We start from the raw sequence: 127145 nt of genomic DNA, 5'->3' as shown, positions 1-127145 counted from the left end.
GGCTAGTTTTTTGTATTTTTTAGTAGAGATGGGGTTTCACCGTGTTAGCCAGGATAGTCTCGATCTCCTGACCTTGTGATCCACCCGTCTCAGCCTCCCAAAGTGCTGGGATTACAGGCTTGAGCCACCGCGCCCGGCCTACAGGCCTTTTCTTAATTGTCAAGTTCTGAAAGTGTTACGTTGTTGTTGTTAAGACAGGGTCTTGCTGCATCAGGCAGGCTGGAGTGCAGCTGTGCAAACATAGCTCAATTGCAGCCTCAAACTCCTGGGCTGAAGTGATTTCTCCCAACTTAGCCTCCTTAGTAGCTGGGACTATGGGCATACACCATCTTGTCCACCCTAAAAGTTCTTTTTTTTTTTTTTTTTTTTTTTTTGAGACGGAGTCTGGCTCTGCCACCCAGGCTGGAGTGCAGTGGCCGGATCTCAGCTCACTGAAAGCTCCGCCTCCCGAGTTTACGCCATTCTCCTGCCTCAGCCTCCCGAGTAGCTTGGACTACAGGCGCCCGCCACGTCACCCGGCTAGTTTTTAGTAGAGACGGGGTTTCACCGTGTTACCCAGGATGGTCTTGATCTCCTGACCTCGTGATCCGACCGTCTCGGCCTCCCAAAGTGCTGGGATTACAGGCTTGAGCCACCGCGCCCGGCCCACCCTAAAAGTTCTTTAAGGAAATTAACATTGTTGCAAATCCTCTCCCCCTTTTGTTTTTGCAGTGCAAACTTTGTATGGAGTTCCTTACCCCCTAACTCTTTTTTTTTTTTTTTTTTTTGGATATGAAGTTTCACTCATTGCCCAGGCTAGATAGAGTGCAATGGCATGATCTTGGATCACTGCAACCTCCGCCTCCCAGGTTCAAGTGATTCTCCTGCCTTAGCCTCCTGAGTAGCTGGGATTACAGGCATGCGCCACCACGCCTGGCTAATTTTTTGTATTTTTAGTAGAGACAGGGTTTCTCCATGTTGGTTAGGCTGGTCTCAAACTCCCGACCTCAGGTGATCCACCCGTCTCAGCCTCCCAAAGTCCCCTCACATATTTTAAACCCCACTTTTCTTCTAGTGCTCTTATGGTTATTTATTTATTTTTTTTTTGAGACAGAGTCTTGCTCTGTCGCCCAGGCTGGAGTGCAGTGGCGCGATCTCGACTCCCTGCAAGCTCCGCCTCCCGGGTTCACGGCATTTTCCTGCCTCAGCCTCCCGTGTAGCTGGGACTACAGGTGCCCGCCCCAACGCCCGGCTAATTTTTTGTATTTTTAGTAGAGACGGGGTTTCGCCGTGTTAGCCAGGATGGTCTCGATCTCCTGACCTTGTGATCCGCCCATCTCAGCCTCCCAAAGTGCTGAGATTACAGGCGTGAGCCACTGTGCCCGGCCTGTATTTTCTTTTTTTTTTTTTTTTTTTTTTTTTTTGAGACTGAGTCTGGCTCTGTCGCCAGACTGGAGTGCAGTGGCCGGATCTCAGCTCACTGCAAGCTCCGCCTCCCGGGTTTACGCCATTCTCCTGCCTCAGCCTCCGGAGTAGCTGGGACCACAGGCACCCGCCACCTCGCCCGGCTAGTTTTTTGTATTTTTTAGTAGAGACGGGGTTTCACCGTGTTAGCCAGGATGGTCTCGATCTCCTGACCTTGTGATCCGCCCGTCTCAGCCTCCCAAAGTGCTGGGATTACAGGCTTGAGCCACCGTGCCCGGCTTGTATTTTCTTATATTTACACCTTTCAGCTGCTGGGAATTAACTTTGTTGTAATTTAGTAGGGATCCAATTTCCTGCCTCCCCCCCTCAACCACAAATAGCTACTCCAGAAATAAACTCTCAAAATGTTCTCAGAAACTCATTTTTCTGGAGAATAAAAGGTATAGTTGGCCTGGCCCTCTGTATCTGCTGGCTCGTCATCCACAGATTCAACTGTGGATTGAAAATATTTGAGGAGGCCGGGCGCGGTGGCTCAAGCCTGTAATCCCAGCACTTTGGGAGGCCGAGACGGGCGGATCACGAGGTCAGGAGATCGAGACCAGCCTGGCTAACACAATGAAACCCCGTCTCTACTAAAAATACAAAAAAATTAGCCGGGCGAGGTGGCGGGCGCCTGTAATCCCAGCTACTCGGGAGGCTGAGGCAGGAGAATGGCGTAAACCCGGGAGGCGGAGCTTGCAGTGAGCTGAGATCCGGCCACTGCACTCCAGCCTGGGCGACAGAGCGAGACTCTGTCTCAAAAAAAAAAAAAAAAAGAAAATATTTGAGGAAAAAAGGCCGGGTGCAGTGACTCACACCTGTAATCCCAGCACTTTGGGAGGCCGAGGTGGGCGGATCAGGAGGTCAAGAGATCGAGACCATCCTGGCCAACATGGTGAAACCCCGTCTCTACTAAAAATACAACTGGGCATGGTGGTGCACACCTGTAATCCCAGCTACTCGGGAGGCTGAGGCAGGAGAATCTCTTGAACCCGGGAGGCGGAGGTTGTAGTGAGCCGAGATTGTGCCACTGCACTCTAACCTGGCGACGGAGCAAGGCTGTCTCAAAAAAAAAAAAAAAAGAAAGAAAATATTTGAGGAAAAAATTAAAATACTACAAATAAAACAGTGTAACTATTACACGGCATTGACAATGCTTTAAGTTACATAAGTAATCTAGAGATGATTAAAATATATGAAAGGAGGGCTGGGTGTGGTGGCTCATGCCTGTAATCCCAGCACTTCGTGAGGCCGAGACGGGTGGATCACCTAAAGTCAGGAGTTCGAGACCAGCCTGGCTAACATGGTGAAACCCTGTCTCTACTAAAAATACAAAAATTAGCTGGGTGTGGTGGCAGACGCCTGAAATTCCAGCCACTTGGGAGGCTGAGGCAAGAGAATCACTTGAAACCGGGAAGCAGAGGTTGTAGTGAGCCGAGATAGCGCCACCGCACTCCAGCCTGGGTAACAGAGTAAGACTCCATCTCGAAAGAAAAAAAAAAAAAAGAAAAAAAAAATTATATGGGAGAATGTACATACGTTATATGCAAATACCATGCCATTTAATGTGTCCTGGCTGTGTGTGGTGGTTCATGCTTGTAATCCCAGCAATTTGGGGGGCTAGGCGGGTGGTTCACTTGAGGTCAAGAGTTTGAGACCAGACTGGCCAACAAGGTGAAACCCCATCTCTATAAAAAATACAAATATTAGCTAGGCATGTAATCCCAGCTACTCAGGAGGCTGAGACATGAAAATTGGTTGAACCCAGGAGGTGGAGGTTACAGTGAGCCAAGATTGTGCTGCTGCGCTCCAGGCTGGGTGACAGCAATTCTGTCTCTAATAATAATAATGAAATGATGATGATGTAAGAGTCTTGAACAGCTGCAGATTTTGGTATAGGGGAGTGTCCTGGAACCAATCCCTCACAGATACTGAGAGATGACTGTACATTTATCTTCTAAGATATCAACTCTAGAATCTGATAAGGGAGAATAAAAACAAGTCTTGGCTGAGTACAGAGGGCTTAAATAGCAGTCAGGAATTCAAACTCCCACAACAACCCCCAAATTACTGCTTTATGGCAGGCGACATAGGACTCGACTAAAATGTAGGAATTTGACAGAGGAAGGATCATTGGCAGAGTCAAGGACATGGGAAACTCACACTCATGGAATCAAATGTTTAGTGAATAGGGTTCATGCAGGGGAGCAGAAGTGGCCTGGGCAGCCTTTCATCACTGTTAAAATTTTTGTTTGGGCTGGGTGTGGTGGCTCACACTTATAATCCCAGCACTCTGGGAGGCCAAGGCAGGCAGATCACCTGAGGTCAGGAGTTCGAGACCAGCCTGACCAACATGGAGAAAACCTTTCCCTACTAAAAATACAAAAATAAAAAATTAGCCAGGCATGGTGGCACATGCCTATAATCCCAGCTACTCGGGAGGCTGAGGCAGGAGAATCACTTGAACCTGGGAGGCAACAAAAGTGAGACAGTCTTACTTTGTCGCCCAGGATGGAATGCAGTGTCACCATCTTGGCTCACTGCAAACTCCACCTCCCCGGTTCAAACGATTCTCTTGCCTCAGCCTTCTGAGGAGCTGGGACTACAGGCCATGCCACCACACCCAGCTAATTTTTTTTTTTCGAGACGGAGTCTCACTTTGTTGCCCAGGCTGGAGTGCAGCGGTGAGACCTCAGCTCACTGCAACCTCCACCTCCCAGGTTCAAGTGATTCTCCTGTCTCAACCTCCTGAATAGCTGGGATTACAGGTACCCACCACCAAGCTTGGCTAATTTTTGTATTTTTTGTAGAGATGGGGTTTCACCACGTTGGCTAGGCTTGTCTTGAACTCCTGGCCCCAGGTGATCCACTCGCCTCGGCCTCCCAAAATGCTGGGATTACAGGTGTGAGCCACTGCGCCCAGCCAATTTTTAAATTTTTTATAGACAGGATTTTGCCAGGTTGCCCAGAATGGTCTTGAACTTCTGGGATCAAGTTATCCTTCTGCCTTGGCTTTCCAAAGCGCTGGGATTACAGGCATGAGCTGCCACGTACAGCCTATGCTAAATCTGTACATCGCTAAGTTTTAGACAGCAAAGTGGGGCTTTGAAAGATAAACAGTCCAAAGTGATGTAACATGCCAGAAGGATTTACATAGGTTTAGAAATGGCAAAAACAACTAGAAAATAAATAAAAAGGAAAAAGAAACCAAATATTACAGATGCTTTAAAAAAGAGGTACCAATAGGCTGGGCGCAGTGGCTCATGCCTGTAATCCCAGCACTTTGGGAGGCCAAGGTGGGTGGATCACAAGGTCAGGAGATTGAGACCATCCTGGCTAACACAGTGAAACCCCATCTCTACTAAAAATACAAAAAATTAGCTGGGCGTGGTGGCAGGTGCCTGTAGTCCCAGCTACTTGGGAGGCTGAGGCAGGAGAATGGCGTGAACCTGGGAGGCGGAGCTTGCAGTGAGCTGAGATTGTGCTACTGCACTCCAGCCGGGGTGACAGAGTGAGACTCCATCTCATTAAAAAAAAAAAAAAAAAAAGAGGTACCAATAATAGTAAGGAAGACTATGACACTACCCAAGTGCTTAACTATTAGAGCTGACAACAAAACGAACCTAGACTGACTAAGGAACAAAGGGGAGGAAAGAATCTACAAGATGACTAGCTTTCCCAGGACTTTCATCATTTCTCAGGTGTTATGGACACTATTTCACTATCTTGTTTTACTAATTCATTTAAGAATTAACTCATCGGGCCGGGCGCGGTGGCTCAAGCCTGTAATCCCAGCACTTTGGGAGGCCGAGACGGGTGGATCACGAGGTCAGGAGATCGAGACCATCCTGGATAACACGGTGAAACCCCGTCTCTACTAAGAAATACAAAAAAAATTAGCCGGGCGCGGTGGCGGCGCCTGTAGTCCCAGCTACTCGGGAGGCTGAGGCCGGAGAATGGCGTGAACCCGGGAGGCGGAGCTTGCAGTGAGCTGAGATCCGGCCACTGCACTCCAGCCTGGGCGACAGAGCGAGACTCCGTCTCAAAAAAAAAAAAAAAAGAATTAACTCATCGGCCAAGTGGTGTGGCTTACGCCTGTAATCCCAGCACTCTGGAAGGCCAAGGCAGGAGGCCCACGAGGTCAAGAGATGGAGACCATCCTGGCCAACCAACATGGTGAAACCCTGTCTCTACTAAAAATACAACAAAATTAGCTGGGCATAGTGGCACACGCCTGTAGTCCCGGCTATTCGGGAGGCTCACGCAGGAGAATTGCTTGAACCTGGGAGGCGGAGGCTGCAGTGAGCTGCGATCACCCCACTGCACTCCAGCCCAGGTGACAAAGCAAGACTCTGTCTCAAAAAAAAAATAAATAAATAAAAGAATTAACTTATCTCTGAGGAGTTAAAGCTCCAAGAGAATTAAAACACTGCAATCAAAGAGGCAGAGACTTCAGCAAAAGGCAGGTAGGCTTATTTCTGAGCCCCTTGTAAAAGAGTATAGGCAGACGGCTTTGGACTGACCTAAGCAGGAAGCTAAAGCCATAGGCATCTCACAAGCCCCTTTCCATCCCACCTCAGTTCAGTCAGGATAGCCAGCAGTAAAAGCATGGCTTTGTTGGCCGGGCATGGTGGCTCACACCTGTAATCCCAGCACTTTGGGAGGATGAGGTAGATGAATCACCTGAGGTCAGGAGTTCGAGACCAGTCTAACCAACACGGAGAAACCCCATCTCTAAAGCAAGGCCTCTAGAACCACAGTGCCTACATATGAATTCCAGGTTTGCGACCCTTCGACAAGTTACATATCTATGCATTAGATTTCTTCCTCACAAAATGGGGGATAACATTACCTGTCTTAGAGGGCTGTTGTGAGGATCCATTAGTTAACATTCAAAATGACTAGAATACATCTGTTAGATAGTACTTACCTTCATTCTACCAAGTATTCAACTTAATATGACTAGGTCCTATGGTCAGGGACGAGATAAACAAGGCTAAATGTATGAGTCATAAGGACAGACGTGAGGGTGAAAAGCCCAGTAGCCAAGTGGAACACTGAAGAAATCAAAGGATAATACCACCTAGCCTCTAGCATCCTGGGACCACTACTCAAGATTTTTTTCTCTCCTTGATAAAAACAAATGAAATTTAAATATTTTGTTTCTGCTAGCAGAAAGGCAGAGAGGTCTGACTGTGACAGGATACTGGCATGAGAATAGGCCAGAAAGCCAAAATGAAGACTGGAATTGTAAGGAACATTGGAAGAAGGCAGAGAAAAATAACTCCAGGTAAGGGGAGAATTCTGAAAACTATACAAAAAAAAAAAAAGATGTTATATGTCCTTTATATGTTATATGTCCTTTATATGTTATATGTTATATACCAGAGCCCTAGGAGGTACTGGGTGTTGCTCTACACACAACCACATATGGGGAACACCCATGCTTTAGACAGGTTGCTCATTCTTTGGGTGGTGAATGCAAAATGGTGCTTCGTAAGCTTTACAGTATTATCCTTTGAACTCCAAAAGGGTCTTTCCAACCAAAATTTACTGAGAAATCTGAAGAATACTCCCTCAAGAAGGCAAAAGAGTCTGAATGCCCTCATTCCAGGTCTCCCTTCCCTCCCCAGTAAGGTTTTCTGCCTCCTCCTATTTGCCAGAAGATAAGAGAGATGGCCCAAGGTTGAAAAACACATAACAACTTTCTCAAATGACTTAGATTTAATCATCGGAAGCAAACTAAATGGAAACCTTACAATAGAGAAGAATTACATGTCGGTGTCTTTTGGAAAACTGAGCTGGGACAGAAAGGGACTGGGGGCTGCCCCCCAACCTGATCCCTTCTGAACAAAGACGTCCACAGTGTTCCTGGCACTCTGGCTGAGGAAAAGGGGAGACTCTGCTGGTTCTGTGCACTGAAGTAGCCTTGCCTAGCGCTCACTCCTGGCCAGCATCAGGAGCCCCGCCTTGCCGGCTCTGGTCATCGCCTTTCTTTTTGTGGCCTGAGACGATGTCATCAATTCGCAGTAGCAGAACTGCCGTCTAGAAGAAAAACCACAGATGCAAAGAGGTCAGCAGAGAAGGAAAGGACACTTTTCTTTCCTTTAGATCTATCACCTAGATCCTACTACAGAACTGCCATTTTGTCTGACATCTACCTTTTCAGTCTTTTATTCTTTTTTGAGATGCAGTTTCCCTCTTGCCACCCAGGCTAAAGTACAGTGGCATGATCTCAGCTCACTGCAACCTCCGCTTCCTGGGTTCAAGCGATTCTACTACCTCAGCCTCCCAAGTATTTGGGATTACAGGCTCACACCACCATGTCTGGCTAATTTTGTATTTTTAGTAGAGACGGGGTTTCTCCATGTTGGTTAGGCTGGTCTTGAACTCCTGACCTCACGTGATCCACCTACTTCAGCCTCCCAAAGTGCTGTGATTACAGGCGTGAGCCACCATGTCCCACCTTTTCAGTCCTGAATGTAAAATGCAGTTCTCAGCCAGGCGCGGTGGCACACACCTGTAATCCCAGCACTTTGGGAAGCCAAGGCAGATGGATCACAAGGTCAGGAGTTCGAGATCAGCCTGGCCAACATGGTGAAACCCTGTCTCTACTAAAAATAGAAAAAATTAGCCGGGCGTGGTGGCAGGCACTTGTAATTCTAGCTACTTGGGAGGCTGACACAGGAGATTCGCTTGAACCCGGGAGGTGGAGGCTGCAGTGGGCCAAGACCATGCCACTGCACTCCAGCCTGGGCAACAGAGCAAGACTCCATTTCAAAAAAAAAAAAAAAAAAAAGGCCGGGCGCGGTGGCTCAAGCCTGTAATCCCAGCACTTTGGGAGGCCGAGACGGGCGGATCACAAGGTCAGGAGATCGAGACCATCCTGGCTAACACGGTGAAACCCCATCTCTACTAAAAAATACAAAAAACTAGCCGGGCGAAGTGGCGGGCGCCTGTAGTCCCAGCTACTCGGGAGGCTGAGGCAGGAGAATGGCAGGAACCCGGGAGGCAGAGCTTGCAGTGAGCTGAGATCCGGCCACTGCACTCCAGCCTGGGAGACAGAGCCAGACTCAGTCTCAAAAAAAAAAAAAAAAAAAGAAAAAACAATTGCAGTTCTCCCTAAGCAAGTGATACAGCTTGTGCTATGTTATCTTGCTTTTAGTATGAGCTAAAGATAATTAGGGATTATCTTAGGTATAATACCTTGGAGGAATATTCTGCCTTCTATACGCCTCCCTTCAAGACTAGACCAGGCTGGGCATGGTGGCTCATGCCTGTAACCCCAGCACTTTGGGAGGCCAAGGTGGGCAGATCACCTGAGGTCAGGAGTTCGAGACAGCCTGGGTAACATAGTGAAACCCTCTCTCTACTAAAAAATATAAAAATTAGCTGGCAGTGGTGGTGCATGCCTGTAGCCCCAGCTACTTGGGAGGTTGAGGCACAAGAATCACTTGAACCCGGGAGGCAGAGATTGCAGTGAGCTGAGATTACACCATTGCACTCCAGCCTGGGCGACAGAGTGAGACCGCGTCTCAAAAAAAAAAAAAAAAAAAAAAAAAAAAGAAAAAAAAAAATTTAAACAGCATGTACATATCTTAGGGTGCCTTACCTCCACTGCTGTCTTGTAAGTCTGCAGCTTCACAGCCAATGGCTCCCATATGCCCAGTTCCTTCATGTCTACCAAAGTACCTGTCTCACCATTTACACCCCAGGTCTCACAGTTCTCCTGGGTGTGCTTGGCCTGCAATTGAAGCAAGAAGTAAAGGGGAAAATAATCGTTAACAGGAAACATCAGGTAAAAAATGAAGTAAAAAATAATGGACTGGTATGGAAGGGATAGGGAAAAATGGCAATGACAGCAAACAAGTCAAAGACTAAAAGGAGAGAAAGATTTCAAGGAATAAACTATAAAGAGAATTTGGATAGCCAGATATGAACCTTCCCCTCAGGGCAAACACAGCTTTCCCTGCTCCATCAAGAGAAAAGCTTGGAGAGGAACTCACCCGAAGAGAGGTAAGTAGACGGATGGTGCTGGCCCCACAGTTCTGGATCAGGGTACGAGGGATGACCTCTAGGGCCTGGGCAACAGCCCTGTATGGCCATTGTTCCACACCAGTCATGGCCTTGGATTTTTCTGTCAAGGCATGGGCCACAGCCATCTCGGAGGCCCCACCCCCTGGCACCAGCTGAGGGTCCAGGAGAACATTGCGACACACTTGCATGGCATCCTGGAGGTTGCGTTCTACTTCCTTGGAGAAGCAAACAGACAGTATGAAGCCAAAGCTTGATGACTCATAAAAAAAAAATCAGAGGCACCAAAAGGACTTCCTAACTGCCAAAGTTAATAAACCACCAAGAAGGGCAACTAGAAAAGGTACTTGGAAACCCCTGCTGGGCAGGGCAGATTATTTATCTGAGAATATGTAACTCATGACTATAATATAGGGTGGCAGGGAGTGGTAACTGCAAAGGGTTTGGGGGTATCACCCAACCATAAAGTTAGGTCTTTATCCATTATGCTAGATTAGAGCAATAACCTATCTCATCCCCTGCTAGTTATCTGGAAATAAACAGCATGTGTCTTGCTAGATAAGAGCCAAAACCTATTCCATCCCTTCCTAGCTGTATCTTTTAGGAGGTTGCATGGTGTTGTACAAACTCTCCCACTTACTAGCTATGTGCCTTTGGGAAAGTTACTTAGCCTCAACGAGGAAAAAAAAAGTAATATTTATAACTTCAACATAAAAAATAAGAAAGCAGTTGTTGCCAGGGAGGAGGAAATGAGATATCTTGTTCAAGGGGTACAGAGTCTCAGTTTTGCAAGATGAAAAAGTTCTGGAGATCTCTTGCACAAGAACGTGAATATACTTAACATTACTGAACTGTACAATTAAAATGATTAAGATGGTAAATTTTATGCTTATTACAATTTTAAAAATTTTAAATTATTTAATTTAAAAAAGGAAGCAGAAAAGGAATTTGTGGCTATAAGTCCAAATTAAATAGCTATAAATGGACCACAGAATTATTTCAGGCCCTTTGGGAAACTCTCAAGAAGTCCAGTGATCTATTTCATCTGGTCATACATCCAAGGCTGACTCACCGAGAGAATCTCTTTGCTAGCCCCCCGGAGGAGAATGGTGCAGGCCTTGGGGTCTTTGCACTCAGTGATGAATGTAAAGTATTCATCTCCAATTTTCTTGATTTCCAAGAGGCCTGCTCCTGTTCCAACATCATCTTCTCTCAGTTCCTCTGGTCGGCTGACTATCCGGGCCCCACAGGCTCTATTGGATGGAAAAGGTGGGGAGAATCAGATGATTTCAGATACTTTTACCCATTTCCCTAGTCTCTAAGGTCTGTAGTTAGGGATAAGGGCAAAAGTGGATTGCTGGAAACATCACTTAAGAGGTCTTGCCTGTCCGGTGAAAAAGATTTCCAGAGGGACAGGCACAGCGGCTCACACTTGTAATCCCAGTACTTTGGGAGGCCGGGCAGGAGGACTGCTTGAGCCCAGAAATTTGAGACCAGCCTGGGTAACGTAACAAGACTGTCTCTACAAAAAATAAAAAACTAGCTGGGCATAGTGATGCATACCTGTAGCTGCAGCTACTCAGGAGGGTGAGGTGGGGGATCCCTTGAAAACATGATACCAAGGATGCAGTGAGCTGTGACCATGCCATTGCACTCCAGCCTAGATAACAGGGTGGGACCCTATCTTAAAAAAAAAAAAAAAAAAAAAAAAAAAAAAAAAAAACCCAAAAAACAAACAAAAAAAACCACTGAAGCTGTCATTGCGTTACAGCAGCATTGCAGTTATGCCAGCAGCTGTGAAAACCCTGTGCTTTTTGAGAAATATACCTATTAATCTCATTGAAAATGCAGCTTTTAGGCCGGGCGCGGTGGCTCAAGCCTGTAATCCCAGCACTTTGGGAGGCCGAGGCGGGTGGATCACAAGGTCAGGAGATCGAGACTATCCTGGCTAACATGGTGAAACCCCGTCTCTACTAAAAATACAAAAAACTAGCCGGGCGTGGTGGCGGGCACCTGTAGTCTCAGCTACTTGGGAGGCTGAGGCGGGAGAATGGCGTGAACCCGGGAGGCGGAGCTTGCAGTGAGCCGAGATCACGCCACTGCACTCCAGCCTGGGAGACACAGCAAGACTCCGTCTCAAAAAAAAAAAAAAAAAAAAGAAAATGCAGCTTTTATGTAGGTAAGAACAGCATACCTATATATGCTAATATGATTTGAGAAAACATGAAATCATTATGACACCTCATCAAAAAAGGAAGGTCAAAGATCTAAAGCTGGAGAATTTAATGCCAGCAAAGGATGGTTTGATAATTTTAGAAAGAGGTTTGTTTGGCTTTTAAAATGTCAAGATAACAGGAAATAGCTTCTGCTGACCAAGAAACAGCAGATATGTTCCCAGGGGCTTGGTGGCTCATGCCTGTAATCCCAACACTTTGGAAGGCCAAGCAAGGCGGGTGGATCGCTTGAGGTCAGGAGTTCGAGACCAGCCTGGTGAAACTTGTCTCTACTAAAAATACAAGAAAAAATTAGCCAGGTGTTGTGGCACACGCCTGTACTCCCAGCTACTTGGGAGGCTGTGGCAGGAGAATCGCTTGAACCTACGAAGCAGAAGTTGTGGTGAGCAAGATCGCGCCACTGAACTCCAGCCTGGGTGACTGTGAGACTCTGTCTCAAAAAAAAAAGAGAAATCATTGAGGAGAAATGGTATCTGCCTAAATACAATTTTAATGTATATGAAAGTGACCTAATCAGGAAGATTATGCCACAAATGACATTTATTAGTAAGAAAGAGAAGGGAGCACCAGGATTTTGTGCAAAGAAGTTAGCCTGTCCCTTGGAGGGTCAAGTTTATGTCTTGTGGTTGTACAACCAGGCCTGGACAATAAGAACACTTTTTCTGGATTGCTTCCATCGATGCTTTGTCCTTTAAGTCAGGAAGTACTTTTCCACAAAGGGACTACTTTTGAAAGTGCTTCTGATATTGGGCAATGCCCATGGATACCCAGAGCCACATAAGTTCAACACTGAAGACATTCAAATACTCTAGACCAGACAGTCTTATTACACATGGTACTTCATGTAAAGAACTGTTGGCTGGGCATGGTGGCTCATGCCTTTAATCCCAGCACTTTGGGAGGCTCAGGTGGGCAGATCACGAGGTCAAGAGATCGAGACCATCCTGGCCAACATGGTGAAAACCCATCTCTACTAAAAATACAAAAATTAGCTGGGCATGGTGGTGTGCACCTGTAGTCTCAGCTACTCCAGAGGCTGAGGCAGGAGAATTGCTTGAACCCAGGAGGCAGAGGTTACAGTGAGCCAAGATCACACCACTGCACTCCAGCCTGGCGGCAGAACAAGACTCTGTCTCAAAAAAATAAAAAATAAAAAATAAAGTCAACATTATGAAAGAGAGCCCCAACAAAGAGAATATGATGAAAATATGAAAGGATTATACTACTGAAGATACCAGTTGTTATAGAAAAAGCCTTATGAAAGCCATCAAGCCCAAAACAGAAGATTTCTGCAGGAAGAAACTGTGTCCAGATGTTGTACATGACTTTGTAGGATTTATGACAGAGCCAATCAAGGAAATCATGAAAGAGACTGGATGTGGCTAAAAAAATTGGTGTGGTGGTGGTGAACAGTTTCAAGATATGAATCTTGGAAAAATTAAAGAGCTAACAGACAATACACCAGAGGAATTAACAGAAGATGACAAGCCAGGTGCGGTGGCTCACACCTGTAATCCGAGCACTTTGGGAGGCTGAGGCGGGCAGATCACCTGACGTTGGGAGTTCGAGACCAGCCTGACCAACATGGAGAAACCCCGTTTCTACTAAAAATACAAAATTAGCTGGGCATGGTGGCTCATGCCTGTAATCCCAGCTACTCGGGAGGCTGAGGCAGGAGAATCGTTTGAATCTGGGAGGCAAGAGGTTGTGGTGAGCTGAGATTGTGCCATTGCACTCCAGCGTGGGCGACAGAGCGAAACTCCGTCTCAAAAACAAAAACAACCAAACAGAAGAAGACTTGATGGACACGACTGCTTCCAAACCAGTGCCAGACGATGAGGAAGAGGACGTAGAAGCAGCAGTGCCAGAAAACAAACTGACATCAGACAATCTGGCAGAAGGCTTCTGATTATTCAAGACTGCTTTTGACTTCTTTTACAATATGGATCCTTCTATGATAGAGGCACTGAAACTGAAACAGTGGAAGAGCAACCGGTACTATACAGAAATATTTTTAGAGAAATGAAAAAGCAAAAGTCAGACAAATTATGATGTATTTTCATTGAGCTACACCGAGTGTGCCTCCTGCCCATCCTGCCTCCCCTTCCACCACTCTTCTGCCTCTGACACCCAAGACAGAAAGACCAGCCCCTATTCTTCCTCCACAGCCTATTCAACATGAAGATGATGATGACCTTTATGATGATCTACTTCCACTTAAGGCATAGTAAATGTGTTATCTCTTCCTTATGATTTTCTTTTTTTGGAGACGGTGTTTCACTCTTGTCACCTAGGCTGGAGTGCAATGGCACCATCTTGGCTCACTGCAACCTCCGCCTCCTTGGTTCAAGCGATTCTCCTGCCTCAGCCTCCTGAGTAGCTGGGATTACAGGCATGCACCACCACACTCAGCTAATTTTTGTATTATTATTAGAGATGGGGTTTCACCACGTTGGTCAGGTTGGTCTCGGACTCCTGACCTCAGGTGATCCACCTGCCTTGGCCTCCCGAAGTGCTGGGATTATAGGCATGAGCCTGTAATAAAAAAATAACATTTTATTTTCTCTAGCTTACTTTATTGAAGCGAATACAGTATATAACACATATGATGTACAAAATATGTGAGTTAATTGTGTTATTGGTAACGGTTCAGGTCAACAGTCAGCTATTAGGAGTGGGAGAGTTAAAAAATTATACATGGATTTTCAACTCCTTAGGGGCTGATTCCCCTAACCCCCAAGTTGTTCAAGGGTCAACTGTACACCTAAGGCAACTAGTCATCACTACTATAACCAGATATGGTTGAATTAAAAATATACTATGTGGTTACTAAAATTTGGACAAATTAGTTCTCATGCATATCTAACACGTACATATTTCAACTAGAGAATTAGAATGTGCAAAAAAGAAAGAAAAAATTAACATGTCTATACTATATAATGGTAATTTCTAGATACAACCCATCCTGTACAGCCCAGTTGAGTCTCCAGGCCAATAATAGGACTGTACCAAAGATGCAAACGTCAAGCAAGGAGGAAGGCGAATAAGCATGTAAGTATAGTCGGCCCTCTATATCCGCAGGTCCCGCATCCAGATTCCACCAACCAAGCATCGATAATATGGCAGGGGGGTGGGGTGGGGGGACGGACAATAATACAACGGCAAAAATAATATAAATTTTAAAGACAATACAGTATAGCAACTATTTATATAGCATTTACATTATGTTAGGCATTATAAGCAATCTAAAGGTGATTTAAAGTGTAAAGAAGGATGCGTATAGGTTATACACAAATACCATGCCATTTTATACAAGGATTAAGCATCCACAAACTTTAGTATTCAAGGGGGAATCCCAGAACCAATGCCCCATGGATATCAAGGGATGACTGCATACGTCTGACCCAAGTTTAATGAATATAGGACTAATTTCTTATTTGGCACTCCCTCCAACTCATGGGCATGTGAAGTCAACTATGTGTATGCATGTTAATACCCTTTGGGGTATAAAGGTATAAAAGATGATTTGGATCTGTGATATATTATGTTGGGGTACATTTGTCAGCTTTTTAATAAATTAGTATTAAAAACGAATGAACTTTGCTGGGCATGGTGGTGCATGCCAATAGTTCCAGGTACTGGGAAGGCTGATAACAGGATGACTGCTTGAGCCCAGGAGTTTGAGACAGGCCTAGCTAATACAGCAAGACCTCGTCTATTAAAAAGAATGGTCTCTGAGCACAGACATCAGTGCACAAGTAGTGAATGCAATCTAGAGTTGCATAAACAGCAGCTAAGGATGTAGTTGAGGAAACTGATGGTTCTGCTATAATCCAGGCCACTTAAAACAGGCTATTCTGGAAATGTTCATTCAAAAATCATCATAATGACATTAAAAAAAAACCTCTTTGGCCGGGCGCGGTGGCTCACGCCTGTAATCCCAGCACTTTGGGAGGCCGAGGCGGGCAGATCACAAGGTCAGGAGATCGAGACCACGGTGAAACCCCGTCTCTACTAAAAATACAAAAAATTAGCCGGGCGCGGTTGTGGGCGCCTGTAGTCCCAGCTACTCGGGAGGCTGAGGCAGGGGAATGGCGTGAACCCGGGAGGCGGAGCTTGCAGTGAGCCGAGATCGCGCCACTGCACTCCAGCCTGGGCGACAGAGCGAGACTCCGTCTCAAAAAAAAAAAAAAAAAAAAAAACCTGTTTGATAGGCAGTTATTTAGAAATGTAATGGACACCCACCAAGGTAGCAATTACAGATGTCTAAGCACGAGCTGCTCACTAATGGTTAGGGGCAGCACAGATGAGACTCATGCAGTAAATAACCATTGGACTAGAGGACTTCTGAAGAGGACAGGCAGCTAAGCCAAGGTTATTTCCACCTGTTACTGTATCCTTTATTAAACCTTTTCAGGTAATGATGACTATGTTATACAACTACAAAAAGGAAACACACGGGAAGAAAAGTCTTATTTTTACCTGGCCTACTCACCTAGCGATGCGATTATTGTCTGTCTTCCGGACTCTGCGGATGGCTGTGATATTGGCCCGCATGAGGTAGTGCTGAGCTAAATCTACAAATCCAAGAGTACAGATGTCAAACTGGGTTCTGAACTGGTTTTATAATCAAAGTACTCTAACCATCATGCTATTACGCCTCTGCCAAACATGAGGGGAAAAAACAAATCACCCACCCTCATCTACCTCAAAGGTAGGCTGGAAAAATTAACAAGTCCCACCTGAGATGCCCTTTTCGGTGATGACCACATCGGGTTTCAGTTGGATAATGTCCTCACAGAGCTGCTGGATGTACTCTTCTTCCATTTGGAGAATTCGGGTGAAGTCTTCCTCTCGTGTAATCTCAATGTCAGTCTGTGTGGTAAAGGAAAGACACGATTTTAAAATCCCTGGACTGGTGAAGCTCTAAGGGTCCTACTATACTCCCTCCACCCACGTCTCCCACGTATCTCAGACTCAGAATTATGTTAAAGCCATGACATCAATACCTCTGTAAGCCAATTTAGCTCTAGTTATATCATTATAAAACAACCAGAACTGAAAGTCACACAGCAATTAGTGTTGAGTCTGGCCTTTCTAAGGTCTCTGACCACCCAGTCCAATCCTACATCTGTCCTGGCAATGTGCATGAAAATTCCAGGCCTTAATTCTTCCCACTAACTGATTCTTGTTCTTTCCAAATGTGATGGAGCCTTGTGAGCCTCCTGCACCCTAGATTTTTTTTTTTTTTTTTTTGAGACAGGTCTTACTGTTGCTCAGGCTGGAGTTCAGTGGTGTGATAACAGCTCCCTGCACCCTTGACCTTCTGGGTTCAAGAATCCTCTTGCTTCAGCCTCCTTAGTGGTGGGGACTACAGGCATGTGCCACCACGCCCAGTTAATTTTTTTAAATAAAGACAGTATTCGCCATGTTGCCTAGGCTGGTCTTGAACTCTTGGGCTCAAGCCATCCACCCACCTTAGCCTCCCAAAGTGCTAGGATTATAAGTGTGAGCCACTGCATCCAGCTGAAATTCTCCTTTAGTACTTCAAAGCTGAATTAACTCCTACCTTATGTTCCCCTGGTACATTAGGAAAGGTCGCATGATAGTATAAAACAAGCCAAACACGACCAGGTTCAAATCTTGATTTTGGCCAATACCAGCTGTATTCCTTGAGCAATTAACCTAACTTGTCTGAGCTTCAGATCCCTCATCTATAAAATGGAATCAATACCAACTAAAGGACTGTTCTAAGAGTCAGTGTACACTATGCACCTAGAAGGCATGCAGTAAACATACCTTTTATTTCTGTTGTTCATATTTGTAGTCAGATTCTTGCATCTACTTTAAGGAACAAGGCCAAGAACCTTACCTGGCTTTCTCCTTTCTTGTATTCCAGAGAAGAATCCAAAAGCACAATGCGAGGGTTCTTGATATAGCGCCGCATGCGTGGATGGGTCACATCCTTGTTAATCATGACTCCACGCAAGACACAGGAGTCTTCAATGATGCCCCCAGGTATCTGAACAAAAGACAACTGCACTTTATAATCCACAATCAAGAGACAATTTCTTAATTTCCTTCCCAGATGTTCATCTTTCCCAAATAGCCACTGTTTCAGGTTTCTAAAGTTCCTTTCTTTGATGAAGTTCAAAAATATGGTTGGAATCACGTTTTTTCCCCACTAGGAAATACACCAATTTTAGACCATGACACTCAACTTGAAGGTCAGCTGAGACCCACAGAAATTCAATGACTTGACAAAAGACTTAGAGGGGCTTATGAGTCAGGCACAATGGCTCACACCTAAAATCCCAGCTACTCAAGAGGCTCAGGCAGGAGGATCCCTCGAGGCTGGGAGTTCGAGACCAGCCTGGGCAACACATTGAGACCCAATTGCTATTTAAATAAATAAGGGCTTAGGTCTCTCCAATTAAAAAAAAAAAAAAAAAAAAAAAAAAAAAAAAAGCTGCCAGAGAATTTTAGGCTTGGGGCTCCATCTACTGGCCACAAGCTATACTACTAAACTTTTTGATCTTAATGAAACTTAGTAGAGGAGAGAAAGCTTTCTGGGGCTTACCATTATAATAGTACTATATAATAGAGCCCTTGTTAAGCTTATATCCTGATCAAATGACTGATGTATGCAAATACACAAACATGGAGACACCAGTAAGTCTGTCCCTTGTCCTTATAAACCTTGTGTAGGGATAGCAGTGAAGGTAACAACAAAATTATTTCAGGATGGTAGCCTCTTTAGGTTTTTGTTTCCAGGCAGCAAGTATAGTTCTTTCCCGTTTTTTTTTTTTTTTTTTCTTTTTTTTTGAGACAGAGTCTTGCTCTGTTGCCCAGGCTAGAGTGCAGTGGCGCAATCTCAGCTCACTGCAAGCTCCGCCTCCTAGGTTCATGCCATTCTCCTGCCTCAGCCTCCAGAGTAGCTGGGACTACAGGCTCCCACTACCACGTCTGGCTGATTTTTTGTATTTTTTTTTTTTTTTTTTTAGTAGAGATGGGGTTTCACTGTGTTAGCCAGGATGGTCTCGATCTCCTAACCGCATGATCCACCCACCTCAGTCTCCCAAAGTGCTGGGATTACAGGCGTGAGCCACCGCGCCCGGCCAATTCTTCCCAGTTCTAATTAAAGGTACCTTGTTCTGGCCAGGTGCAGTGGGTCACCCTGTAATCCCAGCACTTTGAGAGGCCAACATGGGCGGATCACCTCAGGTCAGGAGTTTAAGACCATCCTGGCTAACACAGTGAAACCCCGTCTCTGCTTAAAATACAGAAAGAAATTAGCCGGGTGTGGTGGCGGGCATCTGTAATCCCAGCTATTTTAAAGGCTGAGGCAGGAGAATCACTTGAACCTGGGAGGTGGAGGCTACAGTGAGCTGAGATTGCGCCACTGCATTCTAGCCTCTGGGCGACAGAGCAAGACTCCATATCAAACAAACAAACATACCTAGCCCTGATTTAAAACTATTTCATTCAAGTAGGGTGCGATGGCTTATGCCTGTAATGCCAGCACTTTGGGAGCCTGAGGTGGGAGGATCACCTGAGGCCAGGAGTTCAAGACCAGCCTGGGCAACATGAGACCCTCATCTCCACAAAAAGAAAAAAAAAAAAATAGCTGGGCACAGTGGCATGTGCCTGTAGTCCTAGAAAATCAGTGGATTTGCTTGAGGCCAGGAGTTTGAGGCTGCAGTGGGCTATGACTGTGCCACTGTACTCCAGCCTGGGCAACAGGGTGAGACTCTGTCTCAAAAACAAAACAACACTAAAAACAAACTATTTCCTCACAAGTGAGATGACTCATGCTAAGATATAATTTGACCCAATGTATACACTGTGAAAGTTTACCTTTTCCACTTTTGCGTATTTTTTTATGTCAATCTCTTTCCGACCATTCTCCTCAAACTGTACCGTCTTGACAGCATCCAGGGCAATGTTGCAAGCCAAAGATGACCATCGACTGATGGCTTTGGTAGTAATGGAGCTGTTGATGATGTTCAGCATCATATCACTGTCATTGATGTCAACTGGGATACTAGAGAAAGAAGACGAGACGATATGTGAAGAAGGCATGTTAGATATGTAGAGATGTGCCTCATCTATACCGCAGTGACTATAATAATGGACCAAGAGGCAGAACACGGGGACTTGTTCTTTTGGAAGAAACAAAAAGGACATTAGGAGGTAACCTTTATCCATTCCTCTGCCTTTCAGCAAGATTACAACTCATCTGTAGAAGGTGCCTTAATTCCCTGAGCAACCCTTTACACTTACATACAAAGATTATAGTAAAATAATTTGTTCCTTATCTTCTGCTTCAACCAAGTAAACTTTTCAACTTTTACAACTCAGATCAAGACACTTTTTTTCTATGAAACTCTATCCTGTAACTAGCCAACTTTAAGAGTTTCATCAATCATTCATTTTGAACAGCAAATTTTATTTTTTAACTCATGGTGTGCCACAGTGGTCAAAGATGACCACCAACTGGTCATCTTTGTGTTTTTATGTTACTGTAAACACATTTTATGTATTTTCCATTTTTATATTAATTTCAGTCTCTCCTCACAAGATACTTTCACATAATGCTAAAATATCTTTTTTGGCCATGCACGGTGGCTCACACTTGTAATCTCAGCACTCTGGGAGGCCAAGGCAGGCAGATCGCTTGAGGTCAGGAATTCGAGACCAGTCTGGCCAATATGGTGAAACCCCAGCTCTATTAAAAATACAAAAATTAGCCAGGAGTGGTGGCCTGTGCCTGTTGTCCCAGTTACTCTGGAGGCAGAGGTTACAGTGACCTGAGATCGTGTTACTGCACTACAGCCTGGGTGACAGAGATTCCGTCTCAAAAAAAAAAAAAACAACACCAAAATAAACCAAATTCCTCTTTTAACAGTGAAAGGCACATAATATACCAATTATTAAATGGTTGAATTATGGACTTTTGGGAAGAAGCAATGACTCCAAAAGTAGTATCTAAGATAAAGGGGGCTGGGTGCCATGCTTCACACCTATAATCTCAACACTTTGGAAGACTGAGGAGAGCTTGAGGCCAGGAGTTCAAAATCAACCTGGGCAACATAGTAAACCTTATCTCTATGAAAAATAAAAAAAATTAGCAGGGCGTGATGGACACATCTGTAGTCCTAGCTACTTGGGAGGCTGGGGCAAGACTGTTTAAGGCCAGGAGCCGGAGGCTGCAGTAAGCTGTGATTGCACCACTGCACTCCAGCTTAGGCAACAGAGTGAGACCATATCTCTAAAAAATAAATTTTTGGGGAGGCCGAGGTGGGTGGATCACCTGAGGTCAGGAGTTTGAGACCAGACTGACGAATATGGTGAAACCCCATCTCTACTAAAAATACCAAAATTAGCTACATATGGTGGTATGCACCTGTAGTCCCAGCTACTTGGGAGGCTGAGACAGGAGAACTGCTTGAACCCAGGAGGCAGAGGCTGCAGTGAGCCAACATCGTGCCACTGCACTCCAGCCTGGGCAACAGAGCAAGACCCCCCACTCCCCCCCCAAAAAATGTTTTTACATAAGACTAAAGTGTTCTAGGTAGGCAGTTATTACTTGATTAAAAAATATATATTTTGGGCCAGGCACGGTGGCTCATGCCTGTAATCTCAGCACTTTGGGAGGCCAAGGCAGGCAGTGGGCAGATCACCTGAGGTCAGGAGTTTGAGACCAGCCTGACCAACTTGGAGAAAAACCCCATCTCTACTAAAATTACAACACTAGCCAGGCCTAGTGGCACATGCCTATAATCCCAGCTACTCAAGAGGCTGAGGCAGGAAAATTGCTTGAAGCCAGACGGCAGAAGTTGAGGTGAGCCGAGATCCAGCCACTGCATTCCGGCCTGGGCAACAAGAGTGAAACTCCATCTCAAAAAAAAAAAAAAGCTTTCTAAGGGTGCAGCTCCACACAATAAAATCTCTAGGTACCTCTACATTCTCACAGAGCTTACTTCATAAAAATAATTAAACACTTCATTCCTTAAGTGTGCCAGACAAAGATATTAGTATACAACTTGTTTAAGAGCAGGCAGTATATGGCTGGGCGCGGTGGCTCACGCCTGTAATCCCAGCACTTTGGGAGGTCAAGACAGGTGGATCACCTGAGGTCGGGAGTTCGAGACCAGCCTGACCAGCATGGAGAAACCCCATCTCTACCAGAAATACAAAATTAGCTGGACGTGGAGGTGCATGCCTGTAATCCCAGCTACTTAAGAGGCTGAGACAGGAGAATCGCTTGAACCCGGGAGGCGGAAGTTGCGGTGAGCCGAGATCGCGCCATTGCACTCCAGACTAGGTAACAAGAGCAAAAACTCCATCTTAGGAAAAAAAAAAAAAAAAAAAAAGCGCAGACAGTATAATATAAACCTCACCAAATTACTAAATACTTATGCATCTAGTGACTCAACCATATGAGTAGAACATTTAAATAAAGAAAAGAAAAAAACAAACAAACTATTTCCAGTCAGGCATGGAAAAAAGAATACATTATCGATTTTTATTTTTTTTTTGACAGAGTTTTGCTGTTTGCCCAGGCTGGAGTGCAATGGCGTGATCTTGGCTCACCACAACCTCCGCCTCCCGGGTTCAAGTGATTCTCCTGCTTCAGCCTCCTGAGTAGCTGGGATTACAGGCGCATGCAACCACGCCTGGCTAATTTTTGCATTTTTAGTAGAAATGAGGTTTCACCATGTTGGTCAGGCTGGTCTCGAAATCCTGACCTCAGGTGATCCACCCACCTTGGTCTCCCAAAGTGCTAAGATTACAGGCATGAGCCACCGCGCCCAGTCCAGGTCTTACTTTTTATTTTCTTGAGACAGTCTCACTCTGTCGCCTGGGCTGGAGTGCAGTGGCACAATCTCAGCTCACTGCAACCTCCTGGGTCCAAGCAATTCTCCTGCCTTAGCCTCCTGAGTAGCTGGGATTACAGGCACCTACCACTATGTCCAGCTAATTTTCTCCACTTTTAGTAGAGACGAAGTTTCACGATGTTGGCCAGGTTGGTCTCTAACTCCTGACCTCGTGATCCGCCCACCTTGGCCAAAGTGCTGGTATTACAGACAGGCACGAGCCACCGGGCCCTGCCAAGTTTTACTTTTTAAACAAAAACGTTTATTCAAGACCTGCTCTACATGACTCCACACGATGTTAAACCTTAACTAAAATTCCCTGAAGCTAGAGGTAATATATGCTTTTTTTTTCTTCTGAGACGGAGTTTCACTATTATTGCCTAGGCTGGAGTGCAATGGAGAGATCTTGGCTCACTGCAACCTCCGCCTCCTGGGTTCAAGCAATTTTCCTGCCTCATCCTCCCAAATAGCTGGGATTACAGGTGTGCGCCACCCATACCCGGCTAATTTTTTTTTTTTTTTGAGACAGAGTCTTGCTCTGTTACCAGGCTGGAGTACAATGGGGTTCTCTCAGCTCACTGCAACCTCTGACTCCTGGGTTCTGGAGATTCTCCTGCCTCAGCCTCCCGAGTAGCTGGGACTACAGACATGTGCTACCATGCCCAACTAATTTTTTGTATTTTTAGTACAGATAAGGTTTCACCATGTTGGCCAGGAAGGTTTCGATCTCCTGACCTCATGATCCACCCACGTAGGCCTCCCAAAGTGCTGGGATGACAGGCATGAGCCACCAATTCTGGCCAGTATCATATTTGATACTACCTATTTCTTGCCCCCAAGATACCTGATTTTCTTTAGGGTGCTGATCATATCATCCAATGCCTTGCGGTAAGCACTGATCACCACTGTTGGGTGCATCTGCTGCTCCAGGAAGTGCTCAGCTACAGATAGCATTTCCCCTGCTGAAAAAGATATAAGCACCACAGTAATATTTAAAAGTATCTGGATAACAAGGCAAGTAACTTCATTATTCTTCCAAAAAATACTCTCCTAAATCAGACTCTCCCAAAATATATGACATTTGGCCATTCATACTATTCCAAATTTTACACTTTGTGTAAGACAGGGCAATTCATACAGAAAACATCCTTGCTGTCCATTTTTTAAAAGACCAGGCTGGGCATGGTGGCTTATACCTATAATCCCAGAAATTCAAGATCAGCCTGGGCAACATAGTGAGACCCTGTCTTTACAAAAAAAATTAAAATTTAGCTTAGTGTGGTTGTACGAGCCTGCGGTCCCAGCTACTCAGGAGGCTGAAGTTAAGAGAACCACTTGAGCTTGGGAGGTTGACAGTGCAATAAGCCTTGACTGCACCACTGCACTGGGTGACAGAGTGAGACCCTGTCTCAACAAATAAAATGATGAAAGAATGATTCCAGGGCTTACTTACTCTCTTGATCTTTTTAGTTTTTTTTTTTTGAGGAGTCTCGCTCTGTCACCCTGGCCGGAGTGCGGTGGCGCAGTCTCTGCACACTGCAACCTCTGCCTCCCAGGTTCAAGCGATTTTCCCGCCTCAGCCTCCCAAGTAGCTGGGATTACAGGCATGCACCACCACACCCAGCTAACTTTTGTACTTTTAGTAGAGATGGGTTTTACTATGTTGGTTGGCCAGGCTGGTCTCGAACCAGGTGATCTGTCTGCCTTGGTCTCCCAAAGTGCTGGGATTACAGGCGTGAGCTACTGCACCTGGCCTTCTCTTGATCTTTCTAAAAAAAAATTTCCCTAAAGGCAATAAAATAAAGAAAAATGCACAAAAGAAAAACTGACTTGTTTATTAGTACCTTAATACCTTAGGATCTAGTCAAACTGCTGGAACTAAAAACAAAACACACAAAAACTTACATTTCAAAGAATATTCAGGGTTGGATGCGGTGGCTCACACCTATAATCCCAGCACTTTGGGAGGCTAGGGTGAGTGGATCACTTGAGCCCTGAAGTTTTTAGGCCAGCCTGAGCAACATAGCAAAACCCTGTCTCTACAAAAAAAATTCAATTAGCCAGGTATGGTGGCATTTGCCTGTAGCTACTTGGGAAGCTGGGTTGGGAAGCTCATTGAGCCTAGAAGGTCAAGGCTGCAGTGAGCCGTGATCACGCTACTGCACTCCAGCCTGGGCAATAGAGCAAGATTTTGTTTCAAAAAAAGAAAAAGTTAAAATTTAAAAATGTGCACAATTAAGGCTGGGTGTGGTGGCTGACATCTGTAATCCTAGCACTTTGGGAGGCCAAGGCAGATGGATTACCTGAGGTCAGGAGTTTGTGACCAGCCTGGCCAACATGGTGAAACCCTGTCTCTACTAAAAATACAAAAATTAGCCGGGCATGATGGCAAGTGCCTGTATTCCCAGCTACTTGGGAGGCTGAGGCAGGAGAATCGCATGAACCAGGGAGGTGGAGGCTGCAGTGAGCCAAGATTATGACATTGCACTCCAGCCTAGGTGACAGAGTGAGACTCCATCTCAAAAAAAAAAGAAAAAAAGGCCGGGCGCGGTGGCTCAAGCCTGTAATCCCAGCACTTTGGGAGGCCGAGACGGGTGGATCACGAGGTCAGGAGATCGAGACCATCCTGGCTAACACGGTGAAACCCTGTCTCCACTAAAAAATACAAAAAACTAGCCGGGCGAGGTGGCGGGCGCCTGTAGTCCCAGCTACTCGGGAGGCTGAGGCAGGAGAATGGCGTGAACCTGGGAGGCGGAGCTTGCAGTGAGCTGAGATCCGGCCACGGCACTCCAGCCTGGGCGACAGAGCGAGACTCCATCTCAAAAAAAAAAAAAAAAAAAAAAAAAGAAAATGTATACAATTCACCCGCTGGATGAGGGATTATTGGTAAAACATCTCCTTCTTTTAAAATTTGTCTTTACCCAGGACTTTGGGGAAGCCAAGGCAGGCATATTGCTTGAGGCCAGGAGTTTTGAGACCAGCCTGGACAATATGGTGAAACTGTCTCTACCAAAAATACAAATATTAGCCAGGTGTGTTGGCGGGTGTCTGTAATCCCAGTTAGTTGGGAGGTTGAGGCATAAGAATTGCTTGAATCTGGGAGGCAGAGGTTGCAGTGAGTGGAGGCTGTGCCCAGGCACCCCAGCCTGGGTGACAGAGTGAGACTCTGTCTCAAAATGAATAAATTTGTCTTTACTTTCTAATAGACACACACAAAATAACACATACATAGATATAAATGCACACACAAAAAAGCCTGTTTCTAGAAAAAGTGTAAAGAAAGTATTGTAAATATTCTTTTTGTCAAAAGCCTTTTGCACAAATTGCTTGTACTACCTGCTTATTGGCAGGTAAAATAAGCTTTTAGAAATGTACATAATATGTTATTCATTAGTTTGTGCTCCAGTGTTTGAATTCTATATATATATATATATATATATATATATATATATTTTTTTTTTTTTTTTTTTTTTTGAGATGGAGTCTTTTGCTCTGTTGCCCGGGCTGGAGTGCAGTGGCCGGATCTCAGCTCACTGCAAGCTCCGCCTCCCAGGTTTACGCCATTCTCCTGCCTCAGCCTCCCGTGTAGCTGGGACTACAGGTGCCCGCCACCTCGCCCAGCTAGTTTTTTGTATTTTTTAGTAGAGACGGAGTTTCACCGTGTTAGCCAGGATGGTCTCGATCTCCTGACCTCGTGATCCGCCCATCTTGGCCTCCCAAAGTGCTGGGATTACAGGCTTGAGGCACCGCGCCTGGCCTGAATTCAATATATTTGGTTTCAATTCCTAAGTGTCAATCATGTATATTGAAAAAAAAATAATAAAAAAATACAGTCATGTACCACTTAATGTTTTGGCCAACAATGGACCACATATATGACAGTGGTCCCGTAAGATTATAATATCATATTTTTACTGTACCTTTTCTATGTTCAGCTATGCTTATTATACAAATACCACCGTATTATAACTATATTCAGTACAGTAATATGTTATACAGCTTTGTGGCCTAGAAGCAATAGGCTATACCATACAGCCTAAGTATATAGTAGGCTGTACCACCCAGGTCTGTGAAGTGCACTCCATGAAGTCTGCATAGTAATGAGACTGTCTAATAACACATTTGTCTCAGAACGTATCCCTATCTTTTTTTTTTGAGACAGAATCTCGCTCTGTCGCCAGGCTGGAGTGCAATGGTGGGATATGGGCTCACTGCAACCTCCGCCTCCCAGGTTCAAGCGATACTCCTGACTCAGCCTCCCAAGTAGCTAGGACTACAGGTGTGCGCCACTACACCCAGGTTATTTTTTCTAGTTTTAGTAAAGACGGTGTTTCACCATGTTGGCCAGGATGGTCTCGAACTCCAGAGCTTGTGATCCGCCTGCCTTGGCCTCCCATAGTGCTGGGATTACAGGCATAAGCCACCGCGCCTGGCCCATATATCCATCATTAAGCAGCATATTATTGCATTTTAAAAGATGGCTGAGAGGCATGGTGGCTCACGCCTGTAATCCCAGCACTTTGGGAGGCTGAGGCAGGAGGATCACCTGAAGTCAGGAGTTTGAGACCAGCCTGGCGAACATGGTGAAACCCTGTCTCTACTAAAACTATGAAAATTAGCCGGGCACAGTGGTGGGCACCTGTAATCCCAGCTAACAGAAAGGGTGAGGCAGGAGAATCACTTGAACACTGGAGGTGGAGGCTACAGGGAGCCAAGACTAGGTGACCCTGTCTCAAAAATAAATAAATAAATAAGTAAATTCAATTTGAAAAATCAGCTAGGCTTAGCCAGGCATGGTGGCTCACAGCCTGTAATCCCAGCAATTTGGGAGGCTGAGACAGGTGGATCATGAGGTCAGCAGTTCAAGACCAGCTGGCCAACATGGTGAAACCCCGTCACTACTAAAAATACAAAAATTAGCCAGGCACGTTGGTGGGCATCTGTAATCCCACCTACTCGGAAGGCTAAGGCAGGAGAATCGCTTGAACCCAGGATCAGAGGCTGCAGTGAGCTGAGACTGCATAACTGCACTCTAGCCTGAGTGACAGAGCAAGATTCCATCTCCAAAAATAAAAAAACACTTTGGGAGGCTGAGGCAGGAGATCGCTTGAGCCCAGGAGTTTGAGGCAAGCCTGGGTGGGCAACATGAGACCCCATCTCTATGAAAAATAAATAATAATTTTGATTAAGAACTTTATTTTTAGGTATGTGGGCCAACACTATAAATTAGCATCCCTTGGCTGGGCGCAGTGGCGCACACCTGTAATCCCAGTACTTTGGGAGGCCGAGGTTGGCAGATCACCTGAGCTCAGGAGTTTGAGATCAGTTCGGCCAGCATGGTGAAACCCTGTCTCTACTAAAAATACAGAAATGAGCCAGGTGTGGTGGCACATGCCTGTAATCCCAGCTACTAGGGAAGCTGAGGCAGGAGAATCACTTGAACCTGGGAGGCAGAGGTTGCAGTGAACTGAGATTGTGCCAATGCACTGCAGCCGGGGTGACAGAGCAAGACTCTGTCTCAAAAAAAAAAAAAAAAAGAAAAGAAAAAGAAAAAAAGAGACATGGTCTTGCTTTGTTGCTTAGGTTGCAGTGCAGTGGCACGAACACAGCTCACTGCAGCCTCAACCTCCTGCCTCACCGACCTCAGTATCCCCAACAGCTGGGACTACAGGTGTGTGCCACTACATCCAACTGATTTTTAAATTTTTTTATAGCAACGCGGTCTCTCCATGTTGCCCAGGCTGGTCTCGTGATCTGCCCACCTTGGCCTCCCAAAGGGCTGGGATTACAGGCATCAGCCACCACACTTGATTGCAATCAGATTTTTTAAAACTAGTGTTTCTAGTATAAAAATTTTACTATCATCTTGACATTTACACAATAAAGGCAATAGGCCAAGATTTGAAAAATAATTCTTTATGATCCTATAGGAAGTAGAAAGATCAGTCTTTAAACATACATAGCCCAGGGTCATTATCCTAAAGATTTCATTTCTTATTATTTGCAACCCCCAAATCAATATTCATGACACTTTCATAGTCATTCATGGAAATTCACAGGATGGCAAAAAATCTGAGTCACCCAATGACAGACATTCCTAGGTGAGGTCAAACAAGGCCTTTAGCTCTCACACTGTAAAAAAAGTGTCCTTTATGCAGTATATTTAAGGTTATGTTTTTCACATTTTTCTTGATGATTTCGGTATTTATAACGGCTCACAAGTGTAGTGCTTCACTGCTATCTAACGCTTCTACATGCGAGAAGGCTGTGATGTGCCTTACAGAGAAAATACATGTTAGGTGAGCTTTGTCCAGGCACGAGTTATATTGCTATGGGCTATGAGTTCAATGCTAATAAATCAACTATATATATTAAATGGGCGTCTTGAAGACAGAAAACACATACAATAAGGTATATATTTATCAGTTGATGAAAGTGTGACCAGCCGGGCGCAGTGGCTCACGCCTGTAATCCCAGCACTTTGGGAGGCCAAGACGGGCAGATCACGAGGTCAGGAGATCAAGACCATCCTGGCTGACACGGTGAAATCCCATCTCTGCTAAAAATACAAAAACAAAAAATTAGCCGGGTGTGGTGGCGGGCACCTTGTAGTCCCTGCTACTTGGGAGGCTGAGGCGAGAGAATGGCGTGAACCCAGGAGGCAGAGCTTGCAGTGAGCCGAGACTGCGCCACTGCACTCCAGCCTGGGCGACAGAGCAAGACTCAAGTCTCAAACAAACAAACGAACAGAAAAAAGAAAGTGTGACCAGAGGCTTATAGGTACTTAACCCTGTATTTTCTATAGAAGCAATGATTTATTATTTGCCAGTTCCGTGTTTGTGGTGACTTTATAGAATATTGTAACTTGTCCAGGCGTGGTGGCTCACGCCTGTAATCCCAGCCTTTTGGGAGGCAAAGGCAGGCAGATCACGAGGTCAAGAGATCGAGACCATCTGGCCAACATGGTGAAACCGTCTCTACTACAAATACAAAAATTAGCTGGGCATGGTGGCGCGCGACTACAGTCCCAGCTACTTGGGAGGCTGAGGCAGGAGAATCACTTGAACCTGGGAGGCGGAGGTTGCAGTGAGCCAAGATCTTGCCACCGCACTCCAGCCTGGTGACAGACTGAGACTCTGTCTCAAAAAAAAAAAAAAAAAAAAAATTATAACTTACGGTGAATAAAGAGAATTAACTATTACTTTATCAGCCAGATTTGCATGGCTCACCCTATTCATATAAATTTTTTTTTTTTTTTGGAGACTGAGTCTGGCTCTGTCGCCCAGGCTGGAGTGCAGGGGCCAGATCTCAGCTCACTGCAAGCTCTGCCTCCCGGGTTTACGCCTTTCTCCTGCCTCAGCCTCCGGAGTAGCTGGGACCACAGGCGCCCGCCACCTCACCCGGCTAGTTTTTTGTATTTTTTAGTAGAGAGGGGTTTCACCGTGTTAGCCAGGATGGTCTCGATCTCCTGACCTAGTGATCTGCCCGTCTCAGCCTCCCAAAGTGCTGGGATTACAGGCTTGAGCCACCGCGCCCGGCTCATATAAATGTTTTATACTCAATTGGAGAGAATACATAGAAAATAACCAATAAGTTATTTAAATATTTGTAATTAGTGGATTGGTAACATAAATTCCTTCTTAAAATATGACGCGGGTGTTATTTCTAATTTTTCTTATCAATCTCCTATTCTCCTCTTACCAAGAATAATTACTGATGTGGTCCCATCTCCAACCTCTTCATCCTGGGTCCGGCTAATTTCAATCATGGACTTGGCTGCTGGATGCTGGACTTGAATCTAAAAAGGTAGATCACTAATGAATTCACACTATTCAAAGACTTCTTAACTCATGAAGCTTGGCCCTAACTCTTGGGCTTCTTGCTTCTATACGTACTTACTTTCCCTTTAATGTTTTACCATATCTTGAAAGATTAAAAATGGCACCCCAAATAGCTTAAGTAAAGCACTTTCCAAATTCTTTTTGGGAAAAAATGTATTACATGAACTCAACTATTAAAGTTTCCAGAGGACAGACCAATATCTTTTAGCTTATCTACTGGAGGCACCACTGTGGTTGAATTGTGTTCTTCAATAAGATATGTTGAAGCCAGCCAGGCACGGTGGCTCACACCTGTAATCCCAGCACTTTGGGAGGTGGAGACAGGTGGATCACCCGAGGTCAGGAGTTCGAGACCACCTGGCTAACGTGGCGAAACCCTGTCTCTACTAAAAGTATAAAAATTAGCCGGGGGTGGTGGCGCGTGCCTGTAATTCCAGCTACTCAGGAGGCTGAGGCAGGAGAATTGCTTGAACCCATGAGGCGGAGGTTGCAGTGAGCCGAGATCACACCACTGCACTTCAGCCTGGGTGGCGAGAGACTCCGTCTCAAAAAAGAAAAAAAAAAAGATATATTGAAGTCATAACTCCCAGAACTTGTAAATTTTACTTTATTTTAAAATAGGGTTTTTGCAGATGTAACCAAGTTAGATATGGTCATTCTGAATTAGGGCAGGCTCCAAGTCCAATCACCAGTGTCCTTGTGTAAAAGACACACAAGGGGAATAACATGAAGACTGAGGCAGAAACCAAGTTGATGCCAAGGAAAGCCAGCAACCATCAGAAGCGAGAAGAAAAGTAGGGATCTTCCCGAGACTTCAGAAGGAGCATGGCCCTGCTGACGCCTTTATTTCAGACTTCTAGCTTCATTCTATAAGATAATAAATTTGTTGTTAATAAAAATGTTGGCCGGGCGCGGTGGCTCAAGCCTGTAATCCCAGCACTTTGGGAGGCCGAGACGGGCGGATCACGAGGTCAGGAGATCGAGACCATCCTGAACACGGTGAAACCCCGTCTCTACTAAAAAATACAAAAAATTAGCCCGGCGAGGTGGCGGGCGCCTGTAGTCCCAGCTACTTGGGAGGCTGAGGCAGGAGAATGGCGTGAACCCGGGAGGCGGAGCTTGCAGTGAGCCGAGATCGCACCACTGCACTCCAGCCTGGGGCACAGAGCAAGACTCCGTCTCAAAAAAAAAAAATAAATAAATAAATAAAAAATAAATAAATAAAAATGTTGAAGCCAACCAGTTTCTGGTAATCTGTTATAGCAGCCCTAAAAAAACTAATCAGAGCCTGTATCTTAATAGGTCCCTTATGTTTATAGAACTGTCAGAAAGAAAAAAAGAAAAAAACAAAAACAAAAACAAAACACACCTCTCGAAGAATAGCATTGCCATCGTTGGTCATCACAATGCCTCCCATTGGGTCCAAAAGCATCTAAGATGAAAGCAAAAGGTATATTTAAAGTGTCCTAGATAACAGGAAGAAAAAAATTGTAGTCTAAGAGTTTTAGGAAGAGATAAGCCTACCTTCATCATGGACTTGGGTCCCAAACATGTGCGGATGATATCTGCAATAGTCTAATGGAAAGGGAACATAAAACATGCAAGTACAAATCAGAGGACAGTGTGAGAATGTTGGAGTAATAGGGGAAAGGGGCATGAACAACCCACAGAGCCAGTGTTTTATTTTATTTTAATTTCATTTTATTTTTAGATATGGGGTCTCACTATGTTGTTCAAGCTGGTCTCAAACTCCTGGGCCCAAGTGATACACCCACTTCGGCCTCCCAAAGTGTTAGGATTACAGGCATGAGCCACTGTGCGCAGCCAGAGTCAGTGTTTTTAATGACACCCCTAAAGCATGGTTAGCAATCACTTTAGACACAGCATGCCACTTTAGATATAGCATGTGGCGGCCGGGCACGGTGGCTCAAGCCTGTAATCCCAGCACTTTGGGAGGCCGAGATGGGCGGATCACGAGGTCAGGAGATCGAGACCATCCTGGCTAACCCGGTGAAACCCCGTCTCTACTAAAAAATACAAAAAACAGGCCGGGCGCGGTGGCTCACGCCTGTAATCCCAGCACTTTGGGAGGCCGAGGCGGGCGGATCACAAGGTCAGGAGATGGAGACCACGGTGAAACCCCGTCTCTACTAAAAATACAAAAAATTAGCCGGGCGCGGTTGTGGGCGCCTGTAGTCCCAGCTACTCGGGAGGCTGAGGCAGGAGAATGGCGTGAACCCGGGAGGCGGAGCTTGCAGTGAGCCGAGATCACGCCACTGCACTCCAGCCTGGGCGACAGAGCGAGACTCCGTCTCAAAAAAAAAAAAAAAAAACTAGCCGGGCGAGGTGGCGGGCGCCTGTAGTTCCAGCTACTCGGGAGGCTGAGGCAGGAGAATGGCGTGAACCCAGGAGGCAGAGCTTGCAGTGAGCTGAGATCCAGCCACTGCACTCCAGCCTGGGCGACAGAGCGAGACTCCGTCTAAAGAAAAAAAAAAAAAAAAAAGATACAGCATGTGGCTAGCTCTGTTGTTTTTCTCCCCTTGGGAATGCTTTCAGGATGGATACAGAAATGACTTTTCACAAGAGTAAGGGGGAAATGGCTCCCAGAGCTTCTGTTTCCCAGCAGTCCTTATTACTAGAAGTCCACGTCTTAGTATTTCTTTCCATGACAGTGGCCTCTACACCATCCTAAATCAGATATTTCATTCAAAAGACATTTCATTCAAAAGACATTTTCCGAATATCTATTCAAGATCTATGGTGGGCACTAGGAATACAAAAGGGAATTAATAAAGTACTTCTGTTCAAGTAACTCAGTTTAGTATGGGAGACAAACACAAATAGAATACTATAAAACAATATACAGCAACAGAATAATGCACAATATGAGAAGATTATCAGTCCTAACTCGGAAGGGGAGGGCTTCCTTTCCCCCACCATCATCAGGAAAATGTTCTGAAAGAAGAGGTCAACTTTTCCTCTGTCTATTTGCTCACTCAAGTCTAGATGCACAGGACACACGGCTATGACCAAATACCAGGGAAGATAGCTGGAGACAAACTACCATAAACACTTAAAAGATTTGTGACCTTGGCAGCATTGATGTTTCCAGATTGAACTTTTCTTCCAGATTCACGCTTTGTGTTCTGGCCTAAAATAGATAAAAACACAACAGTTAACAGCCCAGGACTGCCCCATCGTACCCAAGCTATTTATTTCCCAGTCTTTGAAAAATAAGAATGCAGGTTTCACGGTGTATCCACAGAGCAAAGCTTATCAAACTCTACACTTTAAATAAGTGCAGTTTATTATATGTCAACCATATCTCAAAAAACTGTAAACATATGTCCCTATGGCTGTTTACTTCCTTCTGTATTTCAACCCTTGATGTATTAAGAAATAACTTTGCAATCTTGGTTAATACTTATCTTCTAACCAAATATTCATATATTTACAGCAGGGATTCATAACCTGAGATCCATGAATGGGCCTTAATGGGATAGTGAACTCCCTGAGATTATGTGAGAAAATGAGAGAGACTGCAATTTTTTTTTTCCCCCAGAAAAAGGATCCACAGCTATTTATCTCAAAGGGCTGGTGACCCTAAGAAATGACCATTCATTGCTTTATGTAAGCAGGGAAAGAGTTTGGGGATTCACATTTTCTGCTTGGATAGGGGGATCATACTCTAACAGGTCCAACATAATTAGTGATAGTGCCCCCACAGTATACTGTTTAGAACACACTCAACAGTATGCAAGATAAATTATATAGTCACCTCATAACTGGATGTAATAAGAAGGCCTCAGCAACCCATTTACCACCACTAAGAACTGACTACATACTTTAACTGGGAGCCTAATTGGTCACAGTCAACTAATGCCAGAGATTAATGCAGATCTGAAAGGAGCTTTGCAAATACACCACTCACCCCCAGGTCATCCCAGTGGAGACAAGCCAGTGGTTACAACCAAACCAACATAATGTTTATTTCCTTCCTCTCTCTAAATTACATTCCCTTACAATTTAAGTCTGTATATCTTTCAATCCAGTCCCATCAAACCAAAACACCCACAATGCTTAGGATTTACATCTATCTCAGGGAGCTGTAACCAAAAACCCGCATGGACCTACAGTCCATCAGAAACAAGGTTTTTTGTTTGTTTGTTTGTTTGTTTTTGAGATGGAGTCTCGCTCTGTCGCCCAGGCTGGAGTGCAGTGGCGGGATCTCGGTTCACTGCAAGCTCCGCCTCCCGGGTTCACGCCATTCTCCTGCCTCAGCCTCCTGAGTAGCTGGGACTACAGGCGCCCGCCACCACGCCCGGCTAATTTTTTATATTTTTTAGTAGAGACGGGGTTTCACTGAGTTAGCCAAGATGGTCTCAATCTCCTGACCTTGTGATCCGCCCGCCTCGGCCTCCCAAAGTGCTGGGATTACAGGCGTGAGCCACTGCGCCCAACTTGTTTTTTTTTTCCCCAAAATAGCGTTAAGTTTTATTTTATTTTTTTCCTTAAAAGTTATTTCCCAGGTACAGAGATAATGAATAAAAACTCTGAAAGGCATTCAGTATACAGAAGACGGTAAGGGAGGAGAGATGGCTAGTCAGGCTCTGCAGATGAGGTACAGAAGTTACACACAGAATGGAAACATATCAAAGGAAGACAATGGAGGTGGTGCTCATTAGAAGAAATAAGGGACCAGGCGCGGTGGCTCACGTCTGTAATCCCAGCACTTTGGGAGGCTGAGGTGGGCGGATCACCTGAGCTCAGGAGTTGGAGACCAGCCTGGCCCACATGGTGAAACTCCAGTTCTACCAAAAACACAAAAATTAGTCTGGCGAGGTGGCGCGCGCCTGTACTCGCAGCTTACTCGGGAGGCTGAGGCAGGAGAAATGCTTGAACCTGGGAGGCAGAGGATGCAGTGAACAGAGATCGCGCCACTGCACCCCAGCCTGGGTGACACCGCGAGACTCTGTCTCAAAAAATAGAAAGAAAAAAAATAAGGGATCTTCCAAAGGGAAAAGATGACCAGTCGAGAAATCTGGGAAAACCCAACTGGTAAGTGGGAAAGATTACAACGCCGGGGACACGGAGGGAACGATTACATCTATGATCAGTGAAGCAAGTACGGTTACTTCTAGAACAGGGGTTGCTGTTCAAGTGACTGTTACTGAAAATAAATGTAACGTAAAGTGACCAAGGATATTACCTATTCACCAGACCCTCTTCAAGCAGTCTGCCCACTTATCTCATTTAATTCTCACAATTCTACTAGGAAATACTATTAACTCCGTAACACAGATTGAAACATTTAAATGACCGCTACTAAGGGATGGGCCAAGGATATAAAGCTAGACCTAACTGAAAAAACAAAAAACATTATTCATGCAACTATATAGCGACAATCAGGCTAGAAAGGGTGCAGCGGCGGGGGAAGCGTGGGGACTGAGGGACAGAACGCGGAGTGGGAAGAGCTTCCCAAGACGAGCACACGTCAAGAAAAGAGGCTCGGCGAGAAAAAGGTCAGTTTGAGTTTGTGAAGAGAAGCGAATAGGTTAAGGGAAGAAAGGAAAGCGGGACACCGGGCTTCCAAAATGAAGATGATGACTGGAAGGCTCGGGGGCCGGGTCAGGGCGGGACGGAGCTGAGGCAACACAGAAAACCATGGACGCAGAAGGGTGAAAAGGGAGTCCCTTTCCTGGTATCCCCAGAACTCACTGAGCACGAGTACGGGACGATGGCCCATCATGGCGGCGCGATGCAGAGCCGGGTACCCAGAGCTGGGGGAACCGGCAGAATCTTCTGGAGAGAGAGAAGCAGACGGAAACCCAGAAAACGCTGCCTCCTCAGGGCTTACACCATAACTCGCTACTCTCAAGGTAGTCACCAATCACCGCACCTATCTCATTGATCGGCACAAAAACAGACCAGTTGACATCCTGAGTCCCGCCCTCTACGCAAGAACGACCAGACAAGTTAGGCAGAGAGAGCACGATGAAGGCACTGGGAGGGCACAGGCGCTTGCGCAATAGGGTGGCCGCTCCCGGCCGCGTGCAGCGCGAACGTCGGCGCAGGCGCCAAGGCTCTGGCAGTTGGCCGGCACGCCACTACGCATGTGTGTCAACTCTAGGGTTGGGTGCTGGGGTTGCGGCTTTCGGTTAACACCGCAGGTGAGGTCGTTAAACTGTGTATTGCGACTCGGCTCCTATCCGACCGTGAAGGCGAAGAAAGGCTTGACAGTTTCCACTCTTTTGTTCTAGCCTTAGCAATAGGTGGACTAGAGAGGCGGGACTCCGGCCAGCAGATGGGGGAAGACCTGGCCGGCTTGGCCCTGGGTGAAGTGGGAGTTGTAGTCTTACAGTGCGGGACTGGGCAGCCTTTTTCCGGGCACACTGGGAGTTGTGGTTTATCGCATCTGGACTAATGGCTGTGTGTGGACTTTTCCCTTCTTAGGAAATGCTTTCAGTGAGGCTGTGAGCAGTACCGGAGGGTGATGGCTTGCGTTTCCTTAAGTTACCCTATCTAAAATATTTTCCCAAGTATTTCCGCCGGGCGCTGTGGCTCACGCCTGTAATCCCAGCACTTTGGAAGGCCGAGGCGGGTGGATCACCTGAGGTCAGGAGTTCGAGACCAGCGTGGCCGATATGGTGAAACCCCGTCTCTAATAAAAATACAAAAATTAGCCGGGAGTGGTGGCGCGCGCCTATAATCCCAGCTACTCGGGGGGCTGAGGCAGGAGAATCGCTTGAACCCTGGAGACGGAGGTTGCAGTGAGCTTAGATCGCGCCACTGCACTTCAGCCTGGCGACAGAGCGAGACTTCATCTCAAAAAAAAAAAAAAAAAAAGTATTCCCTGTGGTGCTTTGAGATTTTATTTCCCCACATCCATCCCTCTCCCGCTGTCCTCAGTCTTAGTTAGAGATGATAGGGAGCCAGAGTTTTAAAATTACCATTTGGGATAGGAGAAGGACTCATCATACCGTGGAAATTAAAACATGGTGAGAACACGGAAAGTAATTGCCCGTTCATCAGAGAGGTTTAAGGTTTGGCTTTGGTTAAATTACTATTTTGTCCAGAAAAAAAAAATGAAGCACTGGTATAGAAATAACTGTTTTCCAAACTAGTGAAGGAGAACAGTCACGCGTTTGGCCATGAAATAGAGTTTCCTACTTTTTCCTCCGCAGACTGGAACAGCCTGAGATCTGCTGGAGACAACTTAGGAAATTGTCATAGTGAAAATACTAGCATGGATTGTTGATCATCTGATGCTATGATTCTTTCCCAGGCACCACACCTGTTGGTGTTCAGATGGAGCAGCAAACTAGTCATCCTAACAGAAAAGGTGTGTGTTGGAGGCCCTGCTTCCCCTCCCTTAAAAAGCAAGACCTCCTTTGCATTCCCCATTAAATTGGGAGCATTGCTGTATTCCCAGAACCTAGAACTGGATCTGTTAAATAGTAGATGCTCAGTAATTATTTGTTAAATGAATTTATTATTCTTCCTTTGTATCTCCTCTTAATACTTAGAACAAGATTGTGTACAGGATCTTAGAAGACATGGTGTTAACTAGAGTGAACAGATACTGAGTTATAGTGGGACAGTTCCATTGGTGGCCAGGGAAATGCCTGAGGCCTTCTGACTCCAGAGCCTATCCACTTAACTTTAGGTGGAATACATTATCTGAAAGACCTACTATTCCAAAACTTGGACATAATTTTTTTTTTTTTTTTAATACGGAGTTTTGCTCTTGTTGCCCAGGCTGGAGTGCAGTGGCATGATCTTGGCTCACCGCGACCTCCGCCTCCCGGATTCAAGCAATTCTCCTGCCTCAGCCTCCCGAGTAGCTGGGATTACGGGCATGTGCCCCCACGCCCAGCTAATTTTGTATTTTTAGTAGAGGTGGGGTTTCTCCATGTTGGTCAGTCTGGTTTCCAACTCCGGAGCTCAGGTAATCTGCCTGCCTTGGCCTCCCAAAGTGCTGGGATTACAGGCGTGAGCCACCGCGCCCGGCCCCAGCTTGGACATAAATTAACTAGCTCTTTTCACAGAGTATGTAGTGCAGTGGTAAAGAGCATGACTTTGGAGTCTACAGGACCAAATTTAATTCCAGCTGCTATTTGCCAGACCCTCTTTTTTTTGTTTTTGTTTTTGTTTTTTGAGATGGAGTCTCGCTCTGTCACCCAGGCTGGAGTGCAGTGGCCGGGTCTCAGCTCACTGCCAGCTCCGCCTCCCGGGTTCACGCCATTCTCCTGCCTCAGCCTCCCGAGTAGCTGGGACTACAGGCGCCCGCCACCTTGCCAGGCTAGTTTTTTTGTATTATTTTGTTTTTTTTTAGTAGAGACGGAGTTTCACCACGTTAGCCAGGATGGTCTCGATCTCCTGACCTCGTGATCCACCTGTCTTGGCTTCCCAAAGTGCTGGGATTACAGGCTTGAGCCACCACGCCCAGCCTTGCCAGACCCTCTTAAGCAGTTTACCTACTTAGGATCACTGCAACCTCTGCCTCCTAGATTCAAGTGATTCTTGTGCCTCAGGCACCCAAGTAGCTGGGATTACAGGTGTATGCTGCCACGCCTGGCTAATTTTTGTATTTTTAGTACAGATGGGGTTATGCCAGGTCTTGAACTCCTGGCCTCAGGTGATCGACCCACTTTGGCCTCCTAAAGTCTTGGGATTACAGGCGTGAGCCATCGCGCCCAGCCAGTTTACCACTTATTTAATGCTCACAATTCTACTAGAAAATACTGTTAACCCCACAACAGATTGAAACATTTAAATTTACTGCTACTAAGGGATGGGCTAAGGGTATAAAGCTAGGCCTAACTAAAAAACATTACTCATTCACACATATTAACTGTGGAATCTTGAGCAAATTTCCTGACTTAAGTTTCCTCAAGTAAAATGTAGGTAAAGCTACCTACTTTATCTGCATTCCTCAGGTCACATTCCCCAGTTCCACAAGACTCTCATAGCACTTACTGAAATGTAATAGTGTGTGTGCTTGATCACCTAATGACTGTCTACACTGCAAGACTATCAGTTCCAGGAGAGTAGTGACCACATCTGTTTAGCAGACTGTGGTATCCACAATGACTCTACTTTAAGGGTCATTGTGAGAAACATATAAGAGAATGTACGTAAAGCACATTTTATTATCATATCCTCTGTTCTGCCTCCTTTGGCCTCTCTCCACCCTCATCCTCTGTCATACGTTGTCAGAAATACAGCTCCTTTAGTATAGAGTGTATGTAAAGCAGTCTCTTTTTTTAAATTAAAAACAATTTTTAATTTCTCATGCCACCTTGTGTAAAAATGTGTAAAGCATTCTTCAAACCTTATAACCCAGTATAAAATGCATTCTCGGCCGGGCACGGTGGCTCACGCCTGTAATCCCAGCACTTTGGAAGGCTGAGGCGGGCGGATCACGAGGTCAGGAGATCGAGACCATCCTGGCTAACACGGTGAAACCCCGTTTCTACTAAAAATACAAAAAATTAGCCGGGCATTGTGGCGGGCACCTGTAGTCCCAGCTACTCAGGAGGCTGAGGCAGGAGAATGGCATGAACCTGGGAGGCGGAGCTTGCAGTGAGCCAAGATCATACCACTGCACTCCACCCTGGGTGACAGAGCAAGACTCCGTCTCCAAAAAAAACAAAATGCATTCTCATATGTCTAGGAAGGACTCAAATTATTTTGAAGTGCATTTGCATGGGAATTAACATATTTTGCATGGAAATTAACACATTATTGAGAAGAGTCTTGAGACCTGAGTTTCAGCTTCTGTCTCCTTACCACATTCTGTACAAACCATCAAATGAGTTGATGACTCTGGAGCAGGAGGGAAAAGAAGATGGATGACCTACCAGTAGAGCTTGGAAAATCCACAAACCCAGTAACCCAGTGCAAAAGAAAAATAGTAAAACCAATAAAATATATTTTCCTCACCAAGAGTGACTGACAGAGAACAGATTTCAGTTTTCTTTTTCTTTTTTTTTTTTTTTTTTTTTTGAGACAGAGTCTCGCTCTGTCGCCCAGGCTGGAGTGCAGTGGCCGGATTTCAGCTCACTGCAAGCTCCGCCTCCCGGGTTCACGCCATTCTCCTGCCTCAGCCTCCCGAGTAGCTGGGACTACAGGCGCCCGCCACCTCGCCCGGCTAGTTTTTTGTATTTTTTTAGTAGAGACGGGGTTTCACCGTGTTAGCCAGGATGGTCTCGATCTCCCGACCTCGTGATCCGCCCGTCTCGGCCTCCCAAAGTGCTGGGATTACAGGCTTGAGCCACCGCGCCCGGCCAGATTTCAGTTTTCATAGGCTCAGTGACCTTCCAGACAGAAAGCATCTCACCCTGGCACCCACATATAAGCACTTCTTCCTCTTACCAGGCCATTCCTTCTGTTGCCCTCTGAGTAAAGAACAAGAATAAGACATCTTTCTTCATACAACCTACTTTTCACACTTCTGCCACCAGGCTTGTTTTTTATGAAGAGGCCCTTCTTTATCCTTCAGATCCCAGCTGAGATATCACTTCCTCAGGACATGTTTTCCAGCTCTACAGACTAGGTCAGTTGCTTTCATAGCACTTACTGAAGTGTAATAGTGTGTGTGCTTGATCACCTAATGACTGTCTGCACAGCAAGACTGTCAGTTCCAGCAGAGTAGTGACCACTTCTGTTTAGCAAACTGTGGTATCCACAGTGACTGACACATAGCAGGCACTTAGCTGTCTCTTATGTGTGTGAATGAAAATGAATTGTTTTTCCGTCCTTTCTTGATTTCATTATAACAGTGAATTATTGTCTCCCTACTGTCTTGCCTTTTTAACTCTCACCTAGTTCCAGCTGTCTGACTTTCCATCCACTGCCCTTGTCTACTTTGCCACTTCCTTTTCATCTTCTAGACTCTTGAGGAGGAGTTCTTTGAAGGTTCAGTTTTTCTCTCTCTGTTTTTTAGCTTGGAGAGCTAATGTATTTTTGCAGCTTCTTTATCCTCTTTTTGGGGCTGGCCTGGCAGTTTGACCTTTCACTTGAGCTCTGGTGCCAGCTCTCTGGCTGTTTTTCTAGGCACTTCTATTGGCATTTCCTACTCTCACCTCAGATTCAATATGTCCAGATGTGATTATGTTAATATGAGAGTTAAGTTGTACTCAAACTTCTTTAAGTCAAAAAGGCAATTCAGGGGTTGTGCAGTTGGGAGAGATGCTGAAGTAGCTCACAGAATAATGGGAAGAAGAGTGGCAAAAACCAGGGCCTCAGGGACTAAAACTGGAGATTCAGTGCCTCTTGGTGTCTGTGTGTCCATCTATCTCCTATGCTTTTTCTTGTCTCTGATCTCTTGCTTTTATCCACTTCTCATGGTGTAGTAGCCATATAGCTTTCACTGGGCCCAACCATACGTTTTCTCAGAATAGGAGATCAGAAGATAGTAAATTTCTTAGATACGGAATCCATATATTGATCCCAGGGAATGACTCTGGCCCAGCTTACCTCATGTGCCTACTCCCTTGGCTCAGTCACAGTTGCCAAGGGGAATGGGAATACCATGATTGGCCTGTATTGGGTCACAGGCCAATCCTTGTTAGGGAGAGGGGCTTGATTGTGGTCTTACCAGTGTAGCCTGGCTTCTCAAGCTTTTTGTTGTTGTTGTTTTGTTTTTTTTGAGAAGGAATTTCACTCTTGTTGCCCAGGCTGGAGTGCAGTGGCGTCTTGGCTCGCTGCAATCTCTCCCTCCTGAGTTCAAGCGATTCTCCTGCCTCAGCCTCCCAAGTAGCTGGGATTATAGGCACCCACCACCATGCCTGGCTAATTTTGTATTTTTAGGAGAGATGGAGTTTTACCATGTTGGTCAGGCTACTTTTTGAACTCCTGACCTCAGCTGATCTGCCCGCCTCGGCCTCCCAAAGTGCTGGGATTACAAGCATGAGCCACCGTGCCCAGCCACTTCTCAAGTTTTTAAGATTTAGTGAATATCCTCTACCAGAAGGCAGGTAGAGTTCTCTCACTACTCATATTGATCTCTTCTCCCTTTTAAAAAACATTCACCTTGGCCGGGCGCAGTGGCTCACGCCTCTAATCCCCCAGCACTTTGGGAGGCCGAGACGGGTGGATCACGAGGTCAAGAGATCGAGACCATCCTGGTTAACACGGTGAAACCCTGTCTCTACTAAAAATACAAAAAAATTAGCCGGGCATGGTGGCGGGCGCCTGTAGTCCCAGCTACTTGGGAGGCTGAGGCAGGAGAATGGCATGAACCTGAGGCGGAGCTTGCAGTGAGCCGAGATTGCGCCACTGAACTCCAGCCTGGGCGACAGAGCAAGACTCCGTCTCAAAAAAAACCAAAAAAACAAAAAAAAAATTCACCTTTACATGTAATCACATAGTATAACTAACAGATAAAAGGCTTTTATTTTCACCCCAGACTATCAGACTCATTGTTTATGTCCTCGTCTTGTTAGATCACTGTTTCACCTGCGATTTGTCTTCCTAACTAGATAATAAGCATCTAAGAAACCACGTCTTAACATATCTCATGTACTCGCTAGGATTTAGTATAGTCGCAAACATGTAGTGTGTATCAGTAAGAACTTGTAAACAGATTTTAGCTTATCCCACTCCTGCTTGGTTTCTCTTAATCCTATTATGATTTCCTTTTTGTCTTATGTGTCTTTCTGATATGTAACATATTCAAGGCAGGGCCTGGGCACCTGCTTTCATGGACCAGGTGCAGGGATCTAATTAGAATGGCTGTCCCTTGTTGGAATGAGCTCTGATTTAGTTACCTCTGATTTAGTTCCAGCCAAAGAGGAAGCTAATGCTGTGCCTCTTTGTAGAGCAAAACCCTCCCCCAGCTATATTAATCTTCAAGCAAGTTCCCCACCAGCCACTTTTCTGAACATCCAGACAACAAAGCTGCCCTCAGGTAAGTATGTAGGGAGGGTTTTCTAATGGACTCAGCAGGGGGAGGGGTTGCATGGAGGAGGTGGCTTGAGCTGTCACCTATTGATCAAGAGCCAAATCTGGCCGGGCGCGGTGGCTCAAGCCTGTAATCCCAGCACTTTAGGAGGCCGAGACGGGCGGATCACGAGGTCAGGAGATCGAGACCATCCTGGCTAACATGGTGAAACCCCGTCTCTACTAAAAATACAAAAAACTAGCCGGGCGAGGTGGCGGGCGCCTGTAGTCCCAGCTCCTCCGGAGGCTGAGGCAGGAGAATGGCGTGAACCCGGGAGGCGGAGCTTGCAGTGAGCTGAGACCCGGCCACTGCACTCCAGCCTGGGCGACAGAGCGAGACTCCGTCTCAAAAAAAAAAAAAAAAAAAGAGCCAAATCTATGTTAGGCATCTATAGATTTTTCCATGGTAGCTTGTTGATTATTTAGTTTCATTGATTTCATTATCATCCCAGTTCTACCAACTTGTATTGTTTCCTTGCTTGTTAGCACCTTTGCTAGACTAGGCAGGAGTGAAGTGAACCCCTCATTGCTTACTGATAATTTTAGTTAAAAGATGGCCAGGTTTACCCCTGTTCACTTGGGAAGGTAAAATTTTAAAAAATGGTGGCCAGAGAAGGAAACTATTAGCTCAGTCTCAGGTTCTTTGAATTTTCATCATTCATCTTCCCCTGGGGAGGTCAGTGGGTATTTGGCATAGCTATGGGAAACCAAACAGGGCACTAACTAGATAGTCATAACCCCTGTTTTTGAGGACCTCAGAGTCCAACAAAGAAGTCAAGACTGATAAAAATACAAACAGCAGATAATATAATTACCAAAGTTAACTGGCTGTGTATAGTGTAGTTTAAAATATTAGAAAAAGTAGCTGGGCACAATGGCTCACGCCTGTAATCCCAGCACTTTGGGAGGCCGAGGCAGGTGGATTGTCTGAGGTCAGGAGTTCGAGACCAGCCTGACCGACATGGTGAAACCTCATCTCTACTAAAAATACAAAAATTAGCCGGGTGTGGTGGCAGATGCCTGAAATCTCAGTTACTCCTGAGGCTGAGGCAGGAGAATCGCTTGAACCCGGGAGGCGGAGGTTGCAGTGAGGCAAGACTGGGCCATTGTACTCCTGCCTGGGCAACAAGAGTGAAACTCCGTCTCAGAAAAAAAAAAAAAACAAAGAATGGACTGGCGGGGCGTGGTGGCTCATGCCTGTAATCCCAGCACTTTGGGAGGCCGAGGCGGGCAGATCACCTGAGGTCAGGAGTTTGAGACCAGCCTCACCAACATGGCGAAACCCCGTCTCTACTAAAAATACAAAAATTAGCTGGGCATGGTGGCACCTGCCTGTGATCCCAGCTACTTGGGAGACTGAGGCAGGAGAATTGCTTGAACTGGGAGGTAGAAGTTGCAGTGAGCTGGGATTGTGCTGCTGCACTGCAGCCTGGGAGATGGAGCAAGGCTCCACTGAAAAAAAAAAAAAAAGAAAAGAAAAAGAAAATTATTAGAAAAAGAATGGACTGGCCAGGTGCAGTGGCTCACGCTTGTAATACCAGCCCTTTGGAAGGCCAGGGCGGGCAGATCACCTGAGGTCAGGAGTTCAAGACCAGCGTGCGCAACATGGTGAAACCTCATCTCTACTAATGATACAAAAATTAGCCGGACATGGTGGCACATGCCTGTAATCCCAGCTACTCAGGAAGTTGAGGCAGGAGAATTGCTTGAACCTAGGAGGTGGAGGTTGCAGTGAGCCGAGGTCGTACCATTGTACTCCAGCCTGGGTGACAAGTGAAACTCTGTCTCCAAAAAAAAAAAAAAAAAAAAGAATGGACCGATGCAGCAAGAATGGTTGAAGTTAGGGAACTTCAGGTCAGTGAGACACTATGTCAGGTAACAGAGGAGGCTGAGGTATCCCATGAGCTCTAGGGAAGTTAGGACTCACTCCCAGACCATTTCATTCACTTATCAAATATTTGTTATATGCCGGGCATTTTTCTAGGTGCTGGGTTAAAGTAGTGAATCAATCAGATAAAAATCCTTGCCTTCCTGGAGCTTACATTCTAGAAGAGGAACTTAGACAAAAATTAAGTAATTATAAAATATGCAATATGACCATAAATATTATGGGAAAAGTAAAACAAGGGAGAGAGGTATAAGTTCCAATGACTGATTTCAAATTAAAATAGGATAGCCAGGTATGCCTCACTGGGAGGTGACAGCTGGGCAAAGGTATGTCTGGGTTGGGTTGTGCCTGGAAAGATTGGAGAGGTCATTTTATTAGGGTCCTTCTAACCTCAGTACAATTACCAAATCTCCTTTGTTTCCTTGCACCTCCATTGCTTTTCCTTCTGGAGTTGATCACAAGCCCAAGGAATGCCTAGGACTCCTGGAATGTATGTATGCCAACCTCCAGCTTCAGACCCAGCTCGCCCAACAACAGATGGCTATTTTGGAACATTTACAGGCATCCGTGACACAACTGGCTCCTGGGAGGGGAAGCAATAACTCTTCTCTCCCAGCCTTATCTCCTAATCCATTGTTAAATCACCTGCCCCAATTCAGTAAATGAATTGTGGAACAAAGTTATTGTGTTTTTTTTCCTCTGTCTTCCCAGTAAACCCTTGTTGGAGTCTGGGTATATGTATTCTACATATGGTTAATTTGTTCATAGGTTCATAATAAGTGCTCATTGAGTTCAAAGCATTGTACAAAGGAGTTTGGGGGAATTACTGTCTAACGAGGCAGACAATTCATTGCAAAATGTAGTGGTATTCTGAAAGGGGATGGAGGTTAAGAAATAACATTGGAGATTACTAGGATACAACTGGACCAATTTTAGAATCTTGCTGGAGAATGTGGCTTTATGATGCCACTTGAAGAAGGGAGGGGTTGGGTGGCATGGACAGATGAAGTCAGGTAGGTCCATATCAGTTGGGAAGCTTGGACAAAAACCTAGAGGTAGATGTATTAGTCAATTCTTGCATTGCTATAAATAAATACCTAAAGTTGGGTGATTTGTAGAGAAAATATGTTCATTTTGGCTCATGGTTTGGTTCTGTAGGCTGTGTGTGCCACATCTGCTTCTGATGAGAGCCTCAGGGAGCTTTGCATCAGGCAAAGATGAACAGCATGTCACATAGCAAGAGAGGGAGCAAGAGAGTAAGTGAGAAAGAGAAGTACCACACACTTTTAACCAAGCAGATCTTATGTGAACTTAGAGTAAGAACTCACTCATCACCAAGGGGATGGTGCTAAGACATTCATGAGGGATCCATCCCTATGATCCAAACACCTCCCACCAGGCCCCACCTCTAACACTGGAGATTACGTTTCAATATGGGATTTGGTGGGGACAAATATCCAAACCATATCAGTAGGAGAATAAGTCATCGTAAATAAGGGGAAGAGTTTTTTCCCCCAGAATATAGAGTGTGAAGTAGAATGTAAAGGAGCTGAGGCAAGTCAGCTTTTCCGGCAGAATTATTCTGATGGCAGCTTTTAGAAGGTCTGGAGAGTGGCTGGGTGCAGTGGCTTACACTTGTATTCCCAGCACTTTGGGAGGCTGAGGCAGGCAGATCACTTGAGGTCAGGAGTTACAGACAAGCCTGGCCAACATGGTGAAACCCTGTCTCTACTAAAAAATACAAAAATTGGCCGGGCGCAGTGGCTCAAGCCTGTAATCCCGGCACTTTGGGAGGCTGAGACGGGCGGATCACGAGGTCAGGAGTTCGAGACCATCCTGGCTAACACGGTGAAACCCCGTCTCTACTAAAAAATACAAAAAACTAGCCGGGCAAGGTGGTGGGCGCCTGTAGTCCCGGCTACTCGGGAGGCTGAGGCAGGAGAATGGCATAAAAACCCGGGAGGCAGAGCTTGCAGTGAGCTGAGATCCGGCCACTGCACTCCAGGCTGGGCGACAGAGCGAGACTCCGTCTCAAAAAAAAAAAAAAAAAAAAAAAAAAAAAAAAAAAAAATTATCCAAGCGTAGTGGCACGCGTTTGTAATCCCAGCTACTCTGGGGGCTAAGGACTAAGGCAGGAAAATCGCTTGAACCCAGGAGGTGGAGGCTGCAGTGAACTGAGATTGTGCCACTGCACTCCAGCCTGGGCAACAGAGTGAGACTCCCTGTCAAAAAAAAAAAAAAAAAAAGAGAAAGTCTGGAAAGCCATTGTCAGCGTCCAGGTTGCGATGAGACACACATAAGATAGTAGAAACACTATGGGCAAAACATTTTGACGTGGAGGGAGAATGAAAGTTGAAAGGACTGATGCTACCCAACTTCAAGACTTAATATAAAGCTACACTAATCAAGACAGTGTGATACTGATGGAAGAATAGACATATACCAATGGAACAGAATACACAGCTCTTGAAAAAATTCACACAAATATAGACAACTGATCTTTGACAAAGGAGCAAAGACAATACAAAGAAGGGATAGTCTTTTCAACAAATAGTATTGGAACAATTAGACATCACATGCAAAAAAATTAGACCCTGCCAAAAAGTCATGCTCACTGAAAAGGCCTTCAAACAGTGATTAACTTGGTAGCAACAATACCCCTAGCACACAGATTATAGTCTCTAAATACCACTTTTTTCAAGAAATGAAGGAAGGATCCTGAAGAAATGACTGTTTTCAGGTCTCAGGCAGGAAAAAAAAATACAAGATAAGCCTAGAATATCTTACCCTATTTGGTAAAAAGAGGCTATCAAATCTTGCTAGAATTGTGGGGGAAAAAAAAAACAAACCCTCAGGAGTCAGTCTGATTAGAGACATACTTTTTTTTTTTTTTTTTTTTTTTTTGTTGAGACAGAGTCTCGCTTTGTCGCCCAGACTGGAGTGCAGTGGCCGGATCTCAGCTCACTGCAAGCTCCGCCTCCCGGGTTCACGCCATTCTCCTGCCTCAGCCTCCCTAGTAGCTGGGACTACAGACGCCCGCCACCTCGCCCGGCTAGGTTTTTTTGTATTTTTTAGTAGAGACGGGGTTTCACCGTGTTAGCCAGGATGGTCTCGATCTCCTGACCTTGTGATCCGCCCGTCTCGGCCTCCCAAAGTGCTGGGATTACAGGCTTGAGCCACCGCGCCCGGCCCCAGACATACTTTAAATATAAAAACATTTAGGTGAAAGTAAATGGATGGAAAAAGATACAGTAGGCCACGGGTAATCAGAGGATGACTGGAATGGCTATATCAGAGAACATAGAGCAAACTTTAAGACAAACTGTACTGTCACAAATAGAGACATTTCATAATGATAAAAAGGTTAGAATAAACTTACATTCATGCAATTGAACACTACTTAGCAATAAAATAGAACAAAGGACTCATAATGCAACAGTATGAAAGTATTTTAAAAACATTACATTGAGTAAAAGGAGTCTTACACAAAAGAATACACATTGACCGGGCACAAATTGGCCAGGCACGGTGGCTCATGCCTGTAATCCCAGCCCTTTGGGAGGCCGAGGCAGGTGGATCACCTGAGGTCAGGAGTTCAAGACCAGCCTGGCTAACATGGTGAAACTCTGTCTCTACTAAAAATACAAAAATTAGCTGGGCGTGGTGGCAGGCACCTGTAATCCCAGCTACGTGGGAGGCTGAGGCAAGAGAATTGCTTGAACCCAGGAGGCAGAGGTTGCAGTGAGCCGAGATTGTGCCATCGCACTCCAGCCTGGGGGACTTCATCTCAAAAAAAAAAAGAATACACATCGTACCATTCCATTTATTTGAAGTTCTAGTACAGGCAATATTAATATATGGTAGATAAAACTAAAAACAGTGGTGGCCATTGTGGGAGGAGTGGGAATAGGGATTGACAGAAGGGGCATAGGAAACTATAGGTTGATGGTTTTATATTTTGATACAGTGGCTTGGGTTATACAGGTTTATGCATTTATTAAAATTCATCAAATGGTACCCTTAAGATTTGTGCGTTTCACTGGATATACACTTTTTTTTGAGACAAGGTCTCTGTCGCCCAGGCTGGAGCGCAGTGGTGCAATCTCCACTCACTTCTACGTCTGCCTCCCGGGTTCAAGCAATTCTCATGCCTCAGCCACCTGAGGAGCTGGGATTACAGGTGCCCTCCACCATGCTTGGCTAATTTTTGTATTTTCAGTAGAGATGGAGTTTTGCCATGTTGGCCAGGCTAGTCTTGAACTCCTAGCCTCATGTGATCCGCCTGCTTCAGCCTCCCAAAGTGTTGGGATTACAGGTGTGAGCCACTGCGCCAGGCCTACTGGATATAAATTTTACCTTAAAAAACTGTAAACAAATACTGAACTGTACTTAATGCTACTCATACAGAAGGTCTTAGGGGTGAAGTATACTGACATCTGCAATTCACTCTGAAATGCATACAAAAATAAAATGGATTAATGGATAGATGTATAGTTATGTAAAAAAGCAAGTAGAATAAAATGTTACCCAGGGGTTCTGGTGAGTGTGCTTTAGGTTTCCTACCCCTCTGGGTCCATGATTCTTCTGCCAGGAGTCACCCGGCTATCAGCCTAGCCTCAGGAGGGCCAGCCCCCTCCCAGGGCAGCAGGTCTGGGTGAGAAGGCTCTTCCTGTACCTGGACCTGGGTGTGACTCCCACATCTTTCTCCAAGCCCATAGTGAGCCAATTTCGTAGGAAAGACAGGGACCAATTTTGCTCTCCCTCCCATCCTAGGCCCCTCTTCTCCAGATCAAGCAGCCCAGTTCCTTTAACACCCTCCTGCAGTTTTCATCCAAACTTGCCTGTTTATTGCCCATCTCAGATGCAGCACTGCTAACTGAGTCCAGAGATCAGGTGTGTTCAGAGTCTGGGAGAAATGGAATTTGGAAGGGGAGATTCAGGAAGCTGGCAGGGGTTCTCCAGGCATGCTCCAGGGAGCATCCTCCCCAAGACATCCTGTTGGGTCCTGCTCCAACACCTAGCCCATCTCTTCCCTTCCTGGAAACATGATCTGGGATTTTTCTTTCTTCTTTTTTTTTTTTTTCTTTTTGAAACAGACTTTTGCTCTTATTGCCTGGGCTGAAGTGCAATGGCACGATCTCAGCTCACTGCAAACTCCACCTCCCAGTTTCAAGCGATTCTCCTACCTCAGCCTCTAGAGTAGCTGAGATAACAGGCATGGGCCACCACACCCAGCTAATTTTTACATTTTTAGTAGAGATGGGGTTTCACCATGTTGGCCAGGCCGGTCTTGAACCCCTGACCTCATGATCCGTCCACCTCAGCCTCCCAAAGTGGTGGGATTACAAGCGTGAGCCACCACACCCTGCCAGATTTTTCTTTTTTTTTTTTTTTTTTTTTGAGACGGAGTCTGGCTCTGTCGTCCAGGCTGGAGTACAGTGGCCGGATCTCAGCTCACTGCAAGCTCCGCCTCCCGGGTTTACGCCATTCTCCTGCCTCAGCATCCCGAGTAGCTGGGTCTACAGGCGCCCGCCACCTCGCCCGGCTAGTTTTTGTATTTTTTAGTAGAGACGGGGTTTCACCGTGTTAGCCAGGATGGTCTCGATCTCCTGACCTCGTGATTCGCCCGTCTCGGCCTCCCAAAGTGCTGGGATTACAGGCTTGAGCCACCGCGCCCGGCCCAGATTTTTCATCTTCTAACATTTGCGATCCACTTGGTAGGAGTTTGGTGTAAAGTCAAATTACCAGTTTCAAGTAGTAACACATTTTAAAACAATTCAATTTTTTTTTTTTTTTTTTTTTGAGACAGATGCCCAGGTTCACGCCATTCACCTGCCTCAGCCTCCTGAGCAGCTGGGACTACAGGCTCCTGCCACCACACCCGGCTAATTTTTTTGTATTTTTAGTAGAGCCGGGGTTTCACCATGTTAGCCAGGATGGTCTTGATCTCCTGACCTCGTGATCCACCTGCCTCGGCCTCCCAAGGTGCTGGGATTACAGGCGTGAGCCACCACGCCCCGCCTAAAACAATACAATTTTTTTAAAGTTTCACACTAGTGAAAAAAAATCAGTGTTTTTCCCCCCGTTCTTGACAGTTTTTTTTTTTCCATTGCTGTATAACCAGTGCACAGAACAGTGCCTGTCACATAGCTGTCACTCTTAAGTATTTGCTACCTATTTGACTAATAAATACATACATATTTGAGACAGTGTCTCACTCTGTCACCCAGGCTGGAGTGCAGTGGTGCGTTCATAGCTCAGTTCAGCCTCAGTCTCCTGGGCTCATATGATCCTCCAGCCTCAGCCTCCCGAGTAGCTGGGACTAAAGGCACGCGCCACTATGCTCGGCTAATTTTTTTCATTTTTTTACAGACAGGATCTCCCTATGTTTCCCAGGCTGGTCTTAAACTCTTGGCCTCAAGTGATCCTCCCAACTTGGCCTCCCACAGTGTGGGGTTACAGGCAAGAGCCGCCTTGCTTGCCCAAAATTAAATATTTAAATAGATAAATACTTATTGAATGGATAAGTGGGAAGGATAATATTGTTTACAAATTAATCCGGCTGAGAAGAAAGGGAGGCTAAGAGGAAACAGCCAGCCAGGGAGCACAGCCCAGTCAAGGCAGTGGGGGGCACCCCTTCCCCTCGGCCACCAGTGGTGTTGGAGAGGGAGGACGTACCCTTCCCTGCGCTGCTCCCTCCCCCAGCTCACAGGCTGTGGGCTAGCTGCAGCCGCTGGTCCCTGCTCTCTATACCTGAATGAACTATTTGGCTGAAAGCCTACGGTGAGGTGTTTGGCCGACAGAGAGTAGGGCGTGGACTTCGCTCCGCCGCTAGGTGGCGGGCTGGCTCAGGACTAGTGAGCCCGGCAGTGAGAGCCGGAGGGGGAGGAGCCCAGCAGGGAAGGGCAGGGGAGGACCCTGGCGGTGGGAGAGAATCTGCGTAGGACCCCCAGCAACGTTGGGGGACGCTTCCCTTGGGTGGAGTCAAGGCTACGACTTCGTTCAAGGAGATATTTCATTCAGGAATTGGGAATAGGGACCATGCTATGCCCAGTATGCGGGGCAGGGGTGAAGGGGTGTCACCTCAAGGCACCCCCCGTCCAGTGAAAGGGGTGGAAGTATAAATCCCAGTGGGGTGCCCTGTGCTCTAATTCGGGGGGAAAATGCAGCAAGGAGTCCAAAGGCAGGGGTCGTTTCCTAAGGAAATCACATTTGAGGTGCGCCTTGCAGGCGGAGTTCTGTTTTAGCAGAAGCAGCATGTGGGTAACAGCCTGAACAAGTGCAGAGCCTGGAAAATGAGTCTTTCAACCTGGAGGGAGGAACAGGCTGCGTTGGGGAGGGGTCTTCTCAGTTTCCCGCTGGAGACAGGCCTGCCTGCTTCTGTCCGAAGGGGTTTGGTGGCTGGAGGGGGTGAGGTCTTGGGGAGTGTGGGGTTGTGTGTGGTGTATGTGAATTGCAAAGACGAGTGGAGGCTGACCGAGGCTTCCAGCGACACCTTGACCACGGGCTGGCTCTCCAGCATCTGTAGGAATCAGAGGGAGAAGGGATGTTCTAAAATGATCATGGAGGGCCGGGCGTGGTGGTTCACGCCTGTAATCACAGCACTTTGGGAGGCCAAGGCAGATGGATCACTCGAGGTCAGGAGTTCGAGACCAGCCTGGCCAACATGGTTAAACGACGTCTCTACTAAAAATGGAAAAAAAAAATGGCTGGGTATGGTAGTGGGCACCTGTAATCCCAGCTACTTGGGAAGCTGAGGCAGGAGAATGGCTTGAATCTGGGAGGTGGAGGTTGCAATGAGCCGAGTTCATGCCATTGCACTCCAGCCTGGGCGACAGAGCAAGACACAGTCTCTAAATAAATAAATAAGTAAAATGATCATGGAAGAACTGGGGACCTGATGGTGTGGTTCTGCACCCCCCACCAGTTGCTTCATTCATGCATGCATTCTACAGATACTCCCTGAGCACCTACTTCCATCTGGCATTGTGCTGGGCACTAGATAGAGGTCAATGAGACAGGGCCCTTGCCCTTGAGGGGTTCATAGTCTACCCAAAAAGGTACATAAACAATTCATTACAATACTACGTAATAATAAAGTGATAATAGCTCTGTTCATTGTTTATTCTGTCCTGGGTACTGGATACACAGCATCTTAGAATCACAACCACCTGGTCAACCTCATAGTGGCATCCCCATTTTAATAAACAGAGATTGAGGCCCAGAGAGGTTAAGTAATTAGTTCAAGGTCATCCAGTTTGTTTGAGCAGAAGCAAGATTGATATCCAAGTCTTTTTGACTCTAAAACTGTGCTCTTTCCACTGTACCATAAGCTCCTACTTAAGGAGTCTATACCCAGAGAGGGGGCACAGGAGTTGGTGTTGGGGGAAGGTTCCCCAAGGTGGGCAGGAGACTTGGAGAATGAGTTGGAGGCAGGTGGAAAAAGGGGTTGCTAAGCCAAGGGAAAGACATCAGAGGCCAAGTGCCCTGTGTTTCAGGAAGAGTGAAAATGTCACCTGTCCAGGGCCGGGCTGGACCCTCAGCCCTTCAATCTGGTGGTCTCCATGACAACAGGCTCACCCAAGTCTTTTGAAGTGCATTTTCCTGGAATTGGCACAGCAGAGGCATGGCCCATCTCTTTTTCTCTGAAAGGTGAGCTGGCTGTTTCCCAGGCTTCCCCCTCTCCCAGATTGCTCACTCTCCACTCAGGCTGTCTCTTCTCCCAAGAGCAGCAAGAGGCTAACTTATCTTTGCAATTTCTTTCTGTTTGGAAGTTTACTTTCCTCTTTAGCGGCTGGTATGCATGCTTCAAGAAACAGAAATATTTTCTGAGTATTTTCAGTTGCACTGCATCTTCCTATATGGTATGTTATAAGGATCCTTTAAGATTAGGAGAAGCTGTGGGAGATTTAAGCCATTGCTACTTTACTCCCAAATTCATCACTAGGATTTAAAGATTTTAAGCTCATAACTCATGTTGCCATATGTGAACTGCTCAGAAAATGTTTTCCTAGAGCACTTCTGCAGAGCCATCTTTATTACTCTCATCTGTTTGGTAAGTAGGTTTGTGAACAATAGTTTTGATAAATTCTACCAGCATTTTAGTGCCATCATCGTGCAACCACAGCTCACTGCAGCCTAGACCTCCCAGCTCAATTGGGATCCCCCTCTTTTCCTGTCCCTCTCTCTCTACTTGCTTTCAAGCTGCCCTCACCCAGAACATGACTAAATGCCAGCTCCACACTGACGATGCCCACATTTCCACATTTCTTTTCTTTTCTTTCTTTCTTTCTTTTTTTTTCCAGGCACAGTCTTGCTCTGTTGCCCAGGCTGGAGTGCAGTGGCGTGATCTCAGCTCACTGCAACCTCTGCCTCCCAAGTTTGAGCGATCCTCCTGCCTCAGCCCCACTAGTAGCTGGGATTACAGGCATGTGCCACCATGCCCGGCTAATTTTTGTAGTTTTAGTAGAGACGGGGTTTCACCATGTTGGCCAGGCTGGTCTTGAACTCCTGACCTCAGGTGATCCACCCACCTCGGCCTCCCAAAGTGCTGGGATTACAGGCTTGAGCCACGGTGCTAGGCTTTGACGACGCCCACATTTCTGTCCCTACCCTGGACCTCTTTCCTGAACTCTGGGCTCATGTATCTGATGCCTCCTGACATCTCAGATGGAACACCCGATGGCTCCCAGACCTGCTCTTCTCTCAGTGCTCCCCAGCTTGGCACACGGTACCACCATTCTACCAGTGGCTCAGGCCAAGCACCTGGGTACCATCTTTGACTCCTCTGATAGTCAGCTTGGGCTGCCATAAAAAAGTACAGTCATGCTTTGTTTAATGACGAGGATACAGTCTGAGAAATGTGTCATTAGGCAATTTCGTTGTTGTGTGAACATCATAGAGTGTACTTACACAAACCTAGATGGCATGGCCTACTACACACTTGGCTGTATGGTATAGCCTGTTGCTCCTGGGCTACAAACCTGTACAGCATGTTACTGTACCTAATACTGTAGGCAATTGTAACACAGTGGTATTTGTGTATCTAAGTGTATCTAAACATAGAAAAGACACAATAACAATATAATATAAAAGATAAAAAATGGCACACCTGCAGGGTGCTGTGGCTTACGCCTGTAATCTCAGCATTTTGGGAGGCCGAGGTGGGCAGATTGTTTGAACCCAGGAGTTTGAGACCATCCTGGGCAACATGGCGAAACCCCGTCTTAAGAAAAATTAACTGGGCATGGTGGTGCATTCCTGAACACCCCTGTAGTCCCAGCTACTTGGGGGACTGAGGTGGCAGGATCACCAGAGCCCAGGAGGTCGACACTGCAGTGAGCCGAGATGGTACCACTACACTCTAGCCTGAGTGAGACAGGGTCTAAAAAAGAAAAAGAAAAAAAATAACGTATACCTGTGTAAGGCACTTACCATGAATGGAGCTTGCAGTGCTGGAAGTTGTATTGTATGAGTCAGTGAGTAAGTGGTGTATGAATATGAAGGCCTAGAGTGTTAACACTACTGTAGACTTTATAAACACTACACTTGGGCTACACTAAATGTATTTAAAAGCTTTTTTTTTTTTTGTCTAACCCTATTGGAAACAAAAAAAGTGTTTTTTAAATTTATTTCTTTTTTTTTTTTTTTTTTTTTTTTTTTTTGAGACGGAGTCTCGCTCTGTCGCCCAGCCTGGAGTGCAGTGGCCGGATCTCAGCTCACTGCAAGCTCCGCCTCCTGGGTTCACGCCATTCTCCTGCCTCAGCCTCCCGAGTAGCTGGGACTACAGGCGCCCGCCACCTCGCCCGGCTAGTTTTTTGTATTTTTTAGTAGAGACGGGGTTTCACCGGGTTAGCTGGGATGGTCTCAATCTCCTGACCTCGTGATCCGCCCGTCTCGGCCTCCCAAAGTGCTGGGATTACAGGCTTGAGCCACTGCGCCCGGCCTTCAAATATTTTTAACTTTTGTTTTTTTCTTTTTTTTTTTTTTTGAGATAGGGTCTCACTCTGTCACCCAGGCTGGAATGCAGACTGGCATGATCATGGCTTACTGAATCCTTGACCTCCTGAACTCAAGCAATCATTTCACCTGAGTAGCTGAGACTACAGGTGTGCACCACCATGCTCAGCTAATTTTTTTTTTTTGTTTTTTGGCCTGGCTAATTAAAAAAAAAATTTTTTTTAGAGACTGAGTTTTGCACCGTTGCCCAGGCTGGTCTCTAACTTCTGGACTCAAGCAGTCCTCCTGTCTCAGCCTCCCAAATTACTGGGATTACAGGCATGAGCCACTGCGCCCGGCCTAATTTTTTTTTTTTTTTTTTGAGATGGAGTCTTACTCTGTCACCCAGGCTGGAGTGCGGTGGCACAATCTCGGCTCACTGCAAGCTCCACCTCCTGGGTTCACGCCATTCTCCTGCCTCAGCCTCCCAAGTAGCTGGGACTATAGGCGCCTGCCACCATGCCCAGCTAATTTTTTGTATTTTTAGTAGAGACGAGGTTTCACTGTGTTAGACAGAATGGTCTCGATCTCCTGACCTTGTGATCCACCTGCCTTGGCCTCCCAAAGTGCTGGGATTACGGGTGTGAGCCACCGTGCCCAGCAATTTTTTTAACTTTTAAAAACTTTTTATACATTTTTTTGAGACAGGGTCTTGCTCTGCCACCCAGTCTGGAGTGCAGTAGTGCGATCATGGCTCACTGCATCCTCGACCTCCCAGGCTGGGTGATCCTCCCACCTCAGCCTCCTGAGCAGCTGGGGCCACTGGAGCGTGCCACCATGCCTGTCTATTTCACATTTTTTGTAGAGACTGTTTCCCTGTTTTGTCCAGGCTGATCTTGAATTCCTGGGCTTGAGAGATCCTCCTGCCTCGGCTTCCCAAAGCTCTGGGATTACAGGCATGAGCCACTGCACCTGGCAAATTTTAAAAAACTTTTTTACTCTTTTTTTTTTTTGAGGCAGAGTCTGGCTCTGTTGCCAGCCTGGCATGATCTCGGCTCACTGCAACCTCCCGGGTTCAAGTGATTCTCCTGACTCATACTATTGAGTAGCTGGGACTACAGACATGTGACACCACGCCCAGCTAATTTTTGTATTTTTAGTAGAGACGGGGTTTCACCATGTTGGCCAGGATGGTTTCGATCTCGACCTCGTGGTCTGCCTGCCTCAGCCTCCCAAAGTGCTGGGATTACAGGCGTGAGCCACCGCGCCTGGCCTTTTTTGACTCTTTTGTAATAACACTTAGCTTAAAACACAAACACATTGTATAGCTGCACAAAATATTTTTTCTTTATATCCTCATTCTGTGCTTTTTCCTACTTATTTTTTTTTTAATTTAAAAAACTTTTTGTTAAAAAAGACACAAACACACACATTAGCCTAGGTCTGCACAGAGTTAGGATTGTCAATATCACTGTCTTTCATCTCAACATTTTTTTTTTTTTTGAGATGCAGTTTCACTCTTGTTGCCCAGGCTGGAGTGCAACGGCACGATCTTGGCTCACTGCAACTCTGCCTCCTGGGTTCAAATGATTCTCCTGTCTCAGCCTCCTGAGTAGCTGGTATTACAGGCACCTGCTACCACGCCTGGCTAACTTTTGTATTTTTAGTAGAGATGAGGTTTCGCCATGTTGGCCAGGCTGCCACTTCCACATCTTGACACACTGGAAGGTCTTCAGGGACAGTAACACACACGGAGCGCTCATCTCCTGTGATAACAATGCCACCTTCTGGATACCTCCTGAAGGACCTGCCTGAGCCTATTTACGGTTAACCTTCTTTTTAATAAGTAGAAGAAACATAAGCTAAGAGAATGATAAGAAGTATAGGAGGGTAAATGCCAGGTGTAGGAATTTTTCAGCTTCATTACAATCTTATGGGACTACTGTCATATATAATAGTTTCCTGTTGGACAAAATATCATTATGCAGTGCATGACTGTACCATAGGCTGGGGGGCTTAAACAACATAAATTTATTTTCTCACAGTTCTGGAGGCTGGAAGTCCAAGATCGGAGTGCCCACATGGTCAGCCAGGATGGTTCTGCTGAGGGCCCTCTTCCTAGCTTGTAGACAGCCACCTTCTTGCTGTGTCCTCACATGGCAGAGAGAGACAGAGATAGAGAATGAGGTGGGGTGGAGAGGGAGAGAGGGAGAACGAGTGTGCACAAGCTCTCTGGTGTCTCTTCTTATAAGGGCACTAATCCCATCACGAGAGCCACCCTTGGGACCTCATCTAAACCTAATCACCTCCCAAAGGCCCCATCTCTAATTACCATCACATTGGGGTTAGAGCTTCAACATGAACTTTGGAGAGACACAGTCTGGTCCAATCAGCACTCCTTTGTCTCTCACCCTCATACCTAATCCTTCAGTAAATCCAACAGGATGTACCTCCTACTTTCCAAATACATCCAGAACCTGCCTACTTCTCTTCACCACTGTTACCATGACCATCTGCTCTTGCCTGGGTTATTGCAGTGGCCTCTTGACTGGTAACCTGCTTCCACTGGCTCCTACAGCCCATGGTCCCCAGGCAGCCAGGACTTTAACATAACAAATCGGATCATATGACTTCTTTTTTTTCTTTTTTTTTTGACACGGAGTCTCGATCTGTTGCCCAGGCTGGGGTGCAGTGGCCGGATTTCAGCTCACTGCAAGCTCTGCCTCCCGGGTTTACGCCATTCTCCTGCCTCAGCCTCCCAAGTAGCTGGGACTACAGGCGCCCGCCACCTCGCCCGGCTAGTTTTTTTTGTATTTTTTTAGTAGAGACGGGGTTTCACCGTGTTAGCCAGGATGGTCTCAATCTCCTGACCTCGTGATCCGCCCGTCTCAGCCTCCCAAAGTGCTGGGATTACAGGCTTGAGCCACCGCGCCCGGCCCAGACCAGGATTTTTAAGGGCCACTTATTCCTTGGGAGACACTCTAAAGTAACATCATGTATGAGGGTGCGGGTTCTCCCACCCCCAGGTCCCACAGCTGTGCCTATCAGGGCAGAACACATGGTGCCTTTCCAGGGTCACGTCCAAGGACCTGGCACCGTAACACTGCTAGGGTCAGCGCCAGGACTGTGCGACTCCCTTCCCCAAGTCTTGGCCCCACCTCGGGCCGAGGGTCCAGGACCCCCCGACGCCCTGCTCCTGGTCCCCGGGGCCCTGGGCCTGCGGCAGGTGAGGGCGGGGCCTCTGTGGGCGGGGCCTCTGTGGGCAGGGCCTCTGTGGGCGGAGCTCCGCGAAACCTGCCCTGCCGCCGGGGATTGTCTGCCAGAGCCTGCGAGCGCCAGCCTAGATCGCAGCCCAGACCTATGGCCGGGTCTCCCAGCCGCGCCGCGGGCCGGCGACTGCAGCTTCCCCTGCTGTGCCTCTTCCTCCAGGGCGCCACTGCCGTTCTCTTTGCTGTCTTTGTCCGCTACAACCACAAAACCGACGCTGCCCTCTGGCACCGGGGCAACCACAGTAACGCGGACAATGAATTTTACTTTCGCTACCCAAGTGAGTGTGGGGTGAGGGCGCGCGGGAAGCAAAGAACCCAAGCTTTGCAAAGATCCTCCGGCGTTTTGGGAGGGAGCATTTGGGTGCCCCCATGTAGCTGGGCAGCCATCTCGCTCTGAGGTGGAGAGGCTCTGGGTTTAAAATCTCACCCTTTCACTAGTGCCTGCTATGATCCAGGGTACCGTGCTGGTACATATACATTATCTCACTTAGTCTATGAGATAGACAAAGGTGGGGAAACTGAGGCTTGGTTAAGTGGCTGATTCAGGGTCACATAGTCACAAGTGGGGGAGTTGGGATTGGAAGCCAGATCTAGAGCCCCAGCTTTAACCATCCCCTTGTCCCACTCTCAATTGGCCTAGTTGGGCTTTGCTGGGCCCAACTAGGCCCAGCAAATTGGCCTAGTTGAGACTGCCTTTCCTAGGGGCTCCACCCTGAGCATGGGAAAGAGAATCCTGCTGGGCAAGGAAGGTAAGAGTGGGGTTGCGAGAGGTCATAATGGCAGGTGTTAGGTATGAATCGCCCACACATGTAGGCAGCCAAGACCAGTTGGGATCAGGCATTTCTTCCCCAGTCCCTCAAAGCTGGTCCTTTCAGAGACAAAGAGAAAATGAGGCAACTGGCCAGTCGTGGTGGCTCACACCTGTAATCCCAGCATTTTGGGAGGCTGAGGCAGGTAGATCATCTGAGGTCAGGAGTTTAAGGCCAGTCTGGCCAACATGGTGAAATCCCCATCTCTACTAAAAACACAAAAATTTAGCCGGGTGTGGTGGTGGGCACCTGTAGTCCCAGCTACTTGGGAGGCTGAGGCAGGAGAATCTCTTGAATTCGGGAGACGGAGGTTGCAGTGAGTCAGGATCATGCCACTGCACTTCAGCCTGGGTGACAGAGCCAGACTCCATCTCGAAAACAAAACAAAAGAAACAAAAAATTAGCCGGGCGTGGTGGTGGGTGCCTGCAATCGTGGCTACTTGGGAGGCTGAGGCAGGAGAATCACTTGACCAGGGAAGTGCAGGTTGCGAGGTTGCAGTGAGCCGAGATTGCACCACTGCACTCTAGCCTGGGCGACAACAGAATGAAACTCTGTCTCAAAAAAAAAAAAAAAAAAAAAAAGAAAGAAAGAAAGAAAGAAAGAAAGAAAGACAAAAAGAAAGAAAATGAGGCACCCTCTACCTGCTAATCACAGAGCAGCAGCCCCCAGACTTGGCAGGAAGCATGGTAGGGTCATTAGCCCATTTCACAGAGGGGGAAGCTGAGTCTCAGAGGGGTTGTGAGTTGTTCACTATCACCCATCAGGTGAGTGGCAGAGCTGGAACTAGAACTCAGGCATCCTAAGCTTTTTGCCCAAGTCACCTGCCTGCTGACAAGTTTCGATAGAGAGAGAGTTAACCTCCCACCCCCACCCTTAGCCCCATGGGAATAGAGCCTCTCCTTCAAAGGTTGGGGACCCTGTCTTGCAATTTAGACCCTAGGCATCTGGGACCAAGAGCACCAGATCTCCCAGAATTTATCACAAGTGCTTGGGCAGGTCATCTCCAAGCCTCAGTTTTTCCCATCTGAGCAAGGGGAAAAAGGATGCCTCAGTTTAAAGGAGATACATTCAAACAAGGCCTAGAGCGTGAGAGTCTCCTATTAAAAATTTCCAGCTGTCATTACCCTACTTCCTTTCTCTCTCTCTCTTTTTTTTTTTTTTTGAGACAGAGTCTTACTCTGTTGCCCAGGCTGGAGTGCAATGGCACGATCCCGGTTCACTGCAACCTTCACTCCCAGGTTCAAGCAAATCACCCTCCTCAGCCTCCTGAGAAGCTGGGATTACAGGCGCCCATCAAAACGCCTAGCTAAGTTTTGTATTTTTAGTAGAGACAAGGTTTCGCCATGTTGGCCAGGCTGGTCATGAACTCCTGACCTCAGGTGATCCACCCGCCTTGGCCTCCCAAGTGCTGGGAGTACAGGCGTGAGCCACCGCACCTGGCCCTATTACCCTACTTTCTGTATGCAGAGCTGATGGCAGGCTATCCCCACCTCACCCTGTTCTAGACCCAACAAAATGAAGCTCAAAACACTGGGATGTAGAGGGTGAGGTAGAAACTTGGACTTGGGCATGAAACACCAGACCCCCCACCCACCCTAGGCAGAAGGGGCTACAGCTCCTCCCTCCCCATATTTCATCCACAGTCCTGGCTAGAAAAGAAGGATAAAGAGTTGGGAGGGAGCAGTCCAGAGTCTGACAGAAGTAAGCTGTTGTGTAAGGGTCTGACCTGGCTACTTGCCGTGAACCCCTGACTTGCTTCTCCTCGAAGCCCTCCTTATTACAAAGCCTTCCCTGGAGTCCAGCCTCTTGCCCCTGTGCTGCAATGGTAGGCTCTCCTCAGACATACAGTATTTCATCTCTGAATTGCAATAAGGGAGATATAACAGGTGGGATTCCTACTTCTTTTTTTGCCCTAGGTTTCCATTCCTGTGGACTTGGATACTGTTGTGGGGGAAGGTTGGAAAGGAGGGAGGTGCAAGGTCCCTAGAGCCTGGGGCTTTGATGAGCCGGGTCCTCATCTGTCCCTGTGCCCAAGGGAAGGGGTCAGGGCCAGAGGGAGGTGTAGCCACTGCCCTTTGATTCGGGAGATGAAAGGGAGTTGTGCGGCTGTTGCTGAGCTCCAGGACCGGCCAATGCCAAGACATGGCTAGTCTGAGGGTCTGTCTGTTTTCTCTGCTGGAAGGACCCTGAGAGCCCATCTGGTTCACCCACTCAGATGTTGAGAGTGAGCCAGAGAGGTCATGTGACCTGGCCAAGTCACACAGCAAGTTACAGAAGAGCCAGGCTAGAACTAGGTCTCTTGATTCCCCATCTGTGTCCTTCCCCCTACACTACAAGCCTCTTCTTCCTGAAAGCAAGTGGTGGAAAAATAACAAAGAAGGGGAAAGAGCCAGGGCTAAAGGGCTACAGAAGCAAACATGAGAAAGCGTTCTGAAAAAACATGGACAGGTTCTTATTTTTATACGTATCACAGACCTTACTTGCAGAGAGAGGGATTTAGGATAGATGGAATCAGGATCTTTCTGGAAGAGATGGGGGATGAAGGATGTGACCAGCATCAGAGTGGCTTGTGATCTCTTCTAGGAGAGAGAACACAGCCCTACTGTCCCCTAGAGGCAGGCGGGATGAATGGTGGGGAAGTTGGGGTAGATGGCCCCCTCAGCTCCCCCTGCTTCTTCTTGCTTATCATATTTAATATCCATACTTTACAGATGAGAAAACAGGCTCAGAGGCTTGCCCAAGGTCATAGGATCAGAAGGAGGCAGGGAGTCCTGGAATTAACTGATTGATTGAAACAGGGTCTCACTCTGTCACCCAGGCTGGAGTGCAGTGGCATGATCACGGTTCACTGTAGCTTCCACCTCCCAGGCTCAAGCAATGCTCCTGCCTCAGCCTCCTAAAGTGCTTGGATTACAGGCATGAGACACCAGGCCTGGCCAGACCTAGAATTTAAATCAAGCTCTGCTAGATGCCAAAGCCCCAGCTTTAACAGCTTTCTTCTCCCATAATCTTGTCTGGTCCAGGATTTATCTAGCTGGATTGCAGAGAGGCAGTAAGAGAAGGAGGGAGAGTAATAGGTGGCTTTGAAGAGCTTTATCTTCTCTCCAGTCAAAGGTGCTTGGGGCTGGGCACTGTGGTTCATGCTGTTATCCCAGCACTTTGGGAAGCCGAGGTGAGAGGACTGCTTGAAGCCAGGAATTTGAGACCAGCCTGGGCAACAAACAAAGTGAGACCTCTTCTCTATAAAAAATAAAATTAGCCCAATGTGGTAACAAGCACCTGTAGTCCTAGCTACTCTGGAGGCTGAGGAGGGAAAATTGCTTGAGCCCAGGAGGTTGAGGCTGCAGCGAGTTGTAATGGCACCACCGCACTCAAGCCTGGACAACAGAGCAAGATTCTGTCTCAAAAAAATTAAAAAGTGCATGGGTTTGGTGGAGGTGGGGCAGGGTGGGCATCAGACTCCGTCCCACCCGCACAGGCATACTCTAAAGGGGATGTTGAGAGGTTGCCTTATCTTTTTCCTCCACCTCCAACTGGAACAGCCCCTCACCTCTCAGAGCCCAAAAAGAATTTCTCATTGTGGAATGTTCCCAGAGAAGGAGATTTCTTGATGTTTAGACTCTAGTTGAAAGGTCAGAGCCTTGAGTTTTGATTCCCAACAAACCTGGGGTGGGAGATGTAAACACTTACACCACACAAGTTCTGGACTGGTTTTGGCATGTAATGGTCAGGAGCCCTTCGACCTAGCGCCCTTCCTTATCTTGCTGTCCTTGAGCACTAGAATAGACATGGATTCTCTTTACTTTTCGCACAAGGAGAAAAGCAGCCAGCGGTGAGGCTAAAAGAACTTAGGGTGCGGGCTGAGTTTTAAGTGATGCTTCCCCTCCCTTTTTTTCCCCATCATCTCAAATGTTTATCATTTATTTGCGTTGGGAACATTCAGTACCCTCCTCCTGTTTGAAATGATAGAATATATTATTGTTAACTGTAGTCACTCTACAGTGCTATAAGGTCCTCAACTCCTAGGCTGGTTAGGACCGGGGTTGCACAGCAGGAGGCGAGTGAATATCACTGTCTGAGCTCTGTCTCCTGTTAGATCATGGTGGCATTAGATTCTTATAGGAGTGCGAACCCTATTGCGAACTGTGCATGTGAGGGATCTCGGTTGTGCACTCCTTATGAGAATCTAATGCCTGATGATCTGAGATGGAACAGTATCAATCCGAAACCATCTCCCACCCCCCAACCATTTGTGGAAAAATTACCTTCCAGGAAACTGGTCCCGGATTCCAAAAAGGTTGGGGATCACTGGGTATAGATCACTAGATCTATACCTTATTCCTTCTATCTTAGATATAATTGGCTGTAATTTTGTATCCTTTAACAATCTCTCCCTATTCCCCCTTCCCCCTACTCTTCTGTCTTTATTATCGTTTGTTCTACTTTTTACTTCTATGAGAGCAACTTTTTTTTAACTTCCACATATGAGTGAGAACATGCAGTGTTTAGCTTTCCATTCCTGGCTTATTTCAGATATAAAGTCCTCCAGTTCCATCCGTGTTGCCAGGAATGACAGGATTCCATTTTTTTTTTTTTTTTTTTTTTTTTTGAGATGGAGTGCGCTCTTGTTGCCCAGGCTGGAGTGCAATGGCACGATCTCAGCTCACTGCAATCTCTGCCTCCCAGGTTCAAGTGATTCTTCTGCCTCAGCCTCCTGAGTAACTGGGATTACAGGTGCCCGCCACTACACCTGGCTAATTTTGTATTTTTAGTAGAAATGGGGTTTCTCCATGTTGGTCAGGCTGGTCTCGAACTCCCGAACTCAGGTCTGCCTGCCTCGGCCTCCCAAAGTGCTGGAATTACAGGCATGAGCCACCTCGCCTAGCCAGAATTCCATTCTTTTTTATGGCTGAATAGTATCCCACAGTGTATATATACCACATTTTCTTTATCCATTCATCTGTTACTGTTTTAGGATCTGGATGATTTGGGGAGTGGGTAGGTCTGGAGAAGCAGTGCAGGGTTGGTAGCTGCAGACCTCTCTAATTTCTTTTTTTTTGGAGACACAGCTTCGCTCTTGTTGCCCAGGCTGGAGTGCAATGGCACTATCTTGGCTCACTGTAACTTCTATCTCCTGGGTCAAGCGATTCTATTGTCTCAGCCTTCCTAGTAGCTGGGATTGCAGGTGTGAACAACCACACCCGGCTAATTTTTATATTTTTAGTAGAGGTGGGGTTTCGCCATGTTGGCCAGGCTGGTCTTGAACTCTTGACCTCAGGTGATCCACCCACCTCAGCCTCCCAAAGCGCTGGGATTACAGGCGTGAGCCACTGCGCCCGGCCTCAGACCTCTAATTTCAGCACGTATCCAGCCCTCTTCCAGGGCCTTGCTAACTCATTTCTTATCTGCCCATGCATATGACACACACACACACACACACAAAGCATAAAATCATACTTCTCTCAAAGTTATTGATTGCATTCTAAAGTTCAGTAATTGAGCCAGGTGTGGTGGCTCATGCCTGCAATTCCAGCTACTCTTGAGGCTGAGGTGAGAGGATTGCTTGAGGCTAGGAGTTTGAGAGCAGCCTGGGCAGTAACATAGCGAGACTGACATCTCTACAAAAATAAATAAAGTTCAACAATTATTTTCTGACTTGTCGGTGCCTCATCAGATTCCACCAAAAAAAGGGGAGCATAATTTTTTTTCTTTTCTTTTTTTTTTTTTGACGTGGAATCCACTCTGTTGACAGGCTGGAGTGCAATGGCGCTATCTCGGCTCACTGCAACCTCCGCCTCCTGGGTTCAAGTGATTCTCCTGTCTCAGCCTCCCGAGTAGCTGGGACTACAGACACATGCCACCATGCCCAGCTAATTTTTGTATTTTTAGTAGACATGGGGTTTCACCATGTTGGCCAGGATGGTCTTGATCTCTTGACCTTGTGATCTGCCCGCCTAGGCCTCCCAAAGTGCTGGGATTACGGGCGTTAGCCACCGTGCCCGGCTTGTTTTCTTTATGATCAACCTCTTTCTACAAGAGACTTGAAGTCATTTACAACCAAAACATGTGTATAAGAAAAGCAAAGGAGGCCGGGCGCAGTGGCTCAAGCCTGTAATCCCAGCACTTTGGGAGGCCGAGACGGGTGGATCACAAGGTCAGGAGATCGAGACCATCCTGGCTAACATGGTGAAACCCCGTCTCTACTAAAAATACAAAAAACTAGCCGGGCGAGGTGGCGGGCGCCTGTAGTCCCAGCTACTTGGGAGGCTGAGGCAGGAGAATGGCGTGAACCCGGGAGGCGGAGCTTGCAGTGAGCTGAGATCCGGCCACTGCACTCCAGCCTGGGCGACAGAGCGAGACTCTGTCTCAAAAAAAAAAAAAAAAAAAAAAAAAGAAAAGAAAAGGAGAGAAGCAGAACATAAATAATGAACCACATACGGGGCCTACAGTTGTCCAGTTGTGATTCCAATGGAACTCTGAGCTCCAGGCAGCCAAGGAAGCCTCACACATGCAGTGCTTTGACTCTTCCATGCCTGTCTTCCTTGCTCTGTGAGAGTATGGACTATGGCTGCCTTGATGACAGTTAATTCCCAGAGCCCGGTCCATGGTGTGCAGCACCTTGGCTGCCTGAAGGTGGGAAAGCAGACCGGTTCCTGGGGAAAGTGACATTTCTTAGCACTAAGTTCTAAGGGAAATTTTTCACAGCTGGGTGCAGTGGCTTATGCCTGTCATCTGAACAATTTGGGAGGCTGAGGCAGGTGGATCACTTGAGATTAGGAGTTTGAGACCAGCCTGGCCAACATGGTTAAGCCCCGCTTCTATGAAAAATACAAAAATTAGCCAGGCAGAGTGGTGCATGCTTGTAATCCCAGCTACTGGAGAGGCTGAGGCACTAGAATCGCTTGAACCCAGGAGGCAGAAGTCGAAGTGAGCTGAGTCACACCACTGCACTCCAGCCTGGGTGACAGAGTGAGACTGTCTAAAAAAAAGAAAGAAAATTTTTACATGAAGCTATAAAATTGGGGTTTAGGGTGATAATAGCCCATTTCTCAATAACATATTTACAACAAATGCAATAACAGTGCTCATGACATGCTTTCTCTGGTGTTTCTTGATTAAAGTAAAAAATATAGCATGGTATTACTATGTACATAGACCCAAGACAAAAGAAAACAGGACCAGGCCGGGCGCGGTGGCTCAAGCCTGTAATCCCAGCACTTTGGGAGGCCGAGACCGGCGGATCACAAGGTCAGGAGATCGAGAGACGATCCCGGCTAACACGGTGAAACCCCGTCTCTACTAAAAAATACAAAAAAATAGCCGGGCGAGGTGGCGGGCGCCTGTAGTCCCAGCTACTCGGGAGGCTGAGGCAGGAGAATGGCGTAAACCCGGGAGGCGGAGCTTGCAGTGAGCTGAGATCCGGCCACTGCACTCCAGCCTGGGTGACAGAGCAAGACTCCGTCTCAAAAAAAAAAAAAAAAAAAAAAAAAAAACAGGACCAGATGGTTGGGCTGAACATCATCAGACTAGGTTGATTCAAACCTTATTTACAAGTTTACAAATAGATGGGAGGGGGCAGTTACAGAACAAGCTAATAACTAAAGCAAAGTATTTGCATTTACCTCATACCTCATTTTCTTTCTTTTTTTAGATGGAGTCTCACTCTGTTGTACAGGCTAGAGTGCAGTGTCGCGATCTTGGCTCACTGCAAGCTCCGCCTCCCGGAGTAGCTGAGACTACAGGCGCCCATCACCACGCCCGCTAATTTTTTGTATTTTTAGTAGAGATGGGGTTTCACTGTGTTAGCCAGGATGGTCTCGATCTCCTGACCTCATGATCCGCCCACCTCAGCCTCCCAAAGTGCTAGGATTACAGGCGTGCGCCCCGCACCCGGCTGACCTCATTTTCAATATTACTGTATGTTATTATTTGTTAGAGATGGGGTCTCACTCTGTAACCCAGGCTGGAGTGCAGTGATGTGATCATAGCTCACTGTAGCCTCAGACTCCTGAGCCCAGGCGATCCTTCTGCTTCAGCCTCCTGAGTAGCTATAGGCGCCTGCCACCAGGCCAAGTTGATTATTATTATTGTTTTATATAAATGGGCCCGCCAAAACGCCTAGCTAAGTTTTGTAGTTTAGTAGAGACGGGGTTTCACCGCGTTAGCCAGGATGGTCTCGATCTCCTGACCTCGTGATCCACCCGCTTCGGCCTCCCAAAGTGCTGGGATTACAGGCGTGAGCCACCGCGCCCGGCCCCAAATTTTTAAAAAAAATAACTGGGCACAGTGGGCCTCACCTGTAGTCCCAGCGTCTTAGGAGGCCAAGGTGGGAGGATTGGCTGAGTACAGGAGTTTGAGGCTGCAATGAGCTATGATCATGCCACTGCACTCTTCCCTGGGTGACAGAACGAGACATCTAGTAATAATAATAACTTAAAAATCCTCAAAGGGAAGAGGTATAGTCTCTGAAGTATGAGGGATGGAGGGTAGATGTGAAGAAGGACTTTCTAGCAGAGAGGAAATGTTGAAAAGAAGTCTGTAGTGGGGATAATTTTGAGCATGGAGAAAGTCAGGGACTGCAGCAGAAAAGAGCACAGGTTGGACTTCCAGCCAGTCTGTTGTAAGAGACCCAGGGATAAGGCAAATGAATAGAGCAGAAGGCTTTACTCCCTTGCTCTGACATGAGGACGGCAGGGATGTTGGGGTCCCACTGCTCCAAGCTGGCCAGCTCTGTGCAGGTGGCTCAGAGCTGGGAGCCCCTGACATGCCTGGGGAGTTTTATAGGCTCGGCTCAAGGCAGCCCTGGCTGGTGAGAGCCAGGGGCACTGGCAGGGTAGCTGACTGAATTATGGGCTACGGCTAGAGCAGCCCCCAAGTGCCCCACCTGTCCCTGTCCACTGCAGGCTTCCAGGATGTGCATGCCATGGTCTTCGTGGGCTTTGGCTTCCTCATGGTCTTCCTGCAGCGTTACGGCTTCAGCAGCATGGGCTTCACCTTCCTCCTGGCTGCCTTTGCCCTGCAGTGGTCCACACTGGTCCAGGGTTTTCTCCACTCCTTCCACAGTGGACACATCCACGTTGGCGTGGAGAGGTGGGCAGCCACCGCCTACCCAGCTCCCCCAGGTTCACTCGGGGGCCCCCTGCCCATGGGCCCCAGATCTAGCCCTGCCCTTCAAGACTGCTTCCTGACTCATGATTCTGGGTGTCACTTGGTTTCTCTAGGTGTCCTGCCTGTCCTTATTGCCTGATTTCCTCTCCCATCCTTGACCCTCACACTCAGCCCCACCTCCTCATTCTTTAGGGCCCTTGTTCCCCAAGAGCTGTGAGAAGGGTAGACAGCTCTGGTTCCTCCACCTAGTGTGGCTTTTGTCAGCTGAGTCACAGAACCTCCTGGAGACTCGATTTCCTCATCTACAAACAGGGCCAGGTGATCCCTTCCAATTCCAGGGAGGAGCTTGACCTCCTTGTCTTTTCTCCAGAACTCCACCCCCACCCCACCCACCAAGTCATGCTGCCCTGGCTTCATGCCAGGCAGGAGCCCAGAGGCCAGTCTCCCTCACCCTTCTTGTGCTCCCTCTTCTGCCCCATCCCCAGCATGATCAACGCTGACTTTTGTGCGGGGGCCGTGCTCATCTCCTTTGGTGCCGTCCTGGGCAAGACTGGGCCTGCACAGCTGCTGCTCATGGCCCTGCTGGAAGTGGTGCTGTTTGGCATCAATGAGTTTGTGCTCCTTCATCTCCTGGGGGTGAGAGTCGGGGGAGGGATGGAGTGGGGGGTGGGGGGTGGTCAAGGTCAGCCTCTGAGCCAGGAGCGTGGGGGCGGGGGCAGGGTGCTGCCTCTCCACCTCACCACACCTCCCCAGGTGAGAGATGCCGGAGGCTCCATGACTATCCACACCTTCGGTGCCTACTTTGGGCTGGTCCTTTCGCGGGTTCTGTACAGGCCCCAGCTGGAGAAGAGCAAGCACCGCCAGGGCTCCGTCTACCATTCAGACCTCTTCGCCATGATTGGTGAGGCCTGCGAGGTGCAGTAGCAGGGCAGGGGGCTGGTCTGGAGGCGTCTGATCCCGGCTAGAGGCGACTGTCTCTCGTGGTGCTGACTGCAGTCCTGGGGTTGTGCCTGGGCACTCACTTCCCATTTGGATTCTGCTGTGAGAGCTCTGGGATCTGCACTTATCATTCTCAACAGTTTTATGATAAGTTCTTAGAATTCAGCCCTGGGGAATGCATATGCCCTGGGTCCTTTCTAAATCCACCTCCATCCCTACTTAAAACCTTCCAGGGCTCCCACCAGCCACAGGTTAGAAAGTGGCCTCCTCAGCTGCCATGTCAGCCCCTCCTCCTCCCTCCTCACTGGATCAGGCTCCAGCCAGACTCAGCTTTTGCCTGCCCTTGCCTCCAGGCCTTTGCGTGTCTGGTTCCCGACAAACAGGCAGTCTCTGCAGGCCCCTGGTGCTGCCTTACCCCTCCTAAGGATATTTCTTCCCGGGAGATTCTTGATGCCTGGAAGCTCCTGCACTCTCAGGCAGGGATAAGGAGAGGAAGGGTCTTGGGTCACCCCAGGGACCCATAGGAGCTAGGAGCCCTGTCACCACCACCTGCTTCTTCTTTTTTTTTATTTTATTTTTTATTTTTTGAGACGGAGTTTTGCTCTGTTGCCCAGGCTGGAGTGCAGTGGTGCAATCTCAGCTCACCGCAACTTCTGCCTACTGGGTTCAAGCAATTCTCCTGCCTCAGCCTCCTGAGTAGCTGGGATTACAGGCGTGTGTCGCCACACCTGGCTAATTTTTTATATTTTTGGTAGAGACAGGGTTTCACCATGTTGGCCAGGCTGGTCTCGAACTCCTGACCTCAGGTGATCCACCCTCCTCGGCCTCCCAAAGGGCTGGGATTACAGGCGTGAGCCACCGCGCCCGGCCACCACCACCTGCTTCTAAGCATGTGCCTCCACCTTGGCTTCTGTTCCTCTATTTTCATAACTGCAGACAGAGGCAAATCCGTATTTTTAATTTTTTTCATAGAAGGTATTGAATAGGGACTGAAGTGCCTATTCCTGTATGAAACAGAGAGGCTGGCTTAGGATTGCTCAGCACTGCTGGGTCAGAGTACAGAGAACCCCAGGGCAGCTGAGGCCTCCTTGTCCTTTGAGACCCAGATAAGTTTGCCTTGAATTCCAAAGGCTTCCCCAAGATTTCCAGGTGTTCCCAGGAGACTTGCATTCTCAGTTCTCTGCCTCCCAGCTCCTGGATTTTAGTGTCACCCAGACAGGAATGAGGCCCCTTCTTGGATTCTCCCACAAATGCTCCACCTACAGGATGCAAATATGAGTGTGGGAGATTTTACTCAAGATTGCGGGGCTGCTGGGAGAAGCCACACCCAACAGACTACTCAGGACTGAGGGGCGGTCCCTAAGCCTCCCACCTCGATGGCTTACACCACAGGATCCCCAGCCTTCTCCCTCACCTTGTCCTTTGGGTCCTTCTCTCTCTCCCTCCAGGACGGGCCTGGGAACCTCATGCAGGAAGGCAGGGTAAATGGGCTCCCAGTTCTTTCCCAAAATGCACAGGCCCAGCCCATTCAGTACTCAGCAAACAGAGGCCTCTCCCAAACACTGAAGGGTCCACCCTCTCTAGGAGAGGTTGAGGTTATCATTGTTTTCCTGATATGTGTATCAAGCACCCAGCATAGTCCCCAACATGCAATGGCCTTTGCCTTTTTTCCTTTCCTTTCTTTGTTTTGTTTTTGTTTTTTTTTTTGAGATGGAGTCTTGCTCTGTCTCCCAGGCTGGAGTGCAGTGCGTCATCTCGGCTCACTGCAACCTCTGCCTCCCAGGCTCAAGCGAGCCTCCTGCCTCAGCCCCCCAAGTAGCTGGAACTACAGGCATGTGCTACCATGCCTGGCTAATTCTTTTGTATTTTTGGTAGAGATGGGGTTTCACTATGTTGTCCAGGCTGGTCTCAAACTCCTGAGCTCGAGTGATCTGCCCGCCTCGGCCTCCCAAAGTGCTGGGACTACAGGCTTGAGCCACTGTGCCCAGCCCAAGGTGGTATTATTATCAATCCCACTGAACAGATGAGGAAACTGAGGCTGCTGAGGGTAGGTGACTTGCCTGCAGTTATACAACTTGTACCTTGCGTGGGAGCCACTTCCTTCTTCTCACTGCCTGTCCACCATCTAGGGACCATCTTCCTGTGGATCTTCTGGCCTAGCTTCAACTCTGCACTCACAGCGCTGGGGGCTGGGCAGCATCGGACGGCCCTCAACACATACTACTCCCTGGCTGCCAGCACCCTCGGCACCTTTGCCTTGTCAGCCCTTGTGGGGGAAGACGGGAGGCTTGACATGGTATGGGGAAGAGGACTTCAGAGAGGCAGAGGGGGTGGCCTGGGTGGGGGAGGAGAGGTCTGAGACCCTCAGGAAAGATTCTCCCGGGGAACAGATAAGGGCACAGGCATAGGGGCTCCATCTGTGCTGGTGGCTGTGGGGTCAGAATGGGAGGAGATATGATAGCAGGAGACTGAGAGCCTAGATGGCAGAGGGACTTCCAGAAGCAGTAGGTGTCACTGTGGTGGGTAGGGTTGGGTTGCTGTGGGTGTGGTGATCTGAAAGGGCCTCCGACACCTTGCCCTTCCCTTAGGTTCACATCCAAAATGCAGCGCTGGCCGGAGGGGTTGTGGTGGGGACCTCGAGTGAGATGATGCTGACACCCTTTGGGGCTCTGGCAGCTGGCTTCTTGGCTGGGACTGTCTCCACGCTGGGGTACAAGTTCTTTACGGTACAGATGCCTCTTGGGGCCTGGGCAGAACATGGAGTCTTTGGTGCCTTTCCTCCCGCCTCTCCAACAGGATGAGGTGGGGGGGAGTGGGCACAGGAGACTCACGATCTGTCCTGCCCTCCAGCCCATCCTTGAATCAAAATTCAAAGTCCAAGACACATGTGGAGTCCACAACCTCCATGGGATGCCGGGGGTCCTGGGGGCCCTCCTGGGGGTCCTTGTGGCTGGGCTTGCTACCCATGAAGCTTATGGAGATGGGTGAGTTTCCTCCCAGCCCGCACTGCAGTCACCATCCCTCTGGAACGACGTCTGCCATTCTCTTTCTTTGTGTGTGACCAAGAAAAAAGAATTAATTCATTCATTCCTCCATATTCTGGGAGCAAACGAAATTGGAGTTAACAAAACCAATCTAGAAACTGCCCTTCTGGTCCTCAATCAAGTGCAGCAGAAGGTCATGGACAAATGACTTCAAGAGTGTTACTTGTTACTGAAGGGTCAATAAGAGTTAATAACTCTTAGGATCTATTTTTGCACATCAAGGGTGGGCAAGAGCAATCCACAAATGGAGTCTTGAAAGGTGCCTAGGTGTCTGCTGGCCTACGAGGGTGGGAAAGTGTTCCAGGCTGTGGGCCTGGCTTAATCAGTGGCCTGGAGGTGAGACTCAGCCTGGCATGCACCCTCGAGACCCTCTTGGCCACTTCGCATCCTCCAGTGCGAGTTTCAGTGCCATGAGTAGCCCTGGCTCCGTGCTGCATCCCTCTCTCCCCCTACCACTGCCTTTCCACCGTCTGGTCTCCCTGCAGCCTGGAGAGTGTGTTTCCACTCATAGCTGAGGGCCAGCGCAGTGCCACGTCACAGGCCATGCTCCAGCTCTTCGGACTGTTTGTCACACTGATGTTTGCCTCTGTGGGTGGGGGCCTCGGAGGTGAGTAACCTTGGATTTTCCAGAGGAAGGGGCATGGGATCCTAACACCTGACATGAATTCATTCAATCACAGATATTTATGGAGCATCTACTTTGTGCCATAAAGTAGGGATTGGGTTGTGGGTTAAGGGGTAACCAACCTCCTGCAGGCACAGAGGTGCATGCAGTTGCTTGCTCCTTTCTGGTGCCAAGGGCGGCTGGGGAGTTGGCGAGGGGTGAGCGAGGCCCTCTGGTAATTACGGATCTGTGCTTGCCTGTGCTACTCCCTCTGCCCACTAGAGGGAAGCCCAACCTCAGGCTGAAGCCTAGGAGAGGCTGGCTGCGCCATGTGGGGCAGGGACAGGGACAGGGAGGGGAGGAGACGGCCTGCCACCTCCAAATCCCAGTGCAAAAACCTTTCACAGAGGCACACTGCCCATGGCCCTGGGTCAGGCAGTCCCTCTTCATGTTTGGCCTTAGTCTTTTTGGCCTTCAAAAATAAAACCTGATTCAGCATCCCCTGCCTTCTGCTCTTACCTGGAAATTTGCTTCCTTTCCTCCCTCCTTCCCTCCTTTCCTCCCTCCCTTCCTTCCTTCCTTTTTCTTCTTTCCTTTTTCTTTTTTTTGATGGAACCTTGCTCTGTCACCCAGGCTGAAGTGCAGTGGTACAATCTCGGCTCATTGCAACCTCTGTCTCCCAGGTTCCAGCGATTCTCCTGCCTCAGCCTCCCTAGTAGCTGGGATTCCAGGCATGCACCAACACACCCAGCTAATTTTTTGTATTTTTACTAGAGATGGGGTTTCACCGTGTTGACCAGGCTAGTCTTGAACTCCTGACCTCAGGTGATCCGCCCCCGTCAGCCTCCCAAAGTGCTGGGATTACAGGCTTGAGCCACGGTGCCCGACCACCTGGAGATTTTCATTCTCTAATATGGTTTAGTTCATTCATTTAATAACTTTTTTATGCAATAAGCTTTTTTTTTTTTTTTTTTTTTTTGAGGCAGAGTCTTATTCTGTCACACGGGCTGGAGTGCAGTGGCACAATCTCAGCTCACTACAACCTCTGTCTTCCAGGCTCAAATGATTCTCCTGCCTCAACTTCCCAAGTAGTGACATGCCACTATGCCCGCATATATCTATCTATCTCTCTATCTATCTCTCTATCTCTCTATCTCTCTCTATAGAGAGAGATGGAGTTTCGCTCTTGTAGCCCAGGCTGGAGTGCAATGGCACGATCTCAGCTCACTTCAACCTCCGCCTCCCGGGTTCAAGTGATTCTCCTGCCTCAGCCTCCCAAGTATCTGGGATTACAAGCTCCCCCCACCACACCCGGATAATTTTTGTATTTTTAGTAGAGACGGGGTTTCACCATGTTGGCCAGATTGGTCTCGATCTCCTGACCTCAGGTGATCCACCTGCCTTGGCCTCCCAAAGTGCTGGGATTACAGGCGTGAGCCACCACACCCTTCCTAATTTTTGTATTTTTAGTAGAGATGGGCTTGCTTTCACCATATTGGCCAGGCTGGTCTTGAACTCCTGACTTTAAGTGATTCGTCTGCCTCAGCCTCCCAAAGTGCTGAGATTACAGGCGTGAGCCACTGTGCCCGGCCACAATAAGCATTTTCTGTGCCCCTTCTGTGTGGGAGGCCACAGAAAGCTCAGCAGCTGTGGTTCATGATAGAATCAGGAGCTGGTCTATTACCAACTGCATACACTTGAGCAAATTATTTAACTTCTCTGAGTCTTGTTTCTTTGTTTGTAATACGGGGTAATATTGGCCTTGCAGGGTTGTTGTGATTACTCAGGAAAGCAAGACTAATTAAGCACTTTGCACAGGGCCTGGCACATAGTAGACACTCAACAAATACTGCTTTTGCCTGCACAGGCATCATATTGGTCTCATGCCTCCTAGACCCCTGTGCCCTATGGCACTGGGTGGCACCCTCCTCCATGGTGGGGGCAGAGAAGCCTCACAGATCCTTCCCTACCACCACCAGGGCTCCTGCTGAAGCTACCCTTTCTGGACTCCCCCCCAGACTCCCAGTGCTACGAGGACCAAGTTCACTGGCAGGTGAGACATCACTGGGCGCTTACACCCTCTGAGTCTCCCTTCCCTGCCTTGTCTCCCATGGCCCAAGCTGCCTTCTTCCTTCCTTGCCGCTGCTTCTCCTCTGGGGTACACTCCTGAGCTGTGGCTCCCAGGCTCCTGGAGCTACCCTTTCACCTCTACCCACTCCTGCCTTCCAGGTGCCTGGCGAGCATGAAGATGAAGCCCAGGGACCTCTGAGGGTGGAGGAGGCAGATACTCAGGCCTAACCCACTGCTGGCCCCTGAGAGGACACGCTCCTTTTCAAAGATGCTGACTGGCTGCTACTGGGAAGTTCTTTTTGAGCCCCCATTCCTCTGGCTGCAAGAAGGGATCCATGAGCCAGAAGGAGGCCCCTTTCCACAGGCAGCATCTCCACAGGGAGAGGGGCAACAGGAGGCTGGGAGATGGTGGGGAGTGGGGCCATAACTGGGTACGGCGGGGGGAACCTCACCAGCTACCTGAACCGACTGCCCTACCAGCCTGCACTTGGGTAGAAGAGGCCAAAGTGAAGCACCCAAGTGATCCACTGGCCCCATGTCACACAGTTACAGTGAAGCCTGAGCCAGGCCTGGTTTGAGGGTGATAAACGCCACCATCTCTAAGGGTTCTGACTCCTTGTCTTTGTGCCCTAGGAACATAAGAAGTTCCTCTTACCTTCTAACCAACAATGGTAGAACCTCCTGGAGGTTCCTGGAGAGGCAGGAGAGGGCTTTAGTGCTGACAGATGCCTGATTCCTGATCTGTGGCAGTCCCTCCCCAGTGCCATGTCCTACCAGGCCAGTGCCCCGCCTAGGCTTGCCTGTCTCCAGGCACAGGGAGTTCATTCTCTCCCAGGAAACAGGATTTTTTTTTTTTTTTTTTTTTTTTTTGAGACAGAGTCTTGCTCTGCCGCTGGGGCTGGAGTGCAGTGGCCGGATCTCAGCTCACTGCAAGCTCTGCCTCCCGGGTTTACGCCATTCTCCTGCCTCAGCCTCCCGAGTAGCTGGGACTACAGGCGCCCGCCACCTCGCCCGGCTAGTTTTTTGTATTTTTAGTAGAGACGGGGTTTCACTGTGTTAGCCAGGATGGTCTCGATCTCCTGACCTCGTGATCCACCCGTCTCAGCCTCCCAAAGTGCTGGGATTACAGGCTTGAGCCACCGCGCCTGGCAGGATTTTTTTTGTTATAGGATGTCTTGGGCTGCGGGAGAGAGTTCTTCCTGTTCCAGAACTGCTGCTACTCTGACCTTCAACTCCAGCAGCCTCTGAGCAGAGAAGGAAGAGGGTGCCCACAGAGCCCAAGGGGCCACCAATAAGCTAGAAGCAGCCAGCACCTAGTTGCCACTTAATGTCCCTGTCCCGAGACTGAGGAGTGGGGAATAGCAAGGATATCATTGTGTGGATTAGGGCTGTGGCAGAGAAGGTTGAAGACACCACCCGATCCCCACCCAAGGGCCTCTGTTGTCCTGAAGTCATTTGACCACCAGAGGGCGCTCCAAATCCAGAAGAGGAGCCTTTATGCTCCTCCTTGGTCCTCTGTGAAGAATGAAACTCCTTCCTACAGCCTAACCCTCTTCCTGTCTGCTTCAGCTCTGGTCCTCATGCATTCATGCCATAAGCCCTTTTTGAGTTCCTATCCCCCACTACATGTCAGGCAGATGCCAGGGGTTTCAGGTCTCTCATCCAGCAGAAATCCATCCCTCCAAGTAGACTGGAGCCCCCTTTCCAACACTGAAGGACTGGGACCCCCTCCGCCTTCTCCTGCCTGTCCCCTAGGCTTCTGACTACAGCTATCTCTCCCCTAAAACCAAGACCAATCAGACATAGGAACCTAAGGAGGAAGTGGAAGGATTCCTGGGACCTAGCCCTGGAATGAGGACAAAAGGTGGCCCCATCAGGCTCCATGCTCACCGTAGCTGGAGGGACTGAGCTGGGCTGGTTGGAGAGGCCAAGCACAGGGGTGAGGAGAAGGAGGTTGAGGAGCAGGCTTCTGTGGAGCCATCCCAGCTCATGTGGCCCAATTGTGCCTCTGTCTCTTCAGCTCCTCTCCTTCCTCCACAGCCCCCCATGCCCATTGTTGGCTGGGGTAGGTGTGTTGGGAGGAGACCCTTGTGTGGAAGCAGAAGGATGACTGCTGGGATCACAAAAAGGTTCCTGGTCACTGTCAGCCCTTGCTAAGAGGAAGGGAGGGAGTTTGGGAGAGCTGAGGCCCCACCCCCCATTCTGCCTATGGGGCCTCAGTTCCCAGCTCTGTTCTGCGTGGGCCCAGATACAGCCAGCTGGCTGGTTCTCCCAAGTCCTCAGAGATCTGAAAGAAGACTTTCAGGAAAGGGGGATTCAAGGATAGAGTGAGATCTCTTCCCGCCCCAGCCCATTCTGGGTGAGGAAAGCTACAAATCTTCATTTATTCATGGCACCAGCTGGGTGAGGTGACTCACACCTATAATTCCAGCACTTTGGGAGGCTGAGGCAGGAGGATTGCTTGAGCCCAGGAGTTTGAGACCATCGTGGGCAATATAGTGGGACAGCATCTCTACAAAATTTAGCCAGGTGTGGTGGTGTGCACCTGTAGTCCCCACGAATCAGGAGGCTGAGGCAGAAGGATCGCTTGAGCCCAGCAGTTCATTGCAGTGAACTATGATCGCTTACTGTACTCCAGCCTAGGTGAGAGAGACCCTAGCTCAAAAAACAAACAAACAAAACTTCATGGCACTAACATTTTACAGCCTGACCCTTTCCCTTTGCTGGTTGATTCCTTCCTGATTACAACCAAATCTTCTCCAGGTCTGAAAAAAATGGGCAGCTCTAGCCCAGACTGGTCATTGGCTGGGGGGAGCGGCCCATCTCAATCCAGGGAGGCTTCCTGGAAAAGGGACAACTGAGCCCTCTTTAGGGGAAGGCAGTTGCCCAGCCAGGTTCCACAGGACAAAGGGTATAGGTCTCATCATAGCTTGCCAAGATGTCCGAGAAAAGGTCAGGGAGAGAGCTAACCCATAAGAGGTGGCCCTGTGTGCCCTGTAAACAGATAGTTCTAAGCTCTATCGCCTCTGTGAAGCCTCCCATGGCCCAGGCAATGATGCTGATCCCTGCCTCAAGCCCCTGCACCCTGATCCCATTCTCATTCAGGGGACTGTCTTTCCGGGATGGAACTTTCCTAAGCCTAACCCTTAGTATTTCACTCTATTTCCTCCTCTCCCTCCCACTACTTTACCTTGAGTGCTGGACTCATCATGGGCCCTCCAGACCTTGTTCCACTTCATAGGACTGAGCCATTCTTTGTGGTCTGAGTGTGGGTGATCATCCCACCACTGATTTCAGTCAGGGAGCGCAGAGGACAGGAAACACAGGTACCCTTAGCGCCCCTGCTCAAATGCGACCAAGCCCTTCCCTCCTCTCCCCTGGAGTCCCTGCCTCAGCAGCATTGTCCCCCACATGGTGGCCCATCTATTCAGGCTGGGTCAATAGGGGGACAACAAGAAGGTCAAGGAGGTGGCAGGGACAGGGGCCAAGGGGGCTCCTTCCTCACCCCTTCAAGACAATGAGGCCTCTGCCCCTCAGGGACAGCCCCTCTGATCAGCACCATTATTCCTCTCAGTTCAGGACAATCGGACACTTGTCCGCTCATGAACTCTGTCTATCCAACCCCAATGCCTGATCTCTGAGGACAATGATGGACGAGGACACGGCCCCTGCCTGCGCCCCAGAGAAGACTGATGCGGGGAGACAGGCTGCGCTGGGGTCAAGGTGGAAGCCCGCGGGGCCAGCGGCATTGAGGGAAGGTTCTCCGGAAGCAGCCGCTGTTCTGGCTTGGCACAAATGTCTGTGGACGACAGCAGGATTTCCTGCCCAGGGACTCTGGATAGGAGGCCCAAGGTCCCCAGGGGCCCCCAGGTGCTTCTGCCGTGTGTGGCCAGAGCCCTGTCGGCCAGGAGCTAGAAGCTGCTCCTCTGACCTCTAGAGGACCCGGCACTCCGAACCCCGCGCAGCCTGGGAAAGGCCTGAGATTCCCCCCTATTGGGATTCACATCACGACGCGGCGGCCCCAACTCAGGGAGGAATTAGACACGGCGTGGGTGTCCCAAGTGCGGGGCGGTGGCCGTCCTGGGGCAGACGAGCGCGGCTGCCGCGTCCCCCCATCTCACCCCGATATTCCGCTCCCACCGTCGGGATCTCCCCCACCGCCGCCTCCGGCCCTGCGCGCCCCTTCTCCTTTGTCTGGCCCGCCCGCTCCCAGCCGGTCAGCCGCGCCGCCCCGCGCGCCCCGGCCCGTGCGCCCGCCGCCGCCGCCCGGGAACAATGCGGGCCAATGTCTCCGGGCGGGCGAGCCGGCTATGCAAATGCCCAACGGCCTGTGAGAATTCCCTTCGCCGCCGCCTGGGCTTCCACGGCCTGAAAAGGGCTGGCGGCCGGGCCTGGATGGGGGAGGCGGCCACTGCATAGGGATGAGCTGTCGTCCCGGAGCGCCCGGGACAGAGCGCCATTGTCTGTGCTGCCGTCGTGTGATCGCCAGTGGAGTCTGCCAGCCCGAGAGGAAGGCGGAGGGTGACCGGAACTAGGCCTTGGGGCGCAGAGGGGTGGTCATCTGTCCCCCGTCCCACGTACCTACTCCTCTCCCCAAAGAGCCTTGATTTGGGGACCTGGCCATGGTGGCCCCCGTCTTGGCTGCCCCATCACTAGCCTGGGGGGCTGCACAAGTCTGAGCCTGTGTCTCTTGGGGTTTAAAGCTGGTCATCATTGGGGCTCTTCTTACCCTCCCTCCCTCTTAACTTGCTCCCTGCAAACGCCATCCATTTATACACTTCATATTGACCCAAAAGACTTTGACAGGTGTCTCTGAGGCCAGTTCTTTCCAGAGCCCTGAGAGAAATACTTGTGGTGTCCCCAAAGCAAAAGAGGTTACTGGGCAGAGATGCCCCAAGGCCCAGTCCAGGCTTTCTTTCTTTCTTTTCTCTGCCATCCACCACCAGGTGGATAACCCAACTTTTTACTGGGAGAAACGCCAGTTATGGCAGGATGAAAATAAACTTCTCCAATGATGCAGAGGTGTGGGCTTGTCACACAAAGTCCCTCCCACAAGCAAAAGAAGGGCATCCCTGTATCCCAGCACGGGAGATTGTACCCATCTAATAGAAGGCACTGATCAAACACTTGAGAATACCCGGGCAGCAGGCAGGGGAGCTCTCTGCTCAAAGCAGAGCCTGTTCTGGCTGGGAACTTGGCACTCTGGACTTGAGCACTTCCAGGATGAGCTCCAGTGAATGGGCTGGAGTCTTTTCAAGGCACAGGACCTGAGTTCACCTTTTCTAAACCCACCCTGAGACTCAGGAGCAAGGGCTTCTGCCACTCAAGTGAGATGCTGTTTTGGAGACGGTGCTTGGGTCCTTGAAGCAGTGATGCTTCCAAGATTCATAATGGCTTCAGGGGCAACACCAAAATGAGAACTGTCCCAGGATCCCCAGGTCTTCAGTGGCAGGAAGGTGAGAGAGGCTGAATGAACGGAGGAGGGAGGAAGGGAGGAGGGCAGGCAGTCTTCTGGAAGGCAGGGCCCCAGCGCTGGGCTCAGAGGCCTGTTCCTTTGTGCTGTGGCCCAGCCTTCCACCTGAGATGCAGCTCTTCCCCTCTGTCCCCCTGGCCTCTATAAACATCCAGGTGCAGCATGCATGTCAGCCATTCTGGGGTGTGTGAGGCAGTGGGGCCTGGCTTCTGGAATAGTATTTGGAAGACTATTAGATGAGAGGAAGGTTGGGAGCAGGGACCAGGCCTAGGAGCTGAGGCATTTCATGGTGCCGCGGAGGCAGCCAGAGTTCTGTTCACCTCTATTTGGGGTAGTGGACCCTCCTTCAGCTCCTCATCTAGCCACTCTCCTATCTAGGGTGCTAGTCCAACCTGGAATCCCTGCACAGCATTCTGACCTGGGGCTGCACAGCCTCATGGAAACTCAGAAAGTGATCCAGCATCCCTACCCCTCTCCTCTGCCCACCCAAGCCCCAGAGCATACGTGTCCCTTCCATTGCCCTCCCTCTCCAAGGCATTAGCAGATGGTCAGCATTGCTTTGGGCAGGCCCCAGAGCTCCCTGCCCCGAAGTGTCCCTTTCCCTTTTGCCTGGATTTCCAGGGCTCTCTGGGCTGGTCTGTGGGGCCCCAGGCAGGCACCAAGCAGGCCCAGCTTGGCTCTGAGGCTGAGAGAGGAAGTGGGCTTTGTTGTGCCTGGGCATCGTCTGGATTTTCCCACCCTGCTCTTCTTGGCAGGAAAGCCCTCAGCTGGAGAAGTTGCCCCCGCACCACACCAACATCCCCTCCTTCCCAGCTCAGCACCATCCATCTCCGTCTCCCCAGAGCAAGGAATGTGCTCCAGGACACTGTGGGGCTTGTTCCCAATCCCCTTCTAGCTCATTTCACTCGGGCTTTTATAGATTTGCCTCCATCCCATGGGCTACTGTCTGGGTTCCGGCTCTGAAGACACAGACAGAGGTTCCCCTCCTCCCAGCAATTCCTCACACTTCACTTTGTCCCAACAGCATCTGAGGAAGCTGCACTGTGGGGGGTCAAGGCATCCTGGTGTGGGAGGCGATGGGGGGTGGGGAGTGGAGGGTGGGTCCCATTCCCCATCTTTCCAGCCCCTGGCCCTGCCGGCCTCGGCTCTGGCACTGCCCACAGCGGCTGCATTATTCCCTGTGCTGCAGCCATCCATCCCCTCACCCGCCCTTCCTGTCCACGCCCCACAAGCCTCGATTATTGGTGAAATTAGCACCGGGCTTCTTGTTGGTGGTTGCTAATTAAGACCATTAATAAACACGATTATTAATGCTGTAGCAGGCAGCAGCCCAGGCATCTAATCACTGCACCGCTGGCAAGCACTGGGCCGCCAGCTTCCGCCCGGCTCCATCTTGGAAAGGACCTGCTCCTTTCCCGGGCCCACTCGCCTCGGGCCCTGCCAGGGGAGGGTGGGTGGAGACAAAGGCGCCAAGAGGAGTTCACTGAGCCTTGCAGAGAAATGGAGGCACAACCTGCACTCCAGGGAGCCCCCAAACTGGGCAGGCCGAGGCCAGGATGTGTGCCTGTGAGAGGCCTATGAACCCACCTGATGCCAGCACGCGGGGTGGGCCGGGTGGCGAGTGCGAAGGCTCTGGAGAGAGCGTGGGTGGGCGCCCGCACGGGCAGCCCTGCTCTCCGGCAGCTCACAGCTCAAGTGCCCTCTGGAGTCCCCCTTTGCCTGCTGCCCTGCAAACCAGGCTGTGGAGTGTGGGCCCTCCTGCAGGGGTTTCATCGTGGTTAGGGCCATCTCAGCGAGACAGGGAGGCGCTCTCTGTAAGAAGGTAGAAGACACCTCTGACCAGAATGTTTCCCTCAGTTACCGGGCGCCACCATGCGCCAGGCCAGGGGGTACTGTCATAAACAAAAGGCAGTCTCTTCCTGGGAACTGCCCCATCACCTCAGACTGCATGACGTCTGTCCCTGAATGTCTCCCTCACCCCTTTGTGTGGCGTCCCACCTCACACTGCCTGCAATGAGCTGTCTGTTTATCTATTCACCACAACGGGGCTGTGCTCTGCGCGAGGACAGCGGCTGTGTGTCCTCGAGGGCAGTGGAAGCCCACTCTGGCTTTGGGGATGAAGGCTTTCCTGCCCCTGTCTCCGGGCCACCCTCCATCCACTCCCTTCCCTGCTTTGCTGTCCCCTGCCTGACCTCCAGCCTTGGGCTACCAGAGCAGGAGGGGTGGCAAGGAGCCCTCTGGTCCAGTTTGCCCCACTTGGACCCTGTTGGGGCAGGAGAGCCTGCTTGCTCTCAGCTGGGACTCCAGGAGGTAAGATGTGATCTGCCAGGCAGGGTGGGCCCTGGGGGCCTTTCCAGGAGCTGTCTGCTGCCTAGGCTTCCCCTCTAGCCCAGCCTGACCTCTGCACCCTCTTCTGCCATCCACTTACACCCCAAGAAGTGATCCACAGCAGCCCAGGAGAGCTTGGGAAGGAACCTCCCCCACACACCTGCTTCCCCCCATTCTTCTCCACCCCAACTTCAATGTCTTGACTTTTTCCTACAGCTTTTGAAGGAAGAATCCACCAAGACTTTAGTCTCTCCCAACCCAGGGAATAAGAAGAGAAAAAAAGTCCTGAAAACAAAACCCCGACAACAACCTTAAAGTAGGAGAGATTGGTTGGAAGGCTTTTAATCCCTTAATCCCTCTCAGATGGGCCTTGAGACGCTAATGATTTTCCTAATTATTCCCTCCGATTTTCCCATCGCTCTGTAAGGACCTTCAAGAGGAGCGAAATTCCGAGTGAGCGGGTGTGGGATGAATGGCAGGCCCACCTCCCCCACAACGGGCCCAGAGTCCAGGCGGCTGGAGAGGTGGGGGAAGGGCCAAGAGTGCCCCCAGCTGGGCGCTTGGGCTTCTCTGCCACTGACACCCGTGTGCAGGGTGGGCCTGGGACAATGGGGCGGTCGGGGGCTGCCTGAGAGGGCCAGGTGTGGGGCTGGGGTCCCCTCAGTGTGAATGGCCCATTATCCTGCCTTGAGGATGGGAGTTGAGGGTCTCTTTGTGTCCCCCAGGAAAGGCCTCTCTGGCGATAATCACCCTGGGAGGGAGGTGGAGGTGGTGAGGAGGATCTTTAAAGGGGGCCAAACCTCCCCAGAGAACAGTTGGCCATTCAGGCCTCCAGCCCCTCTCTTGTCTCCAGCAGCCTGGGATTCAGTGGCCCATCTCTGGGGGGTGGGGCGAGGGCTAGGCCAACACACATGACCAAGCTTGGGCTCAGGCCCCCTCCCCATCAGTGTGGCCTGCCCGACTGAGCCCAGGGGTGGCTTCTCCAGGAAACCGCCCCAGCCTCCCTCTCAACCCCCACCTAACATTGGGTACCCTGGGGCTTTGTCTCATTTCCCCTGAGACACTGAGTTCCTCTGGGGGCCAGACCTGCCTGGGAGCAGACAGTGACCTTTGACCCAGCCATGTCCTCTTTAATGAAACACGGGGATTCTCATTCCACTCCTACAAATTCCCGATGGGATGAAGGCATTAGCCCCGTTTCACAGATGACAAACTGAGCACTTAGCAGACTTGTCTAAGGTTGCACATCCAGTTAGGGACAAATTAAATTAGAGCTGGATCCTTCCTTTTTGTTTGTTTGTTTGTTTGTTTTTTGAAAGCCCTGATACTGTACCAGGTACAAGACTTTTGTACATGCTGTGCCTCTGACCGAAATGCTTACCTCCCAAACAACCCGAGGGCCGATTCTGCGCCTCCCTTGGTCTTTGCTTGAATCACATCCTTCATGGGAGGAGATGTCTGGGATTTGCTTCAAAATTACACGGGAAGTGGGGGAAAAGGAGGTGGGAGTGCAAATGAAACAAGATTGGCAGATGTTGAAGCTAGACGAGGGATGGGGGGCTCATTATACTATTCTGTTTATTTTATATCTATTTTTAAATTTCCACAAGAAAAAGTGGAACAAAACCTGGTTTTCCCTAAGCACCTTATTTTATTTTATTTTTGAGGCAGAGTCTCACTGTCACATAGGCTGTAGTGCAGTGGTGCCATCTCGGCTCGCTGCAGCCTCTGCCTCCTGCATTCAAGCGACTCTTGTGCCTCAGCCTCTTGAGTAGCTGGGATTACAGGTGCCCACCACCATGCCCAGCTGATTTTTGTATTTTTACAAAAAATTTTCATCATGTTTTACCATGTTGGCCAGGCTGGAGGCATCTTACTTTAAATTGCAATTCACCATCCCCAGCCCAGATCTTGCCTTGCCTTGTACCCTTTCCTTGTTTTTCTCCAGATCATTTATTATGGTCTGGCACTCTATAAGTATTTTACCTATTTGTTTTGATTCTTGCCAGTGGGCTACACTAGGTTAAAGGTCATGAGGTCAGAGGTCTTGGGGTTCATTTGTGCAGGCCGGTTGGCCAGTGCCCCAGCAAGAAGAGCAGCACGTGGCTGGGATGCCCTCAATCCTGTGAGTGAAAGCCTGGGTGATGCGGTGTCCAGAGGCTCTTGGCCCAGTTTCCAAGGAAAGGGATGGCTTGTCAGCTGTGTTTTGGGCCTGTGGGATCCTTTGGCACCTGCAGCCACAGCCGGAGGGTTCCTTCCCAGCACTCCCAGCCTGGGATAAGCCCCTAAGTGTCCCATTATGTACCATTCACTCTGACTTTGTCGGCCCCATCCACAGCCACTGCGTCTTTTTGTCAGAGGGGCCTGGGAGGGCGAAGGGCTATTTCCACAAGGCCTCTTTATTCCCAGCTGGAGTAGTAATGAGAAGTCCCTTCCCCATACTAGTACATCTTGCCGGGTCCCTCCCATTTAATAACTATAATGAAGGCCACCATTTATGAGTCCTCTCCTACACCAAACACTTTACATACATTATCTCATTTAATTCCCCTGACAGCTCTGGGAAATAGCTACTATTTATATCCCCATTTTTCAGATGAGAAAGCTAAAATTGAGAGACTACAGTTTCTTTCTCTTCAGCTCAGCTGCACAGGCAAGGGAAGGGCAGGGATGCAACGATGTACCAGTAGGGACAACTGAGGTTCGGAGAGGGGACGTGGCCTGGGGAAGAGCACGCTGCAGATTAGCAACGGGGCAGCAAGATCCCCTTCACTGTGTGCAGGGAAGGGCAAGCGGAAGCCCTGTTCTCCAGGTGATGTCTCGCTCCTGTTCCCCAGCTGCAGTAGGGGAGTAGCCATCACAGTCCCACCCCTCACGGGCAGGTGCTTCAGTGACTTGCTCAATGTGCAAACAACTAGTGAGAATCCAGGTGCTCTGTTCATGATGCCAACTGGGGAATGGCAGATGGGAAGCGAATCATCCTGAGAGGCTCCTGAAGGATGAGGGTAAGTGTGGGCCACCATGAATGGGCCCAGATGGCCCAGGAGGAGGCAGGGGTAGAGTGATGAAAGGGGAAGACCAAGAGAAGGGACTGAAATGCCACTGGTTCCTCTCTCTCTCTCTTTGTTTTTTTGAGATGGAGTTTTGTTCTTGTTGTCCAGGCTGGAGTGCGGTGGCGTTGTCTAGGCTCACTGCAACCTCCACCTTCTGGGTTCAAGCGATTCTCCTGCCTCAGCCTCCTGAGTAGCTGGGATTACCAGCGCCTGCCACCACACCTGGTTAATTTTTGTATTTTTAGTAGAGACAGGGTTTCACCATGTTGGCCAGGCTGGTCTTGAACTCCTGACCTCAGGTGATTCGCCCACCTCGGCCTCTCAAAGTGTTGGGATAACAGGCATGAGCCACTGTGCCCAGCCAGAGGTTCTTTTATGCTCTGGCCTTTGGGGTTAAACACTGTCCTTCCAGGCTAAAAAAAAAAAAAAAAAAAAAAAGTAATAATATTTTAAATTAAATTTGTTTCTCAATAAATAATTTCTTCACATGTAATAAAACTTTTAAGGTGCAGTGGCCGGGCGCGGTGGCTCACGCCTGCGACAGAGTGACAGAGCGAGACTCCGTCTCAAACAACAACAACAACAACAAAACAACAACAACAACAATACCAAAACTTTTAAGGTGCAAGAGTATACTATACAGTAGGAGGTCTGCTGTCTGCTGCGTCTCTGCACCCATTTCCCATCCCAGAGACAGCCCACGCACCTGGTTCCTGGTTGTCCTCCCAGAGCTACCGTCTCAGGCCTTTCGTTTATAAAGGTGAATGCCCACCCCTCACAAGGCCATTCATTTGTTTGTGTCCTGAAAAAGTAGTGAGCACCCTCTCAGCCTGGCTCTGGGTTGCCAGAGATAACTGACCCTCAACTCTGAGGGGAGCCCAGGGATGGAGGGGAAAGGAAGACCCCACAGTATCGCCATGTGGGTGGAAGTTCACTGGTGACAGTGAGCAGAAGGGATGGCTTCCCAAGGAGAGGGAACAGCATGTGCAAAGCCTCAGTGGTGCGACACCACTGTGCATCCAGGTTCACAGGGTGCTTTCTGTATGTATGTATGTATGTACTTATTTATTTATTTATTGTGACAGAGCCTTGCTCTGTTGTCCAGGCTGAAGTGCAGTGGCCAGATCAGCTCACTGTACCCTCTGCCCCTGGGCTCAAGCTATCCTCCCGCCTCAGCCTCCTGAGCAGCTGGGATTACAGCCCTAAGCAACCATGCCTGGCTAATTTTTTTTTTGTTTGGTTTTTGAGATGGAGTCTTGCTCTGTCACCCAGGCTGGAGTGCAGTGGTGCGATCTCGGTTCACTGCAAGCTCCACCTCCTGGGTTCACGCCATTCTCCCGCCTCAGTCCCGCAAATAGCTGGGACTACAGGCGCCCCCACACCGCGCCCAGCTAATTTTTTTGTATTTTTAGTAGAGATGGGGTTTCACCGTGTTAGCCAGGATGGTCTTGATCTCCTGGCCTTGTGATCCATCCGCCTCGGCCTCCCAAAGTGCTGGGATTATAGGCCTGAGCCACCGCGCCCGGCCCATGCCTGGCTAATTTTTAAAACTTTTTTTTGTAGAGATAGGGTTTCTCCATGTTGCCCAGGCTGGTCTTGAACTCCTGGGCCCCAGTGATCCTCCTGCCTCAGACTCTCAAAGTGCTGAGATTACAAGCATGAGCCACCACACCCGGGCCCACGGGTGCTTTTTGCATGAGAGGCAAAAGAGCAGCCTGCACAAACTGGGTGAGTCTGGACTCCCATAGCCAGAGGTCTTCGGGCTGCAAGCTGCACACTCTTGACCTCCAGCCTATAGACTCTCAGAGTCTAGAGAGGGTTTCACCATCTGACCCATCCCAGGAAGAAGGAAGGGACTGAAAAGGGCCACCCCTGGTCTTTGGGACCCTTGACATCTACTTAGTTGGGGGAGCGTATCTCCTCCTCAGTCTTTTTTTTTTTTTGAGATGGAGTCTCGCTCTTGACCCCTAGGCTGGAGTGCAATGGCGTGATCTTGGCTCACAGCAACCTCTGCCTTCTGGGTTCAAGCAATTCTCCTGCCTCAGCCTCCTGAGTAGCTGGGATTACGGGCGCCTGTCACCACGCTCAGCTGATTTTTGTATTTTCGGTAGAGACAGGGTTTCACCATGTTGGCCAGGCTGGTCTCGAACTCTTTTTTTTTTTTTTTTTTTGAGACGGAGTCTCGTTCTGCCACCCAGGCTGGCGTGCAGTGGCCGGATCTCAGCTCACTGCAAGCTCCGCCTCCCGGGTTCACGCCATTCTCCTGCCTCAGCCTCCCGAGTAGCTGGGACTACAGGTGCCCGCCACCTTGCCCGGCTAGTTTTTTGTATTTTTTAGTAGAGACGGGGTTTCACCGTGTCAGCCAGGATGGTCTCGATCTCCTGACCTCGTGATCCACCCGTCTCGGCCTCCCAAAGTGCTGGGATTACAGACTTGAGCCACCGCGCCCGGCCAGGTCTCGAACTCTTGACCTCAGGTGATCCGCCTGCCTTGGCCTCCCAAAGTGCTGGGATTACAGGTGTGAGCCACTGCGCCCGGCCCTTCTCAGTCTTTACTGTATGGTTGTGAGGGTTAAGTCAGTTTGTCAAGTGCTCAGTACAGTGCCTGACACAGACTACATTTTCAGTTGTACTCTGTGTGGGATATAATAAATTCCTCTTCAAAGGTTTTAGCCTGTTAACTTGCTTTAAAATTCAAGAGGGAGAAAATTGTTAAGTATAATGAGTTCTGAGTCCCTCTCCAAAGAATCAGTGTATCAGTATGTCCAGTTCCCCTTTTCTTTGTTCTCCATTTTATTTATTTATATTTATTTATTTATTTATTTGAGACGGAATTTTGCTCTTGTTGCCCAGGCTGGAGTGCAATGGCGCCATCTCGGCTCACCGCAATCTCTGCCTCCTGGGTTCAAGCAATTCTCCTGCCTCAGCCTCCCGAGTAGCTGGGATTACAGGCATGTGCCACCACACCCGGTTAATTTTGTATATTTAATAGAGACGGGGTTTCTCCATGTTGATCAGGCTGGTCTGGAACTCCCGATCTCAGGTGATCCTCCCACCTTGGCCTCCCAAAGTGCTGGGATTACAGGCCTGAGCCACTGCACCCGGCCTTGTTCTCCATTTTAAAGTTTAACTTCCTCATTCTTTATGTCTTCTTGCCTCTAGTCTCAGTAAACAACTCCCTCCTAGCCGCTATCACCTGCTCTGTCCTTAGTCATCTTTAGTCACCTGCTCTGTAACCGTCCTTCCCACCAAAACTACTCACCCCACCACTCCAGCTCGTACCCTCGCTCTCTTTAAAATAGCCAATCAGAATTAGTTTAGACTATGCGGCCCAACCCTAGCCAATAGGGAAAAGATATAGCAGTAGGGACTAGCTGCATTAGGAATAAGACCCGCTTCTCCTCCCTTGTCTGGTGTGCTCTCGTCATTGCTCCATCCGCGAGACGCACCCTGCTATAGAAGTAAATTGCCTTGTTGAGAAAACATTTGCCTGAGTGCTATTTTCACTTTGTGGCACCGAGCATTTACTTCCAACATCTGCTATAATTATTCCAAGGACACCTCTCTTTCCCGTACCATCCCCTGTCTCAGTGTCCTCTCTCTGTGGGGATCTAAGCACCCTCTTTGCTCACTCCCGGCTCCCAGAAGTCTTCTCCAGGCCTCCCATGTCTCCGTTAGGCTGCAGGCTTCATCTTGGTTTTCCAGGGAGGGCGTTAAGGGAAGGACTGGCCAGAGCATGTGAGCATGTGTGCTGAGCGCTCAAAGTGAAGAAAAAGACTTCCCCTCCTGGCCCTTCAGCTCCGCCTCTTCTCTTCCACCTCCCTTAAAAAAACGCCCGACTCATTACAGAGCCCCAGCAGCCAGGCCCCGGCGGAAGCCCTGGTGAAGCAGCAATTAGATCATTAGCACCGGCCCCAACCCACCTGCTTGGAGCCCCTCAAACACCATTTAATAATAATCCCTTAATCTCCCTCAGATGGTGGGGCTGGCTCTAGGGCTTTTGCCCTCCACAGCCCCTTTCCCTCTCTCTCTTTCCCCAATTAAGGGATTCTCTTGGTAGAGAGCCCCTTTCCCAGCTAAAGGCCTCTCTGTCCCAGGAGGAGCAAGATCTGTTGCTCTGTCTCTTTCTCCATGGGCAGTGGCCCCAGATATCCGTGCTGGTCTACCTGGAGGCTCCCCTGCAGGCAGAGCTGAAATTCCCGCAGTGTGTCTCCTGGCCCGGGGACAATTGCTGAGATGCCTGAAGACCCTTTGTCTTTCCCCTTGGTCTCCTCTTCTCCTGGTTTCTTTGTGTTATCTGGGAAGCATCTCCCACTGGCCCTTTTACAATGACTTCTATTTCCCTGTCAGCCCACTCGGGCCACCCTGTCTGGGCCAGTGGACTCTTTGGCATCTCCTTCCAGGAGCCACCAGGTTCTGTCACAGGTGGAATTGAGGCCAGAGCCTTGGCAGAATGTCTCCTGGTGACAGCCCTATTTTGACCTCCAGCTGACCTCAGTAGGGCTCAGCCTTTCCCTCCCACCACCCCCCCCCAGGCTCGCTCAGGACCCTGGCACCCTCAGCCACATAGGGGCTGGCAGAACATGGGGTCGGTCTGTATCCCTGGAGCTTCGAGCAGGGCAGAGGCAGGGGGAGGGACAAGATGACCCAGCATGTGGCCCTGTCTAAGCTGAGCCTGGATGAACCTCTTTCCTGGGAAAGTTCTGTCACTAATTGACTTGCAAATGCCTTGTTTGTCCCCAGATTCATAATTAGTGCTAAGTATTTCTACGGCCCCATCCTGGAGGGGCTTTTTTTGGGGGCAGTCTGTTCCTCTCCCCTTCTCTGAGGTTGGCTGGTCTGGGGGTGGGCAGAGCCGGGCACCGGTGCCCAGCTGCCGTCCAGCGTTCCCACGGCTCTGGTGCCAGCGTGTGAAAGGCGAGGTGTGGGGGGCGCGGGGGCTGGGGCTCCCCGCCATCCTTCAGCCGGGACCACGGCCAAACCCCGAGGCTCCAGGAAACGACAGAGCTGGGGAGCGGGCTGTGGCAGCGGGTGGGGGCTGGCTGGCACCCCCAGGAAGGAGAGCCCAGCCGGTGCCGGGGGCTGGCATCAGCCGAGCCTCCGGCACGATGAATGGGCCAACAAGGGGCCTCTCTTCCCCACAGCTTCTCCACAAAGGCCTTGGCTGCGCCACTGGATGTGGGGGGCCAGGGGCCACCCGAGGAAGAGGAGAGGCTGTTCTCAGAGACCCCTCCACCTCTGGCCTCTGCACTCCTAGGAAGGGGCTGGGGGCCCAGGGGCTAGAGTTTAGGCCTAGCTTCTACTTGGACCTGCTGAGTGAGGGGGCAACTGGTTTAACCTCTCTGGGTCTCAGTTTCCCCCACTGGATCATCCCTGGCATCTTTCCCAGCCAGGATGGTCTCCTCTTGGTTGCGGCCCACCCAAGTTCCCCCAGTAGCCTTCTCTGGCACTGCACTGGCAATTCTCAGCCCTCTGCAGGCCCTACCTTGGCTGAGACCCAACTGGACCTCCCCTCAGGGTATATCAGGCCCCTGTTCAAGGCATGGCTCTCCAACCCCTAGTGCTCCTCCTCTCCCCTCAGGTAGGAAGAGCTGTTCAGTGTCTGCCAGGAAGCAGTGGGAAGGGTCTAAGCTGTGGCTGCCTGCCATAGAGTCAGACAGGCCAGGGCCTTGCCACTTGCAAACTGTGTGATGTGGGTGAGTCTCTCCGCTTCTCTAGGCCTCCTCTGCAAAAGGCCTCACAAGGTTATCGCTGGGATCCGGTGAGACTGAGTGGAAGGCATTCTGTGCGGGACCCGGCAGGGAGTGGCTGCTCAGTCGCCGCTCCTTTCCTTTTCTTCCCCAGCCTCCCTCTCAAAGCTTTCTGTGAGTTTGCCTGTGTTTTCCTGTGACTGAGATGTCCTTTCGTGGTCCACCCCCATCTTTTTTACCTGGCTCTCTCACAGCCTCTCTATATTCCCTATTTCATCTCCAGTTCCTTTCCCAGAACTAGCCTTTTTTTTTTGGTAAGTCCTTCCTGAAGTCTAACCTTCTATTGCAGGTTGTCTCTCCGTGGGCCTGGACTCTTCCCAGGCTGCCCTGCAGCTGGAGCCCAGAGCGAAGGGGAGGAGGTGGGCTCTATGGTAACCCTGAGAAGAGAATGCCCTCTCTCCTCATCTGCATACAGACGGGCTCATTTGCATACAGACAGGCCTCATCTGCATATGCTCAGTGGGACTCTGAGAGCACATTCCAAAGTGTCCTGCCTGGGTCCTCCCACTCCAGTCCTGACATCTCTGTCCAGGGAGGGGCCCTTCCCCGCCCCTTCTGCCCCTGTCTGGGTCTGGGTCATTCTGTTTCCAAAAGGCAGCCCACCCTCTGGGGCCCTCTCCTGCTTGCTTTTCTTTCCTGTGCTCAGAGGAGTCCTTTCCACCCACCTCCTCCTGCCTGCCCCAGCTCCCCCACTGGGAGCCTCCCCTCCAAGCCAGAGGCCAGGAGAGGAGACAGAGGGCTGGCCACAGTGGCTGGCTGCCTCTCCCTGCTTAGGCCCCCCAACACTATGGTAAGGGAACCATGAAGACTGATGCTCAGGTTGTGGGGTACAAACAAAAGCGGGGGAGGGGCGGGCAGACCTGAGAAGCTTCTTTCATATGGATCGGATCGACCCCAAGCCAGATCCTGCCTCCATTCACCCCACCTCCCCAGGGCCACAGTGGGTCCTGGCAAGGCTAGGAGATGGGAGGGCCCCGAAATGAGGGCTGGAACCTCAGAAGCACTGATGAGCTCCCAGGCGTGGTGAGACTGAGCTCAGCCCCTTAGATTCGCCAGATGGTGATGCAAAGGAAACTGCCTCCTCCTCCCAGCAGCATCCTCAGTCTCAGTCAGCCCTCCAAGTCCCAGTTCTAGGGCTCCTGGCCATATAGGTCAGGGGGAGCCTGGGATTCTTCTCCTGATAGGCCCCCACCATGCTGAGGACCCTGGACATAGCCCTTCTCTTCTCTGGCCTCAGTTTCCTCTATAAAATGAGGAACTGGGCTAAACCAGGTGGCTCATTATGTTAGCCCTCCTCCTGCAAATAGTGCCCAGGCGCCTGGCCAGCATTCTGCATGCAATTTTAGTATTTGCAAGCATCCCCTGAGATCCAGATTGACCTCGGGCTAGAAGTCCTGGTCTAGAAGAGCTAAAAAGGCTGCAGTCAGTGTTTAAATGGAAAGGAGGAATTTATACACATGTGCTTGGATGTCTATGGAGTAGCCCGAGAAGGACATAGGTACCAGTTGTTGCCTCTTGGGAGAGGAGGTGGGTGGCTGGGGACACGGGTAGGAAGGAGATGTAATTTCCCTTTTGTGCTGTTAGAATTGTGTCATGTGTGTTATCTTAAGCTTTTTCATTTAGACAATTTCCAGGATTCATAGTTCCATGGAGGGATTATGGAAGGGAGGGAGGATTTTCTGGAAGGTGATGGAGAGCTTAAATGGTGCTGCCAGTCTGGGCTCTGCTAACATCATCCAGCAAGGCTCTTTAGAGATGAGAAGGGGCCTTTTAGGGGAACATGTTGGATACAGATGTGTTATGGAGAAAATGGGGTCAAGAGCACAGTCCTAGTTTTTTGCTATGGCTTTTCTGCCCCCTCAAGTTCCCCCTCAGGCCTTGTTATTGTTGGGAAGTCCTACCTGCTGTCTAATCTGAATCCCTCTTAATAATCATATTCATTCCCTTATGTTTCCACTGAGGGTGGACAGAGAAGAAGCAGGAATGGAAGACCCTTTTGGGGGAGGGGTGCTCCCTCTATGTGGTCTGTTCAAACCCAGGAGGACATTTATGAGAGTCCTTTTGTGGAGGAGACAGAAGGCCACCCAGTAACCTCCTACACAGGCACTGTGGGGGAGCGTCACGACCCTCTCCCATTCTCTTGGTCCCTAGTATGGCACCTAGGTGCTTCCTTGGCTGGAAGCATTAGCCCATGACTTGGACTTGGGACTGACCGGATCATGGATGGAGTTCTGGCCTTGGGGTGGCTGAGGGCGGTGGAAGGAGCCAAGATGTTCACTCACTGCCCCACACCCTACCAGGTAGGAGTTCTGGTATTAGAGGCTCCCCCACTTCTGTTGCAAGGTTGGCTTCTGTATCACCGATCTCTGTTGGAGGGAGCCCAGTATTGCCCCCTCTCTTGCAGCCCCTCCCCTTCCAACCCTGTCCAGGTATATCCACAACCACTATTAATGTGATTCAATATTCAAGAGTCTTTATTGAAGACTTGAGATGGGACTTCCATCTCAGAGGATGTGGGAATCCCAGTTCAAATGACACAGGATAAACTGGGAAGGGCCAGGATGGACAGGTTGTGGATATGGGAGTCATGGGTCAAAGTCTTATCCCAGATGGCTCAAGGTACAACGGGCTGCCTGGGCTGGAATCTGGGTCCTCCCCACTTCCATTCTGCTGAAAGTTTCTTGAAGGAGCTGGTTCTCCACTTCAACTTGCTAGAGCCTAGCCTCATCTTTTAGTCAATTGGGAAGGCTTCTCAGAGGGAATCCAGTCCAACTGGATGAAGTACATTCTTCTTTTTGGTCTGAAAAGAAAATTGTCAAGCGTAAAGAAAAATACTTTTTTTTTTTTTGAGATGGAGTCTCATTCTGTCACCCAGGCTGGAGTGCAGTGGCATGATCTTGGCTCACTGCAGCCTCTGCCTCCCAGGTTCAAGCAATTCTTATACCTCACCCTCTGAGTAGCTGGGATTACAGGCGCATGCCACCATACCCGGCTAAATTAGAGACGGGGTTTTGCCGTGCTGGCCAGGCTGGTCTCGAACTCCTGACCTCAAGTGATCCACCCGCCTCGGCCTCCCAAAGTGTTGGAATTACAGGCGTGAGCCACCATGCCCGGCCAAAAACTACTCTTTGGATGGAGACTTTAGGAGAAGGCAGAGGACAAACTTCCAGCGGTCTTGGAAGGAGCTCACGTCCATCAGCCAAGGTGAGGAGCTAGGGAAGGGGTCATCACAAAGGGATCCGCCATGACAGTGGCTTGAGTCTAGGCACCTCTTCCAGGTGCTCTATCCAAGGCAATGGGGGGATGAGGGAAATGCCTAAGGCGGAAACTCAGATCCCAAGAACAGGAGAGATTAGGCAGGGAGCCCAGGGGACTTTTTTCAGGAAGGCAGGGAGCAGGCTGCACTTGGGCTAAGGACCAGCCCAGTAGACTTTTGGTCACTTCCACAGCTCCCATGGCCTCTTCCCCAATCCTGTCTTCAACCTGCAAGATGTTTATCATCTCTCAGACTTTACGCCTACTGAGAACATGCCAAGAATTCCACCTATCTGGTCCTCTCTTCTCTCAGTCCCTCCATTTGTGTTTCAGAAGTCAGCACAGCGGGGGAAGGGGACATATGCTTTGGGGTCTACGAAGCCCCACTTGAAGCCCAGCCCAACTTACCAGTCCTGTGACTCTGGGAAAGTGTCTTAGCCTTCCTGAGGCTTTGATTCGTCCTTCATAAAGTGGGGACAGTATCACCTGGTTTTCAGGGCTGTTGGGAAGATTAGCTGAGATAATGGCTACGGAGGGGCTTGCACAACCAAATGGGCACAAATCAGGGTCAGCTCCTTCCTTTCTGGGGTAGGGAAGCTATGTCCAGGAAAGGCAAATAAACCCAGTAGGGGCTGCGCAGGAATCAGGTGTCAGGCACAGCTGTGGGCACAGCCTTCCTTTCCTGCCCCATCCAGGGTTGGGAGCCAGCAGCTTTGGAAACCCCCAAAGTTCACCTCCCTTGACTTCTCCAAGAGCCTTAAGATCTGAGAAGAGAATTTCAGAAAGAGGAGGGGATCTCAGCCATGGCCAGGCATGGCCCAGCTCCACTTAGACCAGTGCGGCCTTTCTTCTTCCTAGACTCTCCTCAGCCTCTCCCAGCTCACCTCCCTCCTCCCTGCCCCAGCTCCTCCTTCCCCTACCTTTGCCAGCTCTCCAACCTGGATCTTGACAGTGTGGAGGAGTGGGGATGAGAGGTCCGCCTTGCCCATCGCATCAGGAACCCCTCAAATGTAAGGACTCTGTCTTCTCCAAACCTGGGCTCTGCCAGGACTGTTTCCCTGACTCCCTCTGGCCCTCTTCCTGGCCCGGGCTGGCTCCCAGGTCTCGAGGTGGGCCAGCTGTTCCTGAGTGCCCCTCTAAGTCTGCCAGTGTCTCTCCTTCCATACTCCCTTGCCCATTCCTTGCTCTGGATCCTTAGCCCGCCTGGGAGTCCTGCTATTCCTTGAGTGGCTAGATTTGGGGGAACGACAGAAGAGACTGGTGTCTGTCAGGGCCTGGGAAGGGGTGGTGGATGCAGCTCCATGCGGTGCCCTCCCCTGGGTGGGGAAGGAGGAGTGCAGATGGAACAGCCTCCCGCCTGTTACACCCTCCCAGCCCCAGACAGAGCCAAGCTCTCCTAGCAACGGTACAGTAGCTGGGAAGTAAGTGGGGTGGGGGAACAATGATATCATAAATTATCCCCAGCCCCTCCCTCCCAGCCCACCCTTCCTCAGTTGAGAATGGCCTCCTTTTTCTCTCCACCTGCTCCTCATTCAGGATTCCCTCAGCAAAGCTAGCCTCTGCTTAGTGCCCCTTATAGATGCCCCTCGAGGTCAAAGTGACCATTCTCTGCCTTCCAGTTGGGGTCCAGAAGGAGGGAACTCTCACTATCCCAGGATCTGAGGCCCTGTTGGAACGTTCCCCGCAAGGCAGGAGCTGGGAGACTGGCTTCCAAAGGGGGAGCCCAGAGGGCCTGGGAGACTATTGCTATTCCATGGTCTCCGGCTCCTGACTCTTTCTGGGGTGCTGATGGGGGCACAGAGGGGGAATTTCAAAGCATTATGTGGCATTTACTCCTCTTCTGTAAACAGAAGGTTTGGGTGGGGGCTCCCAAGACTTTAAGGGGCACTCAGACCTCTCACCAAGCTAGGCAAGTCTCAGTTTCCCAATTCTAATAGCTGGAGTCCAGGAACCCTTTTTTTTTTTTTTTTGAGACAGAGTCTCGCTTTGTCACCCAGGCTGGAGTGCAGTGGCGCGATCTCGGCTCACTGCAAGCTCCGTCTCCCGGGTTCACACCATTCTCCTGCCTCAGCCTCCGAGTAGCTGGGACTACAGGCGCCCGCCACCATGCCCGGCTAATTTTTTGTATTTTTAGTAGAGATGGGGTTTCACCGTGTTAGCCAGGATGGTCTCGATCTCCTGACCTCGTGATCCGCCCACCTCGGCCTCTCAAAGTGCTGGGATTACAGGCATGAGCCACCACACTTGGCCCAGGAACCTTTATGAAGTCACTAAAGCTAGGTGGCATTCCTTCCTTACCTCTCAACTCAGCCATGCCAAGCCAAGAACCAAAGAGTTGGTGCTATAGCCGTATAGATCTTGGTTAGACATGGAGAAGGACTTCCCAAGACAGGAATAAGCAAGATCATGGAATTTCCTGGTTGGAGAGAGAAAAAGTCTGTCGTAGTAGCAGGAAACTGGATGGGAACCTCTTGAATTCTATCTCATTAATTCTTTCTTAGCCACATTAAATAACATGTAGTGTCTGGCACAGAGCCTGACACATAGTAATCCTCCACTTAGACTATTTTAAAAAATCATGTTATTATGAATTTTTATTGGATGGATATCAGAAGAAAGGGATAAATCCCTGGAGACCCATCTCCCACCCTCTAGGAACCCCACAGGAAAATCCAGATAGGAGCTAGTGCTCTGAGGTACAATATGGCAGCCAATTGTCATGGCAACAGCAGAAGAAGGAGTCTGGTTGGTTGTGGGGGCGGTGCTGGGAAGCCAGCTGGTGCCAGATGGACAAACCCAGCAGAAGGCATCCCCAGCCGGGTGAAGCTGATGCCCCGTGCCCAGGGCTCAACCTCCATATGCCAGCCTCAGCCTGGTCCTTCCCTCCAGGCCTAAAGGCCCCATTGCTGTCTGTGGGGGATGATGCCAAAACCATTCCTCCTCCTGACTCTTGCTTGTATAACAAGGAATGACTGCTTGGAGACAAAAGACTGTCCTGCTGAAGGTCCCCCTGGCCCATAGGCTGATGGATCTAAATAGGTCTGAATTATGCTCACTCCTGATGATGCTGAGGAGCCATCACATCGACTTGAGAGGTCCTGAGCAGCAGGATGCACAGGCACCGTTCTGTACACCCGGTGGAGATTCCACAATGGCTTGTGCTGCCTGGAGGACAAGGAGATGAGGGCTGCAGGGAGGGAGCAGGGCAGGTTAGGGGCAATGTGGCTGAGCTGCACCCTACCTGTCCCCTCCTCCTGGTATGTTGGGCAGCATTCGCACCTGGCCAGTGGATAAAAGAAGCTGCCATCATGGAGTTCACCACCTAATTGTTAACAACGGGTCCCTCTCGAAACAGCCTCAGCAAGATGCTCACCTCCTTCAGACCACGAAAGCCCCAGCCACGGAGCCCAGCCACATTTCTCAGTCAGGCCTCCGTGATGGACTGCACCCGATGATCCATGGCCCTCACAACCCCCGTTCCTTGATTGCCCCCACCTATCTCAATGGCCCCATAACTGCGTCCCTCTGCACTTAGCATTTAACACTAAACATCTGCACACAGCCTTAGAAAACACTCATTCCCATCATCCTGTTTGATCTTCAGGATAACCAAGGAAGGCAGTTAGGGTCCAAAGACATGAAGGGACTTGCCTAAGGTCACCCAGCTGGTAAGTGGGGGAAGCCAGAATTTGTATCCTGACCAGCCTGTCCAATTTCAGAGTCAAAAACCAAAAGCTCCTTCTTTTGCTGTCCTTCCTGTGGACAGAGCCCCACTGACTATCAAACCCAGAGCAGCCTGCAAGCTGAGGTGGTGTCCACCAGCATTCTGCTGCTTCATGCACCCTGAACCCAAACATTCACTAGAAGGGCCAGTGCAGGCCGGGCACAGTGGCTCACACCTGTAATCCCAGCACTTTGGGAGGTCAAAGTGGGCAGATCACTTGAGGTTAGGAGTTCGAGACCAGCCTAGTCAACATGGAGAAACCCTGTCTCTACTAAAACTACAAAAATTAGCCGGGTGTGGTAGCAGGCACCTGTAATCCCAGCTACTCTGGAGGCTGAGGCAGGAGAATCGCTTGAACCTGGGAGGGGGAGGTTGCAGTGAGCTGAGATCGTGCCACTGCACTCCAGCCTGGGTGACAGAGCAAGACTCCATCTCCAAAAAAAAAAAAAAAAAAAAAAAACCCAGTAAAATCCAGTGTGCCCAACAAGGTCTTGGAGGTGGGGGGATGGGAGAAAGGTCTCTACACATTGCTGATTAGCAGTAAGTGACACTGAGGCCAGGCCAGGAGAGGAGCCTCTCCCAGGGAAGGCAAGAGTGGGTGTGGAGACTAGGGTAGCTTTGGGACTCCTTTTTAGCTATGGTCCATCTTGTCTTTCCATCCTCTCAACACAGCCCTCCCAGAAGCGGGAGCACTGTGCAGGAGCTGGAGGGAGACCCCACGCTGGGAAGATGAGAGACGCTCAAGCAGGGTCAGTCCCAAGCAGGGCCAGTCCCAAGCGGGATCAGTCCCAAGAGCGTCAGGAGACAGCATGTATAAGGAGGGGAAGGAAGGCTGGAGAGGCCTGGCAGGATCAGGAGTTATAGCTGGGAAGACATGGGGAGAAGGCAGGGGCAGGTCAGCGCCTTGGTGCTGGGGCCCTGGGGCCTTGGTTGGATGATGGAGAGGAGCCCATCCTGGGGACAGCTGGACCAGACCATGGACGGCCTCACTGTGAGACCCCGGCCTGGTCTCAGCTTCTCTCTCCTTCCTGCCCAGACCTGGTTAAAGCCTGAGGCCACCTCTCAGCCCTCCCTTCCTCCAGCCCCATTCCACTCCACTCCCTGGGAGTTAAGCCCCCTCACCTGACAGGGCCACTTCCATGGCCACTCACAGAGAAGTCTTTGTGCACAAGCTGGGCCTGGGGGATGGGTGGTGGTGGGCACTCCCACTTACATTCCGCCCAGCGGCCAGCAGCAGCCTCACCATCTTCCCATCTGCCTCTCCAGCCTCTCATCCCCTTTCTTGAGGAAGAATTCCCTCGGAGCCTTGGCCCTGGCTACTACCTTACCCCTAACTCCCTCCCTCAGGACGGTTCCGGGACTGAGCTCCTTCTCTGCTGCTTTGCTGCAGCCCCCTGAGCCACACAGCCCTGACCACTGAACCTTTTTTTTTTTTTGAGACAGAGTCTTGCTCTGCTGCCCAGACTGGAGTGCAGTGGTGCGATTTCAGCTCACTGCAACCTCTGCCTCCCAGGTTCAAATGATTCTCCTGCCTCAGCCTCCCAAATAGCTGGGATTACAGGCATGGGCCACCATGCCCAGCTAATTTTTGTATTTTTAGTAGAGACAAGGTTTCACCGTGTTGGCCAGGCTGGTCTCGAACTCCTGACCTCAGGCGATCCACATGTCTTGGCCTCCCAAAGTGCTGAGATTACAGGCTTGGGCCACTGCGCCCACCCTCTCTCCCTCCCTCTCTTCCTTTCTTTCTTTCTTGTAAGAGAGCTCAGAGACCAGCTTGTTGTGCCACAAAGTCAGAGCCAGTATCCCTGTCCCCCAAACCCCAGCAGCCCATCCCCTGCCCTGACCTCAGGGTGCTCACTGTGCTGAGGGACACCAATCTCCTCTTCTCCACATCTCTCCCCAGAAAGCTTCCATAAGCTTGCTGCCCCGCCATGTGCAGGGGGAAGGAGGGATTCTGAAGGTGGGTCATAGAGACATCCCTTCCTCAAGTGGCTTCCAGGTCTTTCATATGTCCTTCATTTGTTTGGAACTAGCTGAGAGTCAGTTAAGTGTCTGGCTGGGCTCAGTGGACAACCAGATGCAGGAGTCCCCATCCCTCCTAGGAGTGGTTATGTGTTGCTCTCCAGCCACGCCCTACACCTGGCACCTCTGAGGCTATCAGCTAACTGCCCCAGCCTCCCTGGTATAGCACATAAGGCGCTTTACAGAGGAACTCCTACCTCTGTTTCCCTTCTCCTCCCAGCAGACTCCCCGCGATGGTCATGCTAGTGTCCAAACATACCCTGCTCTTCCTTACCTCTCTGCCTTCTTGAATGCTGTGGACTGTCCACCATTCACCTCCCCAGATTCAGTAGACTGCCAAATGCCTGTTTTATCTCGTATCGCTTATTCCTTGGCATCCTCCAGGAAGCCTTCCTGTGCTCCCCACAGGTCTGCAGGACAATGCTTTACAGACTGTCTCCTAATCATTTGTGTGTCTGCCTCACCCAGTAGACTGCCAGTTCCTCAGAGCAGCGTTGTATTCCATGCTCCCCTTGAGCATAGCTCCTCTCACAAAGGAGACCCTCAGTGCCTCCTGAATGAATGCCCTGACATGGAGGCAGGGGTACCAGAGGGAAGGGTATGGATGAGAGAGGTGCTACACAGGAAGAAGTGATGGGCTTTGATGTGGCTGATTTGGATGTGGGGACAAGTCCAGGAAAATGTTCAGGAGTTGAACCTGGGGGCCTAGGATTTTAATGAGGCCACCGACAGAGGTAGGGCAGCAGAAGCACAATGTGGAGGGAGCATCCAAACTGCCTGGGGAATGGCCCACCTCCCGGGTTTTGGTGGGAAGTGGTACTTCTATGCCACTACAGAAACTAAAAACACAGGTAGTCTCTGGGCCCTCCTTGCAGCTAGAGCCTAGGCATGTGATCCAGGCTTGGCCAAGCAGATATACGGTTCTAATCCTTGAACTGGGGACAAATGGCAGGACCACAGGTGGTAGTTGGCAGTTGGGGGTGTCAATCCAGACTTTAAAAGAGGTCAAGACTAGGCTGGGCGCGGTGGCTCACCCCTGTAATCCCAGCACTTTGGGAGGCCGAGGTGGGTGGATCACAAGGTCAAGTGATTGAGATGATCCTGGCTAACACTGTGAAACCCCGTCTCTACTAAAAATACAAAAAATTAGCTGGGAATGATGGCACACACCTGTAGTCCCAGCTACTCAGGAGGCTGAGGCAGGAGAATCGCTTGAACCCAGGAGGGTTGCAGTGAGCCGAGATTGCGCCACTGCATTCCAGCCTAGGTGACAGAGCGAGACTCCATCTCAAAAAAAAAAAAAAAAAAACAGGTCAAGACTAAAGAAACGAGGGAGAGGCCGGGCGCGGTGGCTCAAGCCTGTAATCCCAGCACTTTGGGAGGCCGAGACGGGCGGATCACGAGGTCAGGAGATCGAGACCATCCTGGCTAACACGGTGAAACCCCGTCTCTACTAAAAAATACAAAAAACTAGCCGGGCGAGGTGGCGGGCACCTGTAGTCCCAGCTACTCGGGAAGCTGAGGCAGGAGAATGGCGTAAACCCGGGAGGCGGAGCTTGCAGTGAGCCGAGATCGCGCCACTGCACTCCAGCCTGGGTGACAGAGCCAGACTCCGTCTCAAAAAAAAAAAAAAGCACCCTGGGAGGCCAGAGAGGGTGGATCACCTGAGGTAGGAGTTCAAGACCAGCCTGGCCAACATGGTGAAACCCTGTCTCTACTAAAAATACAAAAATTAGCCTGGTGTGGTGGCACGTGCCTGTAATTCCAGCTACTCAGGAGGCTGAGGCAGAAGAATCGCCTGCACCTGGGAGGCAGAGGTTGCAGTGAGCTGAGATTGCACCATTGCACTCCAGCCTGGGTGACAGAGCAAGACTCTGCCTCAAAAAGAAAAAAAAAGAAAGAAAGAAAGAGAGAAAAAAAGAAAAAAAAGAAAGGAGGGAGAATTTATAACTTCAAGTGATGGCTGAAGTGATAAAAGTGGTGAGAAGAGTGAGAAGGAAGAGAAAACAAAGCGCTACCAGCAGAACCTGGGGACCACTTCTAGTTAAGGAACTGGTCCATCTGGAGGACTGAATGAATGGAACCAAGAACAGATGATCATGGATATAACAGAATAACCGAAGGTCAAAGGAAAAGACTGAGAAAATAGCATAAAATTTTCCATAGGTCAAGGAGGACTGGGCTTGGGAAGGGCCAGAGGTCTTTGTTGAGGAGGCTATGAGTGGCCTCTGAAAGGGTGCAGTTTTACCAGAGTTATAAAGATGGAAACCAGAGTGCTGGGCTGAGGAGAGAAGGTGGAGCATTTCCTCAAGTACACAGTCACCTTTCACAGGCCCCAGAGAGACCCTCAAACTGGCAAATGATACTGCCTGGCCACATCCTACCCTCTCACTCCTCCTGCTGATATTCCCCATTCTGATTCCTCCAGTACTTTTCTTATTACTCACAGTCCTCTAAGTCCTCTGGGAACTAAGCCACGTGCTGAGGCCTCTCTACCACCCCTGCTCCTGTGCTCAACCTTACATCTTTTCTGGGGGCCGCCATTCCTGGTCTTTCCCTCCTTCCTTCTCTCTCCATCCTCTCTTCCCAATTCCATTAGCAGGAAGATTCAACAGTATTTCTGGTCAGCCAGGAAGTCCTTCTTAGGGCCTCAGTCTCTTCCATGTCCACTAACCAGAGCAGGCTTTCAGTGCACACCTGGTCAGGCAGCCATCTTACAGGCGCCAGTTACCTAAGATGGCGGCCTCCCTCACCCTCCACTTCCGTTCCCACAGCTTTGCCTCCTACCCCTGCCTCTTTCTTTCCGAAGCCTCAGCCCAACAAGGTGGGGGGCCAGGCTGGGGAGCCAAGGCCGGAGGAAGCAAGACAAAAAAGGACAGAAAAGCTGGCCCCTTGGCATCTCTCTTTGGCATTTGAGTCCAGCTCAGGGAGGGAGGGCAGAAAGAAAGAAAGTAGTGTAAGTTTTTATTTCTGTCCTCTTCCTGCCACCTCCCCCTAGTCCCTCCCCCAACACTTTGATGAAAACAAAATCTCTCCCTTTTTTTCTCTTCTCCAGCCCCCCTCCCCTTTTTTCCTGGCTTCTACCATGAGCCTCCTGGAATGCAAATGAACTGTATTATGCAAATGTATGCAAATCAGGCTTAACGAGCGGAAGGAGGGGGCAGAATGCCTAATGAGTAATGGCGGAGGGTGCAGATGGAGGGTGACAGGAATGGCCCCCTCCTCTTCTCTGTTCCCACAGCCTGGAGGTTTGCTGGAGGTAGCCGGGTGTCCCTCACTTCTGGGAAAGAGTAGAAGGTCAAAGCCCCATGGCTTCAGCTGAGAAGTCCTGGGATGTCCTTGGCTGTGGTAGGTGAGGGGCAGGCGAGCTTGGGAAGAGAGGGGGTTAAGTATAAGGGGCTGGTGCTCACTTGCATTACCTTGCCCAGAGACACTGCATGCACCAGCTTCCTTGCCTATGTGGCCTGGCGATGGCAGAACCCTCAGCTTCCAGTGCTGAAAAGAGGGTGACGCTTATGCATGCCATGGCTTGTGTATCAGAAAGGAGGATTCTCAGGGGAAGATTCCCAGCCAGACCCAGGTTCTTTCTGGGGGTGGGGGTGAAAACTGTCTCTCTTTGTACTTTGAGAATGGGGGGGAGGTTGCCATGGCAACATAGCATGGAACACCCACCTCCCCAACATCCAGCCCCAGAGGACCTAGGAGTTGGGGGGGATAATGGATTGACACCCCCGATGCCCCCACCACCTGGCACTGCCAGCCGGAGATGGCAGCATCAAATCCTAGAGAGAATGGTCCCTTTGTTTGTAGGCTCACGGTGTTGGGGGAGCAGGCCTGGGCACACAGAAGGGCCTTTCCCAGGCCCCGTTCCAGTTTGCGTGACTCCCACTGGCCTCTGGAGACTACTTGTGGCCATCCACTGGCCTCTGTGTCCTGGCAGATGGTTGCCCCCTTGCCTTTTCTCCCATGGGCTTGCCAGCTACTGCTAGGTATGCCCTGTCCCTGAGGCCTTCCCTCCAAACCACTTCAGACAGAGGTAGCAGTCTGTTCCACCTTTTCCTGGCTTTCTTGAACACCTCACATGCCCAGTCATGCATCCTGTGGAACAGGGGCAACCTGCAAACTCCCCCAACCAGCAACAGCCCCGCTCCACCCAACCGAGGCAGAAAGACTCCTAAAGGAGGTATCAGACAGATAGAAAGGGCCAGGCTGAAATTCAGGAGCCTGGATCTTGGCATTTCTGCTAACCAGCTGGGCAACCTGATCACACCTCTTCTACTCCCATGGGATCTGTGAAATGAGGAATATAGGAATGATGATATCTAAGGCTCATTTCAGCTCTACCAGATCTATGCCCTCCGTATCTTACATGACCTAGGTTAAATCATTCTTGAAATATAACTTTCATTCTTCCTACTACTGGAGCAGCCCTTCTCATTCAGACTTCCAAACATGAAGACAAACCCAATTGCCCAGAGACAGAATGCCAACTTCCCTCAGCCTTTGCCTCTCCCTGAGACTCCACGGCTGACTGCAAACAAATCCCACAGATTCAAAAATTTAGAGTCTTTGATAGCTGACTGTACAGATAGGAGGGTCCCTCCTAACCCTCTCAAAGGGGGTCAGCACAGCCATCTCACTCACCGCCCGGGAGCTGTCCGTGGTGCTGGATGTGGCTCTGTCGTCCACAAGGAGGAAGGAGGGTGGGCGGGAGTTGGAGCACCCACCCGCCCCAGGTGAGAAGCTAAAGGGAAGAGAAGAAGCAAAAACATTTGGAAACAGTAAGAAAAGGGAAAGAAAGATGAAACCTGAAGAAAGTTTCTCCTCTCTGAAGACCTCCAAATCGTCAATATTACTTTGAGGAAGGAAAAGCACAAAAGTCATCGAATCTCTGATAAGTTAGCGTGTTCTTCCTCTAGATCCTATTTGGGCATCCACAGGGAGGTGGAATCATAGTCCCTTCCCTTGGGGAAGAGCTCAGATTGAGGTGGGAGATAAAGTACAGATCTCTAAATTCCATTCTAAATTCTAAGGCTCCTACAAGGAATTTAGAAATAATAATTAAAAAGATATACAACCTGTCTGATAGTATTATAGATATCAGGAGTTTGGGAGGAAAGGTGGGGAAAGGCCGGGGCATGTTTGTGTGTGCACAGTCTGTTCCACCTACACAGGCATGTGGGTACATGCATACGTGTGTGTGTGTTTCCCAGGTGGAGAGGTGAGTCTGCATCAGTGGTTCATAACTTCAGGTGCACATTAAATAATAATGATGCCTAGGCATCATTTCCTCATACTCTGATTTCATGGGTCTAGGGCTGGGCCCAAACATCAACATTTTTAAAAAAGCTCCCCAGGTGATTCAGTGCATAACCAAGTTGAGAATCACTGATCTAGAAGAAAGCAGGTCAGAAAAGGTGCAGGGATGAAGTCTGATTAGCTGGAGGAAGAGGCAAAGCAAAGATCCTTAAAGAAGAAGGGAATGAATAGGGAGGAGAACGACAAGCATGTAACTCCTCTCTCCTGGGAGCTCCTGGATGGCCCCTAGGCCTGGCCTGGAGATGAGACTGGCTCAGGTGTTGGCTTGTCTCCTCTGTGCTGTAGAAGCTCAAACCCACCCTAAGGCAATGAGACAAACTGTCTCCCTACTGCAGTCCCTTGTGCAGGAAATGGGTGCAATGACCCTAAGGGGGTGCTGCTGCTCCCCTTTACCCAGAGGGTCCCCAGGGAGGCGGCTGTGGAAGGTAAACAGCAACAATGGTCCCTTTCAGTGTCCAGACTCCAACCCTTCAGCCCAATTAGCAGACACAGCAAACAGCAATTCAGCAGCCTTCAGCCGCTGTCATAACAAACTCAGAGCTGCCTTAATGGGGGGATTAGGGCAGGAGGAGGAGGGGGTGTCACTTCGGCCCTGGGAGAGCCTGGGTGGCAAGGAGGGGGTTCCCCTTTTCTCCTTATCCCATCTAAATACGCACCCACCCACCCTTCCTTCCATAACTCTGCTCCTCATTCTCCTCAAAGCCCCAAGAATGCTTTTATAGTTTTGTCTGCTCCTTCCCTCCAGTGATTTGAAGGAAGGTGAAAAAATAAATAACCAGATTCCAACTTTCAAACCTTGAACATGCAGACCTCAAGAAGGACTTTCAGACATAGGGGCCTGTGTGTCTCTGGTGGGTTACCAACCTCAGGAATCGCATTGGGGACTGGGGGGATGTTGGTTTGTGAGGCGAAGGCAGAGAAGACATCCCTTCTTAAAGTCACTCAATTATGAAGACAAGTCTGCATGCTGATAGGCAGGTTTATAGGATTTGTTAATTATAGCCACTACCTAACTTGTCCTTTAATTTAATAAACTGTGTTTTTAGTTACTTAGAATCCAGGAGCTTAATGGCATAAACTTGAAATTATCATTTACACATGCTGTATTTATCTATGTAAGTCAGTTTACCCATCCTAAGTGCTCTTACCAATAAGTCTTAATATCCATTAAGGAGAAAGAAAACAATGGCCATTCTGCCACGTGGACTGCAACCTCTTCCCTTTATCAGACTTCCCAAGGGCTGTGCTTCCTCTCCCAAGTCTTCAGATACTTCCTACCTAGGTCCCCGGGAGTCTCACCTTGACTCCCAAAGCTGGAAAAGGAGGAAGTTCCTCAAGTTAAATGTTATGAGATCCTCAGTCAGGAACACGCCCGAGAGCTTCCCTTTTTACGTTCTGAAACCAATCATATGCTATCAGTCTTTCCAAACTGTAGCCTTTAATCTTTCTGCAATCTAAGAATTACTCTTTAGCCATGAGTGTCATAACAGTATACGATCTTTTATATAGAATTCTTCATTTTCTGCACACAATAATCCTAAGGGTTTCTTATTCTCATTATACAAATATCAGAATTGAGGCTCAGAGATTTGCGTGCTTGATAAATGAAAACATCCAAACATGAACCTTGGTTTGGTCAGATTTGCTGTTTCTATTTCTGTCTCTCCCACGGTTTGCTGACTAGGATGATTCCTGTGACTGTAAGAACTTATCAACAAAACACTTTCCATGCCTGGAATTGGGTGGGAGGAGAATTTGTCCCAGAGTGAGGGTGTGGCTGATAATGCAACACTTGGGTCAAATATTTGAGAGAAAATTGCCTTTGGCTTCCTGGACCTAGAATTCAATAGGAGGGTATTAAAATGAGGGACTGAGGAGAGAAATGAATAAAGAAGTCAGCTTAGAATTTGGTTTCCAGTAAAAATAGTAATGTAGCAGTATCTAAAGAATAGAACTGAAAATTCTTAGACACAGGCAGAGGTGTGATTATACAAGAGAGGAAATTTCCTAACTGGTAACTCTGGTTAGGGCTTTCTGAGCCCCTTTTAACATGGCTTCCCTGCACTCCCGTCCCACAGTTCCCCTGTGGGGTTCAGTTGGAGGAGATGCGATCTGGTACAGAGCGGGTGGGGAGAACTCAGCAGTGTCACTGTGATGTCTGCATTTGGTAACCTCCTTCCAAATCCAAGAGTGTCTGTTCCTCCAGGTGTCCTTAATGTCACGACCGAGCTTCCCACCCACCATGGAAGCACACACATCCGACCTCACACCAGGTCACACACCACTCAGTTTCTCACCCTCATAAAGCAGACACACACAGCTCACAAACACAGTCACCCATCACTCTCCTGACAACCCCACCCACACACCCACACGCACACACCATATGTTCACATAAGGCAGACACAAACCCTCACCCCCACATCCCTCCAGGGCTCTATTCCTCCTTTCCACTGAGGTGCTGGTTTTGTAGGGCATCAGTTCTCAGCCCCCCAGTTCCCTCTATTCTCCTTTGGATATCCTGAGGTAGCTCAAATGCGCTACCTCAGGAGACAACAATAATGATGTAAACCCATCGTGGTTACTGATACAGGTTCTAAGTCTCATGTGAATGAGCCTCAGTGGATCCCAAATTCACATTTCCAACAAGCTACATGAAAGGTTTTTGTTGTTGTTGTTTGTTTGTTTTTAAAGGAATCCTATCTTTCTTGGCGCTGCTTCTCTCATCCCAGCTCCCAGCCCCTGCTCACAGGCAGGGCTTTTCTCTTGGTGCGCCTTCCCCCTCCTGTGCCCCATGTCCTCCAATCTTAGCTCAACCCCGTCTTACCCTCCCTGCCCAATCTCTCTCCAGTTGTTCCCACAGGCAAGTGCAGTAGAAAAAGCACTGGGTTGGGTTAGGCCAGGCACAGTGGCTCACGCCTGTAAACCCAGCATTTTGGGAGGCCAAGGCGGGCAGATCAAGAGATCAAGATCATACTGGCCAACATGGTGAAACTCTGTCTCTACTAAAAAAAAATACATACAAATTAGCTGGGCATGGTGGTGCGTGCCTGTAGTCACAGCTACTGGGGAGGCTGAGGTAGGAGAATTGTTTGAACCCAGGAGGGGGAGGTTGCAGTGAGCTGAGATCACATCACTGCACTCCAGCGTGGTGACAGAGTGAAACTCCATCTCAAAAAAAAAAAAAAAAAAAAAAAAAAAAAAAGAAAGTAAGAAAAAGCGTTGGGGCACTGGGTTGGAAACCACTGAGTAACATTAGCAACTCATTTGAGTCCGTGGTTTCTCATTGGTAAAATGGGGTTAATAACAACTATCTCACAATGTTGAAAGAGCAAAGAAAGGGATGCAGGCCTAGTGCCCAGGAAGTAGTGTTAGGAATGATTAGTCCTCGCCTAAAACCTGCTCCCTTTCTCCCTAATCCAGTCTCCACCTGCCCCTCCCCCAGAAAACCCAAATCCAAATGGCTGAGAAAGTAAGAAGCTACTAATCTCGCCTTCCTCTAAATCGCTAAAGGAAGAAGACATATGTATTCTAGGCTCCCTGAAGCACAATTTTTTTGAGTTTGGATTCTCTGATATTTCTCCCACATAATATATAATTGAATCATTATCTTCTAGCTATAAAATCAGGTCCTGGGAGGAAATGTTAAATTTACACAGGAAACTGGAGTCAGTCAAGGTCATTTTGTCCAGTTCTTCCACCCCCTTATTACTCCTTCCTGCCCCGTGTCCTGGAAAGTCAGGTGCAGGCGTATGGGATGCGGAGCTGCAGTAAATGCAGAGGGGGCTACTTCTAGCTTTGGCTACGTTGACTTCTATTCCACAAAGTGACTCTAGACTATACTCCTTTCAACTGCACCTAAACACTCTTTCGCTTAGAATATTTAGGTCAAGCCAGATAAATAGATTCTTTTAGAAAAGTCCTTGATTAATCTAATTCTTTGCTTTCTCTGGGCAGCATAGATACTAAGCTACACATTCCTTTGTGTTTGAGATCCTCAGAGCTTCTCGAGGCCATTTGTTCTTGGAGATGATTTCCAAGAGTGAAGATGGGGTGGAAAGGTTAGGTGTCCTAAAAAGCCCCAACTCAGCCCCTCTGGTCAGTAATGACAGAGCAGCATAAGGATCTTTCAAAGAGATTGGCCTCAGGTCCTGGGGCGGAAGGAGGAAGGCGAATGCGAATGGAACCGAGATTGCTCTGCACTCCACTGCCTCAGAACCCAGACTGGGAAAAAGCTGAAATAACTCTGCAGCTAGATTTCAACTGATTGCTCCCTTGGATCAGTTTCCCAATCAGTGACCCAGACTGCCAGAAAAGGCCCCATCCTGAGCGGGGACCACCAGAGGGCACCACAATGAGGCTTCCTTGCTCCCCTCCAACTCTGCTGGGGGAAAAACATGGCACCTGGCTAAAGTGAAATGGGACTGTGACTCCTACCTTTGCCGACTGGGGTGCTGGGGGGTGAAATGTCGCCCGAACCAGTGAAGTCTCTGTCCTCCTCTTGTGTCCTCTGGTGCTGGTCAGTCCTCGCGGTTCTAGCCCCTCGCTCAAGCCTCCCCCTCCTCCGGGCCCCTCTGCGCAGTGTATGGGGTTATTTTTACTTTCGGTTATCTAGCTTTATGAAGACTTCACACCACTCATACAGCTAGATAACCAAAGATAACAACCAACCCCGCCTCCTGGCTGCTGTCGCCGCCTCTTCCACGCAGCCTCCCGGCCGCCGCCGCCGCCAGCACCTCCTTAGCTTCCTGGTCGCCCGCCAGCGGGAGTAGGAGGGAAGGGACACGAGTGGAGTTGGAGGGGAGAGTGAAGAGTGAAATGAAGTCCGAGACAAAACAACAACAAAAACCTCAGACACCGGGATACAGACACGACAGAGACCGAAAAAGGCGTGGAAAGGACACAATGACCGGTGGCGTCGAAGTCCAGGAGTTGACCCCGACCCAGACCCAAAAAGCTTCTGGTACCCCATTTCCCGCTCTCTCATTCGGGCCAGGAGCAAGAGTTCCGCTGGTCCCAGGTGGAAGGGACGCGCGGGCTTTTCGTGCCACCCGGGAAGACCGCAGGGACCCAGGCAGAGGCCTCCCCAGGCTCGCCGTTTCTCCACTGCCCTCCTCCGGAAGATCGAGGGCGCATCCGACAGCCAGAGCCCTGCCTTCGGCGGAGCCCGAGCCTGGCGCGGGATGGAAATGGGGAGCCGCGGCTCCGGCCCGGCCACGTCGCCAACTCAGAAGGGCGGTGGAAGCGAAGCGGAGCCCGTGTCGGGGAAAGAGCTGGATCCAAGAGGCCGACTAAAAGGGGAAATGGGCAGCCAAACCCAGGAGGTAAAAACCCCGGAGATGCCCTAACAGGAAGCAGGGAAATCCCGGCGACCCAAAGAGAGGGGAAAGGCTGTGGGGGGAGGGTGGGGGCGACCCAGAGACTCCCAAGCGAGTCTCTCGAGGAGAGAAGGAAACGGCAGAGACCCCACCCGGGAAGAGATCCGGGAGAGTACCCACGAGAAGGGCGGAGGAGAGGAAAGCAGAGGGCGACCGGGCAGGTGACCAGAGTCCCAGGCCCTGCAGAGCCCCGGAGAAATGGCTTTGTGCAAAGAGGACCAGAGATCACCCAGGGTTGTGAAAATGGCCGGGGGTTCGAGGCGAGCGGTGCCCTAGGGGTGGGTAGGGGGTGCGATCAGGAAAGGGAAACCGCAGCCCCGAAGAGGGTGGGGGCTCGGCCGGCCCCTCGTGGCGAACGCGCAGGCACGCCGGATTCCGAGGCGCTCGCCCACCTCGTGCCCCATGCTGGCCAGGCCACTTACATCGAGCCCAGGGTGCCCATCCGTGCTCTCCCGCGCGGTCCTCCCTGCCAGTTCCCGCCCCTGGAGCGCCAGGGCCCTGAGTCCCAGATGTCGGGGCTCAGCGGACGCCGGACAGAGGAGCCCGCCGTGCTCTTAGCCTCCGCTGAGCCTAGGCGAGCAGGGTGGAGCGAGTCTCACCTCCTCGCTCCCTCCTCTGCCTCTGCCGCGGCTCTGGCCCGGGCGCGCTCCGGCTCCGGACTTTTCATTCATCCTTTCACACTCCCTCCCCAGGCCATCCTCTGATTGGCTCTACCGCGTCTGACGTCACCGGCTCGTTCCCCACCGGCCCCGCCCCTCCCCCTTCCCCGGCCGGCCGGGGAGCGCAATTGGGGCGCCCTTCCCCCCCGGAGAATGGGGATGGGGGGACTACTACGTCTCTGTGCTGATTCTCAGCCTCCTGCTGCCTCACTCACCCCGAGACCCGCCTGCCACCTCCAATCCATTGCCATTTGTGGTTTTGATCTCCAACCTCACTCATTTTGTAGGTTCTACATTTTCCATTTTGGCCCTAGGTATGCTGCACCAACACCAGGGCACAAAGATAGAAAAGAAGCCGGGTGAAACCCCCTCAGAAAGAACCAGATGACTGCAGACTCTACTCCTACCTGCCTCCTGCCATCAGAATATTCTTTGTGCTTCTTGGGTTCTGATCCTTAGCAGACTGTGATCTTAACCTTTTAGAATGGGCAGGAACCTGTCTTGCTGGTTTTCAACCCAAAACAATGAGGGAAAGATTCTGAAGTTTAGGATTCCTACAGGGAGATGCGGGTGTTGAGCGGTGCTGAGCCCCCTTTTCTGCCTTGCAGAAACTGGAATATCTCTTGAATGTGTTCGCAGCACCAAAGTTCCAGGTAGGGAAGGCTGGGGTGAGGATTCCAGCTGGCATCAGCCAGGGCAAGACCCACAGATTTTCATCCAGCCATAGAGACCCTTGTTAGCGCCTTCTTACCCTTCCCCAGCATGGTGAGACTCCGACCTCTAGCCCAAGGTCCAACTCCAGGTGTGTCTGGAGAGCTGGGGTTATGGGAGGAGGATCGCCCTTCTGAGACTTTGCCGACCTGGCTCCTTATCTGGCACAGCGCGACATTCCTGGCTCAGCCTCTCTGCGCTGGGAATCAGGGCTGAATAATGCCTGGTCTCAACCTTGAGAGGTATATTCTAGGCGGCAGGCAGGATCCAAATCCCGCTGCCCAGTAGAGCTGTAAGAACGAGCTGTGGGCCCCTACCTGAGGTCTGCCAGGGAGCAGCTCGAATTCCTGGTCCCAAGCCACCCTTCTACCCACTCTACTCTCCACTGCCTTACTAAAAAAAAACTATGACTCAGATACCTGGAGCCTGTCAGCCAGATTAACCTGGGCCAGCTCCTATAACCATTGGTCTCTGAACACTAGGCCACCAGGGGCATGCACCAGGGGATGACCAGTTTTGTCATCAGTCCCCATCGGATTGTTTTATCTGCCTGTCTGCACAGCCCAGGACAAAGCCAAGCCTGAAAGCTGTTCTTGGTTAGATGCAAGCCTGTGGGCAGTGGGTTTAATTTGGTGCGTCCCCCAAAGATTGGAGAATGAATAATCGCTTCCACTGATGTTGGCAACATGACTGCTCGGTGGGAGGCAGTTTGGAATAAGATAAAGCCTGGGAGCCGGGTGTTTCCCTACCAGGATGATAATATGGGGCAGAAGAAAACAATCTAATTTCCCAGGTCTCAGGGTGCTCGCAGGGCTGGGCTTGGCATAGCTTTTTCCTTCTGTCAGTTGCCATAGGGTCTCAAGGCCCTTACCCAAGGGAAAGGCTTTCTAGATGCTTCCACAATGTCAATTTTTTCACCCTCCAGTACAGGGAACACACCAGCCAATGATGAGGAGAGAAGGAAAGAGACAGAGATAGTGTCCACTCCCTGTTTTCTTTCCTCCTGCCCCCTCCCAGGTGCTCTTACAGATTAGAATGAAGCACTCGGGGAGCACAGCATTGGGGTCCCTGTCTCTGCAGTAGAGTTATGAAAAAACCCAGAACCCCTCTCAAATATTCTCACAGATAGACCTACCTCCTGGTATGCTGCTAAAGGCATTCCCTAAATGCATACCCCATCTGGCCCGGAAAATCTATAGGCTTTCCAGCCATTCCCCTCCGTGACTATAAATCCCCTCAAAGATTTCTCATGAAACCACGCCATACCCATTTCTAGGATCCCCAATACCCTCCAGACATTCCAGCAATTCTAGCTAGGGCCTATGCTTCTCCAAACATACTACCAACTCCCCCTACAAATATCTCCCCATTTGCCCTCCCACGAGATCCCTTAAAAGCACCTTAAGCAAACCTTCCTCCCTATCTACCCTCCCCTCACCAGCACCTGGGAGGCTGGGGCCATTGAGGAAGAGTGAGCTGTTCTGCTATAGCTAAAACTCTCCCCTTTCTCCTCTGTTACTAATTTCCAACCAAGTCCTCTGCCCTCTGTGGGGCCCAGGCTTATCAGCACAACCCCTTATCCTGGCCTGGGCTGACCAAACAGTGCCGCAAGAGGCAACTGGAATCAGCATGAACCTCCTTTCTCTTTCAGCCACTGCTGTATTTTTATTTTTATTGGAGTGGGGAGATAACAGAAAGGTTTTTTTTGTTTTGTTTTTGTTTTTGTTTTGTCATCAGAGGCTCCCCCTCTCCACCTCTATTGGTCAAATTCAGACCCAGCTGGACTTCCTAAAAAACCAAGGTCAAGATGGAAATGGGTATGTTTAGATGTCTTCTGAAAATATATCTAAGTTTCTCCAAATGGCTTGATAAAGAGCAAGATCCCTCTGCCTCTTAATGAGGCTTTGGGTTCTACATAGGTAGTTCAGCCTAAACAGAGTGTCCAAATACAAGGAGGAGAGACCCCCAACAAAGGAAAATGGAGATTAGTCTAAATTGTCCTGGCACTACCCACATAAAATCCCCACTTCTGTCAAGGTTGCTGATGAAGTAATTTTTTGTTTGGTTTTGTCTGGGTGTGGTTGACAACCCAGTCTCCCACCACCCCTGCTCAAGGATAAAGGTGAGTAGGGCATCTGTCTTTATTCCAATGGAGAAAGAGCTATCAGTCATGAAGGAAGCAGAAAGCTCCCCACCATCATGTTAACTGGGATTGGTTTGTATACCATTGTTCCAGTTTCAAAAAAGAAACTACCTGGATGGTGGCAAATGAGACAGCCTCTCCAGAGAAGGGGCAATTTCACACACATTCTTGTCTATGGTAACTAACACTATGCCTAAAGCATAGTGGGTGCCTAGTAATTGATCAATTAATAGAGATCTGTGTACCGTGAGTGTGTCTGCAAGTCTGCATTTGCCATCAGATAGATTGAGGGCATTACGGACGGCGAGTGAGGGTCTTGGTAAGTTGTGTTCTGTGGGATCTGTGGGGGAGGGGGAGGGGAGAGTTATGTCTATTGTGTTGTGTGTTCGTGACTATTTGATAGCTCCTTTGACCAGAGGAGACCCTTCTACTAATATGATACAGCAGGCCTATAACAGTATAACAGCTGGAGTAAAATGGGTGCATTAGGTGCCCTTTGGGCTTGGCCCACCAGCTTCAGCATCCCTGAGAAGGTCTCAGTTGGAGTAGAGTCCTCTGATTCCAGCAGACCGCAGTCAGCCGAAGTGTTCTGAAGAGCGGTGGACTGCAGACCCCACCCTGAGTCTTCCAGGGGATTTCTAGGGGGCTGTGGGGAGAGCACATCGATGCCCTGGTGCTGATGTGAGACTGTAAGTGTCTTGATTAGCCTAGGAGCCCGCATGTTTTGCCAGTGCCCATCCCCACCCCCATCCCTTATAGCCCTGATGCCCACCTATTGTCTGTGTGCCTGAAAGGCCCAAGTAGAGAAAAACATGGCCAGAATTACGCTCTCTGGATGCAGCTCTTGGATGGATCTTTATAATTCAGGTTCCAGAATACATTTTGGCAGTCAAGCACTTTCTTGAAATAGTCAGGTAATTAAATAAAAAGCATATATTTTTTCTTTGTTTCAGTCACCAGGTTAATTTGCCTTGAAGACACAGATGAAAGCTGCATTTGGGAGAGGGTGGATTCAGATATTTATTTGTCTCATAAGTGCATCATTATGAACAATATCATACATTTTTTTGCTATAGAAATCTGCATTGTCTATGGGATAGTGACAAAAACAAGAATTAGCAGTAAAAAATACTGAGGCTGTGTGAAATATATCTATCTATATATATATATATAATATCTATTCATGTGGGCAGAAAAGGTAGGAGGTATGGAGAAATAATCTGGAGGATATCGTCCCTAAGGATGTCACACTTCTTCCCCACGAGAGTGGTATTTTCCTCCTATTGAGGGGCCAGCTTGAGAATTCCTTGGGCCTGTGTAAGCATTGCCTTCCTTGCCTACTCCCAGTTCTATTCTTGAGCCCACACATTGCTCACTTGCCTGAGAACCTTATGTGTCCGGGGGGGGGGTGAGAACAAGGTGGCAGAGATGGTAGAGGGTTGGTTGGTTCATCCAGACCATCCAGGAGTCCTTTCTGCAAGACCCTCAACCATCGGCAAATGGCCTCCTTAAGGGGCATAAGCGTGAGTGTGCAAGGGTGCTACGCATCACACGCACGCGTGTGCACACACACGTACACATACACACATGCACACGCACACGCACACACATGCACGCGCGCGCACACACGCACACACATACACATACATGCGCGCCCGCGCACACATACTCAAACTTATCAACTCAGACCAATGCAACAACAAATCCACAGATATTCCCAGCAGTACCACCTCCCAATGCTTGCAGCTGTATATCCTGGCATACATACCCACTCACAGTTATTTAAGCTCCTTGGGTTCCCATTCACCATAACCCACACTCCTCTTCTTTCTCACCTCTGTTACCCAGGTACAAGTATCTCTGTTCCCTTCTCCAACCAATCATCTCCCCCAAGGTCAATTGGCCTCCAACTCTGCCCTCAAGAGCCTACGGGAGAAGGGGAAAGAGTTCCCTGTATCCCCAATGCCTTTCCTCTTTGTCACAGGACTGGAAGCAGGGTGACCTATCATTGACTATGTAGGTCTTTCTACAATTGGAGTAGACCAAAATTAGGGGCTGAAAGCTGGAAGAGACAGGGAGTGGGGTAGAGGGGTACAGAGAACAGGAGAAAACATAGGTGACACAGGGCCAGTTTTCCTTTTCCTCCCCCACCCACTCCACCATCAGAAACAATAAATAAGAAAATAAATACCCCAAAAGGCATAAGTGGCCACCTACGATGACACCAGAAAACAAATGAGGCTGCTGCTTCTTGGATATCCAGCTCCTGTCAAGGAGGAGAATGCAAAGGTTAAAGTCCTTTGAGAAGTCCAGCCTTCCTTCCCTGACAACCCCCAACCTTCCTATCACTCTCTCAGCCACTCCTTTTCTCCTAGTCCTGCATCTTCAGGACCTGCAAAGTCTATGTTCCCCTCTTCAATCGCCAGGCTTGAGGCTGCACAGGGGGATAATGAGAAAAGCCTAGACATGCAGGCAGGGCCTCCGGCCTGGGCCTGTCAGCTCCATCTTGCCTGGGCAACTCTAACCCAGCCTTATCCTCACAACCTCTCCCATCTCCATCCAAAACCTTTGGGCCCAGGAGTTTGGCCCCGTTCAAACAGCCTGTGGAGATCTTGGACTTAAATCTAAGGAAGTAATCTCCTGCCCAGTGGACATTATCTCCTTGCAGATTCCTGCTGCCTGGGGTCTATGGGAGAGCATGCTTAGGATAGAATGAAGGAACTAGGGTTAGAGATATATTTTTGTCTGTCTAGATCTAACGCAGTGTAAACTGTAAAATGTTATACACATTTACGATATTCTCAATCATGTTATCTCTCTAGCTTTCTCCACTCATCTCTGTTGCGACTTATCTACCTATCACCTATCCATGTATATCTCTCAGGATCCTGTAGTGATCAATTTTTTCCCTCTCTTTTTCATACACACAAAAGGTGTGAAGACAAAGCATTTATTTTTCATTAGTGTTGGATAGGAACCCAGTCTCAGTACTTTATAGTTTTATCTTTCCAGAATTTGGCTATCAGGTTAAATTATGATTTGGGGGAGAGGCATGTATACTGCAGGTGACCTAGCTCCTAAAATACTGTGATGAGTGTTTTTACACGTATATGTGTGTGTGTTTGTGTGTGGGTTGGGTATGCTGGTGACTTCTTCCATCTCAAACTCAATTCCACAACTAATTTTTTTTAAGTCAGGAAGATAACCTACCTAAATGTAGGAAATCAGAAAAAAGGGGGGCTGGGGAGCAAGGACAAGCCTTACATCCAAGCCTGATTTCTAGGAGGGGTGCTTTGAATGCCCCCTCCCCACTTCTAACACTCACAAATACTCACTTGACTCCCAGCCTCAGCTCTGCCAGCCCATCCATTTCATAAAGGGATGTCTCAGTCTGAAATTATCTTCATACTAAAGAAGGGGCTACCCCCACCCCACACCAATTTGCTGACACGCTAGAAAACAGACATAAGGATGGCTCTTCCCTCCACCCTAATCAATGAGAGTTCTGGGGTCCCTGGGGCAGTTATCCCCCTCATCACTGATCTCTGCCCTGCCACCCCCCAACAAAGCATACACAATGCCTAGGGGAACATGGTGATGAAGAACACAGCCCAGCAGGCATGGAACATGTGTGTGTACGTATGATGGCTGGCAGCCTTAGCCTCTCCCAGCAATCTGGCCTCTGGGGTTCCAAGAATAGTCTGCTCCGCTCCAGCCTCCACTACCCCACAATGGCCCCAATCTTGTCTCCCAGAAAGCACAGTGTGGGTGGGGGACTAGGGGCAGGAAAAGTGCCTTCTTTCTATATCTCCTGGCCTTCCGTAGGAAACACACACACACACACACACACACACACACACACACACACACAAAACCCCTCCATTAGATGGGTGTGAAGAGGGTTGGGGTAGGGTTCTCTCCCCTTCTAGAACCTAAGCATTTTCTCCGACACCTCACTTGCCTTTAGGTTCCATTTAGCCCCTTTCCCACCTGCCAGCTCATACCATAGAAAAAGGGGGGGAAAGGGGGATTAAATTAATCTAAATCCTATAAAATGTTTTTGGATTGTTCCCAATTATGGTCTCCACCTTTCTTTCATGGGGGGACATCTGGCTCCTTTCCCCCCATGCCCAAGTCCCTCAGACTTTGTCCTCTCCTAAAAGCTGAAGTCTCTAGGTCAGAAAGGAATAAGAGCCAGATCGAGGAAACAAGGTCAGGAGTCCAAATACAGAACCATTTTTCCCCTTCCTTCCCATCTCCACTACAGTTTCCTTCCTGCCTCTCCTCTGGTGCAAGCATTAAGATGTTGGCCATGTCTGGTGGAGAGAAGGGAGGGGCAGATTAATAGGATCAGTAGCACCGTGACCCTAAAGCCCCCCTACAATCCCATTGACAAACTTAGTGAGCTGTCTCCAGCCGGCATGGGCTGGGGGAAGGAGGGGAACCAGGAGCCACTCTGGGGCGGGTGGGCAGAGCCACTGCCTTGGGCTCAGCGATAGGTGCCCAGGAGGCTGGAGGTGAGAGCCCTGCTGCCAGCTCCACCTCTATACACACACCTCATCCATTTTGGGGACCCCCTAAATCTTTTATCAGCCTTTTCTTTCTGTGATGATTTTGCACCAGCCTCCATTAGCCAGTAGGTAAAGTAGGAAGGTTAGGGCGTCCTGACTGATTTTAGGGGATCTCTTCCCACACCCAGCCTAGATGTCTGAGGGGGCTGGGATCCTCCCTGGACCCGAATGGGCACTTACCAGGCTTCTGTGAGGAGGAGAGACTGTTCGGGTGGCCCCTGCGGCTGGACTGCCTCTTTCCCCCCAGCTCCTAGCCTCTTGTGGAGTGGAGGATGCAGCTCCGATGACGTAGCATCTGTCTATCCATTCAGGAATTTCGCTTGCCTCTCTCTTTCTTTCTCTTGCTGCTCTCCCTGGAAAGGCAGCAAAAAGGGGGTGCTGCCCCTCTCTGGAGACACTACCACCACCACAACCACCAAAATAACAGCCCACTCTGACGAAACCCCTCCTTCTTCCTTCCAATGCCTGTGTGGGCAGGGGTCTTTGTCACCTCCACTCTGCTTGCCACCTCCCCTACTGCCTTTTCTAACCTGAGGCAGGAAGAAGGGGCTAAGGGAAGCTATTGTTCCTCCAGGCCACCCTCATCCCCAAGGGAAGCAAGAGAAAGGGTGTGACAGAAAGACTTGGTCCCTAGTCTCCGAGTTTTAATTCGCTTTGGAACTTGAGAGAATGATTAAGTGGTGTGTGGAGGGTAAGGCGAGGAGCTGATGAGGAATCATGGCAAGGTGACACAGTTTGCCATTTGAAGGCTCAGGGCATTTCAGGCTCCCCTTCCCAGGCCTCCCCTCAACTCCTTTCGTGGTCAGCTTAACTAATCACAAATCCAGATCTTACTTGTGAAGGAGACAGTGACAGTCGGAAGATGAAGGCTGGGAGCTGGAGGGGGGCGCATCTTGCAGGGAGATGAAGGCCAGCACTTGGAAGTCTAGACAAGAGAAGAGAAGGGGCGGGACCACAGAGTCAAAGTGGGAGATAAATTATCTTTTTCTTAGAGGAGGGAGAGGAATTTGGGGGTTGGTTTCCAGGGCTGGGGTCCCGATATTTGGTGGAAGCTGGGGCCCAGAATGGTACAATGGTCGGGTCTCTTTTCTCTCTCTAACCCCCACCCTCAGCCCCTCCCTTTTTCTCCCTCCCACTCTTCCTGGTCTGCATGGGAACTCGGTCTGAGCTCGACGTGACAGACAGCAGGCCTGCATGCTAATGAAGTTTGTCTCAAGTTCATTGTCAAAGCCCCCCCTTCCCCACAGCCCCCTCCCCTCCTCTCTCATATACAAATCTCCCTCCAACTTTTGTCCCACAGACCTGGAGGCCACTTGAGTCTCTGCTGGCTCCCCTCTCTCACCCTCCCCCACTGCTTTCAGTCTCCCCTCTCCTCACCACCTCCCTCAACTGGGGGCGGGAGGCTCTCTTCTCTCCCTGGTGCCTTCCCAGCCACCTTCTGGCCTGGCGATCCCTCAGCTCTGAATGAGGGATTCTGAGGGCTAAGGTCAGAGTCTATAGACTGGGTCCTTCTTTCCCCATCTTAAAGTAGGGAGACTTTAGAGGGGTGAGAAAAGGCAAGAGACTCTCCCCACTCACTGTTCTCTGCCCCCCAATTCTCAGCCCTGTCCTGGCCCAGTCCCCCCATTCCAGCCCCACTTCCCCTCCCCCATTCCTCCCATTATGATTATTTTGCTCTCCCCTTGATTACATCTGCTTCACTAGCTCAGAAATAAAGATCCTTTGAGACTAATTTTGCACCCCCCTGCAACTCCCCACCCCTTCCCTCCCCCTTCTCTCTAGACCAGGGCTCCCGTTAGCTCCTTTCTCACCGGCTGGAAGACATTGAGTTCCTTGTCTAGGGAGCTGGGGGGTTGATGGGAGGGGGTGCCAGTGGAATGGGGGGGGGTCTCTCCAACTCTGGGACGTGTCCAGCAATCCAAACCTGTCCTTCTTTTGTTCCTACAAATCTCTTCATACTGTCACCACCCTCTGGAGTCTGCCTTTCTCCCAGTAACTAGGGGATAAGGGAGGAAGGGGAGGAGGATCCTGAACTCACCCCACCCCTCAATTCCAGGGAAAGGAGGGAGGGGGAGAAAAGGGAGAAAAAAATTTAAATCCACCCCCCCTCATTAGCCAGAAAGGAAGCGAAGGGGATAATTATAATTAAAAGCAGACAGCTGTGGATTGCATCTTTTATGTTCCTCCAAGCTTCCTCCCCACTTCTGCCACCATCACCCAAAAATTTGCACAACCCCCTGTGTATCTTCCCCCCGGTTTCCTTCGAGTGGCGAGTGTGCCAGGAGACTAAGGCATGAGGGGCATGTTTGGGGAAGAGGACTCCACTTCCTCTCCCATAGGCAGCGCCTTCTGAAACATCTCAGTAGGCCTAAGAGATGGGGGCTTCCTGTTCCTACCCACCAGCCTGTACCCCAAGGTGTAGGATTGTAAGAGGTGGGGGAATCCAGGTGATAATAACAAATTCAATAATTTGGGGAAGTCTGATTTTCCTAAAAATAGCCATAATATTCAAAATGAAATTAATACTAAGAATTAAGTGGCCGGGCGCGGTGGCTCAAGCCTGTAATCCCAGCACTTTGGGAGGCCGAGACGGGCAGATCACGAGGTCAGGAGATCGAGACCATCCTGGGTAACACAGTGAAACCCCGTCTCTACTAAAAATACAAAAACTTAGCCGGGCGAGGTGGCAGGCGCCTGTAGTCCCAGCTACTCGGGAGGCTGAGGCAGGAGAATGGCGTGAACCCGGGAGGCAGAGCTTGCAGTGAGCTGAGATCCGGCCACTGCACTCCAGCCTGGGTGACAGAGCGAGACTCCGTCTCAAAAAAAAAAAAAAAAAAAAAAAAAAAAAAGAATTAAGTAAAACCTAGAATGTTTTCTCATTCAGGCATGTCTTCCCTCCTCTGGAGTAGCTTCAAAACACAAGAGGGGTAGCTGAACGTCTGAAGAGCTGGAATCTGTAAGGAAGTGTGTTCTAACAAAGAGAGGCTCATAGGTTTAGAGTGTACATAAAATGCACACATATACATACATATACTCCATGATTTTGGGGGTGGTGTTGCTAGGCCTAGCTCTGCTATCCTATGTATTTATAGAACTTGATCATAGGCCAGAACAGCAGGGTAATTATAGCATTATTAGCATATATGCAAATCAGGTAACCTATATACGCTGAATGGAGGCAGATTATTATTTATTTCTTTCCCCCTTTCTCCTTCCCTGGTATCAGCTCTGGCTCCTCAGAGCTGCACACCAGCAATTATCTGACATTATAAGAGGGGGTTGTAGCCCTGGAGGAGGGGGCTGAGGGGAGTAGGACAGAAAAAAACCTAGGGGCGGGAGGGTTTTATCTCATTTTACTCAATGTTATTCTGGGAAGAGTGGGGAGGAGCTCAGTGAGAAGCCTTTGAATTCACAAAGGCTAATTCCAGCGGGGGCGGGGGGCAGGAGGGAAGAGACAGAGACCTGAAAACAGAGACAGATGAAGCCAGAAAAGCTTCGAAGCAATGACAGAGACAAGAGGGACAGAACTGCAGCTCACAGAGAGTGGGGGAGCCAGAGATAGAGTCACAAACTCACATAGAGCAAGGCACAGAGAATTCAGATCTGGCAAGAAAATAAGGAACTGTTTATTTGGAGTTGGAAGGGATGAGCTCTCCAGGTTTATTCGGCAGGGGGCCAGGATGGGGCCACCCCATGATGGTTTAGAGGCTGAGTCTGAGTCTTAATCCAGAGCCCATTCCATATTATGAATCCATTCTCCTTTTTCCACCACCTAGTCAATGGCCATGGGACCCCAAGCAGTGGCTTTTGGTGTGCTCATGCATTCATTCCAACCAACACACGACGAGCAGAAACCACATGGACATGGTCCAATTCTGGACCCTCCTTTCTTCCACCAGGATTGAGCTGCAAGCCCCTCTTCCTTCCAGGTTAAGCTACCTTCGGTAGGTTCACTCTTAGGCTCCGCAGTCGGATCTCCACAGGGTGCCTCGGTATCTAAGGAGTTGCAGCACTGCCTCTCTTTTCGTACTCCATCCCTCTCTTACTCAGACGTTATTTATACCAGATCCATAGCTGAGAAGCTGGGACCTTCACAGTTTTTCCTCTATATTGTCCCAGGGACTTGCCTCCACTGAGTTGGGTACCTTTGCCTCTGCCTGGCTGGGTGGGATTCTGCTGGCCCTTAGCACCAATGACCACTGGGGTTCCAGCACTCCACCATATCCTTCTGTCACTCCACTCCCCAGGTGGATTAATGGTGTATGTCTGTTTGACCGACCCCAAAACTAGATAGATGCTGGAGATACCAGCGTATCCATCAAGTTTCAAATGTCTCTCTCCACATCCCTGCTTGCAATGTGGCTATCTAGCTACCTCTATTTCAAAAAAGCCTTTGCCCATCTGAGCCAAACTTCAAATAAGGCAATATTGGGGAGAGGTAAGATTATTGAAACTGTGGCAGTGTCCAGGGACCCTGAGTGGCATAATGAAGAAGGGTCCCAGAAAGAAATAAAGAGATAGACACCCAAAGAGGCAGTGGTCAAAAGACTAAAAAGAAACAAGCTTCAAGGCTATACTTGGATTTTTATGCACAAATGGAAATTTGCTGTCATGTATATCTATATAGACCAGCAAGATGGATGGACTTTATCACTAATGACCTCTGCATCTATGACATGCTTTTGTATTTATATTTGCTCCTAGGTCTGACTGCTTCTTGTTCTTTCTGGTCATGTTGTACAGAATAGTAAAACAGCAAGAGTTAGGGAAAGAAAGACAAATTGAGCACAGAAAGAAACTGACAGGGGCAGAGACTTAGAGACGGAGACCTGTAAGAGTGAAAGAAAGGTGCTGAGAGGCACCAGAAACCTGGTCAAGGATAGGGCAGACGCAGAGACTGACAGCCAGCCCCAGGGGCCAAGCTTTCTATTCTCCATCCCATGTTAGAGACCTGGTATATATGGCCCTCCCTCCTGCCTGCTTCTCCTCCAGGCTCCACCAAGAAATTGGCAAATATATTTTCTACTTCACCAGGCACATTTCTCTGCAAGTGTCATGGTATAATACTCCGGAGTCATTTGGACAATAGGTGGGCTTCTCCCTGGGCTGCCCCATACAGACCTGTCTCCACTCATCCTGGCCTTCTAGGATGAGGCTCACCCAGCATTTCTCTTTTTACCTATGTACTTTCCTTCTTCTGCAGCTCTCCTGTACAAAAATTAAGCTCCAATCCTACGGAACTCTGTGTGTGCACAAAAATGTCTCTTACTCTTATATTTTCTCCTACAAAATTCATCTCCCTGACAATCCAGTTGGACATCTGTGGCCACACATTGTCTGCGTCTTGCCGGGCTTGGTTGTCAGGATCTATCTGTGTGTACCATGAACAGGTTTGTGTTTTTACCCAGCATAGTCTGTGCATACAGACACCTGCCTGCAGACAGGCTCCATCCTCCGCCATGCAGGCCATGCAGGCCTGGCCACCACTTTTACTGCTTCTGTGGCACCTTCCAGCAATTCTAAGGACACAGCCCAGACAGCCCTTTACCATGGGGTTCCCCTCTAAAGCTACCCAAATCTCCCTTTTCAGTGGCTTGATTACATTTCAGGTACATATAGTTCTCCCATAATCCAGCCTCACCACAATGCTTTCATGGCACCATATGACCCCCTCTGCCCTGGAAAGGAGACCAGACTTCACCACAGACACATAGGCTAGTATTCCAGCTTGATAACGGTACCCATGAGCTGGAAAGAGATTTTCAACTTTACATCTCCTTAGGTGTAGATTGGTATCTATATTTGTACACACGTGACATTTATTCCTAGAACCATATACATCTCTTCTGCTTGTTTTCACATAAATAGCGGTCTCTATGTGGGTACTGGCCAAATCCTAGTACCGTGTATGATGCATGTGGCACTGAACACATACTGGCACATGTATGGCATGTCTGCTTCATACTCTGTACAGTGGTGCCATTTCTTGGTGCAGTACTGGTATCTGCTTCAAATAGGGTTCTCTAGGTCTGATGCTCATTTCTGGGGCTCAGGCTCTTAAATTTTGGCTGCATCCCTCAGCTGCACAAGCAGCCAGTGTGGGCGCCCCGGCAACCTCAGTCTAGGTAGAGGTACTGAACTCTCAGTGACCGTGTTTATAGTTGCTAGGCTACTGCTGTGCCCGCTGGTGAGACCAGGCAGGTCCCCTTCCAGCTGCCCGACACTGGCCTAAGAGTCACCTAGATGGATTGAGTTAGGGTTAAAACACCCTGGGGTGGCAGAGTGTTGGCAAGTAGGCTTACGTGTCTGTGTGTGGTGTCTACCTGCAGTGTGCAGTCATGTGTGTGCTGTTCTCGTGTATGTGTCCCGTGATCATGTGTATGTCCACACTCTGTGAGTGTTTTGTATGTGTGTGGTTTGGGGCTGCATGTGTGTGTGTGATATTTGTTATGCGTGTGATTGTCAGTGTGTGCTGGGTGTGCCTGCGCCCTTGAGTTGGCGGTGAGGCTCGCGGGTAACTCGGAGGGTGTCTGTGTGGTTCGTGCACGATGGCCTGCAGGCTCCTGAGTCTCAGTGAGCGTGGGCCTGCGGCCTCCGTGTGAATTGCAGGTCTGGGCCCTCTGTGTGCCTCTGGGCCAGGCCAAAACCAGGCTGGAACCTGCCGGCAGGGCCCCCGCAGGCGCCTCTGCCTGCTCTGCGCTCTCGCCCGCGGC

The 127145-nt window shown here is 49.4% G+C and overlaps 3 protein-coding genes and 1 long non-coding RNA gene across 28 annotated transcripts; 1 reads left to right on the top strand and 3 right to left on the bottom strand.

The window, feature by feature from the left end:
* Positions 1–7148: 7148 nt before the first annotated feature.
* Positions 7149–36371, bottom strand: LOC105498048 (chaperonin containing TCP1 subunit 3). Of its 2 annotated transcripts, none has more exons than XM_011769817.3 (14): positions 36151–36371; positions 33522–33583; positions 31957–32007; positions 31802–31864; positions 30293–30389; positions 23436–23553; positions 19569–19755; positions 17584–17733; positions 16454–16586; positions 16207–16288; positions 10550–10730; positions 9450–9695; positions 9056–9187; positions 7149–7488 (listed from the first exon to the last, which is right to left on the bottom strand). In XM_011769817.3, exons 1-14 carry the CDS (start codon positions 36179–36181, stop codon positions 7384–7386), a joined length of 1638 nt encoding a protein of 545 aa, XP_011768119.2. In that variant the 5' UTR covers positions 36182–36371; the 3' UTR covers positions 7149–7383. The 2 variants fall into 2 exon arrangements, with proteins under 2 accessions (XP_011768119.2, XP_070939735.1); XM_071083634.1 differs by having other exon boundaries at positions 36332–36350.
* Positions 36372–36452: 81 nt separating this feature from the next.
* LOC105498050 (TSSK6 activating cochaperone) lies at positions 36453–76857 on the top strand. Of its 17 annotated transcripts, XM_011769821.2 has the most exons (10): positions 59515–59750; positions 69186–69372; positions 69876–70026; positions 70144–70291; positions 72459–72625; positions 72918–73055; positions 73180–73313; positions 73859–73980; positions 75957–76030; positions 76207–76739. In XM_011769821.2, exons 1-10 carry the CDS (start codon positions 59564–59566, stop codon positions 76273–76275), a joined length of 1377 nt encoding a protein of 458 aa, XP_011768123.2. In that variant the 5' UTR covers positions 59515–59563; the 3' UTR covers positions 76276–76739. The 17 variants fall into 17 exon arrangements, 8 of the variants coding, with proteins under 8 accessions (XP_070939751.1, XP_070939748.1, XP_070939752.1 ...); XM_011769820.3 differs by lacking the exon at positions 59515–59750 and adding an exon at positions 53715–53917 and having other exon boundaries at positions 69876–70291; positions 76207–76857; XM_011769819.3 differs by having other exon boundaries at positions 59513–59750; positions 69876–70291; positions 76207–76857.
* Positions 76858–95101: 18244 nt separating this feature from the next.
* Positions 95102–121505, bottom strand: LOC105498052 (protein CROC-4-like). Of its 8 annotated transcripts, none has more exons than XR_011616018.1 (8): positions 121267–121497; positions 120613–120785; positions 118053–118127; positions 106296–106395; positions 98962–99070; positions 98204–98321; positions 96314–96669; positions 95102–95450 (listed from the first exon to the last, which is right to left on the bottom strand). XR_011616018.1 is itself a non-coding variant. In XM_071083608.1 (7 exons), exons 1-7 carry the CDS (start codon positions 121322–121324, stop codon positions 98310–98312), a joined length of 618 nt encoding a protein of 205 aa, XP_070939709.1. In that variant the 5' UTR covers positions 121325–121494; the 3' UTR covers positions 98204–98309. The 8 variants fall into 8 exon arrangements, 5 of the variants coding, with proteins under 5 accessions (XP_011768135.2, XP_070939709.1, XP_070939712.1 ...); XR_011616019.1 differs by lacking the exon at positions 96314–96669 and adding an exon at positions 117697–117787 and having other exon boundaries at positions 121267–121493; XR_011616032.1 differs by lacking the exon at positions 96314–96669 and having other exon boundaries at positions 98962–99092; positions 121267–121484.
* LOC112429496 (uncharacterized) lies at positions 96315–96899 on the bottom strand. Its single transcript, XR_011616042.1, has 2 exons — positions 96826–96899; positions 96315–96404 (listed from the first exon to the last, which is right to left on the bottom strand). It is a non-coding gene; the product is annotated as an uncharacterized lncRNA (long non-coding RNA).
* Positions 121506–127145: the final 5640 nt, after the last annotated feature.

This window comes from Macaca nemestrina, chromosome 1 (genome assembly GCF_043159975.1).
Source record: "Macaca nemestrina isolate mMacNem1 chromosome 1, mMacNem.hap1, whole genome shotgun sequence".
NCBI classification, from domain to species: domain Eukaryota; kingdom Metazoa; phylum Chordata; class Mammalia; order Primates; family Cercopithecidae; genus Macaca; species Macaca nemestrina.
The sequence above is the reverse complement of the archived record's forward strand: the minus strand, read 5'-3'. Positions and strand labels throughout refer to the sequence as shown.

Excerpts from the sequence above, each read along its gene's own strand:
- LOC105498048 (XM_011769817.3), bottom strand. The coding sequence starts at position 36,181 with ATGATGGGCCATCGTCCCGTACTCGTGCTCA. Across the intron at positions 16,587-17,583 it reads ACAAGAAAGGAGAAAGCCAG|ACTGACATTGAGATTACACG; the intron begins GTAAGGTTCTTG and ends TTTACCACACAG. Across the intron at positions 7,489-9,055 it reads CTTACAAGACAGCAGTGGAG|ACGGCAGTTCTGCTACTGCG; the intron begins GTAAGGCACCCT and ends TTTTTCTTCTAG.
- LOC105498050 (XM_011769819.3), top strand. The coding sequence starts at position 59,564 with ATGGCCGGGTCTCCCAGCCGCGCCGCGGGCCGGCGACTGCAGCTTCCC. Across the intron at positions 59,751-69,185 it reads ATTTTACTTTCGCTACCCAA|GCTTCCAGGATGTGCATGCC; the intron begins GTGAGTGTGGGG and ends TGTCCACTGCAG. Across the intron at positions 72,626-72,917 it reads AAGACGGGAGGCTTGACATG|GTTCACATCCAAAATGCAGC; the intron begins GTATGGGGAAGA and ends CCCTTCCCTTAG.
- LOC105498052 (XM_071083608.1), bottom strand. The coding sequence starts at position 121,324 with ATGCGCCCCCCTCCAGCTCCCAGCCTTCATCTTCCGACTGTCACTGTC. Across the intron at positions 118,128-120,612 it reads CTCCTCCTCACAGAAGCCTG|GAGCTGGATATCCAAGAAGC; the intron begins GTAAGTGCCCAT and ends CCTCCTTGACAG. Across the intron at positions 99,071-106,295 it reads CCACGGACAGCTCCCGGGCG|GCAGCACAAGCCATTGTGGA; the intron begins GTGAGTGAGATG and ends CTTGTCCTCCAG.